This window comes from Erpetoichthys calabaricus, chromosome 10 (genome assembly GCF_900747795.2).
Source record: "Erpetoichthys calabaricus chromosome 10, fErpCal1.3, whole genome shotgun sequence".
Classification (NCBI taxonomy): Eukaryota; Metazoa; Chordata; class Cladistia; order Polypteriformes; family Polypteridae; genus Erpetoichthys; species Erpetoichthys calabaricus.
This window is the reverse complement of record NC_041403.2, coordinates 140,674,870-140,819,048: the sequence shown is the minus strand read 5'-3', so window position 1 is coordinate 140,819,048 and position 144,179 is coordinate 140,674,870. Positions and strand designations below refer to the sequence as shown.

The 144,179-nt window shown below is 39.8% G+C and overlaps 2 protein-coding genes across 2 annotated transcripts; both read left to right on the top strand.

Annotated features, from left to right (window-relative positions):
- Window positions 1-25,116: 25,116 nt before the first annotated feature.
- pnp4a (purine nucleoside phosphorylase 4a) lies at window positions 25,117-59,512 on the top strand. The gene is made up of 6 exons (XM_028810623.2): window positions 25,117-25,218; window positions 35,757-35,920; window positions 43,889-43,992; window positions 47,633-47,808; window positions 51,922-52,109; window positions 59,215-59,512. The coding sequence occupies exons 1-6, from the start codon at window positions 25,196-25,198 to the stop codon at window positions 59,436-59,438; spliced, it is 879 nt and encodes a 292-aa protein (XP_028666456.1). The 5' UTR covers window positions 25,117-25,195; the 3' UTR covers window positions 59,439-59,512.
- A 24,999-nt stretch (window positions 59,513-84,511) lies between these two features.
- On the top strand, window positions 84,512-126,541 carry c10h20orf96 (chromosome 10 C20orf96 homolog). The gene is made up of 11 exons (XM_028811984.2): window positions 84,512-84,637; window positions 86,272-86,338; window positions 99,447-99,591; window positions 103,294-103,424; window positions 103,735-103,893; window positions 116,177-116,276; window positions 118,258-118,415; window positions 119,193-119,294; window positions 122,873-122,959; window positions 123,298-123,416; window positions 125,786-126,541. The coding sequence occupies exons 2-11, from the start codon at window positions 86,282-86,284 to the stop codon at window positions 125,844-125,846; spliced, it is 1,119 nt and encodes a 372-aa protein (XP_028667817.2). The 5' UTR covers window positions 84,512-84,637; window positions 86,272-86,281; the 3' UTR covers window positions 125,847-126,541.
- Window positions 126,542-144,179: the final 17,638 nt, after the last annotated feature.

The window sequence follows — 144,179 nt, the reverse complement described above, 5'->3', positions numbered from 1 at the left end:
ACTTAAATGGCCTACAAATCACAAACAGCCCCGGTAGTATTACACCATCAGGCAGCTTCATAGTCCTGTGATGGTTGCTGGGAAGAAAGAAGGCATTATCTTTTAAAAGGAGCTGAAAGACTCCATCAGGGATCACGATCATCTGTGTCTATTTGTTTCTACGCTTCACACTCTGTTGGATTTCAGATGCAAACACCATGGGGTTCAGTTCTTTCTGGATTTATGTGCTTGTCCTTTGCCTGCTCATTTTGGTTGGATACATGTTCATCTGGGGAGCATGCCCAGTCAAGCCAAATCTTCACATAACAAATGGAACCTGGTAGGACAAAACTATACATTTCATTCAGAGGGCTTGTTCACAGGAGTTTTCCATTCTATTCACCATTGTCATCCACATATGCTGTACTGGACTGTGGAATGTTCTGGAAGTATTGCTTATCATGTGGTACCTGGTGTTTCATTCAGTTTTATTTGTTCAGTGTTTGTTATTATCGCTGTTCGGGGAATTTGGGTGGGATTTTGGGTTGTGGCCTGTAGGAGTCATCACAGAACAAAAGGTGTTTATTCAACAGCACCTTCACAAGGTTTACACTTTTCTTATTTCAATGTATAAAATAGGCATTCATTTCTCTTCCTTCATCTCTAATGAAATCTCAATCACTTCCTTCCGATTCTGTCCCTAAGTTGAGTAGAGGGCTTGGTTTCAACCCCAGACCCAGGAGCACTTCTTTCACTCAATCTATTACCCTGCGAAGTACTTCCGGGTCTGACAAGAACCCAGTGGTCTTGGTGCCATCAGTTTTCCACAGCTTCCCCTGGTATCCCCCACAGAACCATGCAGGACACATCCCTGGGACCACAACTCCCATGCTGCCCTGCAGGTGCCCATACTGGGGTTCCCCAGACAGGATGCTGCCACCCCGTTTAAAGGGGCGGCATACCTCCCATAGTATGCCATTGCCACTGTGCTGTCCTTCCCCATTCCTCAGTCCATCCCAAGTGCTGTTCCATGGCTGTTAGAATGCCAACCCCTGGAAAGCTGCTGCTGCAACTTCTTCCCACTGCCTTGCCCTGGCACAGCAGGAGAATATCATTGCTTCCCAGCTGTGCTTCATATTCCCTGGCCCATGACCCATCCCAGCAGAGACACTCATTGGTCCCTCACAGGGCACATGTTATTTTCTTTCTTAATTGTTTTATGTCTCTTTCTGTGAGGGTGCAAGCCAGGTTAAAGCTGGGTGTGTTCCTGGCATCTCGAAATTTATTAATTAAGTCACTGTTTAAAAACAGTGAGAATCTGAGTGGCTCATCCCAAAGTTAAAAAAAATTATTCTTTTTCTGCATGCCTTACCAAATTATTTAAGTAACTAGCTGTGCTACTAATCTAAGATGGGTTGAAATCTAAGTAATCAACGTAAAGAGCAGCGTTAATATTTGCAGTGCACCATGTGATGCATGTGTCTCTGTTATACTCCATTTGGTACGGGATCAATGTTAATGTTTGAGATGTGCTATCTGTTGGAATGACAGAGACATAGCAACTGGACAGACAAATAGGTAGACACACGGACACACGGAAGATGTTGGTTGGAATGAAAACTTGCAGTCTCAGGGGCTTCCAGAAATGAGCTTGGCAGCCTCTGCCTTAGATGAATCGTATAGTTTTACTGCAATGCACTACAGAGCTGGCAATCGCACCCACTCCAGACGATTTAAAATAAATGGGTCTCTTCACCACTCTCAATTGATAACTGTTATTTCAGAAACTGTGTTTGTTTTCTGAAAATTACATTCCGTATCATAGCAGTTGTGCTCCTGGATCAACCAGACTTTGATGGTTTCATCCTAATGCAGTGTTTCTCAAACTGTGGGGCGCAAATGTTGCCATATGTGGCGTAATTTCGCTATTCATAGGAAAATTTTAAACTTGTAGTGGTGTATCAAATAATATAGGAATAAATTTTTATTAGGGTTTCAAAAAATTGTTAGGGTGGCACGATTAAAACTGTTATGAAAACTCAGGTCGCAAATACTTAAAGGTTGAGAAACTCTGTCCTAATGCATGACAATTTTCTCTAGCTCATCCTGTTCTTGAGTTATAAATGTTACAGTCAGACAGGTGTAGAGAGTGAATACAGTAAAGATTTAAAAGCTAAAAAGGCAGATGTTATATAAACAAGAAATGCTGGTCAGGAGACACAGAAGCTCAAACCACTTCCTAAGTTTAGTGAGGCGAATTTTAGAGATGAACTCCAAGACCAACATTTACCTGGGTAGACTGGCAATTATTTTAATTGGCGAGCCATTCATTTATCCATCCATCCATTTACCAAACCCTCTTGCTCTACTCTCACAGTCATAGGTGTTGATTTATGAGAGTAGCCACACTTACAAGGAAAGAACCACCTGTAAACTAGTCAGCAGTCCATTACAGAGCACACTCCCTCATGTGTTTAGAGTCATGCTCATATTTGGGATGTAGATGGAAAATGGAGTGCCCAGAAAAAATCCACACAGACATGGAGAGAATATACAAAATCTACAGATCTGATAACAACAACAACAACGATATTTATTTATGTAGCACATTTCGGAGTGGTGTCTCTGAGGCTAGGGATCTGCACTGGAAATCGGAAGGTTGCCAGTTCGAATCACGTAAATGTCAATAGGGACTCTGCTCTGTTGGGTCCTTGAGCAAGGCCCTTAACCTGCAATTGTTGAGCGTTTGAGTAGTGAGAAAAGCGCTATATAAATGCAAAGAATTGTTATTATCTATACATATTAATAAAAGGCAAAGCCATCACTGACTCACTGACTGACTGACTGACTGACGACTGACTGACTGACTAACTCACTCATCACTAATTCTCGAACTCCCCGTGTAGGTGGAAGGCTGAAATTTGGCAGGCTCATTCCTTACAGCTTACTTACAAAAGTTAGGCAGGTTTCATTTCGAAATTCTACGCGTAATGGTCATAACTGGAACCTGTTTTTTGTCCATATACTCTAATGGAGGAGGCGGAGTCACGTATCGCGTCATCACGCCTCCTATGTAATCACGTGAACTAAAAACAAGGAAGAGATTTACAGCACGAGTCAAACGCGGGAACGAAGGTAAATGACGTTAATTTTTGAGTGTCTTTTAATACTGTGTAAGCATACATATTAACACATGTGCAATTAAACGTGTGCATTTACGGGGTGATTTCTCAGGCTTAAAAGCTCGCCTTTTATTAAAAAGGTAAATGCAAACTCTTTTCATTTTGAAGGGCACAAACCACGTTAGATTTCAGACGTTAAACGCGCAAAAATGTCGGTACACCAGATAAATAAGCGCAACATATTATCAGTTGTATTGTATGCTTACAATACATATAGAAATGTGTTAATCGTTAACTAATATTATGGGATGGTGTTTTTCGAATCACGCCTTGATTTAAACGATTGCATTTCTTGGTGGGTTTGCGTAGCTTATTGTCAATATCTTTACACCTCTTTTTAAGACTTAATTTAAAAAGGTTTTCTTTTCTTCTTAATTAAAATTTAAAAGCAATACTTCACCGCTGCGAAGCCCCTCTAGCGCTGACGTCCGAGGTTCGATTACCGTAAGCGAGTGCAGTGAGTGTGTACGCCTGATGAGCCAAGAATAAGGGGGAAAGACGTGTCGCGTACTCTTTGCATTATTTGACAGTAAACTATTTTCAACCATTCTATGATCTGCTTCTCACAACTGAAGGCACCGTGGCTGATGTTACCTCACTTGCTGGCCAACCATAAGCGTTACCTGGTAGGTAACCACCCACTCACTTCACTCCCTTACGGGAATCGAACCTCGGACGTCAGCGCTACAGGCGTGCCCCTAAAATTGCGCCACGGCGTGTGGTTCGTTTATTTGACAACGTGTAGATCGGGGTAATTACATTCACGGCATTCGTAGCCTGATTCACAATCTGATTGTATGGGTGGTTACCTACCAGGTAACGCTTATAGTTGGCCAGCAAGTCAGCTCGAAGTGATCACTCGAGTGAAGGCAGCTTCACAAAAAAACAGATCCTTAACAAACTGTTATTAGTATATTTTCCCTCAATTTAAAAAGGTTTTCTTTTCTTCTTAATAAAAATTTAAAAGCGGTACTTCGCCGGTGCAAAGCGTGTGGATTTGACCGACTGACACATACAGACATATTCATGAGTGCAGGTACTTCGGAAAGAAAGCACCGTGTAAACCTAAACTTTAAATTAAGTTCATAGACCTACAAAAGTTTGCCATTCATTTGAGGCAAGATTGCTTTTCTTCTGTACAACTATACGTTGCATTCTCAAGAGTGTGCTTGCATGGCTTTGGATATATATATATATATATATATATGTATGTATGTCTATATATAAATATGTAAGCTTGTAAGTACTGCCTTACTTCTCTTTAAGAAAGGAAGATGTAATGATACTTGATTTAAACGATTCCATGTCTTCCTGGGTTTGCTTAGCTTATTGTCAATATCTTTACACCTTTTTTTAAGACTTATTGACTGAAACGGGCTTTAACGAAAAAAGTTAGGGCTTTGCTACAGGATACACCCTCCACAAGTTAAGCAAGTAAAAATAAAATACATAATTCTGTTTTATTTAAACCTTTTAAGTTCGTATGCATAGCCCCATTTGGCTGTTTTATTTTTTTTTTCTTTCTTCAGTAATATTTAATCTCCTTAAAGAAAAAGAACATATCCATTTTACTTTTTTTGTATCGCTTTAGTAATATTTTAGTGTAAAAGGATAACCAGTATTTAAACCTTTTATGTTACTTTATAAATTCATTTTACACAATGTTGAAAAATTAATAAGAAAGCTACATATTTTGGCAGCTGCTGCTTTAATTTTCAATGAAATGAAAAAAGCTCTCCAAGAGAAAACGTCAATGAAGAAGAAACAGTTTGCACTATCTAAAAATAAGAAACCCTCATTTATAAAAGTTTGCTGCAGATGACTTAACTGAAAATAAATGAATAGTTCCTATGTGTATAATACATCAATCCATCCATCCATTTTCTAACCCGCTGAATCCGAACACAGGGTCACGGGGGTCTGCTGGAGCCAATCCCAGCCAACACAGGGCACAAGGCAGGGAACCAATCCCGGGCAGGGTGCCAACCCACCGCAGTGTATAATACATATTTATCTATTTTACTTATGCCTTTATTCCAGCAACTTGCAACATCTGAGGTTCAATTTCTTACATTACTTTTGTTTTTTGCAGCACAGGTACCTCAAGTGACTTCCTCAGGGTCACACAGTGGTGTCAGTACCACGATTTGAACTGACAAGCTCCGGGTTTACTGAAATATTACTGAAGAAAGAAAAAAAACGAAAACGGGCAAATAGGGCTATGCATACAAATGTCCATCCATCCATTATCCAACCCGCTATATCCTAAATACAGCAGCCAATAAGTAGATATGTATATATACAGTATATATATATATATATATGTGAATGTATGTATGTATATATGTATGTCTATATTTATATCTATATCTATATATATATGTAGATATGTAAATTTGTATATGTATATATATATATATGTATATGTGGATGTGTATATGTATATATATATGTATATGTAGATATGTGTATATGTAGATATGTATATATATGTATATATGTTTATGTATATATATGTTTACATAACCTCTTTAACACACTACTTCTCCGCTGCGAAGCGCGGGTATTTTGCTATTATTTCATATAAATGATGTAGCTCAAAGTGCTTTACTGTATGAAGAAAGAGAAAAAAGACAAAATATAAAAATAAAATTAGGCAATTCTAATTAACATAGAATAAAAGTAAGGGCCAAACAAAAAAAAAACTCCAAATGGCAGGAAAAAAAACAAAATCTGCATGGGTTCCGAGGACATGAGACCACCCAGCCCCCTCTAGCCATTCTACCTAATATAAATGACCTCAATCAGTCCTCATTGTGTTCAGGGTTCACATAGAAGAACTTGATGATGACGGTCTTGTGGACCTCTGGCCTTCAATCCATCAATGTAGGGACATCACAGTGCTTTGATTAGGTGGAGGTGGTGCAGATCACCACCACAGAAAACCGGAAAAAGAACAGCAGAGAAAGTAGGGGTTAGTATGGTTTACGGAGCCACCAAGAATGATAATGATAATTAAATGCATATACAGAGCATCAGGATTAAGCTAAAATGAAGCTATGAGAAAGTCATGTAAAAGTAATGTGTTTTTAGCAGTTTTTTAAAGTGCTCCACCGGATTAGCCTGACAAATATCGGTAAGCTATTCCAGATTTTAGGTGCATAACAGCAGAAGGCCGCCTCACCACTTCTTTTAAGTTTAGCTCTTGGAATTCTAACCAGACACTCATTTGAAGATCTAAGGTTATAATTTGGAGTGTAAGGTGAGAGGCATTCTGAAATATAGGATGGAGCGAGATTGTTTAAGGCTTTGTAAACCATAAGCAGTATTGTAAAGTCAATTCTAAATGACACAGGTAACCAGTGTAGTGACATCAGAACCGGAGAGATGTGTTCGAATTTTCTTTTCCTAGTTAAAATTCTGGCAGCTGCATTCTGCACTCATTGCAATCGATTGATGTCTGTCCTAAAATCAAAAGTGTGGACTAGTTTTTCAGCATCTTGCAAAGTTATAAGGGATCTAATCTTTTCTTATATTTCTTAAATGAAAAAATGCTGTCCTAGTAATCTGATTAATATGTGATTTTAAATTTAGGTCAGAGTCAATAATTACCTCTAAATTCTTTACCTCTGTCTTGAGTTTTAAGCCTAATGGATCAAGTTTATTTCTAATATCCTCATTATATCCATTTTTGCCAATCACTAAGATTTCTGTGTTCTCCTTATTTAGAGAAAATTGCTAGTCATCCATTCAGAAACACAAGTAAGACATTGGGGTCAGTGAGTCAAGAGAGTCGGGGTCATCAGGCGCTATTGACAAATACAATTGTGTGTCGTCAGTATAGCTGTGGTAGCTCACATTATGTCTTGAGATAATCTGACCTAATGGAATCATGAAGATTGAAAAGAGCAGTGCTAATCACTGCATCAACATGCCTCTGAATAATGGAAACCTCAGGTAGGATTTTCAATCTTCTGTTGTTTTTCTCTTGTAAGTGCCCTGCACATGGCTCACCAAGCCACAATGGGGACAATAATTAATGAGCGAGCATGCTTGCATATTGTCCTTCCTTTTTATATACTGTCATGGATGGTTAGTTTGAATAGAAGTCCCAGGTGTGGTGGTTGGTGCCCCCTTCTCTTGCCAGGAGGCCATTATAATGGATGGGCAGTGGGAGACTGCCTTCCAGGACCATGTGTTCCCCCAGGGGCGACATCCCTCTTTGTGTAGCTCTTATATGGAGCCGGCAGGGCTGCATGGGCTCTTTGACAGGAGCTCCTGAGAGGACGCCTGATCCAGAAGTGCTTCATGGCTACTGACCTAATGTTCCAGAAGGACTCCCTACTTCAGGTTGAAAAGGAGCCCCTCCATCTCTGCCAGGTAAGTCGGGATTGAAAGAGGACAACATGAATGTGTAGAGAATAAGGAGGAGGAGAGAAGAAAACAAAGAGTATTGTGCTTATTGTATTGACAATATCTTCTGGAATGGTTTGGAATTTTTCAAGAACGTATTGTGTTAAATAAAAAAGCCTTTCAGACTATAACTAGCATTGGAAAGAACTGTGTAGGTGTAGGATGTCTAAAGGCTTAAAATGCTAATATACTAACCTTTAAAATCTACGATATAAAGACAGTTTTACTGTTTAACTGCCAGTCTCCATCAGCCATTTATATGTAAATTAATTGAAGAAGTCAATGAGTGGACCAGACCCTAATCTGTGACCAACAAAGTTTAAGGAAACGTAAAGTAAACTCCTTTTAGTATCACAATGACAGAGGTGAGGGTAGGTGATTCATGAAGCCTTTATCCTAACTAAGCCATACAGGACTTATGAGACTTAAAAACATTATTCATCCAGTCATTTTTCTGAACTCATTCCTTAACTCTAAATGTTCATTGGGCAAAAAAAGTTTCAACTCTGACTGGATTACCCAAAAAAAACAACTTTGGAATTTGAGAGGAATCCAGAGTACAAGGGAACAGTGACATTGGCACCAGAAAACAGACATTAACTAGATTTTGTGTGTATTGTGGAAAATACTTTGTAAAAAGAAAACAAGAAGCTCCACAAAAATGAAGTTTTGGGGACCGTCCCCATATATTGTCCAACGGACAAAAATAAAGCAAAGAAAATGGTTGCAGTAATCAAAAGTACTTGTAATTTGTAGCAATTGACAGTTTACATGAAACAAAATGGTGTTTATACACAGTATTAAAATGGAGGACAGGAAGTGGTTGGCAGGAGATGACGTCGAAAAACAGGAGACGGAAGTCATTTTTCACGGAACCGGAAGTGATGTCATCAGTGGTGGCTGGAAGTGATGTCATAAATGGGTGCCGGAAGTGACGTCTTAGCGGGCATTTTGGAACCCGGAACTGAAGTGTCTACTTTTCTTCCATTTTCCTGTTGGGAGATTAAGAGATTTGGGTAAGTACCACGTGACAACCCCTTGTCTCACGATGTTTCACTCACCTTTAGGCTTTTAGACTGCATCCTAAGCACACGTGTGACAGTATATACATACAGCAATGCCAACCATGATGTCCTTTTGTAGGTTTATGAAGCCACTAGCCATGCTACCCATCTAAGACAGTTTGAAATTGAAGGAATTAACATAGACCTCAGTGTTAACGTTTGTACTGCACCATGAAATACATATTTTCTGTTACGTTTCATTTGGTATGGGATTTGCGAAAGCACAATCTATTGGAATGACAAATTCAATGTATTTTATTGCTGAAATGTTTATACTGGGTCATCTTTCAGAATGACAGAGACATAACAACTGGATGGACACACAGACAGACACACAAACATGTATCCTTTTATTAAGGTGGATTAATGTTACAAGTACAGATAGATTACCATGGAATTCTTATTTGCATATGTTAATCAACCTGCATCACATTGCTCCTCTAGAGAACCATAATTGGAGAGTTTTACCTTAAAACTCGTGTCTTATCTGAAACAACTACCATACCTCACATTTTCAGTGTTGCTGAAGGAATATGAATGACATAGGGACACAGCAAATCTATGTAGAAAGTGAAATTTTGAGAGGCAGCAATCCTTCAAACCTTTACTCAACCCCACTAAAAGTCAAGGAGTGTTGTGAAACAGCTAGGCAGGAGCAAGAACCACCATGATAATGCACAGTAGGTTGTATCTTTGTGCTGTTGTACTAGAGCATATTATGAAAAGTTTGGATTTGTACATCTACACAACACTCTGATCTTATCCATTAAGATAAACACAATGTAAAATGAATGGAATCAGAAACGAAAAGACAGTTTCTGCTGAAAGTGCCAAACCCTCAAGTTGTGTGGTTCCAGTTGTATCATTTAGTGTAAATATCCACCTATCCATCCATTCATCCGTCCAACCTCCAACCTACTTAATTCAGTTCAGAACTCCATAAAACATTCCCAGTCAGGGTACCAGCTGCCTACATGGGACATTTACACCAAGCCAGTTTACAAGCGTCAATAACCCTAACACATGCATTTTGGGATGTGGCAGGAGAAACCAAAGAACCTGGAGAAAAACCCCTGCGCGCATAGGGAGAATATACAAACTCCATAGATGGCCAGGCTGAGGTGCATCACTGCATTTGAAACGTCAAAACCTTATTATATTTCAGTAAAAAAAAATCATACTCACCCACGTCATCAACACACGTGGACCTCATCTCTCTTAGCCCTTGCTTTGATGCAAATGGAGTGAGTCACTGCTCAGTGACCTTCTCCCCTCCATGCCAGTAAAGCACAGTAAAGCACTTGGACATCAGGCATTCATCTGCAGTCATGTGCCTCCCACAGATTACAAACCATTAACAAAATGAACTTTACCCTTCATCATTTTGGACCAAATTGACAGAGATGGTTTTGAGCCCACCTCCCATTCTGACTGACAGTTGATATTAATGTAAAAAGTCTGGCTACACAATATCTTTATCTTGCCGTACCTTTAGATGGAAAACAGCATCATCAAGGCACACACCAGTGCCAACCCTAGTATTCACGTGCTAGAGAGCTGGTGTGTCTCCTTATTCAGATATGGACCACAAAGGTGTTGTTTACTACCACATGGTTTTTAATCTTGTGAAGATGTGTCTCAATGTGTGGTGTACAAGAGGATACACATGAAGTCTTAGAACAGACAGTGGGCCAAGTGGTCTTTAAGGCACCCCCCCATGTCCATCTTGCTACATGTTCCTTAGCTTGTCACTTACTGTTCTGCGTTGGTAAGACATCTTGTGATGATGTTCACTGTCGCAAGCACTATATTAAGTAAGGCTTGCTGTTTTCATCTCTCGTTGTGTTCCATTTCAATTGCTTTCAGTTACGACTTAGTTAAACAGCAGATGGGCACATGATGCCGTATAGGTAGGGTTAAAGATTCACACTGCCCTGATGTCAAATCTGAAACACGTGGTGCTTGCTGCTTCTAAACTCAACAAATTCTTCTCTCATGGACTCATTTTGAATTAGAGGGATTACTTCATCCCAAACTATGTAGGGGTGCAAAGAATTTCCTCTCCATGCTAAGCTACTGATCATCTCCCAACACAGCATAAAGGACTCTTGAGGGGCTCATTGCGTGCCGAGCCCCTCAACATGTCCCAATGCAGGAGAGCCACTCAGCTGTCTCTTAACCTTTGAGTTCAGAGACCCAGGATGCTGCAGTAAAACTAATGAGTTGCATGCTGCATGAAGATAACTGTCAATTGAAATAAATCCAATTTCTGTCCACATGCTTCACATTTCCGTGGTGGACAAGCTGGAGCACAAAGCCCCAAAGAGAAGGGCTTTCACTTTTTCTTCTTCTTGATCTGCTTAATTCCTTATACCACCGATCCTAAAATTCTTTTGCTCTTTGGTCACCACATTCTTCGTCATGGGACAAACTGCCATTTTCTTACTCAGGGGGTTTTGTTTGGCTATGTACAAGAAGGGTCAGTGTCGCCTCTATTTTCTGAAAAGGTTGAGGTCATTTGGTCTGTGCAGGACACTCTTTTATATTTTTTATTAGTCTGTAGTAGCCAGCATATTTTTTATATGCAGTAGTGTGCTGGGGAAATGGCACTAGTGTGCAGAAGCTGCCAACAGAATAAATAAACAGATTAAAAATGTTGGATTAATCTTGAAAGTCAGGATGGACTCACTGGAGAAAATGGTAGAACAGAGGTCACTCAGCAAGCTGCTGACTATCCTGGGCATTGACTCTCACCCACGGTGTGAAGTTTTATATTTAATAACAGATTGGGACTCACACAATAAAACAACACTTAGTGTCAATCTGGAGGATTTGCCCCTCTGCCTGGAAGATGGTCTTCCAACTATACATCATGGTGGCCCCGCACTCTGTCTTAAGGGGTCAGGGCACACAACTGAAGACACTAACGCAGAATTGACAATACATAAACATGAAGTAATTTGTAGCGTTGCTACATAATAATAGTATGTTCTATGTTTGTACTGAGTGCGTTTTGTTTTCCTCATCCTGTTTACTGTGCGTCAGTAAATGTTGTCCCTTTAAGTGCAGAGGGGAAAGATGATGGAAGGAGACCGCAACCCTAAGACAGAAATCACCTGTTGGATCCACCAGTTACATCTGGGACATTTTGCATATAAAAAAGAGGAGCAAAGGCGAGAGATGAGAGGCGAGGAGAAAGGAGACAATTTACCCGATCATTTTCAAACTCATCACTGCTGTTTATTGTATCTTTCCACTGCTTGCTTTTTCAACCATCGATTCAACATCACAACAGCCAGAGCCAAGAAACCCCGGGGTTCGGATTCATACCAGCCATTGCCAGGACTTTTCACGGTGAGGTTGTTTTGTTTTTGGGAAGGAGCACAATAACACTACAGCCAGTATCAGTACTGAAGGACTTTATTTTGGACTCATTTTTCACCACATTTCAATTGCGTTGTTTACCTAATCTGTATTTGTGTTACGTGTTTTTGTTTATTGTTTAGGGGAAAGGGAGGGTCAATGTAAATATTTATATATTTGTGTTTTTATATAGTAATTAGTCACTGGAGTTTTTGGGATAGCGGTGTTTTGCACACACACACACACACACATATATATATATATATATATATATATATATATATATATATATTGTGGAGGATTGCCGGCTTCCCAGTCCGGCCCTCACCCCCAGGCCGCTAGGAGGAGCCCTCCGGACAGCATATTCGTGCCCCGAGTTCCAGCAGGGCCTCATGGACTTTGTAGTGTTGTGACACAGCCCTGCTGGATACCTTGGGGGCCGCCAGGAGTCGCTGTAAGGGGGCTAGTGGGCTCTTGTATGCCCTATAACCCGGGAGTGCGTCAGCATCATGTGTCCGGAAGAAACGACGTGCTCCCGGGGTGAAGAAGAGGACTGTTTGTCCTGACCCGGAAGGAAAACGGACCTGTGGGTTTGGCCAGGAACCACTTCCGGGTCAGGGGCTATAAAAGGATTGTGGGAAGCCCAGAACACTGAGCTGAGCTGGGAGGTAGGGTGGCAAGTGTCTGGGCGAGGAGGAGAGAGTATTGTTTATTGAATAGTGTATTGTTTATATGAGTGTGGTGAGGAGGGTGCTTTGTGCACGTGACAACAAAATAAAATATTGTTGTACTTTTACCTCGTGTTCAGAGTGGTACCTGAGGGTTCAAGAGGTGGACAAACGCCTTAACTGCTACAATATATATATATATACTAGCAAAATACCCGCGCTTCGCAGCAGAGAAGTAGTGTGTTAAAGAGGTTATGTAAACATATATATATACATATATATACATATCTACATATACACATATCTACATATACATATATATACATATTTACATATACACATCCACATAAACACATATATATATACACATACAGACATATATATATACATATGCATATCTACATAGACATACATATATACATACATACACACACACATATATATATATATATATATATATATATATATATATATATATATATATATATATATATATATATATATATATATATATACATATCTACATTATATATATATATATATATATATATATATATATATATATATATATATATATATATATATATATATATATATATATATATATATATGTATATATATACATTATATATATATATATACATATCTACATTATATATATAGATATATATATATATATATATATATATATAGCCAAATCCGCGCGCTGCTTTTAAATTTTTATTAAGAAGAAAAGAAAACCTTTTTTAAATTGAGGGAAAATATACCAATAACAATTTGTTAAGGATCTGTTTTTTTGTGAAGCTGCCTTTACTCCGCTGTTTTATAAACGAACGCCATATAAGGCCGTCCTTTCTCCTTGCTTAGCGGTTCTGTATTGTTTTATTGTTCGTTTATTATGATTGTTATAGTTATTGTGTAGCTATTTGAGACTCACTTTTCTGTTCAGGTACCCATTTCCTTTATGTAATCCGCAGATTCTCTGCTATTTTTTGTTCATTTATTTCGATTATAGTTATTTATTGATTCCCTTCTTTAGCTGACTGCCTGCTCATATAAGGCGCTCTGCTGTTTTTTTGTGAAGCAGCCTTTACACAGCTTCTCCGCTGTTTTATAAACGAACGCCATATAAGGCCATCCTTATTCCTTGCTTCGCCAAGGAAGTAGCCTTTTTATTTAATCCACGGGTTCTCTGCTGTTTTATTGTTCGTTTATTACGATTGTTATAATTCTCTTTGTATACCACGTTGTCAGTTCAGCACTCCGGTTGTAATATGACCAAGCTGTGCAAGCTTACTGTTGAGAATGCAACGTATAGTTGTACAGGAGAAAAGCAATCTTGCCTCAAATCAATGGCAACGTTTTGTAGGTCTATGAACTTAATTTAAACTTTAGGTTTACACGGTGCTTTGTTTCCGAAGTACCTGCACTCATGAATATGTCTGTATGCGTCAGTCGCTTCATATTCTTTTCCTACATTATCAATTGTGTAATGTGTTTTTTGAACAGGTTTGATTCATCGAAGTGATCACTCGTGCTGCGTTCAGTCAGTTCACGTGAGCCGCTCTCTTGTGTGATGTTGCGATGTCCACGGCTTTATTTAATGTTAGCTAAGACCCGGCACTTAAAAGTTTCTCGCTACAGCAATTTTAACTCTGTTACAAAGTGATCCAAAGTCTCGTATATACCTCATGTCTTCTCATTAAACTTGTATGTCGCGAATATGGTATTACAAATGGCAGCGGGAGCGTTTCTATAAACTTAATTTAAACTTACGGTTTACACCGTGCTTTGTTTCCGCAGTAGCTGCACTTATGAATATGCTTGTATGCGTCACTCGCTCGCTTCTTATTGTTTCGCTGCCTTCTCAATTGTGTAATGAATGTTTTCTTCAGCGCTCTTTGGGGCTCTTCCTTGTTTTCTACGTACTGCGTTCACAGTCAGTTCACGTGATTACGTGGGAGGCGTGATGACGCGATACACAACTCCGCCTCCCACGGCCATCGAGCTGCAGTCTATTACAGTATATGGACAAAAAAGAGGTTCCAGTTATGACCATTACGCATAGAATTTCGAAATGAAACCTGCCTAACTTTTGTAAGTAAGCTGTAAGGAATGAGCCTTCCAAATTTCAGCCTTCCACCTACACGGGAAGTTGGAGAATTAGTGATGAGTGAGTCAGTCAGTGAGTGAGTGAGTGAGTGCGTGAGTCAGTGAGGGCATTGCCTTTTATTAGTATAGACTAGCAAAATACCCGCGCTTCGCAGCGGAGAAGTAGTGTGTTAAAGAGGTTATGTAAACATATATATACATATACATATATACATATATATACATATCTACATATACAGATATCTACATATAAATATATATACATATATACATATATATATATATATATACATATACACATCCACATATATATACATATATATATATACACATATCAACATATATATACACATACATATACACACATACATAAGCACACACATATACACATATACATATATACATACATACATAGTGCGTTGTAACACGGGCTGTGATTGTTACATGGGAGGGAGACGACAAATCACAGCTTCCCGCTTTTTAATCGGGCCTGTGACTGGTGCTTTGACTGATGCCTAGATCCCACAGTATGTCCCCTTAGGAGAGGCGTTAGGCAAGTGTAATTGAATAGTGGTGCTGCAAGTTTAGCTTTACACCTGTTTTTAAGGCTTATTGACTGAAAGGGGCTTTCATGAAAAAACTTAGGGCTTTGCTACAGGATACACCCTCCACAAGTTAAGGAAGTAAAAATAAAGGTATATATTTCTGTTTTATTTAAACCTTTTAAGTTTGTATGCGGGCAGCATGGTGGCGCAGTGAAAGGTGCCAGTTAGGAGACCCGGGTTCGCTTCCCTGCGTGGAGTTTGAATGTTCTCCCCGTGTCTGTCTGGGTTTCCTCCGGGTACTCTGGTTTCCTCCCACAGTCCAAAGACATGCAGGGTAGGTGCATTGGCGATTGTAAATTGTCCCTGGTGTGTGGGTGTGTGCGCCCTGTGGTGGGCTGGCACCTTGCCCGGGGTTTGTTTCCTGCCTTGTGCCCTGTGTTGGCAGGGATTGGCTCCTGTATTTAGGATATAGCAGGTTGGATAATGGATGGATGGACATTTGTATGCATAGCCCCATTTGCCCATTTTCATTTTTTTTCTTTCTTCAGTAATATTTCAGCAAACCTGGAGCTTGTCAGTTCAAATCCTGGTACTGACACCACTGTGTGACCCTGAGGAAGTCACTTCACCTGCCTGTGCTGCAAAAAACAAAAGTAATGTAACAAATTGTACCTCAGATGTTGCAAGTTGCTGGAATAAAGGCATAAGTAAAATAGATAAATATGTATTATACACATAGGAACTATTCATTTATTTTCAGTTAAGTCATCTGCAGCAAACCTTTATAAATGAGGGTTTCTCCTTTTTAGATAGTGCAAACTGTTTCTTCTTCATTGAGGTTTTCTCTTGGAGAGCTTTTTTCATTTCATTGAAAATTAAAGCAGCAGCTGCCAAAATATGTAGCTTTCTTATTAATTTTTCAACATTGTGTAAAATAACTTTATAAAGTAACATAAAAGGTTTAAATACTGGTTATCCTTTTACACTAAAATATTACTAAAGAGATACAAAAAAAAGTAAAATGCATATGTTGTTTTTCTTTAAGGAGATTAAATATTACTGAAGAAAGAAAAAAAAAAAACTAAAACAGCCAAATGGGGATATGCATACGAACTTAAAAGGTTTAAATAAAACAGAAATATATACACTTTTATTTTTACTTCCTTAACTTGTGGAGGGTGTATCCTGTAGCAAAGCCCTAACTTTTTTCGTGAAAGCCCGTTTCAGTCAATAAGTCTTAAAAACAGGTGTAAAGATATTGACAATAAGCTACGCAAACCCACCAAGACATGGAATCGTTTAAATCAAGTATCATTACATCTTCCTTTCTTAAAGAGAAGTAAGGCAGTACTTATAAGCTTAGTAATGTTATACATTTCAAATGCTACTTTGGTAAACTTTATCACTTCAAAGAACTGAACTATCCAGAACATTTCAGGCATACATCCAGCATTCAAACTATGTATAAAAAGCACAACTGTTAAAGGAATTCAGCATTTCTTAATTGAAAATGTTCCTTTAATCCTCAACATGTCTCAATGAGTCGTTCTGGTGGTTTTACTTGACGTTTTGATCTTCTGGTTAATTGTGTTTGCAGTTGAGATGTTCTTTCCTGATTTATACTTGTTTTCTCGTTAATATTTGTTTTGCTGGTGTTAGTGTTCTGATTAGAGGTTATTGGTCCTTTGATGTCTCGACGGTTTCTTCTTAGAACAGCTCCTATTACGCAATTCTGTCACATACTGGTCCATTGTTTCGCCGCTTTTCTGGAAACATGTAAAAAACTTGTGCCGCTCAAACGTCACATTGCGCTTTGGGTTGCAATACGCTTCGAATTTTTCAACTATTCTGTTCAATTTCATATCGTCTCCATCTTCTTCAAACTGAAAATTGTTATACATCTCTAGCGCCTCTTCGCCAATTACACGTAGAAGCATAGACGCTTTCATTTTTTCACTTTTCCTATCTGCTTCAATCGCAGCAAGATACAACTCGAATCTCTGTTTAAATCTTTTCCAATTTTCAGCTACATTTCCCTTTAACTGGAGATTTGGTGGGGGCTGTAATCCTTCCATATTTTTTTTCTTTTTTGCTAGAACGTCTTAGCGCTTTCTGACCACGTTTTCGGGTTACTCACAGACACGAGACTCGTTCAAAAGCTGAACCTCTTGTTCACATTCCTCTTCCAATCCGCCACTTCTGACACCATGTAGTGATCTTGTTAGGTTCGTAGTTTAATCAATACACAGGATTGAACGATATAATAACTTTTTAATAGATAGACCTTAGAGACATTTACTGTACATGTTACTACTCGTTCTTTAGTTCACGCCCATTCTCCTACTTGCATCGGCATTCACAGGCATTACTAATCATTCTGTAAGTATCCCTTAATAGACCTTACTAATCAACTATCATTACAAAATCCAACGTGGTTTGTGCCCTTCAGAATGAAAACAGTTTGCATTTACTTTTTTAATAAAAGGCGAGCTTTTAAGCCTGAGAAATCACCCCGTAAATGCACACGTTTAATTGCACATGTGTTAATATGTATGCTTACACAGTATTAAACCCACCAAGACATGGAATCGTTTAAATCAAGGCGCTGCGCTACCTTCTTCCAGATCGGCCCCAAGGCGTTTCACGTGATTACGTAGGAGGCGTGATGACGCGATACGCGACTCTGCCCCCGTCCATTACAGTATATGGACAAAAAAGAGGTTCTAATTATGACCGTTACACTTTGAATTTCGAAATGAAACCTGCCTAACTTTTGTAAGTAAGCTGTAAGGAATGAGCCTGCCAAATTTCATCCTTCCACCTACACGGGAAGTTGGAGAATTAGTGATGAGTGAGTGAGTGAGTCAGTCAGTCAGTCAGTCAGTGAGGGCTTTGCCTTTTATTAGTATACTAGCAAAATACCCGCGCTTCGCAGCGGAGAAGTAGTGTGTTAAAGAGGTTATGAAAAAGTAAAGGAAACATTTTAAAAATAACGTAACATGATTGTCAATGTAATTGTGTTGTCATTGTTATGAGTGTTGCTGTCATATATATATACATATACACATATACACACACATATACACACATATACAGATATATTATATATACATATACACATATATTTTTTATATATATATTTTTTATATATATATATATATATATATATATATATATATATACACATACATACATACATACATACATATACACACATAGATGCACTTACAATAACATAGAAATCAATATAAACAACATTAACATCATTATCATATGAGAATATGAAGTAATATATAAGAAGCACATTTCATATAAATATAAATTATTAAACAGTAAAATCTTCTTCTATAATTTGCTACCGTGGCTTTTCGTTGGTCTGTCCAGGATTTTAAATCCCCTGTAGCTTGCAAACCGTTTCACCTATTGACTTGAAATCTGGTACACATATAATACGTCACGTCTGCTATCCGCTTTATGGGTGATGATTGTATTACTCTTTTTATGTTTATTTTATTTTAGAATCAACTCCTATCTGCGCACACCAGGGCGGCCGTGGGCAGATGCGTATGGTGTATTCACTCCATGTTATCGTGCATTGCGCTGTCACTGGTATTTTGATAAAAGAATTTGAACAATATATAAGAAGCGTATAAATTATTAAACAGTAAAACATTAACATTTAAGAAGTAAAGTAACATTGAGTACTACTGCAGTGCCTTCGGGTATACCTCATTTTTTCTTTGCCCATTACATGCTTAAATGTATAAATTTTTTGGTGTACCTACCCGAGAACACGCGACATATAACCGACCGTGGGAGAAGCATGGATTTTAAACACGCGTTGAGTTCATCTGCTGGTCTCCCTCGTGGAATAACTGGTAATGTTTGACTAAAATGTACAGCGAGTAAAACGACATTACCTCCTTTTTTTTTTTTACGATCTCTGAGATGTTGCTTTTTTCGGTTCAAGGCTTCATAAGCTCTTTTATGTTCCATGGTGTACTTAATAAGTACTAATTATCCCAAACCATCATCTTTGAATGTTGCAAGACTTTCGCCTTGTATGTAGATCGGGGTAATTACATTCATTGCATTCCTAGTGTGAATCACAATCTGATTGTATGGGTGGTTACCTGGCACTGTAGGGTTGCCACCCGTCCTTTAAAATACGGAATCGTGCCGCGTTTGAGAATGAAATTGCGCGTCCCGTTTTGAATCAATACTGGACGGGATTTATCCCGTATTTTTTTTATCATTTTTTTTTTAAAGCAGCGTGTCATGCAAATCATCCCACACGCATTTTATGAAGATGCCTCCTTTCCTACTTTTGATTGGGTAATACTTGATGTCATCGTTAGTTTCATTGGTCTTTTTAACTGTCCAGTGAGGAGGGCGTGTCTTTTAAGTACAGTCTGCAAAGTGTTGGCACTGAGATGTGGCGTCAGCGCCATAGTTGAAGCCCCTAACGTTGCGGTCAGCAAGTCGGCTAACATCCGCCATGTGCCGTCTTTCAGTTGCGAGAAGCAGATCATAGAATGGTTGAAACTGTTGCCCCTAACGTTGCGCCACGGCGTGTGTTTCGTTTATACCTCGTGTGTTCTCATTAAACTTTTATCTCGCGAATATGTTATTGCAATCCGCAGCGGGAGCGTTTCTATAAACTTAATTTAAAGTTACGTTTTACACCGTGCTTTGTTTCCCTTATGAACATGCTTGTATGCTTCACTCGCTCCGTTCTCAATTGTTTAATTAATTTTTTGCTCTTCGCTGTTTGCGGATCTTCCTCCATTTCCCCCTACTTCGTTCTTTTATCTCGCGAATATGTTATTGCAATCCTTAACGGGAGCGTTTCAATAAACTGATTGAAAATAGTTTTGCATTTACCTTTTTAGTAAAAGGCGAGCTTTTAAGCCTGAGAAATCACCCCGTAAATGCACACGTTTAATTGCACATGTGTTAATATGTATGCTTACACAGTATTAAAAGACAGTGAACAACGTCAGTTACCTTTGTTCCCGCGTTTGATAAAAGGTGAGCTTTTAAGCCTGAGAAATCACCCCGTAAATGCACACGTTTAATTGCACATGTGTTAATATGTATGCTTACACAGTATTAAAAGACAGTCAAAAATTAACGTCATTTACCTTCGTTCCCGCGTGTGACTCGTGCTGTAAATCTCTTCCTTGTTTTTAGTTCACGTGATTACGTAGGAGGCGTGATGATGCGATACGTGACTCCGCCTCCTCCATTACAGTGTATGGACAAAAAATATGTTCCAGTTATGACCATTACACTTTGAATTTCGAAATGAAACCTGCCTAACTTTTGTAAGTAAGCTGTAAGGAATGAGCCTGCCAAATTTCAGCCTTCCACCTACACGGGAAGTTGGAGAATTAGTGATGAGTGAGTCAGTCAGTCAGTGAGTGAGTGAGTGAGTGAGTCAGTCAGTCAGTCAGTCAGTGAGGGCTTTGCCTTTTATTATTATAGATATATATATATATATATATATATATATATATATATATATATATATATATATATATCCAGCCATCCATCCATTTTCCAACCCGCTGAATCCGAACACAGGGTCACGGGGGTCTGCTGGAGCCAATCCCAGCCAACACAGGGCACAAGGCAGGAACCAATCCCAGGCAGGGTGCCAACCCACCGCCGGACACACACAAACACACCCACACACCAAGCACACACTAGGGCCAATTTAGAATTGCCAATCCACCTAACCTGCATGTCTGTGGACTGTGGGAGGAAACCGGAGCGCCCGGAGGAAACCCACGCAGACACGGGGAGAACATGCAAACTCCACGCAGGGAGGGCCCGGGAAGCGAACCCAGGTCCCCAGGTCTCCCACCGCGCCACCGTGCCGCCCATATATATATATATATATATATATATATATATATATATATATATATATATATATATATATATATATATATATATATATATATTATTGAATATTTGTCTGTCTTTTCAATTTACAATATATTCGTGTTTGATTTTACATATCTGTTACTGTTTTCTGGTTATTTCGTCATGTCGGGAAAAGTAGGACAACTTGTAAGGAATACGGCTTGTTATTAGAACAAGAAACCTCAGGTGATCCAAGGAATAGTCTTGGTTGTGTAGCGGCCGGTCTGGGTAAGGGGTCGGCTGTTACAAATTAATGATCAAAACAATTCTTAAAAAAGTGAAAGAAAACATAATATACACAAAAAATACATTTAAATTCCACCCCAAATCCAAAAAAGTTGGCATAGTATGAAAAATGCTAATAAAAACAAAAAGAAGTGATTTGTAAATTTACTTTGACTTGTATTCATGCACAATCAGCATAAAGACAAGGATTTGTCTTTTACATAATCAACTACATTGTGTATTGAAGATTTATGTTTTTTATTTATGAAATTGATGCCTGCAACTTGTTCCAAAATAGTTGGGACAGGGTAATTTAGGACTAAGAAAGATATGACAGGCAGAAATAACAAGGTTGTGTGAAACAGATGAGGCGCTCGTGTTCTAGTACTGTAAATAAGAAGCCTCCAAAAAAAGGCCTAGTGCTTCAAGAGCAAGGATGGGTCAACTTGAGGCTCACCAATCTGTCAACTGACGCATCAGTGAATAATCAAGCATTTTGAGAATAAAGCTGCCTAAATACAAATGGGTAAGATTTTGGGCATTTCTCCCTCTACAGTAGAGTGCAAAATATAATTAAAAGATTCAAGGAATCTGGCTGCATAAAGGAGAAGGCTGAAAACCACTTCTGAATCTGTGTGATCTTCAATGCTTTTAAAATCACTGTGTTAAAAACCACTGTGCATCTTTAATGTGTATCACCACACAGGCTCGGGAACTGTCGGCCAATCCAGGCTCAGGAATTGTCAGCCAATAGCAATCACTGCTGCATCCACAGATGCAAGTCAATGCTTTACTGTGCAAAGCACAAGCCATACATCAACAATGTCCAGAAACGCTGTCAACTTCTCTGGGCTCTGTCTCATCTGAAATGGAAAGTAGCAGAGTGGATTTGTGTCGACATTTTAAATAGTTTTTTGGAATAAACAGCTATAGGCCAAAGAGGAACAGGACCATACAAGCTGTTCTCGGTGTCAGATCCAAAAGCCAGAATGTGTCCTGGTATGGTGGTTTTTCAGTGCTCATGGCATGTGTAACTTGCATATCTGTGAGGGCAAGAGCAGCATTTGGGGGTGGCAAGTGGGGCGACCGCCCCAAGCCCCGTACCTAAGGGGCCACACTTTTGAGGCCCGCATGTCCCGTTCGAGCGGATTTGTCAAGTTAAATTCACAAGTTATATTTTGAAAAGTCTGCATGTTATCTTGCAAAAATTTAGCTGAATACTGTAATGAGAAAATCTGGTGTATGTTAACATTATTTTTATTAAATTCGTGTGCTAGTTTATACAGTCCGCACATACCGGTAACAGGGTTTGACGTAACCAGCCCCGCGTGGGGTTGGTCAGCCCTAGGCTCCGTACACCCCTAAGGCCGCTTCTGTGTGAGGGTCTCATTAATACAGAAAGATATGTACTGTACAAAGTTTGGAGCAACATATACTGCTATCCATGGCTGTCCTTGGGTGCAGGTTGAGTTTTGGTTTGTTAAGTTTGATTTACTTCAAATTAAAATCAATAAAAATGCATAAAAAAATCAAGCACATGGCTACATAGGCAGAGAATACGCAGTCCTAACCTGTCTACGATTGAGAATGTGTGCAGCTATATGAGGTGCAAAATATAACAACGAATTTCCAGCACAACTGTGCAGACCTTCTTAATGGATGAAGGTGGGAAAATTCCACTTGCTAAACTTAACCGACTAGTGTCTTGAGTACTCAAATGCTTAATAAGTGTTAATAAAATAAATGGTGATGTGGCACAGGGGTAAACACTTGACTGTCCCAGCTTTTTGAAGTGTGTTGAGGTCATCAGATTTGACATGAGTGTTTACTTTCAGAAAACAAATAATTTGTTGTTGTAGGGTTTTCTAGATAATTTAGGATGCATAGAATTGACACTTCACTCTTTTTTGTTTTTATTAGCATTTTCCATGCTGTCCCAACTTTGTGTTGTAGCAAAAATAAGAAAATAAATGAACCTCAGGTTGAGACCTTGGCTAAAGACAAGGATCAGCGTGTGGGAAGGTAGATTCCTAAAGTCTAAGGGGCTTTTACTTTTAGTTGGTTACTTTTGTGTTTTGTTTTGTTTTCTTTTTTATTTTATATACCTGGTGGCATGGATCATGGACTATCTTACAAACAGACCTCAGTATGTGCATCTCGGGAACTGAAGGTCTGACATTGTGGTCAGCAACACAGGATCGCCACAGGGGACTGGACTTTCTCCGGTACTGTTCAGCCTATATACATTGGACTTCCAATACAACTCGGAGTCCTGCCACGTGCAAAAGTTCGCTGATGACACTGCTATCATGGGCTGCATCAGGAGTGGGCAGGAGGAGGACTATAGGAACCTCATCAAGGACTTTGCTAAATGGTGCGACTCAAACCACCTACACCTGAACACCAGCAAAACCAAGGAGCTGGTGGTGGATTTTAGGAGGCCTAGACCCCTCCTGGACCCCATTATCATCAGACTTGACTGTGTGCAGAGGGTACAGACCTATAAATACCTGGGAGTGCAGCTGGATGATAAATTGGACTGGACTGCCAATACTGATTCTCTGTGCAAGAGAGGACAGAACCGGCTATACTTCCTTAGACAGACTGGCGTCCTTCAACATCTGCAATAAGATGCTGCAGATGTTCCATCAGGCGCTCAAAAGGCTCCTATCAATTATGGAGAATCCACTGCATTCACTAAACAGTGTCATCTCCAGACAAAGGAGCAGCTTCAGCGACAGACTGCTGTCACTGTCCTGCTCCACTGACAGACTGAGAAGATCGTTCCTCCACCACACTATGCGACTCTTCAATTCCACCCAGGGGGGTAAACGTTAACACTATTCAAAGTTGTTGTTTGTTTTTATCTGCATTTTTATTACTCTTTAATTTAATATTGTTTTTTGTACCAGTATGCTGCTGCTGGAGTATGTGAATTTCCCCTTGGGATTAATAAAGCATCTATCTAATCTAATCTAATCTAATCTAATCTAATCTAATCTAATCTAATTTTATGTTTAATATGGCCTCCGTGGTGTAATTCTGCTTTCAGAAGACCAGTAAGGAGGTGCTCCCTCCTGTTACTGTGGTCTCCCTGTTGAAGGTTATCTTATCTCATCTTATCCCAGTGAGACAAGTGCCTAAATGTTTTATTAGGTCTTTCTCTGTGGCCGTCTTACTGAAAATGACCCACCAGGAAATGGTGAATTAGTGAGGTCAATGTATTTGAAGCTTCTCTTCCCTTGTCTGGTGAAGGCCATGACCTCAAGGTCACTGCTCTCTACATGACCAAGTAGTTGTTTGCCCTCTTTTAATGGCCTGTTCACACTGACTCAGACTCACCAGAAAAACAAGATGGTCATGTTGTATTGGAATTAATGCTAAGCCACACCATAACATCAGATTTTCCTGGCATTACACACAATAGCAATGTTTATTTATGAGTGAGAAAAGCTGTGGTACAGATTACAAAAATATGAGAAAATCTAAAGCCTTGGGAGGTGCCTGTGCTTGCATCTCTAAAGCAGACATCCAATGGTAACACTGGGGTGGGCATGTTTGGGGGGGTGAGGAATGGTATTAAGAAGTCATGGGATTTATAAGGAGAGAAGGGCTGCGCAGAAGACTAGAAATCCCAAGGTGGTGACACAGTATTGAACTTGTCTGGAGCGGCGGAGAAGCAAGTGGAGAAGAACATCACGCCATCTCGAAAGATGCAGGGCATGGATCAAATCAGGTAAACCCCCTGCTTTAACTTTAGAATATTTATCTTTGGGTTGGGTATTCTCTACCCAGGACAAGGAGTGCACCTGTTGTGGAAGGTTTACATTCCTCCATCCATTTCCAAAACAGTTTAATCCAGTGTAGAGGTGTCTATGCTGGTAAGATTAAGTACAAAGTGGGAACCAAACAGGACAGGACAGAGCACCCTCACGAATACTGGGGCCAGTTTGGAGTCACTGATTTACCGAACATGCACCATGGTCAGATGTGGGAGAAAACTGAAGAGCCTGGAAGAAACCTTACACAGGTAGACCTCCATACAGACAGTGACCAGGTTGGGATTTGAACCCAGGTCTTTGGGATTAGAACAACGAGATCACTAACAATTGTAATTTATTTATTTATTAGTCAGTTAGGTGGAATAGTGAACATTAAGCAGTTTGTGTCCAGTGTTTCTAAATTAGTTGTATTACAATAACGACTGAAACAATCTCTGTTTTATATGGTGGTCATTATCACAAAAGCCTTACAAAGCAAAATCATATTTACAGCCATGAAGGTTCAGCTTTCTCCCGAAAAGAGAGTCTCCAGGGCTAGAGCTGCAGTTCCCTGTTCATGTTTGTCATTGTCTGTGTGGTCACATTCAAGCTGTGTTACTTGCAGAACTGCCATTTCTGCCACAACACACAGCATCAGTACTGGGTTGACGCATCAGGCCTTCACTGCTTTAGGGTATTAAGTCATGAGCCTAACTAAACAGGAGCAGGCTGAGCCCTAAAGGGAAGCCAGTGTCCTGAAATGCGTGTCTTGGCCTCCAGGTCTTGTGCTGTGACACTCATGTGACAGAAGTTTTAAAATGGTGGTTTATATCCAGCCTGTTGTAGGAAATGCCTTGGGAGCCGTGGCAGGGGAATTCATGGTTAGTTGAATGGGAGAGAGAGAAGTGCGAGTGGCTAGGATGGACTAAATTTAAACTTATAACCCCAGGTCTGCTAGTACAACTACAGTCCATAAATCTTTATTTTTTACAGCGCCTAGGGAGCCAGTGTGTATGCGTGCAGCTTTGGTCACAAAGTGGAAAGCAACACCAAATGGGTCAATAGTCGATTGTAAGATACATTTGCAGATGCGTACAGTCATTTGGGTCACTTTAGAGCTGATAACTAACCTAAATATAGACATTATTATTATTATTATTATTACCACGCTTTTTTTCACTTTACCTGTTTGTTGTCTGGTACAAATCTTGTTTTCGATATTTAACCCATTTCCTATTGTCCAAATGACTTGAACTTTTGCACATTTACTCACTTCCAATGACAATACATGAATCAATAATCAATTTCACTATTCGATCAATTAATCCTGCCTCGCATTTAGGGGTCCCGGGTTCGCTTCCCAGGTCCTCCCTGCGTGGAGTTTGCATGTTCTCCTCGTGTCTGCGTGGGTTTCCTCCCACAGTCTAAAGACATGCAGGTTAGGTGCATTGGCGATTCTAAATTGGCCCTAGTATGTGTTTGGTGTGTGTGTGCCCCATGGTGGGCTGGCGCCTTTCCCGGGTTTTGTTTTCTGCCTTGTGCCCTGTGTTGGCTGGGATTGGCATTATTTCAGACCCCCGTGACCCTGTAGTTAGGATATAGCGGGTTTGATAATGGATGGATGGATAGATGGATGGATCAATTAATCCATGTTAATTAAGAAATTAAATGTTCACATGAAGAATAGTTAAAGATTTCACTAATAGATGGCGCTAGTAACAAATAGAAATATTGAAGGAAGTGTTAAAATATTGATTACAAAATGATACTAAAACAAGCCCAAGACTAAAAAGTTGAAAATAATATAAAAATATATAAAAAAATACAGTGGAACCTCGGTTTGCGAGTAACTTGGTTTACGAGTGTTTTGCAAGACGAGCTAAAATTTTTAATGAAATTTTGACTTGATAAACGAGCGAGGTCTTGCAGTACGAGTAGTATGTATACGCTTTGTCTGCTGAGCATCATGTGATCACAACTGAGCTGATGGTTCTCTCTCTCGCTGCGGGATTGTGGGCAATCGTCTCCTATTCTCCGTCTGAGTCGGTGTGCCTCACTCATATAGTCAACATCAGTACGAGCTTATACTGTTTACTACAGCATTGTGACTGTGTGTGTGTGTGCGTGCGCGCACGTGTGTGTGTGTGTGCTCGCTTGCTCGCGTGTGTGTGTGTGTGTGCTCCCCCGTCTTGCACCCTAAAACACGAAGCTGAGTCTCAGTACTTTAGCAACACCAGCTTTATTCAGCTTGAAACAGCAACAGCGTGGTTATTTATTGTAGTGGGATCTGCCACTCTCCTATACAGCAGTCAGGCAGGGCCCTGTGCATTTATAATGTCCCTTGTTCCTTGTATCACCCATCGACAACAGGTGCTTATAGTCCGCGATCTTTTCGGATTCGGTTTTATGGCGAACTGCTACAGCGCTGGGAGACTGCGATTGCTTTGGGACGCTCTTTCGCGTGTCGTCCCGTTGGGTGCAATCCCACAAGAGTTTAGAAACTCACTCACACCAGCCATTATTCTTTTCAAAGGTAAAGTGCAGGTTAATTTGTTTTATGTATTTTTACTTTATATTTTGTATTAATCATTTTTATATGAATAGTTTTGGGTTGAGGAACAAATCATCTGTGTTTCCATTATTTCTTATGAGGAAATTCACTTTGATATACGAGTGCTTTGGACTGTGAGCACGTTTCCAGAACGAATTATGCTCGCAAAGGTTCCACAGTACTTTTTAAAAAACCTGCTTATATTAAGTTAAAAAGTGTACCAAAAAGTAAAAAATAAGTCTCTCATACATCACTGGTAAAATAAAAGCATGGGCGCTTTTCATCAATCAACATTCAAAAAAACACTTCTTAAAATCTTAGCAAAAGCGCCAACCCTTTATTTTATGAGTGAGGTATGAGAGACTTATTGTTTACTTTTTAGTACACTTTTCAACTTAAACATAGTTTTTATTTTTAAAAAGTATTTTATTCATATATATATATATTATTTTGGAATGTAGGAACAGACAGACATAGGGAAAACATGAAGAATCTACACAGGTGATGAACCCAGGACTCCAGAGCAGCCCTAAATACACATATCACAACTGGAAAAATGTAACTGCACTAAGGTATTGTCTGTGTAAAGTTTCCTGAACTGAAGGGGTTGCCCAGTTTTAGGTTGACAGAAGTTTAACCTCATTGGCATTAACTTCAAACATCTCATCCATCCATCCATTATCCAACCCACTATATCCTAAACTACAGGGTCACAGGGGTCTGCTGGAGCTAATCCCAGCCAACACAGGGCACAAGGCAGGAAACAAACCCCAGGCAGGGCGCCAGCCCACTCCAGGGCGCACACACACACACCAGGGACAATTTAGGATTGCCAATGCACCTAACCTGCATGTCTTTGGACTGTGGGAGGAAACCCACGCAGACACGGGGAGAACATGCAAAGTCCACGCAGGGAGGACCCGGGAAGCAAACCCAGGTCTCCTTACTGCGAGGCAGCAGCGCTACCACTGCGCCACTGTGCTGCCCCTTCAAACATCTCTCAGCCTCAAAATTGAATGAAACAATGGTTAAGCCCAAGTGCCTCTCAGGTTAAGAGGTTATGATCCAATGTAAACTGCTAAGCCCGAATAAACCTCGGGACAGTATTCTTTTGCCATTTAGTGGATATAATTACATCATGGTGCAAAACATCATGAATACTGAATATTTTCAGGCCTTTTGCTATCCTATGGTAACTCATCAATATTTATGAGTGGGACAGAGTCTTCAACCATGATAGGCCTGGTGACTTGAGTTGTGTAAAGCTGCAGTAGGGTGCAGAATGATTGTGATCAAGTGGAAAGACAAGAAAGACGTGAGCCCACTATGCACTGTTCACAATGCAGTAACTTTCAAGGTTTGTGTCAGGGGAGATATAGAAGTCAGTAAGTCTTGCTCTGTGGTAGCCTACTATAACACAATCGGTGCATTTATCATGCATATCAGGCACTGACATTCTACCCTCTCATGTGCAAGCAACAACAACAAAAAAAAAAAAATTAAAGAAAAGTAGTTGTGATGTCGGAGTGTGCGTTGTTGACTGTTTCAAAACATGTCACATGTAGGAGATATACTAAATCTACATCAGTACAGCAATAGCACCTAGGCTTACCTTTCCTGCTGTATTTATGTTGACGTTTTGGTATTTACATGCTACTGGGACATGGTATAACATTTTTCCTTGTTGAAAACAATTCAGCATTTTTGCCTTGTTCTTCCGGGGATTAAACATAACACTAAGGAGGCAACAAGGACGAGGTTCAGCTCCACATCCCCTAAGTTACAGGCGACAGGGAACGTCATCCATTATGTACTGAGCCATGAAGACCGTCCTTCACTCTACTAAGCAGTGACGGTCAAAAACCAAAAATACATCACCATATGCCATGATTGTTTAACTCACTCAGCTGGTCACCTTCATACAGGGCCTATAAAAAGTATTCACCCCCCTGAAAGCTGTCACATTTTATTGTTATACAACATTGAGTCACAGTGGATTTAATTTGGCTCTTTTGACACTGATCAACAGAAAATGACTCTTTAATGTCAAACTGGAAACAGATCTATGCAATGTGGTCTAAATGAATTACAAATATAAACACAAAAAAATGATCCCATAAGTGCTCACCCCTTCAAGTCACTGTTTAGTAGATGCAGTCATGACAGCCTTGAGTTTGTGTGCACAGGTCTCTATCAGCTATCACATCCTGGCTCTGACATGCATCTATCCATCCATTATTCAACCTGCTATACCCTAACACAGGGTCACGGGGGTCTGCTGGAGCCAATCCCAGCCAGTACAGGGCACAAGGCAGGAACAAAATCCAGGGTAGGACGCCAGCCCACCGCAGGACACACACACACACCAAGCACACACTAGGGACCAATTTATGATTGCCAATGCACCTAACCTGCATGTCTTTGGACTGTGGGAGGAAACTGGAGCACCCGGAGGAAACCCACACAGACACGGGGAGAACATGCAAACTCCACGCAGGGAGGAAGCGAACCCAGGTCGGCTTACTGCACCACTGTACCGCCCTGGTCACAGATATCATGTTCAGCAATTCTTTGCAATTCATTTGGATTGAGATGTGGACTCTGGCTCTGCCACTCCAGGATATTCACATTGTTTTTTAAGCTCGCTTCACTCGCCAACCCCCACCACCAGTGCTACATGCCATTGTGAAGAGGGGGGCTGAACGCACCCCAAGTAGATGCGGTCGCTCTTCCGAAACCCCCTCTTACATGGTGATATAATGGGAAACAAATAGGTTATTTTTTTTACCTCCTCTTTGCTCAATCAGCTCCTGGCTTGCTGCTGCTGCCGTGCTGCGTGATCTGCATTTCGTGCGACACTTCGAACATTTAAAAGCCTGTACAGCAGCTGTCCTTTTGTCTCACTGCCTTGTCTCTCTTCTCCCCCAGACATCCTCAAACACTATTCGATCTCTTTTCGCTGTTCTGTTAATTCCCCAAGTAATATTTTCTGTTTGTTTGCGCTAATGCAATCTTTACTCTCGTTTTTTTTGAGACTTTTGAATTTTCCTACTACCATTATCTCTAACCTGCTCTGTATGTGTATCCCGCCAACGTTTTTGAATTCTTTACGACGTACTACTTTGTCTTTTTCCAGCCCCAGCGTGGTTAAATCTCTTGGCACAAAGTCTAGTCTTGTGGGACGGGCTGATTATTACTTTCCTTATTTTCAGAATCTGCACATAGATTATATTTGTTCTTTTTTGCTTTCTTTTTTGCATACTTTTCTCTCCGACGTTTTTAGGTCTCTTTTCGACGCGCTGCTCTTTCTTCTCTGCTAGATATTGACGTGTCATCTAGAAAGTATACAATTTTTAAGAGCTGAGAGCACAGGATGTGTGTCTGCCAAAAGCATTCCAACAACTGCGAGGTTAGATGACCGTGGTCTTGTTTGACAATGGTTGCAAGTAAGGTGTGACTTACAAAAGTCACCGTCTCATGGGACTTGCTTCCAAAGGTTGTAAGTATGGCGTGACTTGACCGTCTTGTGGGACATGAAAGTGTCTCTCTGTCTCTCTTCAAAAGATTACATCTCATCACAGGAAAAAAAGTCTTGTCTCATCCCAATATTTTTTTTTATAATAGAGAGACTTGTCATGCTGGAAGACAAATCTTGCAGCCCGCATCAGGATTTCCTCCAGAATTTCTACGTATTTCGCTACATTTATTGTATCCTCAGAAGCTTAACAGGGCCTGCTGCAGAGAAATATCCATAACAGCAAGATGGTGCCACTACCATGCGTCCTGGTGGAGAATGGTGTGCTTTTGATAATGTGTAATATTTTGTAATATATTGTAGTCCAATGGCCAATTAGCTGAATTTTGGTCTCATCAGACCATTGAACCTACTTCCAGTTGAGTCTCCCATGAGTCTTCTGGCAAATGCTATGCGAGATGTCGTGCATTTTTTTCTCTTTGCCACTCTCCTGGTGAAGCTCTCAGTCAACAGTTGTGGTCTGCAAAGTCTCTTCAATCTCAAACACTGTAGCTTGTAATTATTTTAGATTTCTCATAGGACTCTTGGTGGCCTCTCTCACCAGTCTTCTTCCTATATGGTCACTCACTTGCCCTAGGCCAATTCCACCTCTGTCCTACTCTTTCTATTTCTTACTGGACATGAAGGAATATTCAGTGACTTGGATATTTTCTTGTCTCCATCTCTGACTTGTGCATTCCAATCACCTGTTCACCGAGTTGCTTGTAGTGTTCCTTTGTCTTCATTGGGTAGGTTAGGCCACCATACTGACTCACAATAAGTTGGCCCTTCCAGATAACAATCAATGGAAACTCCAGACAGGCGATCTCCACTGAACTAATACTTGGACTTCTAAAACATGTTGTCTGCTCAAGTGAGGATTTTGGTGTGTCATATTGGAGGGAGTGAATCCTTATGCAATTAATTATGTTGATTTTATATTTGTAAATAATTTAGACTACTTTGTAGAGATGTGTTTTCACTTTAACATTAAAGAGCCTATTTCTGTTGATCAGTGTTACATTTTATAGGCACTCTGTTATCTTCTGTAGTTGATGGCCGTGGTTATTGACTAGCCCTGTGTTTCAGAAATCATCATCACTTCTGACTAATTTGTTGGTGTTCATGATATTTATATGGCAGATGCAATTAACCCAGACTGACCTACAAGATCGGTCCATCCATTTTCTGAAGCTGTCTGTTCCAATATTGTGTCGTAAACAACCTTAGTCTATCCTGGCAGTGCTCTGTGCAGGGCAGCAACCAACCCTGGATGGCATAGCACTCACTTTTGTTGGATGCAATTTATTAGCCTAACCTGCATGCTTTGTGAGAGGCAACCACACTCTAATACTGCATGAACATGTCAACTCCACATTGATATTCACTGAATTAGGATTTGAATTCTGATCTGCCCTGGGGACCTGGGTTCGCTTCCCGGGTCCTCCCTGCGTGGAGTTTGCATGTTCTCCCCGTGTCTGCGTGGGTTTCCTCCGGGTGCTCCGGTTTCCTCCCACAGTCCAAAGACATGCTGGTTAGGTGGATTGGCGATTCTAAATTGGCCCTAGTGTGTGCTTGGTGTGTGGGTGTGTATGTGTGTGTCCTGCGGTGGGTTGGCACCCTGCCCGGGATTGGTTCCTGCCTTGCGCCCTGTGTTGGCTGGGATAGGCTCCAGCAGACCCCCGTGACCCTGTGTTCGGATTCAGCGGGTTGGAAAATGGATGGATGGATTCTGATCTGCACAGATGACCACTGCACCATATATGGAATTTGTTGAAGGATCTTTTCCTTTTGCTTTGATACTGTAACTGAGCTGAGGTTCAACCATAATGGTGTCAGCATGCCCTGCGCTCAGGACTGAACCTCAGCACATTAACTAACAGCCTCACGTGAACCAATTAAGCAACTGAGTTACAGAAGATCCACTGCTATTTATCTGCCCTGCCATCTCCAGAACTGGTGCACTATCAAAATGCCAGGCCTTTAAAATGCCAGTGTATCACACGAGACAACAGTCACATTCAAACCTTTGCTTTTATGAAGAAACTGCTCTCATAGTAAAAAGTCAATGGCTTCTTCATTTCCTCAGCTATGGTGAAATCAGGATGCATAATCAGGAATGAATGCAAGGCCCGGTAAACATGAAGAGAATTGCTGAAATAAAATGTTTAATTGGTGGATAAGTTGAATCCTAACCATTTAGGTTGCCGCAGTGGTCAGCATGGTGGGCTCACAGCTCCAGAAGACAATTCCACACACCATGCAGACTTTGATCATTCTTCATGAGTCTGCATACATTTTTTCTTTCAATACTTTGTTTTTTCTCCCACATCCAAAATACTAACTGGAGTAGTTGTGTGTTAATTTGTGTGATTATACATTGTGATGGAATGGACCCTCATTCAGAGTTAGTTAGTGCGTTGTGCCTGATGCTGCTGGGTTAGACATTGGCACCCCATGACCATAAACCAGATTAGAGGCGGACATTTTAAAGGGTGACACAGCAGGTCAGGGTTAGCACTGCTGTCTCATGGATGTTGCTTTTGAATTCTGCCACTGGTATACTGTGTGGAGTTTGTATGTTCTCCTTGTGCCTGCAATGATTTTGCTTACATTTCAGCCTATGTACCTGTATGATAAAGTATCCGTGCTTACACAATGTTTTGAAATAAATGAGAGTGAAGAAGAGGAGCACAAAACATACAGATGAAGTTCTCAGAAAACATGAAATATCTGTTTCATTACACTGGTCAACAAGCATTTTGCTACTGAGATTCTTTCACCTGTACTTTAACAAATTTCACTTGCTGACTCCAAATCTGAAAACCGTTTTCGTCCAGCAGTACGTCCCATTTTTTAGTTATGATGTTCCAGGTCTTGGACAACTAGGGTGACTGGACAGTAAAGGCGATGCATTTCAGCATTTAAGAAATAAGTTTGGTTTCGAGAAAAGTGAAGCCAAAATTAAGGAAGGTGTTATTGTTGGCCTTGAAATGCATGAACTGATGATTGACGAAGAGTTCAAAAGGAAACTGAAGCCAACTGAATCAGCACCAGGGACATTTTTAGGCATATGTGAACTACGCATCCGTGTAGGGCCCCGACTGTGAGGAGGGCCCCCAGCCCGGCCCCGACTTACAATTTTTTTTTTTGTTGGGCTATGGGCCTGGGGCCCCTGTCATGCCCCTGGCACTGCAGCTGTCTGTGCCAGTCCCAGGAAATTCAGTTCAGTGCATCTCTTAGTCTTATTAACAATGGTAATTTATTATCCAAATTGCAATCTTCACCTAAATCCCTAATAATATTGTCACGCCATCGTAACTTTGCCAAATGCACTATAGCAAGCGTTAATTTTAGAGATTCATTTCGGATTCATTCAGAGAGATCCCCATAAAATCATGAAATATCCCTATATTACCGGCCTTTACCAGATCCAGAACAAAATCAATATTTTACCACTTTGCATACACACAAGCGTACATGTAGGCCTACTGGTCATCTAAGGTCTTTTCCGGACGTTTTATTAGAACACCTTCCTGAGCTCCGGGGGGGGGGGGCTCAGCCCCCCCAGACCCCCCCCACCCCCATCCGGGGCCTGCACATTTCTGAACCGCGTAGGGCCCACAAACTGCTAAGAACGGCCCTGTCAGCACCTTCATTCGTGCAGGTTGTCCAGAATTTTCTTGACAGTCACAGAGCAGAGAATTACTGTATGCTGAGCTTGTGGAGAACCTGCTGAAAGTATGTCATTGAAGACACATTTTTTACATTCTCATCTCGACTTTTTTGCACCAAATCTAAGCGATGTCAGCAATGAGCATGGGGAAAGATTTCATCAAGAAAGGAAAGGTGATGCAAAACCGATATCAGGGAAAATTTACTCCGAGCATTATGGGTAACTATTGTTGGTTCATGCAAAGAGAGATGGATGTGCAGTACAAGCACAAAAACAATTGCCTCAATTTTAAGCACACTGACCTCGCTTTTATATTGAGGTAAATTGACATAAACATGTTTTAAAGTGTCTCTGGTATCGTCTTCTGGTTTGTTTTCAGAATAAACACATTAAAACAATTTTGGTGGGACAGAGTACAAACTCTAGATATTGTGTTGATATATTATATTGATATTCATAAGTGTCAAAACGGCAATGATGTGTATCTCAAAAATCTGATGTGCTAGCTTAATTCCGATTTCATATATGAAATCAGTGTAAAAACTTAATAGAGAGCTGGTCTGAAGTTCCCAGTAGGAAACAAAAAATATTTTTTTGTAGACCAGTGTTATCTGTTAGGCCTGACTTCGGATTACAAAACTGGTTGGAGTGAAAACCTATACTTACTGTGGACCTCCAGGACCATAATTGAGTGCCCCTACTCAAAAAGTGTTTTTTTATTTTGAATTTCAAACTTTTGCAGCACCTATCTATGCTCATTTTTGTTTTTTAGCCACAAGGATTACCAAGCAACAGCTGACTGGCTCCTGACCCACACCAGGCACCGACCGAAAGTGGCCATCATCTGCGGTTCCGGCCTTGGCGTGCTGGCTGATGCACTTCAGCACTCAGACTCTTTCAAGTATTCTGATATTCCCAACTTCCCCCAAAGCACAGGTGAGAACAGCTCCTCGGTCTGCTACCTGAAGCATTGAAGGAGGTCAGCATGACAGGGCTCATTTAGCACTCAAACCCATGTTGTAATTCCGCATGGCAGGAAAATACCAGCCCAGGCAGGATGGGGTCAACCAAGAATGGATTCACTCCATTTTAGTGTAAGCCAATGGAAGTGTAATCTAATTAAAATAAAAATAAAGATCACCTACAGTAATAAACATGGCTATGCAGGGCAGATGTTTTACTGCCACCATTGTGGTAATTTTAAGGGTTTTGATCTGCACAGAATTTATTTTTATAATTAGTTCTGCTACATGACTTCTAGAAATTACACCATGTGATGTCATAGCCTGAGCAGTAGTTAAGATGGAGGCACTCTAGTTCTGTCATCCAATATTTTCGACACTGTGGGAAAACTTTGTTGTGGCTTTAGCTATTCAAAAAGCAACTTAGGGAGTCAGGACTTAGTGTGTTTAGTGATTACGTGCTTTGGATTTGTATATTGGGCCATATTATTTTATTTATAACTAGGGAGCTCTGCCCCCTGCTCACTTCACTCACCCACCCCCGGGTTTGATTTACCAAATCAACAATTTAAAGAGATTGTTATTTTCATGGGAATTGTTACATATACATTATTTTCACTTTGACTTTAAAACTTTTGTAAAAACAATATTTGATATTTATTTCCTGCCCCGGGTGTGGTTAAATCTCTTCCTCGCAGGACGTGTAACGCTGCTCGCGCTATGAAGGGGGAGCTGAACGCACGCTAAGGAGATGTGAATGGATCAACTGCTGGCTTTCTGCTGCTGCTGGCAAGCTGCGTGTTCTGCTTGTCGGGCTTGGCGTTGATCATTTAAAAGCCTGTACAGCAGCTGTCCTTTTGCCACTTTGCGTCTCTGCCACTCGTGTTGTGAGGGGTTGGTGTCTGCTGAACACATGCTAAGGAGATGTGCTCAGATCATCTGCTGGCGAGCTGCATGTTCTGATTGTCGCTTGTTGTTGTTTTAAGAGCTGGGAGCACATGAAGTGTGTCTGCCAAAATCATTCCAACAACTGCTAGGTTAGATGTCCGTGAACTTGTTTTAAATTTTTTGTAAGTAGGGCGTGACATGCAAAAGTCACCACCTCACGGATTTTACTTCCTAAGGTTGTAATGTCTAGTCTCGTGTGTTGTCAATTGTGTTGATGATCAGGTCTTGTTCGCTTCGCTCAACCCCCCGGGAGGCATGCTACGCTCCTGCCATTTCGCGTCTCTCCCACTCGTATTGTGAAGATGGGGAACTGTACACACGCTAAGGAGATGCAGACAGATCAGCTGCTGGCTTTGCTGTCCTGTTGCCAAGGTGCGTGTTCTTCTTGTCGCGCTGCATGTTGATAATTTAAAAGCCTATACAGCAGCTGTCCTTCTGTCTCACTGCCTTGTCTCGTGGGACGTCAAATTGTCTTCCAAGAAGATTTTTTTTTATAATAGAGAGATGACTTTCTGGCTAAGGCCTCTGCTGGTTTACTGGCTAATGATTTGTTCCTTCTAATCTAGGGTTGAATTTCTATTTATTTATTTCTGCCACTTTTCCATCTTGGCAGAACACGTAATATTTGTTGACACTTTATTGTCCAGTTGCCTGTCTAATAAATTAAATAATTTCTGGAAGCATATTGAGTAAAAGAACAGGTTTAATATGCAGTGACAACTATCTACAAGTGTTCATTTTTAAACATGTTAGGGTATTTATGGAATTTGCCACAATCCTGCTGACTTCGCTTCTTTTCAAGTTTACATTTACGCTCTTTTAATTAAAAATGTCAACCTATGAGGGGTGATCAAAACGTTTTGAGGCTGAGAGGGTATTGTCCTGTGCCAATTTTTAAAGAAATCAAAGATTAGCTCTTGTGTAATAAAATATGTGATTGAGATTGTGGTTTTTAGTGTATGCTTCTTGTTTTATAAACCAGCATGGATGCCTAAAACTGCAAAAACTAGTATGATTCTGTTTTTGAATTTCTTGTGGTAAAGATCAATATACCTTCAGAGATTCATTCTGCCAAGTCAGTGCATACCAGGACCTGTCCCAGTCCCTACATATGCCACGGCTGGGTGGCAGCAGTGTTTAAATAAGAATGGAATCAGGAGACGGATTGTGGTTTAATTAACAGGCCTAGGTCAATACTGGGAAGACAGTGCTCTAGTAAACAAGCCTATGACATAAATCCAAAATCATGAGTCAAAGAACATGCGGGAATCAAAAAACAAAATAATTTCATGTAACCAGAGCCAAAACGTAAGATGAAAGTCATAGTCTATTTACTAAAGGGTTCATTGCCAAAAATCAGATTTGAATGATAATGAGAATGCTAGTCTTTTCTTTGTTGTATCCACAAACTTGGACAACAAGCATGTGCACGATACTGACCTTTACACCCTTGACGTGGAGATGTCATGCACCACACACTTCCGGTTCACCCAGATTAGCAGTTTCTTAGTATACAACATAGCACAGTGGTAAAACACATTTGCCTTTAAATTTGGTGAAGAATGTGTCTAAATAAAAATACATGAATTTGCTGTCTTCCTTGGTCTCTCACACCTACAAAATGATATCTTGGTTATTTTTAAGGGGCAATGTACAGTTTGAGTGAAAAAAATGTAACAAAACTCATATCATGTTAAAGAGTTAGGCAGCAGGATTCATGGCAGGAAGTCTCTCAAAGACAACCCACAATCTGCCTGCCTTACACACTGACGACAGAAGACAATGTTGCTACCATGGCTTGAATCATAATGGAGAATCAAAAGATTAATGGTGTGTGCATGTTGGCTACCCAGAATGGAGAATTTCAAGCTGGTGATTTAACCATAACTGGGAACAAAAACTGGATACATCACTATGATCCAGAGTCTAAACAACAATTCAAACAATGGAAACATAGTGATTCTTCAACACCCAAAAAAAATCAAGGTGCAAGCCAGTTCTGGCAAGATCATGTGCACCTTTCTTTAAAATTGTAGTGTGTAGTCCATATTGATTACGTAGCTCTGAAAATTCATATATAGTACTGATTTGCATTGGTGTTTGTGGCTTTCAGTATATCAAATCCAGTGAGGAACTGAACATCAACCATCTCATTATTGCTTCATAACAATGTTACCTTGCATTTAATGGGTAGTAAAAAAATGGATTTGAAGAAGTGCCACCCCTTTCTCTAGAAAGAACTCAGTGGGACTGCTAGCTGTTTGTCAAGTCTGAAGTGCTTCTCCATGGGATACGTGATGCCAATGATGAAGATGTCAGAAGACTGGTTATACAAGTTGTAAAATGTTCACTAGAATTGTGTAGATAAATACAACTTGTTTATCTCTCTATTATAAAAGAAAATCTTGGAAGGAGATGAGACGTGATTTTGTCAGAGAGACACTTATACGTCCCACGAGACGAGTCCACACCTGGGGCCGGAAATAAAGGACAAACAGTAGATGACAAAGTAGACCGTCGTAAAGAATTCAAAAATGTTGGCGCGGTACACATGCAGGGCAGTTTAGAGATAATAGAAGGACGAAAATTCGAAAGTCTCAAAAAAGGACAGTAAAGATCGCATTAGCGCAAACAAACGGAAATTATTCCTCAGTGAAATAACGGAACAGTGAAAAGAGATTGAATATATTGTTCAGATTTAAACTTTAAGAGACTTGTAGATCGTCTGATTCGTGTTGCCAGCGAGAATTAAAAGATTCCAAAAACGTTGGCGCTGTATGAAGTCCTGTGAGATGGAGACTTTTAACATGAGATTCTTTCAAGTCACGCCCTACTTATAACTATTTTCAAACAAGACCACGGTCATCTAACCTCAGTCATTTGAATGCTTTTGTCAGAAACACTTCCTGCGCTCTCAGCTCTTATGAATTTTATCAGGACAATAATTTTATACGTTCTAGATGACATGTCAATGACTAGGCAAAGAAGAAAGAGCATGGACAAACATTCGAAAAAGGCATTTTATTTATTAGAGAGAAAGAAATGATATTCACTCACAGGCAGTTATACACGAAGTCCAAACACGAAATCAAAATTCAATGCGATCTTGAAGAAAAAAGTTAATTCCAAATATTGTTTTTACTAAAGTTTTAAAATAAAAGTGAAAATAATGCATATGTAACAATTCCTATGAAAAATAACAATCTCTTAAAATTGTATATCCGGTTAACCAAACCCGGGGGTGGGCAAGTGAAGCAAGCAGGGGGCGGAGCCTCTTAGTTATTACTGATGCTTATCTTAATACTGTAGGTCTAGCGCAAAACTTTTGACCACCCCTCATATATTTATAGATGTGTGGATTGAAACATCTTCTCAGGCTACTGCTAAGATATAAAAAGTGAGTTGCAACTTATGCTGGCATGATAGTGTTTAGTGAACCTTCACTGATAATGCCCATGTATCTATCTTCTCAACCTACTTATTCTAATTGAGGAGAAACTAGGTGCAAGTCAAGAGCCCACCATGGATGGGGTGCCAGTCTATTGTTGGGCACACTTACACACACACACACACTTTCATACCTAGGCAGTCGAAACTTATAAATGATCCTAACAGGTAATCTTTAAGCATTCAGAGTTAAGCTATGGAGAAGCTGCAAATGTCCTCCAAGACAGTGATTAAGGAAAAATGTAACTTTTCTGGAGTTCTGAGACAATAGCAGTAGTGAGTTGTGCCACTCTCTCTATTATAAAAAAAAAACATCTTTGGGAGGGAGACTAGGGTGACGAGACGTGATCTTCTCGGAAGACAATTTGAAGTCCCGCGAGAGACACTTTAACTTGCTCCCTGCTCTTAAAACAATGACAAGTGACAAGCAAAACACGCAGCTCGCCAGCAGCAGAAACCCAGCAGATGATCCGACCACTTCTCCTTGCGTGCGTTGAGCCACCCTAACCCCCCGCTTCACAACACGAGCAGCAGAGATGCAAAGTGGCAAAAGGACAGCTGCTGTACAGGCTTTAAAATGATCGACAGGCAGCGTGACAGCAGCAACAGCAGAAGAAAGACAGCAGATGATCCAACGGCAACTCCTTAGCATGCGTTCAGCCTACCCCCCCCCCCCCACCCCCATTCCCCCCTTGACAACACGAGCAGCATTATATGTCCTGCGAGAAAGAGATTTAACCACACCCGGACAAGGACAAGTATTGTTTTTACAACGTCACGCGAGACAAGGCAGTAAAATATCATTTAAAACAAGTCTACGGACATCTAACCTAGCAGTTGTTGGATTGCTGTTGGCAGACACACTTCATGTGCTCCCAGCTCTTAAAACAATGACAAGCAACAAGCAAAACACTCATCTCGCCAGCAGCAGAAAGCCAGCAGATGATCCGACTGCTTCTCCTTGGCGTGCGTTCAGCCGACCTCCTTCACACCGCGAGCAGCGCTATACGTCCTTCGAGAGAGAGATGTAATCACGCCCGGGGCCGGAAATAAAGGACAAGTATTGTTTTTACAAAAGTTTTAAAGTAAAAATGAAAATAATGCACATGTAACAATTCCCATGAAACTAACAATCTCTTTAAATTGTACATTCGGTAAACCAAACCCGGGGGGGTGTGGGCAAGAGAAGCGATTTAATGTAACACTAAATCAAAATTTGACTAAAACTGCTAACTCCAAGGGACACTGCACAATATAAGGTGAGTCCAGAAGGTCGATGGATGGAAGGTAAAGGGGTGACTAGCCATACCTGCATCGAGACCCGTATTACTATTACTTGTCTGTGGTGCCGGTTTTATAACATCACAAAGTTGTGTTTCTCACAGTCAACACGGTTAACTCAGTTATAAATAAAGGGCCTTTGCAAGTCAATGTTTGTGACCACTCAGCAGTCTCCTGCAGTTATATAATTCTCAGACTTGCCCTAATTCTGGCACTTCTTTGTTTAATGTTCTTTGTTTTCATTTTTGCTGGGTTCCACAAATGATTTGCTTGATTTGAACTGTGTTTTACTTTCTACAATTTTGTTTATATTATTGTCAGGAATTTTCAACTAAATGTTCATTTCAGGACAGCAACATATCATCTTATTCATCCATTTTCTAACTGTCTTTTCCAGTTTATGGTTTCAAGCATTGGTGCCCATCCCAGAGCCACTGGATGCAAAGCAGGACTCAACTCTGGACAGATTAGTAGATTACTAGGGGGCTCCGCCCCCTGCTCGCTTCGCTCGCCAACCACTGGTCTTGGGTAACCCGAAACAGATTTGAAAAGATTATTGTCGGCGTAACCCGAAACACATTGATGAATGTATGCGATATGTGCCTGTATTGCTTGCGGCATTTCAGACGCGCGCTGTAGGCGTCTGCGTCAGTTGTGGTCTTTCGTTTTGAACCCGTGCCTGCTTTGCTTCCACAGTTTCTGACGCGCGTTGTAGGCGTCTATGTACATTGTATTTGTTCATGCGGAGCTGTTTGCTTTTGGAGCCGAGACAGTTTTGCTTCCGCGGTTTCAGACGTGCGTTGTAGGCGCCTACGTCTATTGTTTTTATCCATGCGGGCTTGCTTTTGTAGCTCCGTTAGTTGAGCTGGATCGTTTTGGAGCTGTGACCGTGACTTCATTAGTTATCCGTTGTCTACCGTTAGTAATATGGATAATTGCACTTACTGTTAATACGGAGCGTTTTCTGTGGTTGCACCGTTAATAATGCATCACTGTAATGTGATTCACATATGCTATATGGTTTGGACGTGTGAGGATGCCGTACGTTTAACACAGAGTTCGTGGCGCGTTGTTGCTTCATGTCCTATTCAGAAGCGCGTTTTGGACGCCGGTGCCTTTCAGATTTTCCCGCACCTTCCGTACTATCTTTCTCCGTAGCCTCTTCCGTTTGACTCTGGGGTGCAGCGCAGAATCCTCTTTTTTGTGTGGCTGTGTCGTTAGTCGTTAGTTATGGGCGCGTTGTTCATTTCTCATTCACGTTAGTTGAGCTCTTTCGTTTTTGGGCCGTGACTCCTTTGTTCGCGGTGGATAAGACTTCGCTTGCAGTTTATGTGACGCGCGCAGGCGCAGTACGTCTCATGGTCCCATTGCCGTGTACCTACGTCCATATCTGGTTTATTCTCAGTTAGTAATATGGATCACAGGGCCCCACTAATGCACATACTACCACGGTCACCCTCACAGAATCAAACTTAAAATGTCACTTAACCTAAAATCAGATCTTTGAGGAAGGGAAAAAGATATCAGGAAAAACCGTGCAGATCTGGGGAGAGCAAGCAAGATCTCCAAACATAGTAGCAGGATTCGGTGGAGCAGTGAGACAGCAGCACTTTACTTTATGCCTCCTCCACAATAAAGATATTAAAGGTATCTCAAAGTATTCTGCAGTACAATGTGGTCCACTTAGCTGCTTCCAGAAGATGATTTAGTATCACCGGTGAGACTCTAACACTGAATCCTCCTTCTCCTTCTCTGCAGGGCACAGAGCACTCAAGTCAGAGATGGGTGCAGGAAGGACTCGTTTTCTACATTCTGACCCAAATTTTATTATCATCTTAACTAGCCTAGAATCTATTTGCACTGGACTAATTTGCTATAAATCTTTTTTTTTCTTTTTCTAAATCCTGAATTCCAGTTGCCACCTGTGTGGTATTTGCAGGTTTCCTTCATATCTTGGTAGGTTTTCCTTCTGGTATTCTAGTTTTGTGCCCACCTCCCAAAGACATGCAGGTTAAGGTAGTTACCAGTTCTCTAATGACCCATCATGAGATATGTTGGAGTGTGCTGAGCCATGTCATGAACTGATTCTCCTTCCAGTATGGGGTCCTACCTTGCAGCAGGTCACCTGTCTCTGAGCTGGGTAAGACAGTTAGAAAATGAATGGGTAGATGAATGGTAGCACTGAAGAGAAGTGAAAAATCAAGATGCTTATAGTTATAGTGTTTCCTTTATGGTTGACCATATTCTATATTGTATTGCCTTACAGTGCAAGGCCACGCCGGTCAGTTGGTCTTCGGAGAGCTGAGAGGTACAGCATGTGTCTGTATGAAGGGAAGATTCCACATGTATGAGGGACACCAGCCTGCCAAGGTGAGGTCACCCATCTTGGAAGGGTTTCTCTTAGATATTGGGTGGGTCATGTGTTTCTCTGTGATCGATCACCAACATTGTATTTTTTGATAAATAATAAAATTATAAATAACATCTTAATCTCTCAATTGATACCATGTAGGATTTCTGTATTCCCTGAACAGATTAATTTTAAAATTTAGACCAGGGGTTATAAAACTCAGTCCGGACCCTCTGTGGCTGCAGGCTTTTGTTCCAACCAGATTCGCAATCAATGATAACAATTGATTTAGCTTTGTCTTTTTCCCTTCTCTTATTCTACATTCAGAAAAGCCCAATAGTATGATTTTTACATTTAGAAAATATTTTGAAGTATTTCTATTTTTTCAGTATTTTTAAATGTGTAACTCATCTTTACTTTCTTGTTTACTAAGTATAAGGAAAGTATTGTAACCATCCAAAGATTCGATGTCGAGATTTTGATGAATCTCGACGTTTTAGACCTCCCTAACTTTCTCGTATACGAGGTATAGGGAAAGTATTGGAATCCTCTAAAAATTCAATTTTGAGATTTTGATGAATCTCGACGTTTTAGACATGACAGGCTGCTCATCAGCGACAACTACCTTTTAGGAAATCCAGATATAACAAATATGCTCATGTGAAATAAGAATACAATTGTGCATGAAATCTTACCACTAAAGAGCAACTGTATCATTTTTTAAACATTATACAGTAATCCGTCCCTACATGCATTCATTTTCTGAATGTGCTTGTTCCAGTTCACAGAGAGATAGAACTTACTTCAGAAGCATTAAGTGCAAAGCAATAACAATTAGAATTTTAAAGACTATTTGTATCCTTATTTTTCATTATACAATATTCTTCCTTGTGGCAGTGACTGAGAGAAGGATGTTGATGTAAACTGCATGACCAGCTAGTGAAACCGTGAAGCACCTTTATCATATGGCTGACTCTAGCAGGGCTCCAAGGCAGGTTAATTTTAACACTCCATGGCCTACTCAACAATGCTCTTCTGCCCTTTGAACATGGGACTTTTAAATAGACTGTGGACATTCTTTGGTTTATTTTCTTAAATGCCTAGACTTGAGTATTTCCTGTAGAACTGACTGCCATTTCTCCTTTGGATTAATGAAGTACCTATTGTAAAATAAAAATGAAGTACTGGATAAAGGGTTGGGGAACCACAGGTTACCTTCTCTAATGTTGATAAGATTAATAAATAACAAAAACTCTGTCACTAGTGACATGGTGCCTCTTCCTATGCTTTAAAGGAAACATTCTGTCTTGGAGAGCTCTGCTCCAGTTAGTTATCAGATCTAGAATGACCCCAAACTGCTTGTCATGGGGTTATTTGGGGCGAGAAAAGCAGAAGGGGAGAAGCTAAATTTGTGCGATGGAAAATGACACAGTAGTCCTCTGGCAAAACCTTGTTGTGTTAATTGTGTTAAATGATGTATCGCATCAAAATTCACCGTAACCATTTCAGATGGACCCAAAATAGTGTAACATGCCCCAGTCTTTCAAGTTTGACACAACCTACCTATCTAGCTATCTATTGTAAGAAGTGACCGGGAAGGCAGACAAGTCTGAAAAGCCAAGAAAGGCTGATGTACCACCCTGTTAGCCCCACTTAATAATAATTTAAAAGACAGCCACAAATGGCTCAAACAAAAAAAAAATACTATGTTGTCAATTTCTCTGGCAGTGGTTCATAGTAGGAGCTCTGGGAAAGTCAGTTTTACATTGGACGCCACCTTCCACAATTGGTCCATCTTTGTATTCTGGGGACTGCAAGGGGCTGAATTTGTTGGGCAGAGGGAAGGGTCAGTCATCCCTCTTGGATGCTTTTTTTTGGCTGCAGCGGAAGAAGGAGAGGGTAAGGTTAGTGTCAGTGCCCCCTCTCACTCCGGGGTGGTATTGCTTACCTTGTCAGAGGGCTTGGGTCAGGGTTATCTATCTATCTATCTATCTATCTATCTATCTATCTATCTATCTATCTATCTATCTATCTATCTATCTATCTATCTATCTATCTATCTATCATATAGTGCCTTTCATATCTATCTGTCTGTCTCATATAGTCCCTTTCTTTCCATTTCTCTATCAGGAATTTAGAGCAAGAACTTTAAATGTTATAGTAATGCACAAAACATCCATCCATTATCCAACCCGCTATATCCTAACTACAAGGTCACAGGGGTCTGCTTCAGGGCACACACACACACACCCGGGACAATTTTAGGATCTCCAATGCACCTAACCTGTATGTCTTTGGACTGTGGGAGGAAATTCACGCAGACATGGGGAGAACATGCAGACTCCACACAGGGAGGACCCTGGAAGCAAACCCAGGTCTCCTTACTGTGAGGCAGCAGCGCTACCACTGCGCCACCGTGCCGCCCGGCACAAAACATTTGACTAGAATTAGAATAAGCAGAGCGCATGTACTATTTGGAAAAGTATATGTTGGTTGCATAGCAGCAGCATTCCATAAAACATTAAGGAGATTATTTTTGTATGCCATACCAAACATTTTAGAGTAATTCTTATTAAAATTAATGCCATGCACCTTTTCCAAATAAACCACAATTAATATTCCCTTCAGCCACTATTCAGCAGGAGGAATCTTACTTGATTTGCAAAATCCAACAATAATCCTCTTTTCTAAAAATGCACAAGTTAAAAAGTTTGAGCTAACTTCCATTGGGTTGAAGATGAGCTTCTCCAGAAAACAGCAAACATTGAGTCTAATATGTCTGACATATAACGATATACTATATATATCTGATATAGAAATTCAGTATTGAAAAAATTGCAAAGCTGAGCATCAAAGCCTCCCCTTATATGCTCTGATGTAACCCTGGTAGTCACACAAAACTGAAATAAAAATATTAATTTAGCAAATTCAGTTTCTGATTGCAGTGGCTGTGGTATTTTCGAAAGGCGTTTGTTTTTTCTTACATGGCCTCACATGAACTGCCATATTAATGGAATGTGTCCTTGTTTAATGGGTGTTTCAGTGGCGCTGTGACTCCATGGGTTTTCTTTGGTTTTCCTGCCACATCTCACAGACGCACGCTGTATGTTATGTTAACTGACGATTCATGGGAATGTGTGAGGGTCCTATGATGGACTGGTACCCTGTGCAGATTTCATTCCTGCTTTGCACCCAATACTGATTATGCTGTAATCTTCAAATGGATGGTTTTGAAAATGTTCAGATAGATAGCTAGATAGCTAGAGAGATACTTTATTAATCCCAAGGGGAAATTCACAGAGGTATGTTGTGTTAGTTCCATGTTTAATGGGGTGTTCTGATTAGCTGTTAAACCATAATATCATAACACCAATCCAACTTAATTTAAGAACAGCAGAATCCTTAAAAGCCTGTATATACTGGTATTGGAGACAAAGAGATACTTTAATCCCCATTTATAACAGGACATTTTTTACTCCCAAATGCAAACCTGATATAATTCTTTCTTTATTGCTAATAATATGTTTTCCTTGGGGCTTTTGTACAATTATGACACTCTTTAAATTATTTAATTTAAAGATGTGGGCAAGGCAGAGGAAAAATTTGGCAATCTCATGATTTGCTTATTTGACATTTCAGACTTTTCCTACTCAATAACAGGTGACCTTCCCAATCCGAGTCTTCAAGTTGCTGGGTGTCAAGATTCTGATTGTCACAAACGCAGCTGGATCTCTAGCAGATGACTACAAAACGGGAGACGTAATGATCATCAAAGACCATATCAACCTGCTGGGCCTGGCTGGACAGAACCCACTGATTGGACCTAACATTGAGCAGTGAGTAGCTACACTTTATAATCGTTAGCCTTCTGGCTGGAATACTTCATGTTGTGCACGCAATTAAAATTCACTAACAGTAGACCAGCCCATGTAGTGTGTAGAGAAGTGCCAGGCAAAGGCCCAAAAGCTGAGCATGAGGGGTACACTGAAAAAAGTATGACCTCCATCCATTACCCAACCCGCTATATCCTAACTACAGGGTCACGGGGGTCTGCTGGAGCCAATACCTCCATTCAACTTAAAATAATTAAGGTAATGATTCACACTTAATATTTTCAATATGAACCAATATAATTCTTTTTATCTTCTTGAAACCACAATTTTTAAGTTAAGGCAAATCATTTAGAGTGATTGGGTGTAATTCATTTGTTTTATACTGAAGTAAATCTATTTTTAAAGTTGTTACAATTTAAAACGGTTTATTGGTCATAACCTGTTTTTATGCTATTAGAAATATTATGAACATAACACATTCCAATGCTGTACTTTTTACATTTATTTAAAAATCTAATGCAAATACACAAGCATTTTGCAGTGTAAATCTTAAATATACAATAAAAAATTATTAAATGTTTCTATAGCTTTCTTGAAAGTATGTTTTATTACGAGTTCTTATACTTAAAATTAACAGTCGAGAAACAGGGTACTTACCAGAAATCCTCCATTATAAATGTCTGCTGCTGAAAATGCCCAGACCTGTATAGCCACGTCCACTCCACTCGGGAAAGTGTTCTTCTTTTTTGGCAGTTGGAAAGCCAGCACGATGGAACGTTTGACCGGAAGAATATACAAACGGCCCCTCGCACACAGCACACGAACAACCTAAAATATTAGGTTAACTGAAATAGGATTTTTATGTTTATTCTCTCCATTATAACTTACTTTGGTACAAACAATTTTTTTTACTTTGATATGAAATCTGAAACCAAATATTTCAAGCTACAACACTAAATGACTAATATTAAGTTGCTTGAAAGAGAAAATTTACGTTGAACGAACAACATCAATGTTATACTTTTTGCAGTGTATGTGAGCTCAGAGAATAACACGTGCACATCCATTAGGTGCTTTTTAGTTTCAAGGATTGTGCAGATATTTATAACACAGAATGGATGTTCATGGTTTGTTACTGATGGAACTTCCATAAGTTCTCCACTTTGTGTAGTCCATCTATTAAGTTGCCTGACAAGATACATTTTGTGTGGTTTAATGTGTTCAGTAAGTGGCGTGATCTTGTGCCCAGCATGTTTGTCTTGAAACAGCTAGGGGACAGTATTTTGTTTGGTGTCTTCCCTGGTTAATCTTCTGCAAATCATTTAACCAACCAAAGCTCCCATTACAGAAGTAGAGATCACCAGGAAAATCCTATGAAATAATGATGGGCTGATTTCTCAAAATGGAAAAAAAAAACATTGGACTTGGTTGGTTACTCATCACCAGGTAGAGTCATTACAAATTACATTCTCCAAAGGTTTCAGAGCTGCCCATTCTCCTCTTTTATGTGTGGGTTTTCCTTCAGGGACTCAAGTTTTCATCCTACATCCTGAAAGTGTAATAGTTATGCTATCTGCTGTCTTTAACTTATGTGAGTGAGCCGGTGTGTGTTCACAAGAGTGTCCGGAAGTGAATTAGCACTTGAATCTGTGCTGCTTGAATATGATAACACCCTGTCACTCTGATCTAGAGAAATGGATTAGAAAATGCATAGATGGGTAGATAATTCGAAGAATGGATGGATGGATGAATGTTTTAGATCTCCTTTCAATCAGCTGTGACCAATTATGATTTTTAATTTCATGGCAGATTATCTGAGGTGACTTTAACCTTTTTACTTCACATTTTGTCATTTCAGAAATTCATTTTGGATAACTTATCTCTTGCCTGTATTGTTTAGAAGCATGTACAGTATTGTAAATACTATATATATATATGTGTGTGTGTGTGTGTGTGTGTGTGCATGTGTGTGTGTATAGAAACTACTAAGATGGGGCAAAGTTTTCAAATTATTTATACATTTCAGGCATCGCTGCCCATGATTTGACCACCTTTGGAGTGATGGGTCTGAGGGGTGTTTTAGGATGTGAGTCAATGAACACAACACCTCTAAATAAATACTATATATATTTCACTTCCTCTGAGGCACCACTCGGTGGCACTGTTGTTCAAACTGTAGCAAAAAAGGAAACAGTAACCGAAAAGGTACCTCCAGGATCATAACTTTGGGTTATGACATAGTCTACAGTCTTCCTCTTATCCAGTGATGGAGGTCTGCAAAACTGGTTCATCAATGTGGATTTTTATACCAGACAGACATACATACAGATTTGGAGCTTTATATATTAGATATATAATGTATACTAGTAGTAACTGAGGCATTCTGCAAACCATTTTATTTTTCTTATGGAATGGATAACACAGTTTTTATGATAATACATGTAGTAACAGAGAACTCCTTAAAATACTAATGATATAGTTATGAACTGGAGTGATCCTTCTAATCTCCCAGCTAGATATAATTGTGTAGGACCAAGTCAGGTATGTGATCTAATAAAGAACAACACAGTACTGTACAGAAAATAGAACAAAACTGACTTGCACTTGGACATGCAATTATGTGTGCCTGTGCTATGCATGCAGCTGTCCTAGACTGGAACTAAGATGACTCTTTCCAACTACTAAATCTGAAACAAATTTTTGGTTTTCACTATTTTATTTTTTTCAATATTGAATTAACTTTGTGAGCCCTGACAGCCCTCAAAGTTGATTTTCTTTGGTTGTCTGCACATAGCTATAAAATTTCAGGCAATCAGGAACATCTAACGCTTCACTTCTTCATATATTGTTGTATACAAAACATAAATAAGATCAAGAAAAAAAGATACAGATGGGACTCAAAAAACAAAGCAACTCTCATCCTACCATTGAACTATTCTGCAATTACCATAGCCAAGCAATAAGATCACCCTTTCAATTATCTATCTATCTATCTATCTATCTATCTATCTATCTATCTATCTATCTATCTATCTATCTATCTATCTATCTATCTATCTATCTATCTATCTATCTATCTATCTATCTATCTATCCAGTGCCTCATAAAACTAAAAATCTTTTTTCACAAAAATGATTGTCACAACCTTAGATTTTTATCTGACTGGAAATTTTTATTTCTAAATCAGAAATGCTATAAACCATTAACAAATTAAATTCCAACAATGGGAAAGCCATCAGTTTCTAAGTATACATTAGCCCTCTTCAGTTCTTGGTTAGACCACCTCTTGAAGTCAGCTACATTTCAATCCAGTTTGCACAACATGATGACTAAAGATTTACCCAATCCTTCCTGGAAAATTTGCCATATTTAGATCTCACTACAAATTTTAAAAGGGGTTAAGGTCAGGACTCTGACTGGGCTGGTCTAGGATAGTCGTTTTCTTCATTTTAAGCCACTGCTTTATTGTGCTGATTGGGTGCTTTATGCTGTTAAAGGATAAACGTCTTCTCAGTTTAAGCTTACTGGCAGAGGGGAAACTTAAAAATGTGAAGATAGTCTTGGGAGACTGAGTAGTTTTTCAAGGTGCTATATGTTTTTATTAAAAGTATTGTAATGGAGTCAAAATGAGAAAATCTCAGGTTTATGTACTGTAGGTAAAGTCGTCTGCAGGACTGATCATTTTTCAGTTTGCTCTGCTAACTTCCAAGAGTGAAACAGTGAATGTGGTGAAGGCTTCAGAGCATTGATTGATTATTACTTTAAGCAACACTGTGGCACAGCAGTTAGCGCTGCTGCCTCACAATCTCATGAGCCTAGGTTCAAAACCTGGCCTGGCCACTGCCTGTCTGCAGACTGCATGTCCTCCTCGTCTTCAGATACTCCACTTTTCCTCCCATGTTCCAAAGATGTGCTTGTCTTGCCATTTCTTGCTGCTAAACTGCCCTGTTTATGAGTGTGTGTGTGCTCTGTGATGAACTCACACCCTGTTCAGATTTGTTTTCTTTCTCACACACAGTGCTTCTTGCTGAACTGAACTATTTTTTTTTGCATTGTTTTATTTTGGTTGTTCTCTTTACTGTAAAACCTGTAATTAATTCAAAACAAATCTTCTAGGTTCGGCCCTCGTTTCCCTCCAATGACGAGCGCCTATGACAAGGATCTATGTAAGCTGGCAATGGATATCTGCAAGAGGTTGGGCTACACCTGTGTGCACAAAGGCATCTACTGCATGGTGTCAGGGCCCAACTTTGAGACCGTAGCTGAGGCCCGCTTCCTTCATAGTCTGGGAGCAGATGCTGTAGGTAAGTAGGCTTGATATTACTTCAGTAGACCATGTAGAGATCAATGAAGGTCAGATCTTGTCAGACTTGTCAAGCATGAGGACTCACAGTCATATTGGTATTGTGCCAGCTAAATACCGCCATCAACTCTTGATTGCATTGGAAAGCAAATGGAAGGTTCTTCTTGAAGTTATTTCACGTGATCTTCATGTTTACACTGGTCTAAGGTCCCTAACTTAAATGAATCGATTCTCTTCCAGCCCCTGGAAGGGGAAATTCCCCTTAAAGGACTCTAGAGGCTGAATTAAACACAAACATCTGCTTGCTTCTCTGCTGTTTCCTTCCACACAAAACTGCTGAACTGCTCCAGGAGAATATGCTGCAGCTTGAAGCAAGGGACTTTCAAATATACAAGGGTCATGCCAAATGTAATGGGCCTATCCATTTTATAATGTATTAGAGACATGAATAGATTATTACACCTCTGACTGAAATCCAAATACTGCACCTTTGTTAGCCTCTCTACAAAATCCTCTTTCTAAAAGATGCATTAATGCCACGTTTTTAGTTTTAGTTTTTAATGTTCCCTTGTACAGACTAAACCAGCTTTGTCGTCTCTCTCTTGGTGTTGGAGAAAGTCATCAGCGTTGATGGCATAGCTTTAGTCAGTGTGTGAAATACCCCATAGTACCTTAAGCAGACAACAGACACACAATCTGCAAGCTGAAACCACACCACCTCATATTTCTGATGGTCATCATGCAGATTGGACATCTTTAGGACACACACACACAGATATATGTGCAGAAGAGCAGAACCCATCAGCTCTCCTGTGGCACTGCTGAAGATCACATTAACAGCAATTAAACGCTTGGCTGCATTTTCTTGGTTTTGAAAGTTTTCGTTGTTGATTTTTTTTTCCAACTAAACCCAGACTTTGCTGGCTATCCATCATTTCTCAAATGGAGTCAGACTACATGGTGGCTCTGTAACTAAGGACCTGCTCTGGTATCTGGAAGGTTGCCAGTTTCAATCCCATTACTGCCAAAAGTGATCCTACTCCATTGGGCTTTTGACCAAGGCCCTTAACCTGCAATTGCTCCAGGGCAGACCCTGTGCTCTGACCCCAAGGAGAATGTGAAAAATAACAAATTCTTAATACAAGAAATTCTATAAAGAGAATAAATAACAAGAAAAAAATGTCATTAGCCCCATACTGCCACAGACCCTGTACTGTAGCTCCAGTTGGTTAAGAACACAGATGGCAGAAGCCCACCATTTTGTTGGTAAAGCAGGCTATAGTAAAAATGAAACCCCCTAACAATTACCTTCTTCTGAAATCACATCTGAGCATATTTTATTGCAAACCCAATAACTGGCACTAACCCCATAACATATATCTATATATATAAAATTCTTCTTGCGTTTGAAACGGAAATTATGTATGACCACAGAGGAACAGAAAAAACATTCTTAATAAACCTGATTCTTGCCAAGAGAGCGAATGGTGACATAGCTCTGGCTGTAGCGTCATGGGGAATCGCTTCTACATTATTAGATTGAGGCCGTACAGCACATTCAGCATTGCAACTACCATTAAACATCGCTCACTGCGAAAATCCAATTTGCAACATACGCAAGGGCTCTGGAAAGGCAAAAGTCTTGCAACATTCAAAGATAATAGTTTGGGATGAGTGCACCATGGCACATAAAAGAGCTTATGAAGCCTTGAACTGAGCGATGCAAAATCTCAGAGATCCTACCAAAATAATGGGAGGTACTCTCGTTTTACTTGCAGGAGATTTTCGTCAAACATTACCAGTTATTCCACGAGGGACACCAGCAGATGAACTCAACGCGTGTTTAAAATCCATGCTTCTCCCACGGTCAGTTATATGTCACGTGTTCTCGGGTAGGTACACCAAAAAATGTATACATTTATGCACGTAGTGGGCAAACAAAAAATTTAGTATACCCAAAAGCACTGCAGTAGTATACTCAATGTATCTTTACTTCTTAAAAATTAATGTTTTACTGTTTAATAATTTATACGCTTCTTATATGTTGTTCAGATTCTTTTATCAAAATACCAGTAACGGCGCACTTGACTTGAGCATTCCTAGTATTCATCCTCTTTTTCTGCAGCTCTTCTTTACTCCACCCTAGCGGCCCGCTGCTTCTCTTTTGTCGGCATCTTTTCACGTTAAAACTGATTAAGTTAGTTTTTGTGTTGCAATTACTTAGTAGGTTTTCTTTAACCTTTCACTTAATCTGGCACTTAAGTCTTCAATCTGCCTCAAGAATGATTAGCGAAGGTGGTAGGGAATGAGAACGCCGCCCATACGCATCCGCCGCACGGCCACCCTGCTGCACGCTGCTGAGAATTGATTCTACAATAAAATAAAATAAAGATAAAAAAAGTAATAAAACCATCACCCCGAAAGCGGATAGTAGACATCACGTAGTATATGTGTACCAAATTTCAAGTCAATAGGTGAAACGATTTGAGAGCTACAGGTGATTTAAAATCCTGGACAGACAAATGAACAGCCACGGTAGCGTATTATAGAAGAAGATTTTACTGTTTAATAATTTATATTTATATGCAATGTGCTTCTAATATATTACTTTATATTCTCATATGATAATGATGTTAATAATGTTGTTTATATTGATTTCTATGTTATTGTAAGTGCTCTTTATTTGTTGAAAAATAAAATTGGCAATTAACAAACTTATTTTATAAATACTACATTTTATTTTTTTCCCTTGCACTCAGTGAGTGAAGCCACTGGGTAATCAGCTAGTATATATATATTAAAGTCAATGTGTGTATGTATGTATGTATGTTCCAGCATCACTTCCGAATGGCTGGAGTGATTTTCATGAAACTTGGTACACATGTTTGTCATTGGTCAAATATAAATACCGTAGGGTGAAGTCAACCCTAACCCACCCCCTGCTGGGTAGGGTGGGAGGTGATCTTGTGGTCTTGTATGCATGTTATCATCCAGTTGACACTCAGAACGACCACCAGAGGACGAACTGGAGGTGACGGCCAGCATTCTTTATGTTTGAGCAGCACCGTGCCCCTGTTGCTTTTGAAATTAAATAGTTTGCCGGATTGGCAGCCCAACTATTTTTGGGACTCATTCTGTCTTTGTTACTCGAGCTGCCATATATATATATACACTAACTGTTTAAGTCCATGCTGTAAAAAGCCCGGAGTCCTAGAAACTATTGAAATCATCCGAAAAAAAATTGAAATGTAGAGATGTCAGATAATTGATAGGAACTACTCTGGGCATCTCTCTCCTAGGAGGATTCGTTTTGCCGACGTGCTTACCTCGTTTGTGTGTTAGCGGTGGGATACCGTTTTGCCGATGGTAGCGGCTAAGCGAATTTGTCTTTCTTCGGAGGTTTCGTTTTGCTGACGTGCTCACCTCGCTTAAGCGAGTTTTCTGTTTCCTTGGAGGCGGAGCCCTTATCCCGACTCTGCCTCTCACTTCCGGGCCGGACAGACAGACACACACTTCCACGCATAGACGTTTATATATAATATAAAGCAGAATGTAACAGTCTTGCGGTCTTGCATGTATGTTATCATCCAGTTGAAGCTCGGAACGTTTTTGGTGCGCTCTGTAAAAGCAACCGACAGTTTTATCATGAAAAATCTGTAGTATTATTTATTTGTCGTTTAATTTTTTTTTTTGTTAACTATATTTTCATCTTGCATTATTCTTATTATAACAATGTTATAGTGGTAATAGAATTAAATCAATCAAATAATAATATCAATTTGATTGACTTATGTCGTCAAAAATTCTGTATGTAAAAACTACACCACCAAACAAAAATTAATCTGCCAAAAAACCTTAAAAAAGGCATCGCTTTTCCCATCGTTTTTACACTACTTTGAATGTATTCTGTGATTACATTGTAATTAAAATCAGGCTATCTATTATATTATATATAAGATAAGTAAGCAATTTTATTTTAATGTACCATAAACATCCTATATTTATTTTGTGGATTCAGCGGCTCTCTTTGCGATTTTTGTTTATTGATTAATGAACTAAATGTCATTTGTTTCGCAACATTGTAGCTAACGTGTTGGTGTTACAATTTTTTCGCAAAAAAGAAATAGGAATTTTTTTTAATACATTCATAATCAAAAAATGAATTTAATTAACTTATCAAAATCGAAGGTAAAGTATAGACCAAATATAGTTATGATATCTAACTTAAAATACTTATTTATATAGGTAAAATATGTAACCTTTAATTGAATATACAGTAAAAGAATTTCAACTGGAAGAGACTAATTGGAGATTTGGTCTTGTATGTCTGTTATCATCCACTTGACACTCGAAATGTTTGCACAATCATTGAAAATTGCTGGAATCAATTTGGACACAGCCAGTTCCTCACATGGACAACTTCATGTGGAAATGTTCAAGGTAGGAAGTCCTAAGAACCTTTATATATTGGCTTAAGATGGAAAAAACTAAAAACATTGTATATAACAAGGCACTTCAGTAAACAATACAAGCACATTAGTGAGTCTTCATTATTTGTTAATTTATTTTTATTTTTAAAGTTGTGGGTTTTTTTTTTATTATGTTTTTCTCAAACAATTAAAAACAATAAAAATAAACACTTTATTTTCCTCCTGGGCAACGCAATTTATTTCAGCTAGTTTTAAACATTATTTTAATTGTGAGGTTTTTAGAAGGTTCAAAGGGTTAATTTGAGGATCCAGATCCCCCTGTGGCAGGCGGCCGGGTCCCATGCCCAGCCGGGATGCCCCTTCGATGTATTTTCCAGGGGAGCAATCATGGACTGCTCAGTACCTCCCCCGGGACGCTTGGTGGCAGCCTCCCTGGCTGAGGATGGTGTCTCAGTTTCCCACAGGGCTCTATGGGAGATGGAGTTCTCCACATTCCTGTTGGGATCTGGGGTGGCCGCCAGGGGGTGCTGCATGGGCCCCTGAGCCGGCCTGGACAACTCTACTGCCCCGCCCTGAAGTGCAATCAGGAACAGGTGATCAAGCACCTGGAGCACTTCCGGGTGGGCTATAAAAAGGGCCGGCAAACACCACTCGGGGCCAGAATCGGGAGGAAGAGGACGAGGTTGCCAAGGAGGAGTGGTGGTGCCAAGGTGGAGTGCTGTGTTGTTGGTATTAAGTGCTTTTGGGACTGTGTTGTGGCTGGGGGGTTCACGGGGCAGACGTGCCCTCCAGCTGAAGAAAAATAAGTCTTTTTGTGCTTTTACACGTGCCTCTGTGTCAGTCTGTGCCAGGTCGGGCGCTATACAGCGTTCAATTCACACCCCATATTTTGCAATTCAGCTCCAGTAATAGCAAAGAAACATATTTTAATGGATTTCATTTGCAAGACTGGCATAAGCCTTCCAGTTATTCATAAACCACAATGCACTTTACTTGAATATCCACTGCCATTGATCTGACCGTTGTAAGCTGATTCTCTCAGAGGAGCTAAATGTTTGTTTCCCTTTTGCTCTAACTAAAGATGTTTTATGAAAACTGAAAGGTAAGCTCTGTTATTCACTTTTAAAGTGCTTTGCCTATTATCTGACACTGTTAGCACCCATATAGGCATCTTCATACAGTATATGCTCTGAAGTCTTATAAGACTGTCAGTTGTTTGGATTTCCTCCTTCCCAAGGAATTCAGACACTACACATTGCCAACGCCAATTGTGCTTGTCAGCCAGTCCCAAGAACACATAACTGACTTAGGCAAGTGATGTCCATTTTCACATGGAATAGATAAAACTAAGAGTTACGTTACCACGCATTTTAATGTCATCAAGCATTTCTTGATAACTCCTTTGTGGCTGTGACTGTTGGAATGACTCTCTACACTCTTGACTTGTGCCAATAAGTTTTAAATAGTCTGTTTGGTCTTTACATGGCACGGATACGGTGTCCCGGGTTCAGATCCTACCCCGATCCCTGATTATGTGATGTTAGCACTTTTGACTCTTCCTCAGGATGATTCAGTTTAATATTCCATATACCAAAGAATGGTACTTTAAATGCACGTACCCTAAGGATGGACCGTGTTTAGCTAGGATAGATTTCATCCACCTGTGACCCTGAAATTGGAATAAGAGGATTCCGACTATGAGTGTATGAATATTGGCTTTAGGTCTTGTGTTAAACACAGAAGGCATCAGGTGATGAAAAAGGAAATGAGCCCTAAATGTAACCCTCAGCCTTCTATGTGAATATCCAAGGACCTGCTGACCAGTGAACATTTAGATAGATAGATAGATAGATAGATAGATAGATAGATAGATAGATAGATAGATAGATAGATAGATAGATAGATAGATAGATAGATAGATAGATAGATAGATAGATAGATAGATAGATAGATAGATAGATAGATAGATAGATAGATAGATAGATAGATAGATACTTTATTAATTCACCAAGGGGAAATTCACATACTCCAGCAGCAGCATACTGATAAAAGCAATATTAATTAAAGAGTGATAAAAACACAGTGCAAGTTAAAAAGTGCAAGGTGGAGAGTGTGCGGCAGGTATAAAAGTCAATAACATTGTGTAATGTTACCATTTATCCCCCCAGGGTGAAATTGAAGAGTCGCATATAACCTTTTAAGTTGGCACTCTTACCATTTAGAGTACAAGATGCAGATCAGATTTTCATTGTACTATTTGGAAATAGTGCACTTTTCTCAACAGTCTGCTCATTTTACTCATTTCTGTGCTTGGCCTGGGAAACTCAAGATCATCAGTCTAAGTCCAGAAGGGAATTAATATGATACAAATTCAAATATGATTAACCAGGATTCATTCTGTCATCTGGCTAGACTCACAGGTTTTTGGGGTTACACCGCAACTCCTGATACTGGCTTGTACTTTACATGCTGTTTGCCTTATGTGTGTAGCATTCCTTTAGTAAAATGGCACAGGGTCAATGACTGGTCAGAAGGACTCTTTGTATATGAAATTTCAGAGGTGAAGGACTTCTTTATCTTTAGTGGGGTTAGCCCAATGCTAAAAATTGCTTTGCATCAATGAGTCTATTTGCAGACCCATGGCTAACCAAAAGACCCTCCTTTTGTCCTCCTCAGGTATGAGCACAGCTGCTGAAGTTGTAGTGGCAAAGCACTGTGGTCTACGGGTGTTTGGACTTTCACTCATAACCAACCAGGTCAAGAAGGACTACTCTGAAAAGGGAAGTGTCAACCATGATGATGTGCTGGGAGTGAGTAAGATGAGGGCAGAGATGCTGAAGGCTCTGGTCTCTGAGATGATTGGCCAACTAGAAATTAACAACAACATTGTAGAAGTCTGATTGAATTACATTAATGCCTTCAGAAGTTTCACACTTTGAGTGACATTATGTCAAGAAATTACAGTAAGTTTTCTTATCTAAATAAATTGAAATATCAGCAGAAGTGTGTGGTTGTGCATGCCTCTTACTGGATTGATTACGACATGCAACCAGAGAAGAAATTGGGCTTGGGGAGACAGGGTTGACTCTTCAATTCATTTTCATTCTGCTGTTTGAATCCTGGCTTTAAAGCAGGTCAGATTCCAGGCTCAAATCAATCATCCTGCCATTTTAAAACAGACTTCTATTAATCCTTGAGTAGGTGTAAATAAATCTTTTCAACATGCTTAAATCAGTGTGTAAAACACCCCATAGTAATTGGTGGTTGTATTAGTGCTCCAGTGTTAGCCAAACACTAAAATATGGTGCTATAGAATATAGAATAAATTAGCCAGGGAAAATGCAATCAATTAGGATATCCATATCTGAAGGAAACAAATTCCATGATACTTGGTTACCCATTCTGCCTACACAAAACACACCACCTCATATACAGTTAGGTCCATAAATATTTGGACAGAGACAACTTTTTTCTAATTTTGGTTCTGTATATTACCACAATGAATTGTAAATGAAACAACTCAGATGCAGTTGAAGTGCAGACTTTCAGCTTTAATTCAGTGGGGTGAACAAAACGATTGCATAAAAATGTGAGGCAACTAAAGCATTTTTTTAACACAATCCCTTCATTTCAGGAGCTAAAAAGTAATTGGACAATTGACTCAAAGGCTATTTCATTGGCAGGTGTGGGCAAGTCCGTCGTTATGTCTTTATCAGTTAAGCAGATAAAAGGCCTGGAGTTGATTTGAGGTGTGGTGCTTGCATGTGGAAGATTTTGCTGTGAACAGTCAACATGCGGTCAAAGGAGCTCTCCATGCAGGTGAAAGAAGCCATCCTTAAGCTGCGAAAACAGAAAAAACCCATCCAAGAAATTGCTACAATATTACGAGTGGCAAAATCTACAGTTTGGTACATCCTGAGAAAGAAAGCAAGCACTGGTGAACTCAGCAACGCTAAAAGACCTGGACATCCACAGAAGACAACAGTGGTGGATGATCGCAGAATCATTTCCATGGTGAAGAGAAACTCCTTCACAACAGCCATCCAAGTGAACAACACTCTTCAGGGGGTAGGCGTATCGATATCCAAGTCTACCATAAAAAGAAGACTACATGAAAGTAAATACAGAGGGTGCACTGCAAGGTGCAAGCCACTCATAAGCCTCAAGAATAGAAAGGCTAGATTGGACTTTGCTAAAGAACATCTAAAAAAGCCAGCACAGTTCTGGAAAAACATTCTTTGGACAGATGGAACCAAGATCAACCTCTACCAGAATGATGGCAAGAAAGAAGTATGGAGAAGGTGTGGAACAGCTCATTATCCAAAGCATACCACATCATCTGTAAAACACGGTGGAGGCAGTGTGACGGCTTGGGCGTGCATGGCTGCCAGTGGCACTGGGACACTAGTGTTTATTGATGATGTGACACAGGACAGTAGTAGCTGAATGAATTCTGAGGTGTTCAGAGACATACTGTCTGCTCAAATCCAGCTAAATGCAGTCAAATTGATTGGGTGGCGTTTCATGGTACAGATGGACAATGACCCAAAACATACAGCCAAAGCAACCCAGGAGTTTATTAAAGCAATGGCCTTGAATGGCCAAGTCAGTCACCTGATCTTAACCCAACTGAGCTTGCATTTCACTTGTTGAAGACTAAACTTCGGACAGAAAGGCCCACAAACAGCAACTGAAAGCCGCTGCAGTAAAGGCCTGGCAGAGCATTAAAAAGGAGGAAACTCAGCATCTGGTGATGTCCATGAGTTCAAGACTTCAGGCTGTCACTGCCAGCAATGGGTTTTCAACCAAGTATTAGAAATGAACATTTTATTTCCAGTTATTTAATTTGTCCAATTACTTTTGAGCCCCTGAAATGAAGGGATTGTATTAAAAAATGCTTTAGTTGCATCACATTGTTACGCAATTGTTTTGTTCACCCCACTGAGTTAAAGCTGAATGTCTGCACTTCAACTGCATCTGAGTTGTTTCATTTAAAATTCATTGTGGTAATGTACAGAACCATAATTAGAAAAAAGTTGTCTCTGTCCAAATATTTATGGACCTAACTGCATCTGACCACCACTGTGCAGGACACACACACTTAAACTCTACGTGAGTAACACTAAAATGGTGGTTTCCCTCTGTGGATTTACCCTTTAAGCTGAGCTTCATTTTTGTTGGTTTTCTGCTACTGGCTATAATTTCATCATTCTTCACTCATTATTCATGTTCTACCCCTCAAAATAAACATCAGACATTTCCCTTTCAGAATTTGTAGCAGGAGAATTATTTATGTTGTTCACATACACTAGATGGACAAAAGTATTGGGATACCTGACCATTACACCAACAGGGACTTTAATGATATTGCATTTAGTATTGAGTTGCTCCCCCCTTGCAGCTGTAACAGCTTCCACTCTTCTTGCAAGGCTTTCCACAAGATTTTGGACTGTTGCTGTGGAAATTTGTGCCCATTCATTCTGTAGCGCATTTATGAGGTCAGACATTTAGAAGACCTGGCTTGCAACCTCCGTTCCAGTTCATCCCAAAGGTGTTGAGGTCTGGGCTCTTTACAGGCCAGTCAAGTTCTTCCACACTGAACTCATCCAACCACGTCTTTATGGACCTTGGTTTGTTCACTGGGGCACAGACATGCTGAAATAGAAAAGGGCCTTCTCCAAACTGTGTCCAAAAAGATGGAAGCATAGCGTTGTCCAAAATGTCTTGGTATGCTGAAGTATTAATATTACCCTTCACTGGAAGTAAGGGGTCTGGCCCAAAGTCTGAAAACCAGCTCCACACCACTATCCCTCCTCCACCAGTCAGGCAGGTAATGTTTTCCCAGCATCCACCAAACCCAGACTCACCCATCTGACTGCCAAACAGAGAAGCGTGATTCGTCAATCCATTGAACACATTTCTACTGCTCTGAAGTCCAGTGGCGGTGTGCTTCACACCACCCCATCTGACACTTGGCATTGGACTTGGTGATGTGAGGCTTACACGCGCCCATTCCTTGAAGCTCCTGACACACAGTTAATGCAAGTAGAAGTTTGGAACTCTTCAGCTATGGAATCAGCAAAGCTTTGCCGACTTTTATACACCATGCACCTTAGCAGTTGTTGACCCCACTCTCTAACTCTGGTGATCTTCCAGTTGTTGTTGTTCCTAAACAGTTCCACTTTCCAATAATTCCACTTACTTGTACAGTTGACCGTGAAATATCCAGCAGGGATGAAATTTCATTGACTGTCTTATTGTAAAACTGACTTTCTATTACAGTACCACACTTGAAGTTACTGGGCTCTTCAGAACGACCCATTTTGTTTCACAAATGTTTGTAAATGGAGACTGCATGGCTAGGTGCTGGATTTTATACACCTGTAGCAATGGATCTGAATGAAACACTTGAATTCAATAATTAAGAGGTGTGTCCTAATTCTTTTGTCCATACAGCAAAATAAGTTGCAAAGTTCAGTAACATTTTTATCAAAAATGTACTTTGAATTGTATTATTATTTCCAAAGGTGTTGGAATAAGCTTCCAAACACTAGACATGTCACTGAATGTGTCAAGATCACCCAGAAGAAAAATGTTCTGAAATATCTGCAAGTGATATGTCTAGTTTTACTGTTTTGAAGCAGTACAAAAAACAGGATTCTTTGTTCAAACCTTTACTGTTTTCAAATAGGAATCCATCCATTTTCCAACCCGCTGAATCCGAACACAGGGGTCTGCTGGAGCCAATCCCAGCCAAAACAGGAACCAATCCCAGGCAGGGTGCCAACCCACCGCAGGACACACACAAACACACCCAGCACACACTAGGACCAATTTAGAATCGCTAATTCACCTAACCTGCATGTCTTTGGGAGAAAACCCACACAGACATGGGGAGAACATGCAAACTCCACGCAGGGAGGACCTGGGAAGCAAACCCAGGTCCCCAGGTCTCCCAACTGTGAGGCAGCAGCACTACCCACTGTGCCACCGTGCCGCCCTCAAATAGGAATCTTAGTCTAAATATCCATTATTAAAGACATGTGGGCTACATATCGATTTGAAGGGCCAATCTTACTCTGTAAGAACATATTTAATGGGTAAAGAAATTATAATGTGTACCCTAATTACAACACCAAGAGTTGCAAAATTCAAAAATCCATTTACAAAAAAGAAAAATCTGAACAATTGAAAGCAAAAAACATAAAAAGTGAAATAAGGATGAACAAATGGTTTCCAGTGCTGTGAAAGGTATGTTACCAAGTATTCCAGTTTCCTTATGTATCAAATGTGAATTATAGGCTCTAATTTGGCACAGTGTGAGTGAGTATTTATGCATGGTCCATGATGGACTGGCATCCTATCCATGTTTGGTTTCTGTATTGTGCCCAATCTTGTCAGCATGGGACACTCTCCCAGTAACTTTTGAGCTTCTTCAGGGTTTCCACTCCTAAGTCAAAACTGTGCTGATTAAGATCAACTGCTATCTCTGTGCACCTTGTAAACTTTCCCTGTGTTCTTCTGGGCACTCACTGAGAACTCTGGTTTCTTCTCTCGTCCCAAAGATGTGGATGTCATCTACAGAAGATGGATGGAGGCTCACACGGTGGGCATGTCAAGGAATTCCTTTTGGGCCAATATTTTTCCTGATGGATGTACAGTATTATGATCAGAAGACTTTCTGACTGTCCCATGATCATATATGTGACACTAAAGTTTCACTTCTCATAAACTTCTGAGATTTGATGACGATTTATGTAATGTACAGTATTACAGGATGCAGCTATCATTTTGTACCTTTCTGCATGTGAGGTTAACATACTTTGATATGCAGCTGCATAAAAGATATGTGTGCATTGGCTAGCAGAGTAGTGTGCACTGCAAGGTACTCCAATAAAGGGTGTGGGGGGGGGGGGGGGGGGTGCTTTGCATTGAACACTTCTGAACATTTCACTGCTTCTTAAGATTGTCTCTGCTATGGGCCAGGATATGGTCCATAGGCCTCTGCTAAAGACATGTGTCGTAGGCTGGTTTCAAGTTCATTAGAATCTACAGTATGATAGCACCATAGAAAACATAACAGAAAAATTAAAGCTTTATACACAGACTAGCTGTATCCTGTGGCTGCGCCCACATAGTAATGAAACAGGACAAACTTACAGGACAAACGTTGGCACTGTATCTGATCGTGTTCAGCATCTATTGGGAGAGCGTTCCCCGTGTGGGGACAACAGCACAAGGCTGTGATATCTCTGGCAATCAGCAGCTACCCTCTAAAACACATGGAGCTCTGATCTCTCTCTCTCTCAAAAACGTCAAAAGTTACTCCTTAACAATCTGTAGATGATAATGTCTGTTGAACAAACAGGTATCGCTAGCTAAGCGGAGGCAAGGTACACTCCAACATGTGGCGAGACGCAGACCGACTCGAACAGAGGCTGGCGAGTGAATGAGGAAGACTCCGTCCCCCTACTCTCGGCCCACAGCCACTCTCTTGGATTTGATTAAATACATCAGTACCGCAAGCGAACTATGGTACTTAGCGTGATGAGAGAAGTCGCAAAATCAACCGGAAAGTTCAAGCAAATTATAGAAAACAACCAGATCTAAATAAATATGTTAAGTAATTCTCTCGTGAAAAGCGGACAGACATACAGACAGAAGGCGCTTTGACCACAAAATTTTCCTTAGCGAGCACCCATGGGCCAAATTTCAATTCCCAAGTCCTCATGTTTCGGGAGATTTCGTGATGAGTGAGTCAGTGGTATTTGGCTTTTATATATATAGATTACCCATCCATTTTCTAACCTGCTTGATCCAATTTGGGGTACCAATAATAAACATTCTTTTAATGAAAAATGTTAATAGAAATAAGGTTAGTTTCTTCTTAGACAAAGACAGTGTCAGTTAACATGATATGCTACAGAAAGTATGTGAACTTTATGACAATTTTCAGACTCGTACTATGAGTACTCGTACAAGACGTTTTTCCTGCTATATGCTGAGTGATCTTTAGTTTAGGACACCAGAAGATAATTTAATTATACTGAACTCATCTACAAAACATGTTCTCTTCATGGACATATGCATGAAATTTTCATACATGAGAATTCATCAACACACAGAAAAGTTAATCAGCTGACACCTTATGAATAGAAACATAAGAACTGAGCAAGTACATTGATCACTGCACAATTTTTTTGAAAAGTCTTGCTTCCTGAAAAGTTTTTGCTGATTGTGACAGGAACCTACTGGGTATGCACAAATATAGTTTTGGTTTTACTGTATCAAGTAGGAACTTTGATAAATAGACATTTATATGTTTACTGACAATAATGTATTTAGTCACGTTTATGTTTCGCATAAGCTATTAAATTCAACAGAATTAAAAGTTTTTTGCTCCTGATTTTCTTTTGTATTCAATGTCTGGTGCGTCACGTTGCAGTGTCCAACAGTAGTCAGCAAGCTTTGACAGATTCCAGTTGTCCTGGTGTCGTTTCTCCATCGTAGCACTGTCCTGGTAAAACCTTTCACCGTGTTCGTCACTGACAACACCGAGATTTGCGGAGAAGAAGTCCAAGTGTGAGTGAAGGAAATGAATCTTGAGTGACATGTTGCACTTCATTGTCTTGTATGCTTTGAGAAGTTTGTCTACCAGCTGAATGTAGTTTGGGGCTCTGTAATTGCCCAGAAAATTGTCAACAACGTCTTTGAAGGCTTTCCAGGCAATTTTTTCCGGCCCAACTAACAGATCTTCAAACTGCTTGTCACTCATAACATGTCTGATCTTGGGGCCAACAAAAATGCCCTGTTTGATCTTGGCGTCAGTTATTCTTGGGAACATCTGTCTTAAATAATGAAAACCTTCGACTTCCTTGTTCAGTGCTTTCAAGAAATTCTTCATGAGTCCCAGGTTTATGTGAAGAGGTGGCAAAAATATCTTTGACGGGTTGACAAGCGATTCATGTGCCACATTTTTCTGTCCTGGAACTAACTTTTTACGGATTGGCCAGTTCTGTTGAGAATAGTGCGACTCTTTGGCACAGCTGTCCCATTCACAGATGAAACAACAGTACTTTGTATAGCCGAGCTGCAGACCTAGTAACAGAGCAACGACTTTAAGATCTCCACAGATATTCCAGTTGTGCCTGCTATACTGGACGTGTTTCAGCAACAATTCCATATTCTCATACGTTTCTTTCATGTGTGCTGCATAGCCAACAGATACTGAAGGATAAACGTTGCCATTGTGTAGCAGAACAGCTTTCAGGCTTAACATTGACGAATCAATGAAGAGACGCCACTCTTCCAGGTTGTGATCACAACCCAAGGCCGAGAACAATCCTCCAATGTCACAACAGAAACAGAGACTGTCGACTTGTGCAAAAAATTTGGTTATATCATGATGTTGGCCTCGAAACACAGAAGTTTTTGTACCTGGTGACATTCCTGCAGTCTCGAACTGAGCAGCTCGGCCTTTGCTTATGACAGACCCAAATCTCTGACCAAATCATTCAATTTGGACTGTGTTATCAGATGTGGATCGCCTGATGAACACAGTTCAAAATCCGGGTCAATGTCACTGTCAGTACCCTGCATTGCAGTTTCTTCATCTAGTTCGTCTAAGGTCCAATCATCTGGTGGTTTCGGAATTGGAAGACTGTCGTCATGTGGCACGGGTCTCATTGCTGAAGGCAGATTAGGATATTCAATTGACTTCTTGTTTTTGGTTGAGAAATCAGACACATTAGTCAAACAGAAGTAACAGTCCGTCACATGGTCTTTCTGTTCTCGCCATATCATCAGAACAGCAAATGGCACCGTCTTTCGAGTTCCTCTGAGCCAGGCTCTCAGACTGACAGCACATGTCGCACAGCAAATGTGAGGCGCCCATTCCTTGTGTTGATCACCAATTTTGCAGCCGAAATGCAGATGATAAGCTTTTTTCACAAGAGCAGTCATCCAACGTCTCTGAGGCGCAAGTGTATATTCGCCACAGATATAACAGAATGTATTGCCGCTGTTACGACATTGATGAGACATATCGCCCAACACCAAAACGTCTATAGCATCAAGCTTGCTTACTGTTATATTGCTACAGATACTATACTTTACTATACTGATACTATACATACGCACTGACTATCTATATTAACCAAATGAGCAGGATCGGTGTATGCAAGTCACCTTTATAGCATGCTGAGACAGTGTCAAGCTCATTTAGACCTGCCCAGGATGTCAACTTCCACAGAATAGTTTCCAACCTGGCCTGATTCCATGCCTGAACATGCCCAGGCTGCACAAACCGTTGTTGATAAGTCACTTATGGGAGCGAAAATGTTTGGATACAAATATAAGACAAAATCATGACAAAACTCTGAAACGGTATGTGATGGGTAAATTTTGATGTGATATTCATGATCAGCACCCAAAAATCTATAAGAAACACTCAACAGGGTTCAAGAAGCAAAAACTTTGTTGTGCAGTGTTATTAACAAAGGACTAATGGAGACCATTTGAATGTACATTTATTATTGATATGTGTTCCAGTGTTTTAATGTTTAGATATCACAGCTGCCTTGCAGTAAGGAGACCAGGGTTCGCATTTTGGGTCCTCACTGTATGGAGTTTGCATGTTCTCCCCATATCTGTGTGGGTTTCCTCCGGGTGCTCCAGTTTCCTCTCACTGTCCACAGATATGCAGGTTAGGTGAACTGACCTAAACGTGTGGGCTTGGTGTGTGTGTGTGTGGGGGGGGGGGGGGGGGGGGGGGGGTTGCGGTTTGCGTTCACCTTCTGATGAACTGGCGCCCTGTCCAGGGTGCTGTCCCCAAACGTGACCTTGGTCTGGATTAAGTAGATTAAAAAATGACATGACATCTGTAATAAGGCAACAAGAGGCCATAGTAGAATCCCATCCTAAGTTCAAATCTCAGTTTTGGTCACCATCTGTGAGAAATTATCCTCATGTTTGTGCAGAGTTTTTTTATCAGTACTTTTCATCCCACATCCCAAAGATGTGTGTGTTTGTGTATGTGAGTGACAGATTACTGGTGACACTAAATTGTCCCCATATGAGTGTAAGCATGATTAGACCCTGTGACTGACTGGTACCCTGTGCTCAGTTATTACCGGATTCATGGACATTCTGTATCATTCACCAGATGGCACAGAACACAGGATCTAATGGACTACAATAAGTCTGAGTCAGGTCTGATACCATTGTTTGCGTTTGACTTCAGCTATTGTACTAGGGTGTTGTACCGTTTTAGCCATTATGAAAAGCCAAGCAAAATGACACCTTTTATTGGCTAACTAAAAAGATTACAATATGCAAGCTTTCGAGGCAACTCAGGCCCCTTCTTCAGGCAAGAGTTGCCTCGAAAGCTTACATATTGTAATCTTTTTTAGTTAGCCAATAAAAGGTGTCACTTCAGCTACAGTATTGATATTTTATTGTAAGATCCTGTCAGACAAAATAAATAGACAAAAGACCACCAGGATTCACTTTTACTATCAATGATGCTGTCAAAGCAATCCTGTTGTTCATTTTCTTTCACTCATACAAACAGTGATTGCTCCTTTTTTCCTCCTGTACTGTCAGAGTAATGCTGGGTTCAGAGTGTGGCCTTTTTAAAAGTTCAACAGTGGGCAGAGTCACAAGATGAGATTTGGTCATCTTGGTCCTTCATTTGTGGGCCCTTGCTATCACTGGAGATCTGAAGAGAAAAGTTAAATGTCCTCAGTTAATTCAGCCTCATTCTGTTTTCCCCAGAAACAGTAAGTATAAGAGATGGTTGAAGAATGCAAATATGACAACCATATTTAATTTCTGTTTTAGTTTCTGGACCATGGCGGGATCAGGAATTTATTAACTGGCATTTAACCAAGCTGAGTTAGTATGAGGGTGGCATGGAGGCACAATACTGACGGCTTGGCTCCGGCTACTATCTGTGCATATGTGCAGGTCTTCTATGGACATTCCAAAAATGTGCAGGCTAGGTTGACTGGAAACTCATATTTTGTCCTGTTATATGTAAGTGACTGTGTCCAGTGACCAGATGAACTGGTTTGACTCCTGATGGCCCTTTCCTGCTGCTATGGATTCCGAATCCCTAAAACACTGAATTAAGGCAAGCAGCTCCAAATCCAATGAAAAATAAATTGGCCCTGAAAAGTTGGGATGTACAGTAAAGTAGAAGATTGGACATCAGAAAGAATGTCACATGGCATAAGTGAAAGAAATTTCATAAGGAAAAGATAATACAGTAGACCACCACGAAGTCACGGTTCAGAGTTCGCAGCCTCAGTCGTTCGCCGATTTTTCCTTAGAACCTGACTAATAACTGTTAGCAGAAACCGCAAATATCCTCTGCAATTTTTTTATGGCTTTTATGTGGCAATACTGTACTGTAGAGAGAACATAAAGCAACCGTAGAGGAAAAGGCGGCTTGGGATGGTGAAAGTAGCCAATCTGATAGCGTTATTCATTTCTCCTTGCTGCTGGTTGGCTGCTGCTCTGTGACGCATGATGACGGCAGATGCAGCCCAGCATTCCCGTGTCATAACAGTTTACCGCGTGTAGCTATCTCGAGTATTTCACTGAGCGTTCTCGTGTTTTTCGTTTTATTCTTCTTAAAGGCTTAAGATGCCGCCCAAACTCTGTGCACCTTCTAATGCTTCTGGCAATGAACCTAAGCACCAGAAAAAGTTTAAGACAGTCCAGGAGAAGGTTGAACTACTGGATTTGCTCCTGGAACTAAAACGTTATGCCGCAGTAGCCATCTGAGGAGCTGTAAATCCTCTGCTTTGCTGTGCAGTCATTATCTTCATTACATACCTTCATTGTACTGCACAGCTAATTCATCATCATCATCATCTTCAATCAATATCATTCATCATTGGTGAGTACCCGTACATTTTACTGTATTTTTATTAAATTAAATTATTATGTATTTACCCTACTTATACCAAAGAAAACGACAGCGCATACCAAAGAAAACACGCTTGCATGAATTATAGTACATATAGGGGTAACATTAGTATTTTACATTCTAGCACAGCGGGAGACATGGCAGTACAGTACTGTACAGTATACGGGTTTACCTTTACATTCTTTTTTTAGGGTAATGTATTAAGCTGAGTTTGAAATGAAATTAAAATGTTTTGGGGGCATATTTAGGGTTTAAACTATAAAAATAGGCATTTGTAGAAATTTCTTTGACCACATCCAAAATTTGCGGTTTTTCACAATTTGCAGGTGCTCTAGGAACGTAACCTCCGCGAACTTTGGGGGTCGTCTGTACATAATTTAAAGAACAAAGTCAGTCAGTCAGGCAGTATCCAACCCGCTATATCCTAACACAGAGTCACGGGGGTCTGCTGGAGCCAATCCCAGCCAGCACAGGGAGCAAGGCAGGAACTAATCCCCGGGCATGGTGCCAGCCTTCCGCAAGGCTAAAGAACAAAGTTTTTTCAAAAAACACAATGGATACCATCATCCTGTCACTGCAGACATACTGGAATGAAGTCAACTTGAAGCGAACAAAGAACAAAACTAAATGAGAAAAATATCTGATCTATTTAATTTGGGGAGCGAGTGACCCAAGTCGGTGACACCGTGGTTAATGCTGCCGCTTCACAGCACCAGAATCCAGGACTTGAATTTCGCATCAGCTGATGTAGTATGTGTGCAGTTTGAACTCCACGTTTGCTTGGATTTTTTTCTGCGTCCCAAAGATGCACGCATTGGGGTGACGGACAATTCTAAATTGCCTGTGTATAAGTAAGTGTGCCGTTTGATAGATTAAGATTCCGTCCAGATTTGTTTCCTGCCTTACTAGATAGTTTTAGGTCCCATGATCCAGCTTGATAATGGAAATCTGGATTAAAAATGACATTGTGCTTTATATTAAATCCACCTGAATCTATCCTAACTGTTTGATAGATCATTTAGCTTTTCTGTACTGTCTTCAGGTAATGCTTTCTTTTTATTGTCGCCTGGTGTACATGAATGTGCCCTGTGATGGACTGGCACCCTACCCCGGTTTATTTCATGCTTGGCCCATGATGTTGTCTGAGTCTAGGTCTCAGACTTTTGTGAACCACTATTGGCCGATGCGGCACCCCAAACCCCAGGCGCAACCTCATAAACACAAGTTCTGGGTGCTAATACAAGGTTTATTATAATGAAATGCCTGACAAAATGCTTCTTTGTAATAACAAACACAAGCAAACCTATCTTCTCCTCTTTCCTTTCTTCTTCCACTCCTCCACAGATGTGCTTTGACCCTCTTCCACCAGATTCCAATTTTCCAGCAGGAGGTCAAGCGGCATTTTTTTCTTTGACCCAGGAGTACTTCCAGTGCTAGGACATAGGTCATTGGTCAAGCAGAAGTCCCCGAAAAGCAGCACTCACAAATCCCAACAGCACCCTCTGGCAGCACCTTCAAGACCCAACAAGGCTGCCTTATTGACTACAGTTCCCAGCATGCCTTGTGGATCTCCATACTGGTAGAGCTGCACAGGGATGCAGCCACATAACGTGTCAGAGGAGCATTTAGGCCTGATTGTTTGTCTCTCCCTGTCCTTTCATCACTTTGGCCTACAGGCCATGTATTGTTTCTCGGTCCAACCCTGCCAGGACTCCAGCATACCAATTTACAGACTGGCCTCTTCTGCCAACTTCCTTCCCTGCCTTTCTTCTTGCTCATCCAAAGAGCTAACCTCCCATTCAGCTAAGGAATCTTGCCCCATCCTGGCCGGTATGCCTACCCATGCATGCCATTCATCATACTGTTTTTAAAATGTATGGATGGATAGATGAAGCAAAGACAATGTTCAAAAACCAAGGTACATTAGCTCAAGGTACATTTTCCAAAGTAAAATACTTGGTGCTGGTGAATCCTGTTGTTGTGAATATACACACAAACTGTTTCTTCAAGATTGAGGAGAACCTTCTGGGTGTGTTGTCAAGGATAATACAATCCAAAGAAAATTTCCAGGTATCACAAAAAAGCAGAAGTACTACCTAAATCAACAGTTATCAATGGATGCAGTCAGTATAACCAAACAATGTATTCGGACAAACATCACACAACAGGAAAGGGAACTCAAGAAATCCATCCATCCATCCATTTTCCAACCCGCTGAATCCGAACACAGGGTCACGGGGGTCTGCTGGAGCCAATCCCAGCCAACACAGGGCACAAGGCAGGGAACCAATCCTGGGCAGGGTGCCAACCCACCGCAGGACACACACAAACACACCCACACACCAAGCACACACTAGGGCCAATTGAGAATCACCAATCCACCTAACCAGCATGTCTTTGGACTGTGGGAGGAAACCGGAGCGCCCGGAGGAAACCCACGCAGACACGGGGAGAACATGTAAACTCCACGCAGGGAGGACCCGGGAAGCGAACCCGGGTCTCCTAACTGCGAGGCAGCAGCGCTACCACTGCGCCACCGTGTCAAGAAATCTATTATGCCAAAAAAAAAAATTCCTCATGCAGCAAGTGATGTGCGAACACCTCAGAGGATGAGCCTGCTGTGAAAGCAATGCCCATAGACAGAGACAAAGGGTACTACAAACATGAAAGAACTGATGGAGGTGCACCAAACTGCTAGTAAAAAGTCACTGTACCCTACAATTTATAGTGCCACAAGAAATGTACTGAGCAAAATATTAATGCAAGAAGAAGCAGCATACACTAATGTGTATCTTATAGCACCTCATTATCTGCAATCCCTTGCAGAAGGTAAGTTCTGTGCCTTGTGATGACATGCCCAATGCTTCTAGTTCTTGAACACAGTGTAGAAGCCAGCAGGCAAAAGCAGAAGGTATCTGCAGTGTTTACTACAGGGAAGTACTTACAGAAGATGTAGCAGCAGCTCCTTGATTGACAGGTGTCACAGGTGGTTGGGTGCGGCCAGCAATCAGCCGCCTATTTAAGGAGCCGCCGCCCTGCAATCAAGGCTGGAGTCGGGTAGGAGGTTGACGAGGCCGGTGCAGAGGGGGCGAGGAGAGGCCCGAGAGTGAGAAGAGAGAGAAGGCTGAAGGAGCCAGGACTTTGGGAGACTGTGGGGCTTGGTGGCGGTGCACATAAAGACTTTGTAAATAATAGTATTGTAGAATAAATGTGTGGTGATGGCTAAATCGGTGTCCGCCTGTGTGTGTCCGGGCCGCTATATTTCACACAGGGAACTCCACAGAAGTGTCCTGTCTGTTCTGCAGCTGTCTAGCTAGCACTGTCTAAGGGTGGGGCATCCAAGGCACCAGTGTTTTACATGGGGGTACCATGATTACCTAGATGTCTAGCATTTCCTGTGGCATGTAGGAGGTGAGTGCCAGGAGCGGCCTGTGTAAGGAAGACCCCCAAAGGTAAATGATATGAGATGGATGGAGGATCAGAACTAGTTTTGCAAGGATCCTGGAGTAAATGTCAAACTAGAAAGACTTAAGAGAGACTGTGGGCATCAGAGGGGTCATGGAGGCAAGAGCTCTCAAGGATTCACAAGCCAGAGAAAGGACAGTGAACTACTGTGACTACAAGAGAGTGGTTTAAGATCATCCAAAGTACGGATGGAGAGGTAACAAAGCAACATGAGATGTGACTTGATCAAGAGCTTGTGGTGCTTTACAGGTTTTTTCAAGGCCCTATAAAATACACAGTGCAGTAACCCTTTACTAGCTGTGCACATTTATCCTCTGTACACAGAGCAGCACCCTTTAATCACTGTGAATATGTCGTGCCACCAATGACCCATTTTCCAAGGGTGTGTTAGAAAAGCACACACTGTGTGAAAGTCAGACTGAAGACGTAGCAAGCTATTGTAAACCATACCTATGGGGATAACAAAGGATGGACACAGAAAATGGTAAATAAATTCAAATTGAATAATGATACTCAATTCAACAGTACTCTCTGAAGATATAAAACAGTTCACAGGATGAGACCCCAACAAAGCCTTCATATCTCTGCTGCTTGGGTTATGTTCAAGCACAGCTGAATGTGAAAATTTGAATACAAACATAAGGGAAATATTTGTAGATTTCATAACTGCATCCTTCTACTGCTGGATTTGAAAGCGTATGAAATGGTCTTGTCCATTGTGAGAGATGGACGTCTGAGGCGGTGCTCCACTGGCCGCAGTGCCTCCTCCAATCTCACACCAGTTTCTCAGAAGCATCGAATTTTGTTGCAGCAGCACAATACCAATTTCTTTCTCTACTTCAACAACATTTAATTTAAAATCAGCTTCTTATTTTCTTCAGATCGAACGCTCCATCGTAGATAAGGGATGTTCTTACAATAAAGGTGTATGAGGGTGTGAAATACAAAAAACACAAATCAGTGCAAACATTGCTTTGGAATAGTTTGGGTATTACCGTGTGATCATGTAGGCACAATACATAGGAAAAAAAAAGGAAGTGTGCTCGGTGGTTACTCTCTCAGGTGGGCGTTAGCATATCATAATCTCTTGGACCAAGAGCGTGAGTTTTCCACGTTTGACTTATACGACCGACATTGTAAAATATCAGAAATTATACGTATAAAATCGAGTCCCGACTTATCTGCGGAAGAACTTATCCACAAGTATATATAGTATGTGCTTGGATCAGGTCAAGTCCTCCGTGATGTAGACTCTAGCATATCTGAAACTGTCCACCCTATCTAACAGAGTATTGTTAATACAGTAGTAGCTCCCCTACTATTTTTTCCCAAAATCCGCAATCAACTCCTGTATCATCAGCAAACTTGACAATGATGTTAGAGTTACGTGCAGATATGCAGTCATATGTATGGAGGGAGTACAGCAGAGGGCTCAGAACACAGCCCTGTGGATCGCCTGTGATGAGTGAGGGATGATGAAGTATGGCCAGCAACTCAAACCACCTGGGGTCTGCCTGTCATGAAGTTAAAAATACATCTGTACAATGAAGTACTCATACACAGGTCCCTGAGCTTGGTGATGAGCTAAGAGGGGTTTATTGTGTTAAATGCAGAGCTACAGTCTGTAAACAGCAATCATACATACGGTAGTTCCCCCTCTTGTTGTCCGGGTGAGCCGGTGCCGCATGAAGGATCAAGGTGATGACATCATCTGTGGATCTGATGCAAACTGTAATGGAACCAATTCTTTGGGAAGTAAAGTGCATATGTAATTCTTACTAGTCCAGCGTTTCTCAACCTTTAAGGATTTGCGACCCAAGTTTTCATAACAGTTTTAATCGCGCCGCCCTAATGTTTTTTTGAAAGGAGCCCACTAATACCAATTTGTTCTTTTTTAATTAATGATATATCATAGATGCATACTTTATTATACCTACTTAACTTTTATCGACATTTATCTAACTCTATATTTATTTTTCTAGTATCAGAATGTAGTTTAAGTTAATTTGTTTTGGTTTCAATAGATGTATTTTTCATATTTTCGATTCTTGTTTTCTTTTTTTCACATCTTCGCCCCCCTTTTTGTTACTTGGTTGTGAACCACTTCATTGTTACTGATGTTAGTGCAACAGGACTGGTTGGAAGTGATTTCTTAGGTAGAGGGGCAATGGTGGATCATTTAAAGCACATTGGTATGACAGACCATGTTAAAAAGAGATTTATACTAATTATCTTGGCATCTATGTAAGCCGACCCTTGAAAAGTGAAGTGCCACATCTCCATTCTTCAATTTTCTATATGTTTGAAATAAAAAGAAAAAAAACAATTCTCCTTTCTGTTTTGCAGTTTAACCATTTGTTTGAAAAATGTGCAAGGGCTACCAGCAGTGTGATCAGAGTACCACAGGTTGCTTTCTCTTTCCACACCTGAAGGTTCAGACGCCTGTTTTATGACATGACATAACATGGCAAGCCCGCTTACTCTAAATCAGGGTTGTAGAAGGCCAGCAGATTCAGACAAGTTTCCAGCTCATTACATGTCATTGTTAATTATTTATAAATGGAACATGTGAGAGTCTCATATTAACTTGGTATTATTTACATCAATTGCTGTATTTAGTTGATGCCATTGATCTTAATATCCAATTAAAGCAGGTAACGGACAAAATGTTGTGAGACAGGAGGTTTGTGACATGTATGCAGATGTCATTGGTGTGACACACATGTTCAAGGTTCAAACCTACACTCCTTATTACCACCTGGTCCAATATGTCAGGGGTCAATTAAAAAAAGAAAAAATGTTGGCAACAAAAAACAGGTTACTCTGTTTTTTTTTTTTTTTGATTATCCAATATACAAGGAAAGGAAACACAGTAACAAAAAGAATTCAAAACTTACGCTTTCAGGTAGAGATTAATAACCCTACTGAAGTATTTCATTATTGTTCAACACACACTTGCAATATCATTCACATCACTTAATTTGCATAATGTTAACACAAAGAAGTAGGAAGCAACAGTCATGGTACTGTCCTCAGTGTCAAATACTTTTGGAAGACTCCTTTACTTGAGTGAACATACAAGTTCAAAATCAATTACAACTGTTTATGTAGCAAATGATATACGGTGCCCTTGCCGTCTCCTTGAGCCCCAAGAATTAACGGCAAAGAGAGCAAACAATCAAAATAAAAAAACATTTACTGAACAACCAATGAAAAGGGAAGAACACATTAGAATGATGGTACAAAACAAATACACTTAAAAATGCTGTAGCACCAACACAGAGTGCCAAACAGATTCTTTGTTCTTTCCATGGTTCTTCTGGGTTCCTCGCTTACCTCAAAAGGACAGTTTACCATTGCTGCACTGATGGAAGTTTGTTTCCAACATTGCAGGTTTGCCATTTATATAGGCGCCCCTGCCACTGGCTCGAAAACTGCTCATTGGCAGGATGAAATGCTAACTCATTTTGCTGGTGATTCAACCCTGGCTGATGCAAATTGTCAACGGTGCACATACTCTTCAAAATAAAGGAGATGTTATTCATTTCTGAAGCAATCATTCTACTGGTAAAGAAGGTACATCAGTGGGGGTCTTGAGTGCTTCACTGTCAAATGGAACAACAGGGATCACGAATGCTGTGCTCTCATGTGGAGCTGTACTCCTATGGTGTGATCTCTCCATTACTTGTGGGTAGACAAACCTCCTTATGTGAAGCTGCACACTATCTCTTGCCTGTCTTTCCTCACTGTATTAACACTGCAAATGGCCTTCCAGGTCCGGATTCCAGCTTTGAGACTCCTACTCAATGGCTGCTCTGTAACTCCCCTAAGACCAATCCTTCATTCTTTGCCTGTGCAGTCTCACCACCAGTCCTGCTTCAAACTGCTCACCTCGGGACATTGGATTTTACCAAATGGAGAAGCAGTGGTTGGAGCTGCAGAGGTAGCAGTCTCTCGGCTGTCTTCCTTCCTATACTGTCACTACAAATGCAATTCCAGATCCTAAATTGTAATAATAATAATAATAATAATAATTCTTTACAATTATATAGTGTTTTTCTACCTACTCAAAGCACTTCCACACAGGGAGGACTTGAGACACAAACTCACGATCTCCTTACTGTATGTTTTCCTCTAGAGAGTGGTAGCTCCCTGGTTGGAATAAGTTCTTTTGTAATTGTGGCGTCTTAAGTAATCTGAAACTATATAGATATAATATTAAAAGGCGATACCCTTCCCATAGTGATATGGCAGTAAGAAATCACAGAGGATGAAAATAACTTAGCTTTCTTTAATGATGATTTACGTGGCACAATAGACGAGGAAGCCAATGACAAGCCCATGTGAGAGTCAGCCATTTTTGTCGCTGCGCTGAAACGATTTTCAAGATCAGATGACGTAATCTCCCATCCATCCATCGGCTTCAAAGGTGTGCCGGGCAATTTTCCAAGGCTTTATATTTATACTATTTCTCCATGTACAGGCCCTTACTTAGATAAATCATGCCATTCCAAACAAGACAAAGAGAGGCATGCTGACTCTAACCTACAGAAATAGTGCACGTTGCCCATTTGTTTCTGTCTATCTTGTCCTATGCTTGACCTAGCAGTTGTAAATGCTTAGCCCCTTTGTACTAAATCTGGCTCAGCTGTGCATGCAGAAAGAAAAGAAAAATAGACTTAAAATAGTTGCACAGAGCACAGTAACATTAAACTTATATTCTGATTACACTGTAACCTAAATATTTTCTAGCAACTCATCAGAAGAGCTAAGCATGTCCACTGCAGGTCTTCACAGCGCTAGGAGCGTTGCTAAGTTGGCTGGTAGGTATTATCCTCATCCCACTGCTGACACCAATGTAGTTCTGCTGCCAAGTAGCACATATATTCTTTCCTCTTTAAGTTGATTTTTGAGGTATTCTTGCTATCTTTAAAAGGACCACTCACTGTTGCCTCCTTAGATGATCTTCTGAGCTCATCGTCAGAAATTAACACGACATGTGCACGAGTTGTAGTACCAGCAAACATATGGGTAGAGTGTGTGTTCAAGTTTTGGTGTGTGACATCAGCATCGTTGTTTACTATCAACACGTGACAGCAGGCTTGCAGCTCCATCAGTATCAATGTTGCAAGCTTCAATGCTTGATGAATGGTTTGATGTAGTGAAGCAAATCATTATATTTAAATGTTGTCATGAGAATGTCTTCATGGTGCTTTTCTTCTTCCATTTCTCGCATAGACAACACAAGAATTGCATATTTCCCATTTTAATGACGCAATACATTTAAAGGACTCACATACCAACTTCTGTCTTGCTGTTGCTGACTTTTTTTTATTTGTCACCTTCGCAACAGCATTAGAATGCAACAAATTGAAATTTTTTACATATTTCTTCCCTCAAATCACAACACAGCGAAACCGGATGTTGTATTCTCACCGGGATGAATTCTCACACTGCCACCTGGTGGAATCCTCCAGATTTACTTAATGTACGTGTGCAAGGATAGTCAGTACACTACAAGCACATGTGTTGCGTAGCGTGAAGTATAATCCCCTGTCTAATACACTGTGGCTCAAACACCAGGTATACTCTTTACCTCTTGTTGCTCTTTTTCTTTCTTGTTTGACAAATCTGCCCAATATTTTTTCCACAAGTCAAGTATACCCCATCTTCCCCATTCTTAATTCGGTGCAGCGCTTTTTGTGAATGAACTTTATCAGAAAAATGACTATAAGACATTGAGAAGGGTTGAGGCAGCCACCCGTATAATTGTTCCTGGCTGCAAAACTTATTCAACAATAAAGACATGTTCATCAACTGAGTCCAAAACAGAACTGATTCTCTTCAGATAAGATGGCGGCTTTAAAGGCCATGTAAAGGAAGTGATGTCATCAATACCGGAACCGGAAGTGACATCATTGGCTGCCCCAGAGCCGGGCGGCATTTCCCTAGAATGGTCTGCAAAAGATCGAGAGGGAAAATTAGTGCACTTCGCCACCCCCTGGTCTGGCATGGAATCACATGTATTTAAACCCTTTAGTTGTCTCCTAAACACATGTGTGTGACACTTTAAATATAGTTACAGAATCTAGAGTCACGTCTGGTCCAGACAACCCTGTAATTGCAACATTGAATCCTGGCTAGATCTCCACCTACAGTTTCTGCATCCTATTCATTCCATGGACAATAAACAACTAACTCTCCAATGGATTGTTTGAACAACAGCAGAGTCCCTCACATCCCTTCTTAGCACCATATGTCCTTCAGAGGTAAGGAAGCATTACTACCTCTGAAGTTTCCTCCTTGGTGCAGATTGTTGTATCTGATTTCTTCTTTCAGTTTTTTTTTTTGGAGGGGGGTGTGAATGTCTTTTTTTTCAGTTAGATTGAGTGACAAATTGTCTCCAAAGACCATCATGTTTTGAAAACAGAACAGCTCATATTATGGAGCAGAGATAAATGAAGGTTTGTGTGATTGTGCTTTATGTTCCATCCAGAGTTGATTCCTGCCTTGCACCAAAAGTGGTTTTATAATTGTTTTATAATTGTTTTATAAATAAATAGTTTTATAATTGGATTAATCAGATTTAAAAATGTAAAAATAGATGGAGAACTGTGAAATTATATCACAGTTGTGAAAGTACAGCATTCCAGGGAAAGAGTCCATATTATTATAACAATAGCATTATTAGAATAGGTTATGTCTGGCACTTCCTCCAGCATCAGCGCCAATTTCAAAGGAAACTGTCCAAACAAGAAAATATGCTGTGAATAAAAATACAGAAACAATTAAACTGGATATAAGTCTTTCTGAGTAATCTTATTGCTTTAGAAGGAGAGTTTGCATTTTGATTTAATAAAGAAGAAACAACAACTACACTCTTAAAAACAAATGCACAGGAGCAGTTCTTCAGAGCAGTGACATAGGGAACCATTCGTGGTTCCCAAAAAAGCCTTTATTTATTTAGGTCCATAACAAGTTCAATAAGTAGTAACAAACAGATTATGAAAATTTTCTGAAATACCATTGCATTCATGATTTTAATAGGAATCTTGCTGCATAGAATAATATAGACTAAGTTCAACTTTTCATGATCTGTTGTATCCAGCTAGGTAGCCTACTAAACATTAAAGATTTCTGTTTTTTCCCCACATAGTGGGAAATTTTCCAGCACCCAGAGAACCAATTGCATATGCAAAGACACTTTGCTAGGAGCCACAAAATATATATTGTCACACACGTGCGAGTAGGAGTCAACTAAAGGGCCTGAATAATGACAATTCCATGTCCGACCAGGGGGTGGCGGGGTGCACTATCTGTCTTTCTCGATCCCTTGCAGACCATTCTAGGGAAATCCCACCGGGTTCTGCTGCCTTTGATGACATCACTACCGCTTCCGGCGTGGTTGATGACGTCACGTTTCCTGCCCTGCCTCTGATGATGTCACTTCCACTTCCAGCCCCAATGACGTCACTTCTTACAATGGCCTTTAAAGCTGCCATTTTGAATCAATACTTCAGTTCAGTTTTAGACTCAGTCAAGTGAACAACTGACAACCTTTAAAATACCTTTTTGCAGCCAAGGCACATTATACGGGTGGCTTCCTCAAACCTTTATGATGTCTACATGTCGTTCTTATCACTATATATATATATATATATATATATATATATATATATATATATATATATATATATATATATATTCACGGCATTCGTTGTCTGTGTAACAATCTGATTATATGGGTAGTTACTTACCAGGTAACGCTTGTGGTTGGCCAGCAAGTCTGCTAACATCCGCCACGGTGCCCTCAGTTGTGAGAAGCAGATCATAGAATGGTTGAAATAGTTTACTGTCAAATAATGCAAAGAGTACGCAACACGTGTTTCACCCTAATTCTGGGCTCATCAGGCGTACACACTCTACTGCACTCCCTCTCAGGAATCGAACCTCGGACGTCAGCGCCAGAGGTTTGCTGGCCAACCACAAGCGTTACCTGGTAGGTAACCACCCATACAATCAGATTGTGACACAGACTACGAATGCCGTGAATGTAATTACCCCGATCTACATGCTGTCAAATAAACGAACCACACACCGTGGCGCAACGTTAGGGGCATCGCCTCTGGCGCTGACGTCCGAGGTTCGATTCCTGAGAGGGAGTGCAGTGGAGTGTGTACGCCTGATGAGCCCAGAATTAGGGTGAAACACGTGTCGCGTACTCTTTGCATTATTTGACAGTAAACTATTTCAACCATATATATATATATATATATATATATATATATATAAAAACATTAAACAACCAGCATTTTAAGAGTGTATGTCCTGGTAGCCCAGGTTGGTCAGCGCTATTCTGGACAGTGTGGACTTGACGGTTCTCCACCCGTGTCTCTGAGAGGGGGTTAGGACATTTGGTGTAGCATTTACCCCCACTAAAGAAGCAAATACCCAGGAGGTGGACCTGACACAATTGCTCCAAGGTCTCTGTACTTGGAGGTGTGTTTGCTGAACAATCCTCATCAGTGTGAGCATCAGCAGAACGTTCCAATTCATAGATTTTTTCAGGAGCTGGTTCGGTTTCATCAAACATTGTGACAGATTAGATTATTTTAGATTATTAATTTATAAAAGCACTAGGTGGCTTCGCCCCCTGTTCGCTTCGCTCGCCAACCCCCCTGGCCTGTGCTAGGTGCCAGCCACTTCATGTCTCTGCCACTAGCGTATGTGGATTTCACTTTCACCAAACAACAAATCTTTTAATTCTCGCGGATACGCCTCTTCATTGTGAAGAAACACTACTTCTCCCTGATGGCAACATGAATTAGACGATCTACAAGTCTCCGACTTAATGTTTAAAGCCAAACAATATATTCAATCTCTTTTCACTGTTCCATTATTTCATCGAGTAAAAATTTCTGTTTGGTTGCACTAATGCAATCTTTACAGTCATTTTTTTGAGACTTTCGAATTTTCGTACTTCCATTATCTCTAACCAGCTCTGCATGTGTATCACACCAACGTTTTTGAATTCTTTACAATGTTCTACTTGGTCAAATACTCTTTGTCTTTTATTTCTGGCCCCGAGTGTGGTTAAATCTCTTGGCACATAGTCTCATCTCGCAGAACATGAAAGTATCTCTCTGGAAAAGTCACATCTCATCCCAGGCTAAAAAGTCTCGTCTAGTCCTAGGATTTTTTTTATTATAATAGAGAGACATTTAAAACAACAGAGGTTGCGCCAAAGTGCTGTATAAAGATGCATTAGAGTAAACACAATGCAAACAATCATACAGAAGAAGATCAATAAGACAACCAATTATAACATCCACCACAATCCCATTATACACAGTGAAAAGCAGAGGAAAACAAGTAAGCCTTAAAAACCTCGATAGAGGATGAACACCTGGTGTGAAAAGGCAAGTCATTCCAAAGTCTATCAGCAACAACTGAGGAAGCTCGGTCCCCCTTCGACTTCAGCCGAGATCTTGGACCTACAAGGAGAAGTTGTCCAGATGACCTTAGTGCTCTTAGTGCCTCATAGGGGTGAAGGAGGTCACAGATGTATTTTAGAGAGAGAGACCATGTAAGGATTTAAAAACAAACAAGATTTTAAAATCAATGCGACTCTTCACCAGTAGCCAGTGGAGAGAGGAGCTAAAATGGGGGAGATGGGATCCTTTTTTCTTGACCCAATTAAGAATCTCGCTGCAGCGTTTTGAACCAGCTCAATGCACGACAGAGCAGATTTTGGCAGACCTGCATATCAGGAATTACAATAATCTAGTCGAGATGTAATAAAGGCATGAATGACTGTTTCCAAGTCCTTCTGTGATAGAAAGGGTTTTAGTTTAGAAATTTGCCTCAGTTGGTAAAACGTGGACTTTACTACCATGGAGATTTGTTTTTCAAAACTTAGTGACTGACGACTCGAAGATGATACCTCGGTTCCTGACATCATTATGAATCATTGCTGCCAAGGAGCCTAACTGAGTGCCGATTTCAAATGCAGATGTGGTAGGAAAAAAATAAAGGCCTCAGTTATATTTTCGTTTAACTGTAAGAAATTTTGTGCCATCCAATATTTAATGTCCTCAAAGCATTTCAACAGCGTTTTTTTTTACAGATGAAGTGAACTATGAGGTACAGCTGCGTATCATCAGCCTAACAATGTTATTTAATTTGTTTTGAGCTGAAAGTCCGATGAGCAGTTTCCTCCTGCACTTCTGCCTACAAACAAGAGCATACCTCTCGCCTTTCCATATTTGAACATGTGTTATTGTATTGGACGGATAAATACTTAATTGAAGGGCGCATTATACAACAGTGACTTATAGATTGAGATACTGGCATGATGGTCACTTCCACTTTGCGCTGAAAACTGTGTGAGATAATAAGGGAGGAAACTGGTTTAAGAGATTACAGCATAAAACCAACGAATGAATCCAGTCTTCACGTCTTCTCTGGCGTGAGCTTTGTCCTGTGGTGTGTCGCCCACTAGAGGGCAGGCGCGAGTTTGAAGCTAGTTGGGTGTTGCCATGGAGACGAGCAAGTTGCTATCACACACAGATTTCGTCTTTCAGAAACGTCACCTCTTGAAGTCTTGGCCGACTTCTCACTTTTTCTTGCGGCGAACTCTTGTCCCAGCCTAGCGCTGACTTTTCCCACTGGCCTCTACCACAGCATCTCGTCTGGACGGCGGTGAGTTCCGAACAGCTTGCGGCGGAGTGCCGCCAGGTCGGTGGGCTCATAAAAGTAAGACGCTTGACCCACACTGGTGTGCTATTTAGATCAGCACGAGGGAAGCTGAAAGCTCTGCTGCCTTTATAAGAATAGCGCTTCACTAAATATAGAAAGAGTGATAAAATGCATGTATTGAGACACTACAGGAAGGGCGGAGAAAATGAACGAGTGGAAGGAATCAACCAGACAGCCAGGGAGACGCATTTATTTTGCCTGCGCTAACACACTATACTGTATTATGTCCATTTAGTTTTTAACCGGCGTATCCAAACCCACAGTCGCGTAGGAAGGGGCCGGCATTATTGGCCAAAAGGCTCAGTGAAATTCGTGTGTAAGCAGCAGGATTCGGAAAAATATCATGAATGAAAAAAGTAAAATTATCTGAGGCGGCACGGTGGCGCAGTGGGTAGCACTGCTGCCTCGCAGTTGGGAGAAATGGGGACCTGGGTTTGCTTTCCGGGTCCTCCCTGCGCGGAGTTTGCATGTTCTCCCCGTGTCTGCATGGGTTTCCTCCGGGCGCTCCGGTTTCCTCCCACAGTCCAAAGACATGCTGGTTGGGTGGACTGGCAATTCTAAATTGGGCTTGGTGTGTTTGTGTGTGTCCTGCGGTGGGTTGGCACCCTGCCTGGGATTGGTTCCTGCCTTGTGCCCTGTGTTGGCTGGGATTGGCTCCAGCAGACCCCTGTGACCCTGTGTTTGGATTCAGCGGGTTGGAAAATAGATGGATGGGAAATTTATCTGATTTTTATCCACAAATGCTTCAAAAATCATTTTCAGACTGTCCTTCTGTGACGGCATCAGACACAGCAGTTGAAATGTATGAGGCAGTAACAAAAATAAACATAAACATTACACCGATAATAATTTCTAGGAAGATAAACAACTAATTTAATTTTGTATTTCGTTTCGTATTCAATCCGAATGCGTTCTTGCCCCGTGCAGAAAACACCCCCCAACCACCTATCACTTGTACACTACTCTGGTTCCGGTTTTCGCAGCGTAATTATATTAAACTAATACAGTATTTAGAACACAGCTTATCAGTGCGTCTATACTATATTTTTGTCTAGTTGATGCTTATAAATAATTATTTGTGAAAAATAATTGCTGTTTCTCTATATATGAATAAATTATGCAAAATATATCTATTGTTTTCTCTATATGTCATTTTAATTTCCTATTTAAATAGATTAATATATTCAGAAATTGAAGCAGCACCCCTCCCTGAGCAGCACAAACTCTAGCTACGCCACTGCAAACCAGGGCTGAAGTATAACATTCTCGATGCCGTTAATCTATTTAAGCACCGTAGGGGACTAGTGGCGATGCCAGGAGAACTGGGTGCAAGCCAGGAAACAGTCCTTCACAGGGCCGCGTTGGAAATACCAGTCAAGATAACCAGCATCTCATGGGGGCTAGAGGAGGAATTCTGGAGTAGCCAGTGGAAGACACACAGAGACAAAGGGAGATCATGCAGACTCAACATTGACAACAAGCAGGCTTGGGATTTCACCCCAGGGCAGTGGATCTGTGATGCAATACAGTAGTACTAACCACTGTGTCCCTATTTATAATATAATCTTTTTTTCCAGCTTCTCTGTCATGGAGTCTTCATCCAGTAACTTTATGCTTTCTTTGAGGAGGGATTTGGCTGCTGTGGTGAGTTTCTTTGTTAGTCTTCGCCTGTTCAAGCACATCTCTTGAATTTTTTATATGTCTGTGCTAAAGTATTAATGCACTACTTGATTAACTTGATTTGTTGTGGTTTAGTGTTATAAAATTGCTCACTATGATTCCTTTTACAATTTCATTTTGGTAAGTTTAATAGCTGATTTATCTTAAGGTGAATTGCTCACAAATATTGAATTGCCATTACAAATTCCTAAGTTCAAGTGTAAAATATGGATTGATTGGTGTGCATCAGAATGGATGGTAGCAGATAAAAACTGATTTTTATGGATAAAATGTGTGAAGCATATCAATTGTGTTGATGGACAATTTTGTATCTTGTAGACAGATAGATTGTAGTGGTAGCTGGTGAAAAAAAAAACAGTTTTTGGAGAGACAAACTGAAACAGCACTTTATAGCTCAGGAGAAAAGAAAAGAAAATTAAAGAAAAAACACATGCACAAACTGTAATGTTGCCCACACACAGAGTGCCCTGAGTAGTGAGAAAAGTGCAACATAAATGTAAAGAATTATTATTAGTAGTAGTAATAGTAGAAGCATAGCCAGTAATGTGTTTGGTGGGTGGGCATATACAATTTCACTTAGATGAGAAAGTTTATAGAACTTGACCATCATCAGCTGGATGAGGGCAATCCAGTAATAAAACCCTGCTCAGTAATGCACACAACATTGAAACACGTACACACACCAATTCAAAAATCCAGCCGATAAAAATAAAAATCTATCCTTCTTGGCGATTATAAGAAGAAATGTATGGTCTTACAATCATGCAAAAAACAAAACAAATAAACAAAAAAAAATTAACTGGCATGATAGCAGCCAAACTATAGACACCAGTAATACCTGCCTATGCCTATGGTGAACAACACCAACAAGTGAATGTTTTTATCTCTCTCAAGCTCTCGCTCAGTTCAACCTTCTTAACCTGCATGACCTTAATAAATAGTAGGCCTATTACTGAAGCACAGTAAGGGAATAAAACACACAATGCATAAAAAGAAAAGACAGAGTCTTTGCTTGTTTTGTGATGGTGTTTAGTACTACAGTACAGTATAAAGTATGAAAACGTATACAGTTACTACATCATCAAATCTGCTATAAACATAATGTCAGTATAGTGATATACTGGAAACAATTCTCAGAGGATTTCAGAAATTCCATTTATTGTGAGAATTATGACAAATAAAACACAGTATTTTGGACATGTCTGTAACTTTGCTCAAGTCCACTGTCATCGTTATTTTTCCTTCTTAACATTCAACCCATTGCTAAGGCACACAAGTCTGTTCACATTTTCAGATGCTGGAATAGATCTGTTTTTGTGCACAATGAGAAAAAAAAGCAGCAGCACAATGCAGCACGGAACAAGAGCATCAATGAATGATTTTTGAAATGATTGCAAGAATAACAAACCACCTGAATCACAATATTCCAAGTGTATTGTCAAATTGTATGCAAATAATTTTGCTTGTTTGTTTATATTAATATTTATTTTTTATTTTATGAAATAAATTACATTACTTAACACAGGATTGAATTGCTTGCTGTGATCATTCGTCTTGGATGTTTTGAATACTTATAGTTGCAGGAGCTGTATAATGCCTGGTAAAAGAAGGCTCTTTGTTATCGAGGCAACTGTTGTTACATTACAGGTTTAGGAACCACAAAGTTCTCAACTTTTTTAAAACATAGTTTGGAGAAGTGATCACTGTGGGCTTATTGGAGCTCTCACTCTCATCATGGCCACACAAAGCCAATTGAAATGCTCCACAAAATTTCTCACAGGACGTGTTGATTTTTGGTCACCTTCATCTAGCTGTTCAAAAATACTAAGCCTGCCATGCTACTTTCTAGATGACTACTTTTATGTTGCTTGCAATTTTCAGAAAGTTGTTTTAGATCGTGTACTCCTGTTATTGTCCACAACATTTCGGTACAGAGACACTTTGAAACAGCAAACATGGAAACCAAAAAAAGCATTGCTTATACCACATGAAGTTAACCATCTCCATTTGTCATAAGTCACATTTGCTCATCTGTAGTTACATAATGTTAAAGGCAGGTGTGAACTGTGAACCATTGACCATAGTGTGTCAACGATTGTCCAATCACGTTAGATTTAAAAAAAAATCTAAAACAATACTAATTCACTGCCACTAAATGAGGGAGTATCCGGGGTGCAGAGAGCTGCATCCTAGGAAAAATCTGAAAGCAACCAATTAAACGGCAGCTTCAGGTCACTTGCTTACCAGAAGATCAAAGACTTAAGTAGACTCTCATTTGGCCTGCGTCCTTCACTCCGGAAATATAGGTATTCACACAGAATTTTTTTTTTCACTCAGAAGTTAAACAAATAACAATTTTTAATGGATGTTGACATGCACTGACACCAGGCACTTTGTACAAATAGATACATTTCTTTCATATTCCCTAATTTGAGTAGAGTTTTTAAAATCTTTCGGGGTTGGCACCCAGCGCCCTGCATTGCAAACTGCCACTGATAGATAGATAGATAGATAGTGGACCTTCATTTTTAGGGCACTGAAGCTTGAACTGTTATGGGGGCCTCTTTGCAACCAGCAATGAGGTCTGGGTAATCACTGTTATGCTCTTCTGCAGAGTTGTTCCATAACATATCACCAGAAATTTTTAAAACATTTAGCAACTACATCTCAGGTTTTGAATAAAATGCTGTACTGGATTATCTCATATGTCTAAGTGAAGTCTACTATTTACATCTTCCAAAGAAGATATTTTTATTACATTTTATTTTCTTACTATATTTTAATTGCACATAGGTGAAACAGTTATTACTTATTGTAACAGTATTATATGTTTATTGTATATTAAAGTTTTATAAAATTATTCATGTAAATAAAAAGTTATCAAAATGTTGTCCTTTACAATTACTGCAAGTAACAAAATATTTTATATCATTTTTTCAATTACAGCTAGCCTAATATAAATAATTTTAATAAACATTTTAATTTCTCTCTTAAATGTTAATAGCATTTTAAATTATTTATAATTTTTTTATATTAAATATACTTAGAATAAAACATGCTTAGTTTGAATGCTTTTTCATTTACAGCCAGCCTATGTGACACTTTAATAACCTTTTAATTTTTATTTTAACTATTATTTTGTATTGAATTACACTATATTAATAATATTATAAGTTTCTTACAAAAACCCTTCTCATACAGTAAACACTCAAAATTTTTAAGCAGTGTGGACTAAAGTTGCTTCTGGGGCCCCTCGGGGAATAGGAGGACCTGAAGTTTAAGCTTCATTAGTTACATAGTAGATTTGACCCTGTAGATACAGTAGACAATGCTTTATTTTGCTGCAAAGGTAACTTTAACTTTTACAGAAGTTCAAGAAAAACAGAAATATTTTAATAAACAGCAACAACACCCGCTAAACACAAACACAAATTACAAAAATGAAACAGAAATCTGACTAAAGATAAGATTGTAGTCCCAGTGAGGCATTATAAACAGTGCAGCCTCTAGGCATTGCCAGAGTACACACTGGCCTAGTGTCACTGTGCCCAGAGGGGTGCCAAAACATTGTTTCATTTCTAAATGCTTGGGCACCACTCTCCAAGGGACCCGCCTGTCTCATTGATTTCATATGCGATCACAAGGGCACTGATCTCCAAAGGGAACCTTCTCCTCCTTCGCCAATTTCAGCTACAGATTTGACCGTGCAGATCTGAAAGGGGGATATCGCTTTTGAATGTTTCTTTTTGGGCAGTTACAACCTACTCTGCATAGGGCACAATGTACCCTTAAGCCAGCCCTTATTATAAAGGTGTATTGCCGTTGGTACAAAAGAGCCTGAGTAGCCTTTCTTGACACACTTTTGCTGAATAATTCATTGGTTGCTGGTACTCCATGCTAGTGCGTCTTAGAGAGGATGTGTAGCATTGCTCATAATGACACTCAGTTTAATCTTCATTATCTCCTCTGTTTCTACCTTGATATATTACCTTTGTTATTTGTTATAAGGAAGCAAATTTATCATGACGTCTGTTGAGATGTGAACTAGATTTGTTTTTTAAGTAGGCACTTTCTCGAATTTTCAATATAAAGTGTCATTCAAGTTCCTTCATTATTTAAGCCACACTATGGGGCACCACACCCTGCTCGCTTCACTTGCCCACCCCTGGGTTTGGATAACCAGATATACAATTTTAAGAGATTGTTATTTTCATGGGAATTGTTACATATGCATTATTTTCACTTTTACTTTAAAACTTTAGTTAAAACAATATTTGGAATTAACTTTTCTTCAAAATCGCATCAAATTTTGATTCCGTGTTGAACTTACATCATGAAAACGCAACGTATAACTGAGTGAATATCATTTCTTTTTCTCTAATAAATAAAATTAGTTTTTCAAATGTTTGTCCATACTCGTTCTTCTTCGCTTAGTCATTAACGTGTCATCTGGAACGTATAAAATTATTGTCCTGATAAAATTTATAAGAGCTGAGAGCACAGGAAGTGTGTCTGACAAAAGCATTCACACGACTAAGGTTAGATGACCGTGGTCTTGTTTGAAAATAAGTTGTAAGTAGGGTGTGACTTGAAAGAATCTCCTGTTAAAAATCTCCGTCTCACAGGACTTCATACCACGTCAGTGTTTTTGGAATCTTTTAATTTTCACTGGCAACAAGAATTAGACGATCTACAAGTCTCCAACTTAAAGTTTAAATCCAAAAAGTATATTCAATCTCTTTTCGCTGTTCCATTATTTCACCAAGTAATAATTTCCGTTTGTTTGGGCTAATGCGATCTTTACTGTCCTTTTTTTGAGACTTTCGAATTTTTGTACTTTCAATATCTCTAACCTGCTCTGCATGTGTAGCTAGCCAACATTTTTGAATTCTTTACAAAATTCTACTTTGTCATCTACTCTTTGTCCTTTATTTCCAGTCCTGGGCGTAGACTCGTCTCACTGAACGTATAAGTGTCTCTCTGAGAAAATCGCGTCTCATCTCCTTCCAAGATTTTTTTTTATAATAGAGAGATATTTATAATGCATTTCTTACCAATGCCCGTGTTTTCATTTTTTAAACTTGATAAGTACAACATCAATCAGTTTTTGTGTTTCCATTTGTGAACACAGCAGACAGCTTTACTAAAAACAATTTTTAAACTCTACTTACATAGACACAAATTTGAAGTAGCCATACAGTAAATGAACCAAAAGATAGGAAAGGAACACTACAGAGACACCAGTAGTGGCTGAAAGCCCCTTGCAATACCAATTATTGAATTTCTGCCCACCTGGAATCTCCTCGGTATTGTTATGCCCTCAGGAGACATCAGTCGTAAGCCACCCAGCGCCTTATGTCTCCACTGGATTTCTCCTCAAGTTATATATTTTGGTTTGCATGCTTTTTTAAATTACACATTACAGTTACTCCTTACTAGCTAGCATATTTGTCACTGCGCCTTTCTATGTTGAGCACTTTTATTGATGTGCCATATTTGTATATACTTTTCAAATTGAAACATACTTTTATAACCAATAACAAGTGTATTAATGATTAATTTTGCACACAGACACACGTATCTGGCAAAGCCTTGTCAATGCTCTGCTGCTCAAATGGAGCCAACAGCAAGTGCCTCCCCAGCCTGAACGGATAAAATTGCAGCTTCTACCCCACATCACCGCTAAGAAAATACTGGACAAGGCAGAGTTTTTTTTTCCTGTCCTGCTTTCCCTGGTTCAAAATAACCAGCTTTAAAAATTCATGATTTCTCAAACACACTTAATAAAGTTCAGAGTCACAGGGAGTAGACAATCATGTTGAACAGAACATCCGTATTAAGCATTACTCGTTAAGATGTAGGCTTACTTATTACACACTGTTCAATTTTAAGTCCATCCACATAGAGATTATCTCTAAGACACTAATACACTGACTTAAAACTATAATTCCCATTTCCTTTTGCATACACATATTTTCATATTTTGTGATGATTGTTTGCAGACTTGTTAAGATTCGTGTTAACCTTGCATTGTTTGGATTTCTTTCACATTCTCATTCCGTACATATAGTTCACGGATGCAATTGATTACTTTTTGTATTGAATTTTGATTTATTGGTATGGACTTTGCCTTGACTGAGTTTGCAACCTCAGAAACAACAGATCTGAATCTGTTTATTGTTCACTGGACGAAACCTTGTTTTGATTGCCCACACCTGCCTGATGCCCGATTTGTGAATATTTTCCTTTGCATTGTGGAGAACTGGGAATATTCTGTGTTCTTAATTAAAATGGATACCCTGGATTGCTGTTGATTCCTTCTATACAAGCTTCAAGTGGGCAAATGATCTGATCTTCACACCCACCTGGTTTGCAGTGCTAAGGCGATCACACCTGTAATGTAACCGGTTATATGTATGTGGTTATATGTTGGAACCTCCGAATTCTGATAATTATCTTAATGTGCATCTTATAATATCTCCTACTTTTTTGTTGTATTAATCCTCCAGTTGCATCAGTCTATGCTTCTTCTGGATTTCTGCTGTGTTGCTGTCGCAGCTCATTTACTCCTCCCCACCCCACTAGTCTCACCTTCTCCGCTGTGCTCTGCTGCTTAAGTGTGTTCTTCTACTGTCAGAAAAGTATTGGCTTTCTGCTGTGTTGAAATACTCTTGTGATAAACTCTTGCATATTAAACACTTTCTCCAGAGCAAATAGTAAGATTGCAATGTCCTAAAACACAATGGTATTGTGTGGCACCCAGACCTAGACCCCAACACCGCCATGCTGTGAACACACCATCCTACTCATGACTTTGGAAATAGGAGTGTCAGTGCCAAATTTGCAATATGCTAAAATAAACTCTGGTTATGGGTCTGTGCACAATGAACCCGTACTAGCTAATATTGCATTATTTAACACACGATCTCTTATTAGCAAAGCATTGGTGCTATCATAATTCATTGCAGACCCCAACCTTGATATGCTATGCTTAACAGAGACAAAAAATAAACGAATATACATGTTTTACAGAGGCAACACCATCCAGATCTGTTTACTTCACAGAGGCTTGCAGCTCAAGGCAAGGTGGTGGGGTTGCAGGAATTGTTAAATCTGAGTTGAATATCAAAAGAATCCCAACTGAAAATCTGTTGTCTTTTGATTGTCTGACTCTTAAACTTAGACTCTATATATTCGCATACAAGTCGAACCTTAAAACCCAAAAAATCGATCATAAAATCAGACCCTGACTTACAGTTTATGCCCATTCAAAAATACGAAACTTAAATTTTTTTTTTTTTTTACATCTTCTTGCTTCCTCCAGTCTTGCACCAGTTTCTCAGACACATTGAACTTTGTTGCATCAACGCAGTTACCAATTTCTTTCGCCACTTAAACGATTTTTAATTTAAAACCAGCTTCATATTTTCTTCTGATCGAATGCTCCATTGTAGATAAGGGATGCTCTTACGATAAAAGTGTATGAGGGTGTGAGATACAAAAAACACAAAAGAATGCAAACGTCACTTCGGAATAGTTCGGGTATTACCGCGTCGTCACGCAGGCACAATGCATAGAAAAAAAAGGCAGTGTGCTCTGCGGTTACTCTCTCAGGTGGGCGTTAGCATATCGTAGTCACCTGGACCAATAGCGTGAGTTTTCTGCATTTGACTTATACAACCGACATTATAAAATGCCTGAAATTATACGGTAAAATCAAGCCCTCACTTATCTGCGGGAGAACTTAAATGCAAGTATATACAGTAATAAGAAAATGTTACTTGTTGTTCTCTATCGTTCCCCAAAATACGATGAATCTTTCTTATCTAATCTGACTGAATTATTAACCCCATTAAGTTGCCTTTTCCAGGCAGTCATTCTTCTTGGTGATTTCAACATCCATATTGACATTCCTACATGTAATCTAAGAAGTGAATTCCTGTCCTTGCTGGACTGTTTTGAATTAGTGCAACATGATGATTTTCCTACCCACGCTGGTGGTCATATATTGGACCTGATCGGCACATCTGGCTTATATGTTGGCAAAACTTGTACCGGTGATTTGGGCCTCTCTGACAATAAAGCAGTTATTTTCACCGTCTCATTACTTTACCCTCCTCTTACCTGTAAACATTAAATTTCTTTCAGAAACCTTAAAAAATATCTGTGCCTCTATCCTTTCTGGATCCATTTCCGATCTTCTTCTGCCTTCCCCTGTTCCATCCAGATTGGATAGTCTTGTAGATTACTGTAACTAACCCTTCATTCAACACTAGATGAAACAGCTCTTTTAAAACATAAGGAGGTTTTCTTCAAGCGTTCAGCTCCATAGTACAACTCAGAATTATGGTCTATGAAGGCAGCTGGCCGATGCCTTGAGAGAATGTCACGTAAGACTGGCCTCACTGTGCATATACAGGCATTCTTTGACCATCAAATGGCTTACAGTGATGCACCAACTGCCGAATAATTTTCTGGCAGAATAATAGAAAATGGCTATGATAACCCAGGAGATTTGTTCTGTGTAGTTAATAAACTACGTCAACCTATATCTGGCCCAATTGTCTCCTCTACTGAAATCTGTGAAAAATAAAATTAAAATTCTAAATGATTCAATTCATATAAATCCATCATCCATTTATATCTTCCCCTGTCTTCCCACTCCATCCAGTTCCTTTTCTAAATTTTCACCAGTCACGTCTGCATTTGTTAATGACCTGCTTTGTAAAATGAGGCCAACTGTTTGTATGCTGTACCCTATCCCCACCACACTTCTTAAATCCTGCCTTCATGCCATAATCCATACTGTTACAACAATAATAAATACATCCCTTGTCAACGTCTTTGTGTCAGTCACTTTTAGAATTTCTCCTGTAACCCCGATGTTAAAAAATTATGGTTTTAATGCTGACAGTCTTAATGATATTCATCCTAAAGTTCTTAAGTGTGTTGTAGCCCTCCATCTTACCAATTACTTAACTTCTAATAATCTGATGGAACCATTTCAGTCTGGTTTCAGAGCACAGCACAGCTGTGAAACTGCTCTTCTTTGGGTAATTAAAGATTTGGTTATGGCAGCAGACTCTGGACCAACCAGCATATTAATTCTATTAGACTTCAGTGCAGCATTTGACAATGTCAAACATGGCATTCTACAGTGCAGAATGGAGAACATTCTGGGTATCCATGGATCTGCCCTCCAGTGGTTTAAGTCCTATCTGACTGATAGGCAAGACTTTGTTAGACTTGGCAACAGGAGATCCAGCTCTGCACCAGTTATACAAGGTATTCCTTAGGGTTCTGTCCTCAGCCCTCTGCTTTTGTGTTTCTATATGCTTCCCCTTGGCCATATCATTCGTAGCTTTGGACTGGGTTATCATTTTTATGCAGATTATGCTGAACTCAATTTAATTGTTAAAACTGAAACTTCATCAGAGCTTTCTCAGCTCACAATTTGCCTCAGTGAAATTAAAACCTGGATGGAGCAGAACTCTTTAAAATTAAATTTCCACAAAACTGAACTCTTGCAAATTGGCACTAAAATGCAACTTAAGAAAATGAGCTCCTTTTCACTCTTGGCAATGATCCCATCAGTCCTTTGAATGTAAAGAATTTTGGTGTCACTTTTGATTCCTCCCTTTCTTATTCCACCCACGTAAACCACATTAAGAAACTTTCTTACTTCCACCTCCGTAACATATCATGTGTTTGCTCATTCCTGTCCTTTTCTAATGATGAGAATCTTGTCAATGCTTTTATCACATACCGCATTGATTACTGTAACTCCCTACTGGCAGGTGCCCTTTCAAACCTTGTATCACAGCTCCAGTAGATTCAAAACTCTACTGTAAGAGTCCTTACACGAACCGACAACAGTGAGCAGCACATAACACCCATACCGCTTCGCCATCACTGGCTCCCTGTGTCTTACAGGATTGAATATAAAATTCTATTAATACAAAGCTTACACATGGCCTTGCACCGACAACATAAGTGACCTTCTCCATCATTATGCTCTTGTTTGCCCACTAAGTTCCTTGTGTTGTACTTCACACTAAGCTGCACTGTCCTGGTGACAAGGCCTTCAGCTGCCTTAGTACCCAGACTTTGGAATGACTTCACTAAATTAATTAGATCAGCGGACTCAATTCATTCTTTTATAAAACAACTTAAAACTCATCTGTTCAGGAAGGCTTTTTAACTTAACCTGACATTCTGCCCCTTCTTTCAGTTTACCTCTTTGTTCAGACGCTCAGGATAATTTGTGTGTATATTATATCACAAATTATGTTATTTGTTCAGGCTTTTCTTTTTATTATTTAATTTAGTATTTTTCTCTGGTTTATTGTTTTTACTCTATATAATGTTTTGTATATACTGCATTTATCCATTTTAATGTTCTATGCAGAAAATATTTGTATCCACTGCTGAACTCTGCTGTTCTTTCTGAGACTCTGTGAAGCTCTTTGGGCATGGGAAAGGCACTATATAAATAAAGTGTCTTATTATTATTAAAGTCAAACATGAGAAAAAGACCGTTAGCAAATGAAGTCTGAGAAAACAAAAGCCTTTTATACAGCCCTTAACATTGTTAATTTCTCTTCATTCCTGAGTATTATTTTCATCCACATTACAAGTCTCCAGACAGGTCCAGTCATTGAAGCTCTTTCACATTGCTCTCTTAGCAGTCTGCAGTTGTTACCTGTGCAATCCCAGTCTGGCCCAGATGTTGCAATACAGTCCCTAATCAACATCTGTTGCATTGCTTTATTCTATACATGGTTGTGTATTCAGTAATTCTATCAAGTCAAACTCATTAAATTGACAATTTTAAATGAAACATCATGGCAGACAATTTCAAGAGATTCAATCACTATTTGTTATTGCACACTTGACTTAATGGCATCCCATTCAAAAGTTGGTTCTTTCTACAAGTATAAACTTGTAGCAGACCGGCGCCGCTAAGATTCACACCATCGATAAGATGGTGATTTATTTTTTTTTGGAGATTCCATGGACGCACCCAGCCTTGGCCCGACCTGCACACACTCCCTCACAGAGACAAAGCAACCGGTAATAAAAGAACAATTAAAGAATGTATTAAACAATAATAAGTGAAATATAGGCAAACTACAACGATCCCTCCCCAGTTCCCCTTATGGTGATGTACAATAAACACGAATTCAAAAATAACAAGCCATTAACAAAAACCACACACTATGAAGTCCATGAAAATGGCAACTGATGAAATGAAATGATGGTAGATAGTCCAGAGATCAGCACGCTGTATATGAATGTAAAGGTCAGTCCTACCTGTATTTCCTGATGAGATGATGGAGTATGAATGGCATGTGAATGGGATCAGGAGCGCTCCTTTCTTCGCAAGACGACAACAAATACTCAGGCTGTAAATGTTATTGAACAATATTTAATGGAAAGTTCATGTTGTAGATAATGGATTTTATAATGTGTTACATAACCTTATAAATATATAGTTTTAAATATCTAAATTTAAAAACGTGATGTATATAGTAAATTTGCATGTTCCAATTTATTTGTTATTAAGTGACTTTAATATGTACTGTATGTAAAGTAATGTCTCGCGAGAGCGCACTTAGGGGTTATCAGGAGAACATGAGAAGGAACCTGCCCCATGAAGCGCAGGTGGGCGGATGTCTCTCGCGAGGCTCTGCCATGTTGCAAAAAGGGGTTTCATACTGAACCGTCTAAAGCTAAAACCAAAGTGATTTAAGGACCTCTTTTCATGACAAGCGGCCAACGAGGTATTTTATTTGTAAAATGTCTTTTGTTTCATGTTTGCACTAAATGTTTTGTATTTCATCGTATGTGTATGAAAGTTACTGTGTATTCGCTGATGTATTTTGTACTGATTACTCACTATATAGTTCTCATGGCGTGGAGGCGTGGAGGCGCGGAGGCGTGACGGAGTGAGTTACAAGAGCCAAAGCAATAAACGCCCGTTTAAAAGAACCGACCTGTGTCTGTGTTGTTGTGAAGAAAGCTACACAGACAGTCCTCGTGCAGCAGGAAGGCACCAGACAGTCCATACATCCAAAACAGGAGACAATCCAAGACAAAACAAGAATCCACAAGTATTAAACGGGAAGGCAACCAGACAGGCAACTCCAGACACAAAACGCAAAAGACTTCCCCCCCTTTTTGTATCACTGGCCCCTTTTTAAATGTCACGTCAGCCTCCTTGTACCCAGTAGCCGCTGCATCCTCAGCAGACAACCAATCAGAGCCACTGCAGGGACTGGTGGGAGTTGAAGTTTCAATCCCCAGTAGCACCGCTACAATCCCCACCACTAGGCCGTGGTGTACTACCGAACCAAGGCTTGAGGTTAGAGATGTTAACAGTGTCTACCATTTTGGTCCCTGGCAATCCCCATTCTACCGAGTAGGTCACCAGAGAAGAAGAAGAAGTCAGCATACAGTATTATGAGTGGTGCATTTTCAATAATAGTGAGATGGATTTATCATTTCTATTGGTGGTGTGGAGGCCTTTATACCCTTCCATTGCCAGACTCAGAAGTGTCCTTAGTAATTGCATAACCAGGTAACCAGTGGAGGTTACCATAGAGATGTGGCTGGTGCATGTGGTGTAGAAGTCTCCTGAAGGTACACCATATTTAGCTGAAATTGTGGGTGAGCTAAAGAGTACAGCCCAGAGTATGTATTCAGTAAAAGGGCTGTTGTTTAAATTTTGTTCTATATTGCCTGTCAACTTAGTCACTCATATCTATTGCAAGGATTTTGTAAGTCACCCTAGATAAAGATGTCTGCTAAATAGTCATAATGAATCATGATTTAGAATGACTTTTAACAGAAATAACAACCAGCATCATCCAACTGACCAGGATGAGCAAGTTATGAAAAAGGTCATCTTTACCAATCTTTCCATTTTAAGTGCTTGTGGAGTTGTATATTTTGAGGCAATGTGGCCTGACATATTTGTAAATCTATTATTATGGTTATGTGATGATGATAGTTGTATTTCACCATATTGATTGTTGTCACATCACTGATGAACTGTTTGATCTGACTGCAGAATTACAGTCAGTGGGAACATCGGAGCAAAAGGCACCAAGAGAAGAAGCACCTGGGGACAAGAGCAAAGCTTCCTCCTCTTCAGAGGCCTCCTATGATCGATAGTTCAAGGGCGTCCAGCAGGACTCCACTGCCTTCCAGATCAGGTCCTTTATATGCTAATTACTTTACACACTGCTCAGGGTATCACCATTCTACTTGTGACTTGTATTCTGGAAAGTATGCAGCTAACAATGGTTTTATGTTACAGTAGCACAGTGGTTAGTACTACCACCTCATACATCTGTTAAACATCTTTGGTTTGAATTTCATAACTAGTTGTTTCCTATGTGAAGTTTAGCTTTTCTCAGATTGCTCCGTTTTTCCTCCCCTGTTTACAAAGATCTGAGTGTTAAGTTAATTGGTGACTCTAAACTGGCCTGTGTGAATATGGGTGTATAAGGGCCTTGTGACAGACTGGCACTAAGTCTAGAGTTGTTTCCTGCCTTGTGCCCAGTGCTTTTAGGATAGGCTCCAAACTTGATGATCCAAAATTAATCTGACAATGTATGTTGTAAGAACAAGAGGACACAATAATATGGGTTGGGGCACCCATGGACAAACCCTGTATAACTGAATTTTGAAAATAAACAAAATGTGATTCAAAAGGGTTAAGGCAATGTCTTTTCAGATGGGAATCTGATATTGAACTGACTTGAAGATGGCAGAGCTTCCAGTTATGATGGTTTCCAGCAGGAAAAGGCAGGTCCAGACAGACAAACACTGGAAGTGATGACGGTGGAGGAAAAGCCGCCAATCTTCCAGTCTGCAGAAGGAGGGAAAGAGAAGGTGTTATCACACAGTGCCAGCCTCTGGAGCGATGGAGTATAACCATCACCAGAGCCCTTAAACTGTCCCCTAAGCACATGTGCATAACAATGTATAGGTTCCTCATATCACAAAGACTTGCATATTACCTTGATTGGTGACTGCAAATTAGATACGTCCGTTAATGTGGTCTGCATTGTACTGGCACTGCATCCTGGGTTAGCACCAGCTTTCACTCTAATAGGCTTCTACTCCCATTGGACTCTGTATTAGAAAAACAGGTTCAACAAATGGATAGCATGGTAGTTTTTTAAGCTTTATATAGCACAATGATGTGCAAAATTAAAAATTTCTGCCCACCATCAATTCATCTCTCTGGGAGTTGGTTGTTAAGAGTATTCTGCCATGATTGAAAAATGACAGACACAAAAAATATTTGTACAAGGACCAGGACAATAATTATCGAAATGTCTAAGATCAAAAGCTTAGAAAATCATTAAACCAAATTACAAAGCCCAACTCACAAAATAAAGATGAGAAAAGATGAGAAAAGAGAAACATGTGCAATGTCCTGACTACCAAAAATTAAACACACCACAAAAATTAATCACAATAACCAGAAACATCGATAATGAAAGTAGTTGTCATGGACTAGGAATTCCAAAGCACTTAAGTCCAATATGTTCCAAAAGTACTTCGAAGTAATGCCCACTAGAGAGGAATATCACCGTAATCTAATAAGGAGAAACACTGAGTCTTTATAAATAAAAAAAAATTATTATTACAAAAATGGTCTGTCACACTATGAATCTCAGAAGAAGTCAAAAACTCCATAGTCACAATAAGCACAGCAAAATAGAAGTAAACTCATCACTGCCAAGCACATTTGAAATGTACCGCCAGGAGCTGTAAGAGACCCTCCAGATTTACAGAGTGGAGTGCAGTTCCTGGTGGTGATTGACAGATTTCTCTACCTCTTGGGGGACCACCCACAAAACACATGGAACTCATACATAAAATCAAAAACAAAGGAAAATGCACATAATCAGCATAAAAAGAATAAAAAATGAACAAAATAGACATAGCAGATGAATTTGAACCCCAACCAGGGGAGGAACCCTGTTCGAGACATGAGAGTAGGGTGCCGCCATCTTATATAGGTGAGAAGTGATGACATTATACATAAGGTGAATGGTAACAGGCATAGCAACCATAAACAAATTGGCCTCAAAAACACACAAAATGTGTTATGCCAGATGCAAGCACACAAAGCGGCTGCAGCACAGATGCTATCTGGCAGCCTTTTAATTTCTGACCATCCTCTTTGAATAGCCTGCTGACAAAGTGAGAGACAGAAACTGCTAGATGTTATTAGCAACAGACCAAGTGATGTGTGTGGTTTTTGAAATAGAAGATAGAACAAACAGATCTCTAAATAGAATATGGATTGCTATCAAAAACTAGTATTATGGCTTGGAAGAGTAAGAGGGAAATTTAAAATGGAATGAGCGGAAGGTAAACATATACAAAGATTTGTGACAAGGAAATCAAGCCATCTTTTGTCGATCCTTAAAACACAATCTAAAAATCAAAAGTCTTGAAGAGAAAGCTCAGATCAGCAATGTAAGCAGTTTAAAGAATGTCACTCATATGCATGCTACTGAAGTGTCCTAATCTCTGATGATTCGAGAATGTGTGAGTTCTGATCTGTATAACCATAGTTCCAGTGACGTTACAAGCTGCGCATTCCTGTAGCCGAATTGGAGAATCACCATGGAAACAACAGTGCTAATACCGCAACAAGTGCCCAAGTTCAAAACAACATGGTGTGGTTGATATAACACAAAAATCTTTTAACCTTTAAAGGAAGCTAAAAACAAATTTCAAAAACTGATTTTTTGAGGTGAAACACTTCAGAAAAAACATGCATTATCCCAATTATAGACAAAAAAGTCACAAAAAAATCCATCGTAACAACTAGAGGGCTTAACCGTCATTGTAGGAGTCGTTAACAAAAAGCACAGTAATTCAAGTGGAGTCGTTATCAGAAAAACCAGGCCAACAATTGTTCATGGTTCAAATCTGTAATCTGAAAAAGACTAAAAGGTGCTGTTCTGGAATTTATAAGCAAGTTTTTGTGACGTGAATTCGGGTGCCCTGTGATAGGCAGTCCCTGACAGCTATGCCATGCTTCTTAGCAAACCCATTAGGTAGCCATTGAAATTTTAAAATGACATTTTTATGCACTTAAGAAAGTGAAATTTAAAAAAAGTAAAATCTTTCTCAGTTATAATGAGATTATATTATATGAAAATAAAGCTTGTAAAGTGACCTTTCAAATAATTTAAGTCCCACAACCAGAAAAAATGTATCTAAGGCAAAAAAAAAACGTACTAACGAGAACCCAGGGGGTTTGCAGTTCTTAACAGCAGTATAAATTAAAAATCGGTAAAACTATACAACAGTGCTCGACTGTTTCACAAAACCTTCATGATGGACCTACAAGCAGACATTTGTAGAGAAAACAATGCTGTGTCATCTTTGGAGTTCCCATAAAAAACCCATGCACTTGTAGGGCTACATTATGGAACACTTTGGTCTCCATATTACGAGGTGAATATTATGTCTTTAGAGAAGGTCAACAGCAGGGTTTCTGATCTCATTCCAGGACCTCAGGAGTCATATGAACAGACTGAAGGAGTCAAGCAAACAGAGACTAAAATTAGACATGATAGTCATGTTTTACATCATTAATGATAGCATTCATTTGAACACCAGTGGCTGGCTGAAAACAGAGACTTGAAGGATTCATGGCAATTCAGAGTAAATTTCACATAGATATTAGAAGGTCTTTAGTCACATGGATGACAACACATATATAGAACATGTTACCTTATAGTAAAGTTGGAAGGACTGTAGCACTTTGGAGACCTCAGGGTCTTGTTTGACAATCATGCAAGTATGTTAGGTTGAGGTAAACTGGGCTGAATGGTTTGTCCTTGTCATAGTCTTTATTTATTTTCTATGTTTTGTTCTTTCAGACAGCACTCGGCCCAACACAAGTAGTGCATTGCGGTCAGCTTGCTCCTCTCGATGCCATCATTTGGACAGTTTGAACGAAGATAATAATGGACCTCTTGAAAGGAATGATGATGCTGTCAATATTCTAAAGGTGGAAATGTTCATGCTAACAAGCTGATGTACTGATGAGGCCTGGTGGGGGAGAGGGAGATGATGGGGCATTTTCTAGCTTTTGCCTTTTGCTCCTTAATCCATTCATAGAAACTGATACTGTACATTTCCAGTAGTCATTCATAACAAATGGCCACTAGATCAGATCAGATTCTTATATTGCTCTTAGTCATGTTGTGCTGTTCAACCTGTCTTAACTACATTGTCAAAACCAGAATCTGATTCATGAGAAAACACCTCCTGATCTAGTCATTGCACTAATGCCTTGATGGCTTTTTTATTTTTGGTAGATACTGACCAAGGCCAGGAGGCAGGCAGTTCTCGAGTATGAGACACACTGTGCCACCCTACAAAGCTCGAATCGACAGTTAATGGAGTGGATTGAGAATATGGAGCAAGATTCCGCTACGAAGGCGCGAAAAGAGATACTACAGCATAGCAAACTGGGGGTGAGTATTCCTTAGATCCACAGGGATGTCAGAGATTTTAGGTTTCAACAAAACAAAATTTAGATTTTGCACCAAAATGTACTATAGTGAAATTTGTTGCTAAATTTGCATGGTGGCACAGTCAGTAATAATGTTTTAACATAAATCCAAAGTTCATTGTTAGAATCCTGGGTCCAGACTTTGTCTCTGTGCAGTTTGCATGTTTTTCCCGTGTTCCCATGAGTCTGTATCAGGTACTCAGACACTTCCTCACATCTCCAAAGACATGCAAGTTATGTAATTTGTCAATTATAAGCTCATCCTTCTGTAGTTGTGGGTGGGCTCGGCTCTCACTGTCTCGTAGACTACATGGTGCCCTATTCCACACTCTATTGTTATTTCCCTGGATGACCCTTGTCTCTGATGAATCTATACTAATAAAAGGCAAAGCCCTCATTCACTCACTCACTCACTCACTCACTCACTCACTCACTCACTCACTCACTCACTCACTCACTCACTCATCACTAATTCTCCAACTTCCCGTGTAGGTGGAAGGCTGAAATTTGGCAGGCTCATTCTTTACAGCTTACTTACAAAAGTTAGGCAGGTTTCATTTCGAAATTCTACGCGTAACGGTCATAACTGGAACCTACTTTCATATACTATATACGGCCATAGAGCTCGGTCGCCGTGTGAGGCGGTTGCGTCTTGCGTCTTGCATCATCACGCCTCCCACGTGATTGAGTGCCTGCCCATATAAGGTAAATATTCGCGGGTGAAGGACTGTGCTTAGCATATTCATAAGCAAATCCACAAGTTCATAGGGACGCTGTGGCTAAATACTCGCAAGCACATCCACAAGTTAATAGGGACGCTGTCGCTAAATACTCGCAAGCACATCCACAAGTTAATAGGGACGCTGTCGCTAAATACTCGCAAGCGAATCCACAAGTTCATAGGGACGCTGTCGCTAAATACACGGAGGCAAATCCACAAGTTAATAGAGCTTCTGTTTCTAGTTACAATCCCAATAATGAAAAGCGGCTCATACAAAAACAACAGGTTTGGCTCAAAAAAGCCAATTGTGGATTTGCGAACGACCCAAACATACATTATGAGTCTGACAAAACAGTACACATTGGATCCATGGATGTTCACTGTGACTATTGTCAAGCTCAGAAGTGGAAATGCGAGTCTCCTGGTTTGTGCTGTAACGGTGGTAAAGTCTCTGTCACTCTTTTACGTAAGCTTCCTGAACTAATTACATTCACTTAAAAGATGCTATTGACAAAAACGACACTGATTTAATAGAACTTGGTCAAGCTGTGATATTACCATCTTCCTTCACTGGAGGACCTCGCTATATGCACGAGCGCACACAAGATGCAATGACATACGTACGTCATTATGCCCGCCCTGACTTATTCATCACATTTACTTGCAATCCTAAATGGCCTGACATCACTGAAATTCTCCTTCCACGTCAAAAACCTCACGATCGCCACGACCTTATCAGTCGTGTATTTCATCTCAGGATTCGCAAAATGATAGACTTGCTCACAAAGAGTAACATTTTCGGCTGTACAAATTGCTACATATACACCATAGAGTGGCAAAAGCGAGGTATTCCCCATGCACACATTCTATTGTGGCTAAAGGATAGGATTAAACCAGCTCTCATCGATCAAGTCATCCGTGCGGAAATTCCTGATCCACAAAATAGTAAAAATCCACCATGATATTCGTTTGTTCAGAACCTTAAATCTCCGAAAGTTCTTCACTGATTGCTTTGAAATTTTGACACAACGTTGCATTTGAATACGCGCGTGTTTTTATATAAATATTATATAGATGTCACACCTGTGACAGGTAAAAACATGCTTTTTTTAAAAAACACAGCGCCATCTGTTGGACGTAAAGGCAACACACGCCATACTAAATATTTTACGATTCTATTTCAATGTTTCGATCAAATACATTTGTAAGTACGTGAATAAAGGCAGCGACATGGCAGTTTTTGGCGTGCAACCAGAAAGAAATGATAGGAATGCGGTCATACAGATGAAATCGCACAGTATTAGGCTGGAAGATACATAAGCAGCAATGAAGCTGTATGGCGAATTCTTTCATTTCCCATACATGAACGAAGTCCAGATGTTGTTCACTTAGCAGTACATCTAGAAAATGGACACCGCATTTATTTCACAGCTGCAAATGTGCAACAAATAGCCCTGAATCCACCGGCTACAACGTTAACTGCTTTCTTTACGTTATGTCAAAATGACGCGTTTGCGAAAACACTGCTGTATTCAAAAGTGCCTACATATTACACATGGAATGCGAGTAGAAAATCATTTGAACAACGCAAACGAGGAGAGCGAGTCAACGGACAACCTGGCATATTCAAAGAAACTACGATAGGCAGACTGTACACCGTGCATCCCAATCAAGATGAATGCTTCTTTGTTCACATGCTGTTGGTAAATGTGCCCGGTCCAACGTCTTTCCAGCAATTGAGAATTGTCAACAGCGTTACACATGCCACTTTCCGAAGTACATGTCAAGCTCTGAATTTATTGGAGAACGACCGATACTGGGATGTATACATTAATGACGCGTGCAACACGTCACATCCAAATCAAATTTGTGCATTGTTTGCAATCATATTGACCGCCTGCTCTCCTTCATCTCCAACACAGTTATGGGAGAAATATAAATCGCACATGGCTGAAGATATTTTCCGTTGAATACGCAAGTAAAATTCAAATATAAACATGGATGTCACAGCAGACATCTACAACTAAGCGTTGATAATGATTGAAGATTTGTGCTTAGAAATCGCAAACAAAGTTCTCAATCAATTGGGAATGCCATCACCAAATCGATCTGCTGCTGCTTCATTCGATGTAGAATTGCGTCGTGAACAAAATTACAACACGGGTGATCTTTTGTCGTATGTGCAATCAAATATTCCTAAGCTAACGCTTCAGTAAAAAGGCATTTACAATCAAATAATGCAAACTGTCAATAATGGGGTTGGAGAAATCTGGAAATTGGGAACGGAAAGGTGCCGGTTGATCTGACCTCAGGACGAATTTCATTGCCTCATAACTTCTGCAATTTAGTGACGTCAAAAGAAGAATTGGTTGAAAAAGTATTTCCCAATATTCAAACCAATTATGAGAATCACGATTGGCTGAGTGAACGAGCTATTCTTGCGGCCAAAAACAAAGACGTCTACGAACTTAACAATATTATTCAGTCTAACATTCTGCACAGACAATGGAACAACAAAAAATATTGTATACCCACAAGCATTGTGAAATTAAGCATATTAGAAACGTGCGCTTTCTCTTTTCTTTCTTTTCCATTTAACCAGACTGAGCCACAGCAACGCGTGGCCGGGTACAGCTATATATATATATATATATATATATATATATATATATATATATATATATATATATACATACACACACACACATATACAGTATACATATACATCTATGCTAATAAAAGGCAAAACCCTCACTGATTCACTCATCACTAACTCTCCAACTTCCCGTGTAGGTAGAAGGCTGAAATTTGGCAGGCTCATTCCTTACAGCTTACTTACAAAAGTTAAGCAGGTTTCATTTCGAAATTCTACACGTAACGGTCATAACGGTCAACAACATCCGCCATGTTAAACTTTCTTATTTATGGCCCCATCTTCACGAAATTTGGTAGGCAGCTTCCCTGCGCTAACCGAGACCGATGTATGTACTTATTTCGGTGGTATAACACCACTGTCGGCTGCCATATTGAACTTTCCAACGGTCTTTGTTACTTAATGGGCCCATCTTCAAGAAATTTGGTATGCAGGTTCCGAACGCTAACTGAATCCTACTTACGTACATATATATGTCCATAGCCTGCAGCTCGGTCCACACTCTGAATCCTCCAGGCACTCCTGAGCTTAATCTAATTTTGAATGTTGGGGCACCAATAATGTTACTGAGAAACTTACAGCCACCGAAACTTTGTAATGGCACGAGACTTCAGGTCACATGCTTGCAAAAGAACCTAATTGAGGCAACTATTTTTACTGGCGGTGGCTCAGGGGAGAGAGTTTTTATTCCTCGCATCCCCGTTATACCCTCTGATCTCCCATTTCAATTCAAACGCCTCCAATTTCCAGTAAGGCTCTGCTTCGCAATGACAATTAATAAGTCTCAGGGACGGACCCTACAAAAGTTTGGCATTTATTTGAGGCAAGATTGCTTTTCACATGGCCAACTATACGTTGCATGCTCAAGAGTAAGCTCAGCGCACAGCTTGGTCATATTACAACCAGAGGGCCGAACTGACAACGTGGTATACAAAGAGATCCTTAACAAATAATTATTGGTACATTTTTCCTCAGTTTATTATTTAAAATTTTAAAGCAGTACTTCGCCGCTGCGAAGCGCGGGTATTTTGCTAGTTTACTTATAGTTTTTGGTTGCACTTATTAGCTAACCACCAAAGGGTTCATTGGTGATTTCTGCATTGCTGTCTTTTGTAGTGTTTTACTTGTCACCTGGCAGTGTTAGCACTTATTCTGTGTTCTTCCTAAAGTGAAATACACTTTGAAGTCATAAGTGTCTGCCAGACATGGTGAGTTTCACCTTCACAGGGAATTGTATTACTGTGCTGTCATCTTTTTGGCTCACAAAATCCAAAGTGAGGCTTAGCCTTGAAAATGTAGCCTCAACCTTCAAAATAAGGCCTAGTAAATAAAATCCTGCCTAACCCTAAACTCAAGTAACAGGTTTTTGGCTTGTAAGGGCCCAGACAATTTAAAGGGGTGAAGGCTTCTATAATAACCAAACATCAGAAGGAGATTGAGGAACCGTAAAACCTCTGTCAACAATAACAAAAGAATTGTTGGTGTAAAAAAAAAAAAAGAAATTTTGGTGTAATTGATAAAACCTACATCATAGATGTGAATCTAAAAAAAAAAGTAGATCACAGAAACAGTAGCACTACTTTGACACTGGGTTCCACCAGTTTCAAAACCGAGTGGAAACATGTTTATGCAAGGAGAGACCCTTCCATGAAAATGTGCATGGTTTTACGCCAAGTTTAGTTTTTATACATCTCGAAGTGAGCGTGGTAACGGGAGTACGCAACATTTTTGTGTGTATGCACCGTTTATACATGAGAACCCAGGAGATGATAAACGATAACCAGGACAGGAAAAGATTAACCTAAATCAGGAAACCAAGAATCAAAGTACCAGGTAATCCTAAATCTGAGCAAAGTCAAAACCAAAATAAACAATCCTACAGCTAGGGTCTACTTGACAGAAAAACTAAATATCGCAAGGAGAAGATACTAAGCTATTTTATCAACCAAGGGACAACACACATTGTGATCAGTGTCATATTTATAGTACCACTTCCCTAACGTCATCTGATGATCGTTGTCCAGTGACATTCTACACAGCATCGCGTAAATAAATAAAAATTAGACAGTAACATTTTAAAAGTTTGTAATCTTAATTCCAAGCATAAAATTCATGTCAGAATTAGAATCATGAAAAAACCTAAAACACAGGAAGACACCCATATAAAAATATCTAATACTACAAAAGCTAGTCCAAAATCGTTAAACAAGCTTCATATTGACATGATAGCATCACACAGTTGCTGAAGATTTGTCGGCTGCACATCCAAGATGCGAATCTCCTATTCCACCACATCCCAAAGGTGCTCTATTGGATTGCAATCTGGTGACTGTGGAAGCCATTTGAATACATTGAACTCATTGTCATGTTCAAGAAACCAGTTGGAGATGATTTGAACTTTGTGACATGGCACATTATCCTGCTGGAAGTAGCCATCAGAAGATGAGTACACTGCGGTCATAAAGAGGTGGACATGGTCAGCAACAATACTCAGGAAGACTCTGGCATTTACACAATACTCAATAGGTAATTAGGGGCCAAAAGTGTACCAAGAAATTATCCCTCACACCATTACACCACCACCAGCCTGAACCATTGATACAAGGCAGGATGGATAAATGCTTTCATGTTGTTGATGCCAAATACTAACCCTGCCATCCAAATGTGGCAGCATAAACCAAGACTTATCAGACCAGGCAAAATATTTCCAATTTCTGGTGATCCTGTGCAAATTGTAGCCTCAGTTGCCTGTTCTTAACTGACAGGAGTGGCACCTGGTGTGGTCTCCTGCTGCTGTAGCCCATCTGCTTCAAGGTTCGTGGTGTTGCGCATTCAGAGATGCTCTTCTGCATACTTTGGTTATTTGAGTTACTGTTGCCTTTCTATCAGCTCAAACCAGTCTGGCCATTCTCCTCTGGCATTGAGACATTTTTGCCCAGAGAACTGCCACTTATTCGATATTTTCCCTTTTTTGGACCATTCTCTGTAAACCCTACAGATGGTTGTGCATGAAAATCCCAGTAAATCAGCAGTTTCTGAAATAATCAGACCAAAGTCATTTAAATCACCATTCTTCCCTATTCTGATACTTGATCTTAGTGATACTTCATCTTGACCATGTCTACATGACTAAATGCATTGAGTTTCTACCATGTGATTGGCTGATTAGATATTTGTTTAACAATCAGTTATACAGGTGTACCTAATAAAATGGCTGGTGAGTGTATGTTTAGTATATCTAAAAGTTTTTTAAGATTATTTGAATGAAGAAAAAGTTACCAAAATGTTGTCCTTTACAATGACCACAAGTAAGAAAATATGTTTTTGTTTTTTCAATTACGGCTAGCCTAAGATAAATGATTTTAATAAAATTTTAATTTAATTTATATATTTCTATATATAAAATGTTAAGGGTTGTGTCCATATGTCACACAATTATATGTGAATCACTGGGGCTAGAACCTTGATCTTGGTCTTAAGTGAAAGCTCATGACATGATATGCACTGGCAGGAACACAGTGAAGTTATCAGGGTTTGTGTCTTTCTTACTGCCAACTGAATAGGGAAAGTAATCAACAAGGTGACATGGCAGAGACAAAAAGAAGAGCTGGTGACAAATTGGAGAGATTGATTACATGACAGGAAGAAGAAGAAGAAGAACAATGAAAACCCCAGACTCTGCTGTGCACAACCTGCTGCTACTCTCAAAGTGTCACTAGTACAACATCCATAAAGTTATTAGGCTTCATGTTTTTCTTTCAGCAAAAAGGATGCAGAATTCAAGCACAACAAAGACAGATGCATGCCTGCACAAAGTAAACTGTGCTTGATTGTTCAGAGCTATGTGACCCATTGATCAGCGCAATGATACTGTCACTCCACAACACAGACTGCAGAGATAATATTGATAGAGATTTGTATGATGGCAAACAAACAGGTCATCAAATACTCACTGCTTCCAACCATATGCATTGCTTTAACATCTATGGGTCAATGTTTGCTTGAAGAGGAATACTAGGAGAAGTAAGATCATCACTTTGGGTGAAAACGAAAGAATGTGTTGACAAAATGGGAAGGTTCAGCTTGCACTATATGAACCACCAGAAGTAATTAAATCTCTGACATTTTCACTTCCCTTTTATTTTTAGAATGGAGGTCTACACTAGTTAATATCTCTTTATTATAAAAAAAATCTTGAAAGGAGACAAGACGTGATTGTCTCAGAGACACTTTCAAGTACCGCAAGATGAGTCTTCATGCCAAGCGATGTAACCACGAGCTTATGCAAAGAGATTTGGAAAAGTCCTGCGTGGTTATGTCAGACACATTTCTTGTAGACAGTAAGAAACGATATTCACTCACGGGTTAGTCACGATGTAAATTCCAAACACTGAATCAAAATTCAATGCGATTTTGACGAAAAGGTAAAAGCGAAAAGAGATTGAATATATGGACATAGGTGATATGACAGAAGTGTGCAGTACAAAATGTAGATCACAGAAATGCAGCTGATCAAGCAAAGAGGAGGTAAAAAAAACGTTATTTGTTTCCCATTGTATCACTGTTTAAGAGGGGGTGTTGGAGGAGCAACTTGGGGTGCGTTCAGCCCCCCACTTCACAACGCGAGCGGCAGAGACGCAAAGTGGTTGGCGTGTAGCACTTGGGGGGGGGGGGAAGGGGGGGTGCTTGAGCGAAGCCACCCAGTCCAACACTGGGCACTATACAATGCACCACAGTGCAATGATGTCACTAGAATCTGATGCTATACAGTACCCATCATTGGGAATGACACATCCAGATCAGGGGAGATTAATTTGTCAGAATGGCTACATAACTCCAGATGTCTCTATGGGGCCCCAAGAAGATAAGACTGAGAGTGAACTTTAAAAAGGCAGAACAAAAAACACTTCTGCCCTCACAATGAAATAACCCGATCTATAGTAGCATGTGCCAAAGAGATATTTCTTGTGCTATTGGCCATTAGGAAAACCTCTTGTTCATGTACTGTAACCTGCAAAGGAACCTACCTTAGAATGTGTATTAACAGAGGTCAATGAGGAGGAGTTTGTATGTTTTTCCTGTGGTTTACCCTCCAACCAAACCCCAAAAAGAGTAGGGAGGTCCAAAAAAACAAACAACTAACAGATTCAAGTTCTTTACAAGGCTATTTTAACCCTTTATCATATATATAACAAACACAGAAAATTTTGATGAAAATTAGCATTTAGAGGTCTCTCCATTTGGCAGTTTTTATGTCATCTGAACTGAGCAGCAGACAATTGTTTCGTAGGTGTATAGTAGGTGTATAACATTAACACGGTCTTAGATGAAGTTGGAAAATTCTTGTGATGGTTTGTGTCCATTTGAAGAATAAGCTATTTCTGCCCCTTATTCTTTTCCAGCATGTTATTATACTTTTTGATGAGACTGATTCCTCTTTCAGCTATGCTGTTGACTACCATGCAGTTCCATCATCATGCAGTTCACAAAATTTGTTGAAGGCTGGATCATCTGTCCCCTGTTCTGGTGCATTTTGAGAAACAACTGAGATCTTTATGTGCTTATTTTAAATAAGGACATCAAAGAAGAATGTTGCTGTTTCTGTTACCAGATCCTGTAACTTCAACAGTTCAGGTTCCTTCCTCAGCTTAAGATGTCTGGCAACAGAGGCTGTTGCAGGCTTTGCATCATCTGTTCCTTTGTTTCTGCTGAGACTCTGTCATCAAAAAAGGGCCAAGACTGTCAAATGTTATGACGAAAAACAGAGGTGCCTTGAAAATGCTACATGTGCATTGCTGGCAACAGCCTGGTTTTCGAAATTCTTAAGAACTGATAAAAACTCAGTGTCAATGAGAGGAGCCTGGATTGCAAATTGTACTTCATTCTACTGTCTGACATAAAAACAAGACTGACAAACAGAGCAACATCTGTGATAATCTTGGATTCACATGCGGTCATCCTAAAGTGAGATTTAATGTGAAAGATTTTCAACACATAAACAACTGGACTAGTTACAGCATGTGGAGTCCACCTAGTAGTTGCTGTGAATTAATGGAAGATTTGCTTTCTAAGAAATCAGTTCTCTGGGGTCAGACCTAAACTAGAGGAACCCATATTAGGTCAATAACTCCTATATTAAAGTAACACAATTTTATGACTGTTATCAGTTGTGAAGTTTTCAACAATTTACTTAAGCAACATTTGTTACCAAAAGCTTCTAAAAATTTTCTGTGCGCACTAAGAATAAACTAGAAATAAAGTAGAATATCCTACTTACTACTAGCCTGTTCTTGAAATTCTTACTTAATACTAGAATGTTCTGGAAACTTCCTCTTACTACCAGAATGTTCTGTGAATTCTATCTTAGTACTAAAATGTTTTTTCATTTTTTTTTGTAATTGTTTACTAATCACTTAGCCCATAAAGAACCCCACAAGAGAGTATGTACATAGTAACAATACAAATAAAATTTTTAGAATGAGAAATGTTCACAGTCAGGCCGAAATTTCACAGGTAAACAAGCTATTCGAAACTCACAAAAATAAGCCTTGTGAAGAAATGATTTTACAAATCTCAGCTCTTTTCACTGGTTTGTGGGCCAACTTTTAAAGGCAACCATACTAGATTAGTTTGTACTGGCTATGTGTGAGTATGTACATAAGTAGGCCCTGTGATGAACTGGCACCCCCTGTCCAGGATTGGCTACTGCCTTGTGCCTAATTTTTCTATGATAGGCACTAAATTCTAGCATCACTGAACTAGATTAAAAAGGTTTATGGATAGATCAATTTACATGGAGTTAGCCGAGTACAAAAACCGCTCAGTCAGGTCCTTCTTGGATGGACCCATCTCAAGCAGAAGGGGGCATACTTCAGAATGATCATTATTGGGTACAGCTCAGCATCTAATACACATAAACCCAGCAGGCTGATCATAAATTGCTTGACCTGGGTATCAGTCAGTCATTGTGCACGTAGATCAAGGACATTCTCATGAGCCCCTCACCTCTCCTCCAGTCATACTCAGCACTGGTGTCCCACAAGGCTGTGTGCTGAGTCCTCTCCTTTAAGCTTTATATAAATATGAATGTGCACCTGCACCTGCAGATGATAAAATAATAGTGAAGCATACACTGCATCCATCCCTGCGAGCAGGTCCTCCATGTTGCAGAGAAAACTCAGGTTTGGTGGCAGGATTGGCACTCCAACCACTGTAAAAAATCTCACACTATTCCACTCCATTCAAACTAGCGTGGTGCTGTTGCACTGCTCTGCTTGGGACCTAATTTGGGAACCTGAGGGGTGGAAACTTAAAAAATTTAACGTGCCCCCCCAGCTGCTTGTGTCCTTTTACCACTGCTCCATAGAAGGATTTATGACATTAATACATCAACAGGTTGTATGCAAACAGCCCAGCTTCAGATAGAAAAGCTCTTCAGAAAGTGGGAGACTGTACAGAAAGTAATTGGACACCATTTGCCTTCAGTAGATTACAATAAATACAATAGATACATTTTTAGATCACAGTGACTTTGCAAAGCATTGTGAAACACACTACGTAGCCATCATCTTTTTGCCCTGTTGCCTTCTGGGAGACATTATAGGGCCATAAAAACCTACACCTCCAGACTCATGTCATGTTTATTCTAGAACCTTCTCTGAACTGAACTTATTGAAAAAACGACCATTCCCCCAAAACTCTGTTTTTAGGGACTTTAAATGTAATTTTGCTTATCATGTGAAATACTGTTGACTGTGTGCAACCAAAAAGAAATACACGCCTTTTGCGGCTTCACTCTATCGCGGATTTTATATGTAAGCATATTTAAATATATATCGCGGATTTTTTGCTGGTTCGCGGATTTCTGCGGACAATGGGACTTTTAATTTCTGGTACATGCTTCCTCAATTGGTTTGCCCAGTTGATTTCATACAAGGGACGCTATTGGCAGATGGCTGAGAAGCTACCCAATGTACTTTTCTCTCTGTCTCTCTTGCGCTGACATTCTCTGATCCTGACGTAGGGGGATTGAGCAGGGGGGCTGTTCACACACCTAGACTGTAGGGACGCTCGTCTAAAAATGCTGAAAGATTATCTTCATGTTGCTCCCTTCTGTGCAGCTGCTTAGTGAAGCGACATGCTGCACGGTGCTTCGCATACTTAAAAGCTCGAAGGGCACGTATTGATTTTTGATTGTTTGTTTTTCACTGTCTCTCTCTCTCTCTGCTCCTGACGGAGGGGGTGTGAGCTGCCGCCTTCAACAGCTTTGTACCGGCGGTGCTTCACATACTTAAAAGCCAAACAACCCTATTGATTTGTTTGTTTTTCTCTCGCTTTCTGACATTCTGTGCTCCTGATGCGCACTCCTTTGAAGAGGAAGATATGTTTGCATTCTTTTAATTGTGAAACTGGGAACTATCATCTCTGTCTTGTCACGGAGCACAGTTTAAACTTTTGAAAAAGAGACAAATGTTTGTTTGCAGTATTTGAATAACGTTCCTGTCTCTCTACAACCTCCTGTGTTTCTGTGCAAATCTGTGACCCAAGCATGACAATATAAAAATAACCATATAAACATATGGTTTCTACTTCGCAGATTTTCACGTTTCGCGGGGGGTTCTGGAACACAACCCCCACGATGGAGGAGGGATTACTGTACTGTTTATCTATCTATCTATCTATCTATCTATCTATCTATCTATCTATCTATCTATCTATCTATCTATCTATCTATCTATCTATCTATCTATCTATCTATCTATCTATCTAGCTGTCTGGCTAGCTGCCTATTATATATACACTCACAGCAGCCAGTGGTTGAAACACCTCATAACTCTTCTGAACCTTACTGGCTCCGTCTCTAATCCCCAGAACTCCATTTCAGCCTTAAAGTGTTGGACTCAAAGACAGAGAGAAGGAGCCATAGCTGACCTGGAAAGCAAAGCTGCCACCACCAAGGAGGACCTGAGAGGTTAGTAAGAGCCTGTTTTTCATTCAGCTGTTAATCAAGGGGGAACTTAAGTCAGTCCATAAAAAATGGTGGCCACCCACCATCATGTACCGACCCTTATTTAGCATAATGTGATAGATATGTTCATGATGTTTGAAATACTGCAGCTATTCAGGTTATTAAGCCAGGGTATAATGTATTCTGTACAAACTGGGGGTTTATTGCCCTGAATCCAAACTACCACTTACTGAATTTATTGCTTTAGTTTTCAGGAATATAAAAAAGGAGCAGCAGTTGACACATGTCTTTTGGACAGTGGAGAGGTGACCGAAAAACATTTGGCTAATATCAAAGAATTAATCAAATGAATAATTTGTATGTGTGGAAAGCATGTATGTTTTGGCATGAAATTCAGCAAACTGGCCAACATGGGCGAAGGTTTTGGCTTGGAACCAAACTTAAAGATGAACGATCACTTAAAATTGGAGCTGTTCTCCTAGGCGATGTGCTGTTTGGGTTTTATATTGCGTGACACAGATTGTGTGTCATTCTGGCCATCATCATTTCATCCAATCATTATCAAACCCACTTGTTCCAATTCAGGGTCACAGGTATTTTACAAATCTAAATAATAGAAAACTCATTCTCGTGCAGCAATTATTTTTAATTGTCCAGTGACCAAATGTTCATTTGCATTAAAAATCTGTTATTGTACTCTGTGTTAGTGCCATCCAAAACATGCTTCAAAGAACAATCTTATATATAAACGTCTACGCGTGGAAGTGTGTGTGTCTGTCTGGCCCGAAAGTGAGAGGTGGAGTCGGGGTAAGGGCTCCGGCTCCAAGGATATGCAAGCAAGGCCAGCACGTCGGTAAAGGGAAACCTCAAAAGAAAGAGTCATTCGCTTAGCGGCTAATATAGGAGCGAGGTGAGCATATCGGTAAAACAGTATCCCTTTTACTTTTTCTCCCACCGCTAATACAGAAGCAAGGCGAGCACACCAGCAAAAGGTCCATATGGACAGCTGTGTCACTCTGGCTCTGTGCCTCAGGTCGATCTTTTCTCCATGTGTTTCTTGGTTGTGAAGGTGAAGGTTAAGAGCAGTAATAAAAATATTCCATTAAAAACAACAAGGTTAAAACAAATCAGAGAGACAGTTCCTTTAAAACAGTCATGATCCCCAATGTTGCCTTCTCAATGCTGACTTCTCCTCACCTTATCCCGTACAGGATCAGGCAACTGAGGAGATGCCCAACCAATAGTTTGCAGTCAACAATTATATCCAGGCTTGGGTCCCTAATGCCAGGCCTGGCCCAAGCCGTACACTTCTCCTACTCCTTGGTGATCACTCAGTGGACGCGCCTTTTCTTCAGCCTCAGGCTCCTGCAGCCCTGAAGCTCACTCCTGACCACCTGCATCTTGTTCTTGCACTCTTACTCTCTCACTCACTCACTCGCTCACTCTCTCTCTCTCTCTCTCTCTCTCTCACTCTCCTATCTCTGTCTCTCTCTTCTTTTCTTTATTTAACCTCCATCTCTCCAACGTCTTTTTCTCTCACTCATCAGTCTATTTCCTTTCCTCCTCTTCTCCCCCGCAGGCTCCTTTTCAACTATCCTCTCTAACTGGGTGCAGGAGTGACAAGCTACTTCTCTAAGGCACAACTGAGACACCCAACCAATCCACTCATGCCACATTCACATGTGGTGCTATTGGACCAGTACCCCAGTTAAGCCAATTTAGCACCCAACTGGCGCCCCGCATATAATTATTTATTTAAAACTGCCTAATGCTATAGACCATCTCTCACCTCAGATTCCCACATTCCTCTGATCACCAAGCCCATGTGAGATTGCCATTTTCCCCCCTTTATAGGCTCTAAGACCCTTACAGGTTCACAGTGACCTTAATAATACTGCCTAGCTCTTAAATGGCTGCTCACTATTTTGTTTTATCCTTACATGTCTCTGTCAGCATTATGGCATTCTCTTGTCCATGTTCACAGTACTTGAGGAGCGCCTTAGGGCTCTGAATGCAAACATCCTAGAAGCACGAGAAGAGCTGCACACCCTGCAAACCTATGAGGAAAGCCAGCGCCCTGAAAAAACCCAGAGGATTTTGGAGCTTGAGGAGGATGTTGCGCAGAAGAGGCGGGCTCAGCAGGTACAACCATGGCACTATGGTGAACTGACATTAAAATGGAGGCGATGAAAAAATAGATGCCACTTCAGGGTAGCTGCTAGCATTCCTTACTAGCATCTGGGTTATCCAGGAATCACAAAATTTGGTTGTGCCCCACATATTGCCCCTATAAATAAAATGCATTATTATTATTATTATTATTATTATTGTCTACTGACCAAACGACATCTGATAATACGAAGATTACAGGGACTGTTGGCCATATTGCCTTTTAATTGAAAGGTAACCATAGACGCAACAAACTCGCTATGTTTTTCTCTAATGACTTCTCTTGGTATGAGGAGCCAGATGCGTCTGCTTTATCCCACCAGGCTAAGAATTCATTCTTGCATTCACCCTAGGGTTTAAAAAAGCAGTCACTCTATTCAGTATCTAGAACTTTCTATGAATAATAAGAGGCAAACCGCATAGCAAATTGTAAAGTGTGGCCATTCCACAAAACAAGATAAAATGCCTGGTTTATAATATAGTTTTGTGCTGCAAATACTTTTATCGTTCTTTTGTAGAACGTCTTATGTTCATTTTTACATACATCAATCCCATATATTTCACAGAAGCACATTAGGAGCCTAGTCCCTTAGGCTCTTCTATGCTCTCTTCCTATTTCCCCCACTCCAAAACAGGATAAAAGTACTGCCATATATCTTTCCAGGTAAGACTTGGCCACCATTGCCCAATGGTTATCTCAAAATGCTTGACCTTTTGTATAATTCACCTCAACAAAATATAATCCTGCAGAAGGAAGAACAAGGCATTGAGATGGTGGCTGAGGCAGAAGTGGCCAAACTGGACGAGTCCTCTCAAAGGGAGCAGAAGCAGCTCCTGGCTTTGATTGCAAAGGTAGGTGAGTATTGGGGTTGCAGTTCTAGACTGTGGAGAAATGGCTGGGCCAGGACTAGCAGAACATCAACACAAACCCACAGTAGTAGAATTTAACATTACTCTCCACACATGGCCCCATGTAAACTTATAAAGTGACTTTTCTGTAGTGGAAAAGAGCCAAGAGCCACCCAGGGCTTCACTCTGTATATCATCACCCTGGGAAGGATGTTACCCCGAAGACCGTTAATCTCAAACAATTTTTATTTTTCATAATACCTTTCTTGGATGAACACCATCCCAAAGCATATCAGTCAGTGATCCATCAACCCATGAGTGATGCTGTCCCAGAAGTAGTGGATCATAGATAAACTTGTTTTATTTTGTACGGTGCCTTTCAATAATGAAAACCATTCCAAGTGTAACCACTTAGTGAAATATTACTCTGTAGACGGTGGGTGAAAATTAAAATTATTTCATATAGTGTCTTTCTCCTAGAAAAACACTCTGAAGTGTGTCACCGTGCAAATGATGAAGCACAATAAACAGTTTATTAAAAATATATTTATTTTGTGTGTTACGTTTCAATAGTAAACACCATGCCAAGCTTTAAATCAGCTTGCAGTAACCAAACAGTTCATCTCAAAGTAAATCTCTTTTGTATATTGGCCATCAGTGCAGTGTCCTGAATTAAAATCCTACATGTACAGTGATCCCTCGCTATATCGCGCTTCGCCTTTCGCGGCTTCACTCTATCGCGGATTTTATATGTAAGCATATTTAAATATATATCGCGGATTGTTTGCTGGTTCGCAGATTTCTGCGGACAATGGTCTTTTAATTTCTGGTACATGCTTTCTCAGTTGGTTTGCCCAGTTGATTTCATACAAGGGACGCTATTGGCAGATGGCTGAGAAGAAACCCAACTTACTTTTCTCTCTCTCCCTCTTGCGCTGACTTTCTCTGATCCTGACGTAGGGGGATTGAGCAGGGGGGCTGTTCGCACACCTAGACGATACGGACGCTCGTCTAAAAATGCTGAAAGATTATCTTCACGTTGCTACCTTCTGTGCAGCTGCTTCGTGAAGCGACATGCTGCACGGTGCTTCGCATACTTAAAAGCTCGAAGGGCACGTATTGATTTTTGTTTGTTTGTTTTTCTCTCTCTCTCTCTCTCCCTGCTCCTGACGGAGCGGGTGTGAGCTGCCACTTTCAACAGCTTTGTGCCGCGGTGCTTCGCATACTTAAAAGCCAAACAGCCCTATTGATTTGTTTGCTTTCCTCTGTCTTTCTGACATTCTGTGCTCCTGACGCGCACTCCTTTGAAGAGGAAGATATGTTTGCATTCTTTTAATTGTGAGACGGAACTGTCATCTCTGTCTTGTCATGGAGCACAGTTTAAACTTTTGAAAAAGAGATAAATGTTTGTTTGCAGTATTTGAATAACGTTCCTGTCTCTCTACAACCTCCTGTGTTTCTGTGCAAATCTGTGACCCAAGCATGACAATATAAAAATAACCATATAAACATATGGTTTCTACTTCGCGGATTTTCTTATTTCGCGGGTGGCTCTGGAACGCAACCCCCGCGATGGAGGAGGGATTACTGTAGTTGCCGTATAGTTGTTTTGGATTTTGCACATTCTCTCTGAGTTTGAATGGGCTTTCTCCAGCCCTAAATTAGCCCTGTGTGAGCATGTGCATCAGTGACCACTAGGATGGTCTGCCCTCTCACCCAGTACTGCTGAGATATGATCCAGCCACCCTCAACCTCTAACTGGACTTGTAGAATTTAATGTTATGCTAGTTTTCTTTTGTGAAAACCAACCTAAGCCCATTATCAAGTGAGGCTTAATGCCACAGGCGTTGCTGCATCATAGGCAATAGATCACAGGAAATTAATGTTGTATAGTGCCTTTCTATAGTGAAACCCCTCCTAAGACAAATCTTTACACTATGGGTGATATTGCCCCATAACAAGTGGATCATAGACAGACTAAAGTTTTTTCAAGGAAACCATCCCAAGGTGTGTCATTCTTTGAATAATCACTGCAGTTGTTCAAAGATAGTCTAAATATATTCAGTATACTGCCTTTGCATAGTGAAAACCATATCTGCTTGCCTACTTCAGTGAATTATCATGCTGCAAGACCCATAGCCCCAGAAGCAGGAGAATGCAAATACGTTAGTGCCTTTTTGTAGTCGAAATCATCCCAAGGTGCTGTTATTGATGTGTAATGTTTCCAGTTGGTCACAAATAGACTACAGTCGACCTTTGATATATGACCGGCCTGACATGTGAACAACTTGATTTACGACCAAAATTTTTGTTTTGATTTATGACCAACATCTTGCATTATGACCTGAATGCGGTCACGTGTATCCGCTTGTGCGATTGTAAACAAACAGCTGAGAGCATTCGTAAGCGTCAGTCGGAGCCCAGATACATGTGTTTGTGGACGTAATTTTGGTCAGTGCAGTGATTTATATAATTTATTTCGATAATTGCTAAGGAAGGAAGAGAAGGTAACGAAGGTAAAGAAAGCGATCACAATCGAAACGAAGAAGGAAATTGTGCGGAAATATGAAAGTGGTGTTCGTGTGACCGATCTCGCTAATATGGACAGCATGTCGAAATCCACCATCTCGACAATTTTACAAAGAAAAGATTTGCATAAGGAGGCTCCTTCTAAACAATAACCACCTTCCATTTCATTCTCCTCCTCCTCCCTTCCTGCAGCCCAAAGATGTCAATTAAATGGTGAGTACAGTATGAAATTGTTGTTTCTGGTAGGCTAGGCACTTTTTATAACTTTTTGGTTAGTACATTAGAAAAATTAATGGTGTTTTGGTAAATTATGCACATTATACAACCCTTTTTATTATGAAAAGGTTAAGTAAGTGCTGCAGTGGGAGGTTCAGAATGCATTATGGGTATTTCCATTATTTCTTATGGGAAAAATAGTCTTGACTTACAACCAACTTGAGTTACAATCAGCCTTCGCGAACAAATTGAGTTCGTTAGTCAAGGGTCCACTGTACATTTATTTTATAAAGTACCTTTGCATAGCTAACGTTATTCCAAGACACAGTGTTGCTGTAGTAGCTTTTGTTCAAGTAGATCGCAGTTAGGTTAAGTGATTCTGCTTCATCTGCTAGGTCACATTGTCTGACAGCTGCCAGCAAGGCCTGGTTCTTAAGATGAGGGTCCAGATCACAGTTGTTGCCTTCCAAATGTGTCCACCGAAGCCCATGTGACCTCAGCAGTAAAGTCCCACTTGGGTTATGGAGAAGTGCTGTCATCCCTTCTCAGTTCCCTTTAAGATCCGGTTATGATGGTGCTCAGTATCCACAAGTACATGTCGCCTCACAGCCGAAGTTTACAGCTCTATCTGGAGATAAATAGGCTTGGAGCGTGCTGCATATTATTAGTCCTCCAAGTGTGAAAGCTTCATGGTGCAAGCCCTTCAACCTCTAATCTAACTCACCTTGCTTTTTTTCTCAATGCATCTGAAACCTGAGAGCAACCATTATAGCAGCAGCCTGAGGGTGCATCTGGTCAGTGCAACAAAGACTTATGTTGCTTTTCTTACTTTACAGACCAAGATATCATCTATGCCACGTGAAGTAACACAAATGGCCTTAATGAACTCCTCTATGAAGAGACAGATTGACATCTACAAACATGTGAGTTTTTTTTCTCTCTTTTTGGCCCTTGGCTGGGTGCCGTCTGGTTATTTTCTGTAAAATTTTTATATGAAAGGCAATTTTGGAAGTCCTTGGGCATCTGTCAGAGGATTTACATCTGCTCCCTCTCTTTTCACTTTCAAGTCCGTGCCTTCTGATCCTTTTCCATTTGGACTTCTTTAATTTCTTAAGTTTCAGTCAAGCAAAAACATATTAAGAGAATATTAACAGAATAGTAAAAAGACCACTCCAGTACAGAGGAGTGTTACCCAAAAAAAAATAACTTTACATGCTTCACTGCAGACTGCGTGAAATTCATTTTATGCTTTGTTTTGTAGATGACCAGAGCACTAGAACTTGAAAATGATGAACTGGAGAAAGCTGTTGCAATGCTGCTACAAAGTAGAGTAGACCCGCGACAGGAGATTTTTAGTGACATCCCACTTAGAATAACAAGGTATGTGGTAAGGGGGTCAAAGTTAGACCCCAGGGGTTAACAAGACCAGTCAAGTGAATTTGACATTGTTTGGTTTTCATCTTCAACCAATCAGCTTTAAACTCGACCAGGAACAGCAATGAAGAAAAATCTCTCATCATTTAAATTCCTAAGGAAGCCATTTTGGTTTTAATTTAAAAATATGAAGTCAGGTGCTACTGAGCACTAAGCCTCTCCTTTATAATGTCCAAGGCTAACTTTAAAGCTGATTGGCTAAATGTGAATGCAGTCCTGGAACAACTGATGACATCAGATGAACTGAACTTCATCTGCCCCCTTACAATGTTTGTGACCACTGCTGTGATCAGGCAACACAAACATAGTAAAAAGGGGTGAAAACTCTCAAACAAACACACACACACACACACACATACACACAATACAGGCCAGCATACTCGATGAATGTCCTAGAGATAGGCCTCACCTCAGGAAGCCTGACCTCAGAGTCAACAGGCAGGCTTTGGTCAATGGGGCACAGGTCTTAAATGTTTCAAAAGTCTTCTTAAAATTTCCCAGAAATGCAAAGTGTACTAAATGACCCTCAAGAGAGAGGAAAACCAGCAAACCTCAGGATTGAGACACATGGTAAACACAAGAATCCTTATAAATAAAGATCATTTTAAATAACAAAAAGCAAGCACAAAAAATAAGGCAAAAACAGAGAAAAATTAACAAAAGGGGTTTGCTTAAAAACACAGCTCAAGTCTATCAAGTCCAAATTGAAATCTAAAACGTAGAACCAATAAAAAAGTGAAAAATATTTTAAAAAAACCTCAACATACCTTCTCACAATCAGCCAGTCAGTGAACCTTTACTGGGGCCAACTCCTTCATCTGAATATAACGGCAGTAGGCTGTCCCAGCAACACTGACGTCAGAGTGGCCCTACCTGTTGGGGTTCCTCCACGAAAGACGAGGGACATACTGAAAAACACAATATAATTAATACTAACAAAACAATAAACATAACAATATGAACAAAACCTGTATAAATGCAAAAGGCCAATGAAAAATAATTACAAAAATAATGAAACAAAAAATGTGCGTGGGTAGCAACTGTAGGCTGATACATAACAATCAGGCATATAATAATACAGTTGGAGGAAATAAAAGGACAACAAAATTAGGAGGCTTCGGCTCCTGCTCATCAGATCTCTTGCAATAATGTAAGCATACTAGGGGGCTTTGCCCCCTGCTCGCTTCGCTTGAATCAGTCAGTCTCTGATATACCATATTTCTTAGCAAGCACTGCCTCAATGGCGGACTGGTGGCTCTGAGGCTAGGGATCTGCACCCTTAAATGCCAAAAGTAACTCTACTTCGTTGGGCCCTTGAGCAAGGCCCTTAACCTGCAATTGCTCCGTTCAGGGTATGACATTAATCTGCATCCAGCCCTCCAACCTACAGGGAAAAACCTGGGGGTTGGTGGCAGAACTGGCACTCCAGCCACCATAAAAAACCTCCCACTGCTCCATTCCATCTGAACGAGTGTGGTGCTGAGGTGTCACCCATTGCATGGCTGCACTCAGGTCCAAATCTGGGACCCTGAGTTGGTTTGTCATGTGGTGGGTGCGGCAATACGCTGTATCAGCACTGGCCCTAACTGTATCAATGTGTTTTGCAAAGTAAATACTGAGACCACAATATAACATAAACTGACATTTCATATCTATTCTATTAGATTATAGCATAACCCATAATTTTACATGTACACTTCCCTATTTGATCTCCAGCCTATTTTTTATTTCATTCATTCATTCGTTTCTGGTCCTCAATGAAAATGTTTAACTGTCAAGTCTGCAATTTCGTCACTGGAGGCAGTACCTTGGTGATGCTTTTTAAGTGGTGGGTCTACCTTTAATGTATCCCTAGACTTTCATGTCAATCTGCTTGTTTGCATTCTTGATTTGAACATAAAAATATAAGAAAATAATCAAAGAAGTTTCCCCAGTGGACTGGGAGAGGAATACAGGAGTCTATATTTTGACCAGAACTAAGAAAAATATATATACCAAGTTTAATGTAAATTTGTTGAGCCGTTCTCAAGTGATTTCCAGGCAGGCAGACAGACATTCTTAACTTTATATATTTAGATTAACTGCTTGTTTTTCTAAGTGCTTTACTATAAAAGACGCTAGATAAAATTCTACTGGCTCCACAAGCCTCCTCTGATTGCCAGTCCACCTGTGAGACACTATGAGTGAATGGCAAACGTAATAAATGTTATCAAGCTGGAAACTAGCTGTTGAGCCAAGAAGATATAGAATTATTAAATGGAGCAATTAAGGAAGTGATCATTATTTGAAATATTAATTATTTTCTTCCTTCCCAGATGCACTCCAGACATGGATGTTGTACTGGACATTCCCATAGAAGAACAGCTTCCTATCTAGCCTGGCTCTCTTCTTATCATGGGCAACGTACACTCATAGTGTGAAAGGAAATGGACAAAGTGGATTTTGGGTCAGCACATCCCCACAGCTACCAGACAAAAGAGTACCATGTGCTGTTTTCATTAGGCCTAAGTGCAGGGGATGAGGTTAAAACAAATGGCAGAGCTCCCTGATGTTAATGAGACCCATGCACAAATCCCTGTTTATGCAGCTCATCCAGTCACATATAAAGGTTGCAGTGTCATTAATGACTTCAACTTGATGATCCTGCCAAAACTGCTGAGGTCATTGCATTGGCAATAATGATTTTATTATGGGATTGCTCAAGCGAACTGTGTGAAGATATCTAATCACAATGACGTTTCAGAAGGTCTGGCAGAAAGCCCTATGGCATCAATAGTCCTCTCTTGTCTTGTTATGTCTGTCATTTATCGCATTTGGCAGCAATACCCCTGTAAGTGGCTGGTACACTCTCACCCACGGGGCACCATTTGAGTTTAAATGTTTACATTTCTAAACCTACAGAGCCACGGGGATGGGATGTTATGCTGTGTACGAATCTGAAAAATTGGCTCAGCTTTAGAGTGCATGTGTGACGCCATGGCTATGTTCTTGTTTATTATTATCAGTGCTGTGCGCATCTGTATTATAACACTTGTGCAATTTGTGTTGTAATAAACAGACACTAAAAAGCATTTCATTTTATTTACTACATATCAGAAATTTCATCATCTTAACAAGGTGATCTTACTTCAATTCAGGATTGCAAGAAGCCTGAGCCTAATCTGAAGACAGCACTCTGAAAACAATGAGCAAGTGGCAGATACTTTGCCATCCATCCATTTTCTAACTGAATTATTCAGTGCATAGTTTCAGGGGCCACCATTTTCACTGAATGCAGCTCTGCACTTGCCATTGAAAACACCTGTTGATGAGATGTGGCCATTAATTCCTTCCAACTTGGAAATGGTTCAAAAACCCATAATCTGTAGATACTGTATGTTTTCTCTTGGTAGAGTAATATATTGCTCTACTTTCCCCTATTGTATTATTAATAAGTAGCCTTTGTCAGAATGCCTAATCCCACAGACTTACCACTGTTTATAAGGTATTATAGTATATAACTTATCCCCACCTTCCCTTCTATATCTATAGCCTCAGGCAATTAGGTGTAGTAAAAAGACAAGAAGGAGCTAAGTTAAACATAAAATAATGTATTATTGATAATATTCATAAATAATAACAATATGCAAAGTGCATTTGAATATTGGCAACCATACAACCTGATTACATGGTGATGTGTAGTTTCAGGCGGCACACAGACTTGTAGTTATTTAAAATGTCTCTAGTTAAGGCCTCATTGGTGCTCAGCTTTCTTCAGAACAGGCCGCATGCCTGTTCAATATGGCTGCCAAGCTGTGCTCTTCATTGTGTTGTCTTCATCATCAGAGGGTAGTAAGAGAGATAGAATGTGGTTGAGCAAGCAGATTTATATATTCTCTATCCAACCCCTACAGCAAATAGGACATCATGGTACTTAAAGGCTTCTGATACAAGCCAATTCCAAATAGCCATACTTCACACCAATGGGGCAAAGAAAATCTTAACACCTGCCATCCCCCAAAACCATATGTTAAGGTGCAGCTTGGCAGTTAGGCAGTCTGGCTTTGTGTGGGGGATGAGAGACTTCAGAGAAATGTTTACCAAACGTGTTTCAGGCACTAGAGCCCACAAATCCTGCCGTAAAATTAAAAGAGACTCAGTCCTGGTGGTGGGTAGTAGGTTGTAAACATGAATGCTTCTCTCATAATGTAACACTAAATTACATTTCTTTGCCTAAATTACAAATAAAGACATACAAAATATTTATCAAGTTATATGCAAAATCTTACATCACAACACTGTATATGTCTAAAATCAGATTCTCTGCCACATGTTACTATATATATTTACCATTTTATGAGGACTAAACACCCTCTGAGTACAATTTCTTCACCAATCTATATATATAACTAGCAAAATACCCGCGCTTCGCAGCGGAGAAGTAGTGTGTTAAAGAGGTTATGTAAACATATATATACATAAACATATATACTTATATACATATCTACATATACACATATCTACATATATATATATATATATATATATATATATATATATATATATATATATATATATATACATATATACATATAGACATCCACATATATATATACATATATCAACATATATATATACACATACATATACACACATACATACATACACACACATATATATATATATAAATATATATATATATACACATACAGACACATATATATATACATATAGCAAAATACCCGCGCTTTGCAGCGGAGAAGTAGTGTGTTAAAGAGGTTATGTAACCATATATATACATAAACATATATACATATATATACATATCTACATATACACATATCTACATATACATATATATACATATACACATCCACATATACACATATATATATATATATATATATATATATATATATATACATATACAAATTTACATATATATATATATATATAGATATAAATATAGACATACATATATACATACATACATTCACATATATATATATATATATATAATAGCAAAATACCCGCGCTTCGCAGCAGCGAAGTACTGCTTTAAAATTTTAAATAATAAACTGAGGGAAATTATACCAATAATTATTTGTTAAGGATCTCTTTGTATACCATGTTGTCAGTTCGCCCCTCCGGTTGTAATATGACCAAGTTGTGCGCTGAGCTTACTCTTGAGCATGGAACGTATACTTGGCCATGTGAAAAGCAAATCAAGAACAGCAAGACCGCGCCAGCTGCGGAACTTAGCTTGGAGCGAAATGAAGTGAATGAAATGAGGTGAATGGGAGGGGAGATGATCACGTGACTCCAACACCCGCCTTAACTCTCCATCCCTCCACAAACACAGTCTCTCGGATCCCAACTCTCGTTTATATATATAGATAAATAGCAAAATACCCGCGCTTCGCAGCGGAGAAGTAGTGTGTTAAAGAGGTTATGAAAAAGAAAAGGAAACATTTTAAAAATAACGTAACATGATTGTCAATGTAATTGTGTTGTCATTGTTATGAGTGTTGCTGTCTTTTATATATATAATATACACACACACACATATAAACATATATATACATATACATATATACATATATATACATATCTACATATATATATACATATACACATCCACATATCAACATATATATATACACATACATACACACACATATATATATATATATATATATATATATATATATATATATATATATATACACACACATATATATATACACATACAGATATATATATATATATATATAGCAAAATACCTGCGCTTCGCAGCGGAGAAGTAGTGTGTTAAAGAGGTTATGAAAAAAAAAAAAGGAAACATTTTAAAAATAACGTAACATGATTGTCAATGTAATTGTGTTGTCATTGTTATGAGTGTTGCTGTCATATATATATAATATACACACACACACACACATAAAGATATATATACATATACAGTACATATATATACATATCTACATATACACATATCTACATATACATACGTATATACACATCCACATAAACATATATATACATATACAAATTTACATATCTACATATATATATATATATATATAGACATACATATATACATACATACATACACATATATATACTGTATATATACATATCTACTTATTGGCTCCTGTATTTAGGATATGGCAGGTTGGATAATGGACGGATGGACATTTGTATGCATAGCCCCATTTGCCCGTTTTCGTTTTTTTTCTTTCTTCAGTAATATTTCAGCAAACCCAGAGCTTGTCAGTTCAAATCGTGGTACTGACACCACTGTGTGACCCTGAGGAAGTCACTTCACCTGCCTGTGCTGCAAAAAACAAAAGTAATGTAACAAATTGTACCTCAGATGTTGTAAGTTGGTGGAATAAAGGCATAAGTAAAATAGATAAATATGTATTATACACATAGGAACTATTCATTTATTTTCAGTTAAGTCATCTGCAGCAAACTTTTATAAATGAGGGTTTCTCCTTTTTAGATAGTGCAAACTGTTTCTTCTTCATTGACGTTTTCTCTTGGAGAGCTTTTTTCATTTCATTGAAAATGAAAGCAGCAGCTGCCAAAATATGTAGCTTTCTTATTAATTTTTCAACATTGTGTAAAATAAATGTATAAAGTAACATAAAAGGTTTAAATACTGGTTATCCTTTTACAGTAAAATATTACTAAAGAGATACAAAAAAAGTAAAATGGATATGTTCTTTTTCTTTAAGGAGATTAAATATTACTGAAGAAAGAAAAAAAAAATTAAACAGCCAAATGGGGCTATGCATACGAACTTAAAAGGTTTAAATAAAACAGAAATATATATTTTATTTTTACTTGCTTAACTTGTGGAGGGTGTATCCTGTAGCAAAGCCCTAACTTTTTTCGTGAAAGCCCGTTTCAGTCAATAAGTCTTATGTGTGTGTTTATGTATGTGTGTATATATATATGTAGATATGTGTATATGTAGATATGTATATATATGTATATGTATATAAATGTTTATGTGTGTGTGTATATTATATATATAATATATATATATATATATATATAAAAGACAGCAACACTTATAACAATGACAACACAATTACATTGACAATCATGTTACGTTATTTTTAAAATGTTTCCTTTTTTTTCATAACCTCTTTAACACACTACTCTGCTGCGAAGCGCGGGTATTTTGCTAGTATATATATATATATATATATATATATATATATATATATATATATATATATATATACATACATATACACACATACATGCAGTTTCAATAACATAGAAATCAATATAAACATTAACATCATTATCATATGAGAATATGAAGTAATATATAAGAAGCACATTTCATATAAATATAAATTATTAAACAGTAAAATCTTCTTCTGTAATTTGCTATGTGGCAATTTGTGTGTCTGTCCAGGATTTTAAATCACCTGTAGCTCGCAAACCGTTTCACCTATTGACTTGAAATCTGGTACACATATAGTACGTCACGTCTACTATCCGCTTTATGGGTGATGATTGTATTACTCTTTTTATCTTTATTTTATTTTATTGTAGAATCAACTCCTATCTGCGCACACCAGGGCGGCCGTGGGCGGATGTGTATGGTGTATTCACTCCATGTTATCGTGCATTGCGCTGTCACTGGTATTTTGATAAAAGAATTTGAACAACATATAAGAAGCGTATAAATTATTAAACAGTAAAACATTAACATTTAAGAAGTAAAGTTACATTAAGTACTACTGCAGTGCCTTCAGGTATACCTCATTTTTTGTTTGCCCATTACATGCTTAAATGTATACATTTTTTGGTGTACCTACCCGAGAACACGCGACATATAACCGAGCGTGGGAGAAGCATGGATTTTAAACACGCGTTGAGTTCATCTGCTGGTCTCCCTCGTGGAATAACTGGTAATGTTTGACTAAAATCTACAGCGAGTAAAACGACATTACCTCCTATTTTTTTTTTTACGATCTCTGAGATCTTGCTTTTTTCGGTTCAAGGCTTCATAAGCTCTTTTATGTTGTATGGTGTACTTATCCCAAACCATCATCTTTGAATGTTGCAAGACTTTCGCCTTGTATGTAGATCGGGGTAATTACATTCATTGCATTCCTAGTCTGAATCACAATCTGATTGTATGGGTGGTTACCTGGCACTGTAGGGTTGCCACCCGTCCTTTAAAATACAGAATCGTGCCGCATTTGAGAATGAAATTGTGCGTCCCGTTTTGAATCAATACGGGATGGGATTTGTCCCGTATTTTTTTTATCATTTTTTTTAAAGCAGCGTCTCATGCAAATCATCCCACACGCATTTTATGAAGATGCCTCCTTTCCTACTTATGATTGGGTAATACTTGATGTCATCGTTAGTTTGATTGGTCTTTTTAACTGTCCAGTGAGGAGGGCGGGTCTTTTAAGTACCAGTCTGCAAACTGTTGGCACTGAGATGTGGCACCCGCTGCAGTATGTGTCCCTTATTTTTTTGTATTAAAAGTGGTAACCCTACATGGCAGGTAACACTTAAGTTTGGTCATGAAGTCGTCTAAAATCCGCTACGTGCCCTCTTTTAATTGCGAGAAGCAGATATATATAGCCAAATTCTCGCGGTTCGTTGCGGCGAAGTACGGCTTTTAATTTTTTAATAAGAAAAGAAAACCTTTTTAAACGGATCGAAAATATACCAATAACAATTTGTTAAGGATCTGTTTTTTTGTGAACCTCACTTTTCACAGCTGTCGCGCTACGGCGTGTGTTTAGTTTATTTGACAGTATGTAGATCGTGGTAATTACATTCATGGCATTCGTTTTCTGAATCACAATCTGACTGTATGGGTGGTTACCTGCCAGGTAACGCTTTTGGTTGGTCAGGAAGTCGCCTTACATCCGCCACGTGCCCTCTTTCTGTTTCCAGAAGCTGATCATAGAATGGTTTTAATAGTTTACTTTCAAATAATGCAAAGAGTATGCGACATGTGTTTCTCCCTAATTCTGGGCTCATCAGGCATACACACTCACTGCATCCCCTCTCGTGAATCGAATCTCTATCGTCAGCGCCAGAGTTGAAGCCCCTAACGTTGCGGTCAGCAAGTCGGCTAACATCCGCCATGTGCCGTCTTTCAGTTGCGAGAAGCAGATCATAGAATGGTTGAAACTGTTGCCCCTAACGTTGCGCCACGGCGTGTGGTTCGTTTATACCTCGTGTCTTCTCATTAAACTTTTATCTCGCGAATATGTTATTGCAATCCGCAGCGGGAGCGTTTCTATAAACTTAATTTAAACTTACGTTTTACACCGTGCTTCGTTTCCCTTATGAACATGCTTGTATGCTTCACTCGCTCCCTTCTGAATTGTTTAATGAATTTTTTGCTCTTCGCTGTTTGCGGCTCTTCCGTCATTTCCCCCTACTTCGTTCTTTTATCTCGCGAATATGTTATTGCAATCCTTAACGGGAGCGTTTCAATAAACTGATTGAAAATAGTTTTGCATTTACCTTTTTAGTAAAAGGCGAGCTTTTAAGCCTGAGAAATCACCCCGTAAATGCACACGTTTAATTGCACATGTGTTAATATGTATGGTTACACAGTATTAAAAGACAGTGAACAACGTCAGTTACCTTTGTTCCCGCGTTTGATAAAAGGCGAGCTTTTAAGCCTGAGAAATCACCCCGTAAATGCACACGTTTAATTGCACGTATTAATATGTATGCTTACACAGTATTAAAAGACAGTCAAAAATTAACGTCATTTACCTTCGTTCCCGCGTTTGACTCGTGCTGTAAATCTCTTCCTTGTTTTTAGTTCACGTGATTACGTAGGAGGCGTGATGACGCGATACGTGACTCCGCCTCCTCCATTACAGTATATGGACAAAAAATATATTCCAGTTATGGCCATTACGCGTAGAATTTCGAAATGAAACCTGCCTAACTTTTGTAAGTAAGCTGTAAGGAATGAGCCTGCCAAATTTCAGCCTTCCACCTACACGGGAAGTTCGAGAATTAGTGATGAGTGAGTCAGTCAGTCAGTCAGTCAGTCAGTCAGTGAGTCAGTGAGGGCTTTGCCTTTTATTAATATGTATAGATTCACTAAGTCCATGGCAAGCAAGACGCACGCAAGACCGAGCCCCGCCCACCAACAATTCACTAAGCAGCCGACCATGGCACACGCACTACAGAGCCAACAATTCACACGAGAGCGAAAGCATTTGCCAAGAATGTTTTCATTAATCAAGAACGAAAGTCGGAGGTTCGAAGAAGGTCAAATACCGTCGTAGTTCCGACTATAAACAATGCCGACTGGCGATCCGGCAGCGTTATTCCCATGACCCACCTGGCAGCCATTACTCCCACTGGCATGCCTCCGCATAAAGTCAAACTTAAAATTGGTTCAGCCGTCATGCTTCTCAGAAACCTCATGCCAGCAAGAAGTCTCTGTAAAGACATTAGACTGGCTGTTTTCAGCATTCACTGCAATGTACTGGGGTGTAAAACAATCGCAGCTCCTACGTCACAAACTGTCCATATTTCCAAGATTTCCCTGACCACATCAGATTCAAATTTGCCTTTTACTTTTACACGCAGACAATTTCCTGTTAGATTGGCCTTTGCAATGACAATTAATAAGGTGCAGGGACAAACTTTCAAAAAGATATGCCTGTATCTGCCAAACCCAGTGTTCAGTCACGGACAATTGTATGTTGCTCTCTCCAGAGTTCCATCTTTTCATTCACTTACAGCACACAGGCGCGCGCGCGCGCGAGAGAGACACACACACACAGGCACGCGCGCGAGAGAGAGAGACACACACACACAGGCGCGAGAGAGTGAGAGAGAGACACACACACAGGCGTGAGAGAGAGAGAGACACACACGCAGGAGCGAGAGAGAGAGAATCCCTGACCCCATCAGATTAAAATTTGCCTTTTACGTTTACATGCAATTTCCTGTTAGATTGGCCTTTGCAATGACAATTAATAAGGCACAGGGACACTATTTCAAAACTATATGCCTGTATCTGCCAAACCCAGTTTTCAGTCACGGACAATTATATGTTGCTCTCTCCAGAGTTCCATCTCTTCATTCAATTACAGTCGTATCCTCAAACCCACTCCATTTGGACAACTGTGTCTTTCAGGAAGTGTTCACCCATCAATACATAATTATGTGCGGGTTGGCTAGTAATATTTAATAGTCCTCACATCTTGAACACACTATGGTGGATCACTTTTGGGACATTAACCACATATCACTGGATTACTGACTCTTGGAGCTCTGTGTAGTACTGAGTCAAACTAAAAGATGTACAGTTGAAGTCAGACGTTTACATACACTTAGGGTGAATTCTTTAAAACTCATTTTATAACCCCTCCAGAGATTTTATACTAGTAAACTACAGATTTGGCATATCGTTTAAGATCTTTTGCCCTTCTTGAAGTAATGGCTGCTTTGTAGTTTTCTTAGACTGGGCAAACTCAGTGGCACAGCACGTGTCGTAAAGAGGATCTTAGAGCTTGTTTAGGATGTCCAGCTCTAAGACTCTATGGAAAGTAGCGTCCAGGCCAAAGTTTTACCGTATAATTTCTGGTATTTTATAATGTCGGTTGTATAAGTCGAATGCGGAAAACTCACGCTATTGGTGCAAGAGATTATGATATGCTAATGCGCAGAGCACACTGCCTTTTTTTTCTACATAAGTGCGGCAATGCACTGTATTAGCGTGTGCTCCTAACCTCTCTCTCTATTGTGGCTACGTGACCACACGGTAATACCCAAACTATTCCAAAGCAATGTTTGCACTGATTTGTATTTTTTGTATCTCACACCCTCATACACCTTTATCGTAAGAGCTTCCCTTATCTACGATAGAGCATTCGATCAGAAGAAAATATGAAGCTGGTTTTAAATTAAACGTTGTTGAAGTAGCGAAAGAAATTGGTAACTGTGCTGCTGCAACAAAGTTAGATGTGTCTGAGAAACTGATGTGAGATTGGAGGAGGCAAGAAGATGTAAAAAAAAAAAAAAAAATTAAGTGTCACATTTTTGAATGGGTGTATAAGTTGAGGTCTGATTTTATGATCGATTTTTTGGCTTTCAAGACCCGACTTATGCGTGAGTATATATGGTACTTGAGAATTGGCTGCAAAATTTGAAAAAAGGTTCAGAAAATGGTCTTTACAGACAGAGACCAAAACAGAACTGCCAAGGTTAGTAAACATTGTGGATATATAGTGAAATGGCAGGAAGAGGAAGGATCCTGGGACCCGACCCAGAAATTACATCATCGGGCTGCGACTTCTTGGAAGGCAGAACTGGAAGTGACATCTTCTGGGGCGCAAACAGGCGGAATTTCCCGCATTTGGTCTGCAGGAGATAAGAGACAGGATTAATGCACTCTGCCAGCCCCTGGTCTGATTGGGAATTACCTTCTTTTGAGCCCTTTAGCTGCCTCCCAGGCACATGTGTATGACACCTTGGAAAGGGAGGGAGGAAAAAACAGGGGATTAATGGGGCAGCATTCTCCCTCTAATATATCTGCAATGAATGTTAGGCTCTTAAAGGTTAAGTGAAGGGTCAGAGGTGCAGTAATTTTAGAAAACTCTTACAGAAGTTCTAGCGTGGTGTCCCTGGAGCAAATGAAAGGCTGTTCCAGACCATAGAAGTGATTTTCTGTATGTGTTTAGCCAAAATCAGCCTAGGATGAACCTCCTCACAGTCAGAAACTTTTCAGTTTTGAGTGATGAGGAAAGTAGAAAGTAGTAGTAGTGTGAAATGAACAGACGGTAAATGCTCATCTGCCAGGAGAAAGAGTGTTACAGTCTAGAGTAGGCAGGTGAAGGTGTGAACCTACCATATAAACAAAGGGATTAAGTCTGCTGGTTAGAACCAGATCGGCAACAAGTTTGTTTTATTTTGTATATTAGTAGCTGCCTCCAGTGTTGGTTCCTGTCTTGTACCCTCCCTGTGACCCTTTAACAGAAAAGAAGATTAAGACATTGAACAAACAAATCTCAGGGTTTAGTCAGTTCAGATCTGTCAGAGCCTCAGAAACCTTTGATTCACCCATCATGTAATAAAAGAAGTCAAATAGATCTCGATGGCGCAGTGGTAGTGCTACTGCCTCGCAGTAAGGAGACCCGGGTTCACTTGCTGGGTCCTCCCGGCGTGGAGTTTGCAAGTTCTCCCCGTGTCTGCGTGGGTTTCCTCCGGGCGCTCCGGTTTCCTCCCACAGTCCAAAGACATGCAGGTTAGGTGTATTGGTGATTCTAAATTGGCCTTAGTGTGTGCTTGGTGTGTGTGTGTGCTTCCTGTGGTGGGTTGGCGCCCTTCCCAGGGTTTGTTCCTGCCTTGCGCCCTGTGTTGGCTAGGATTGGCTCCAGCAGACCCCCGTGACCCTGTGTTACGGTATAGCGGATTGGATGATGAATGGATGGATGAATGGAAATAGATCTCATTCAGAGTGAGGACATCCTCCTTATGATAGGATTGAGGGACAATTTCTGATGACATCATTCTCCATAAATGAACACTAATCTGTGCCTTTCACCCTAAACTGTGTTAATCCGAAAAAGACCAATATGTATTACCAAGGAAGCAGGCCTCATTGGTTCTGGGGCAGGAGGGGTTGTCAAGTTGTTCAAGCTAGGAGATGGGCCATAAAATGCTCAGGTTAAAGCTGCATTGAAATTGATTCTTGTCTGATAGTGTCACCCCTGGAAAACAGGAATAATGGAAGGAGTAAAGGATAATTAAATTTCCCTAATGCAACAGGTGGCAGCAAGATTATATGTCAAACTGTATCTGACCTGCAGCTATCCATTGTAATGGACAAGTGACATGAGTGTTACTCTGGCCTTTAAATTATTTTTAGAACTTAGGAGTCTCACAGGATCCCAAATGTAAGTTCATTATCATGGAAATAATTCCAGGCTCGATCTTAAAAGTCCTGCTTGGTAAGTCAGTGATTGAACTCAAAAGTCACTCAGTATAGTGTGAGGCAAGTGTTTGTTTTGTGGGAGAAGGAGATGCTAAAACAGATGGAAAAGTAATAATAATAATAATGTTGTGGCACCTCTGCACGAGAACCACCTTTTCCCACCCTCTCAAACGTATGCAGTTTTTAATACCTGGAAAACATCCGGGATTAAATCACTTAGAGATCTGTACATAGACAACGTTTTTGCATCCTACGAACAATTACCCTCCATATTTAACTTACCAGCAACACATTTCTTTCACTACCTTCAAATTCGAAAATTTGTTAAACTAAACCTGCCCAATTTTCCTCACCTCCCACCTACCTCTTGTGAAGGATTGCCGGCTTTCTACTCCGGCCCTCACCCCCAGGCCGCCAGGAGGAGCTCTCCCAGCAGCGTGGACATGCCCCGAGTTCCAGCAGGGCCTCATGGACTATGTAGTTTTTTTTTTGTTTTTTTTTTAATATTTTTATTTTATTAATTTTCATTGTAATCATTCCATACAAACAGATCAATTTATAACCCAACAAATTTGAAAACAAATCAAACCCCACCCCTGAGAAGGAGAGCTTAGCTAAAGGAAAATTTCTTTAAGCTTTTTAATAAGGCAACATTAGACAAAAGAAGGGGAGAAGTAAATATCTATATAAATAAGAGATGGAGAAGGGAGTTAAATGCAATAATAGTTATTTCTCTTATTCTGAAATAATGTTGATTAAATCCTGCCATGTTTTGAAAAAATTTTGTACAGATCCTCTAACTGAAAATTAGATTTTTTCCAATTTCAAATAATATAAAACATCGGTTTCCCACTGACTTATAAGAGGAGAATTAGGATTCTTCCAATTTAACAAAATAAGTCTGCGTGCCAAAAGTGTAGTGAATGCAATCACCGTTTGCTTGTCCTTCTCCAATTCCAGTCCATCTGGAAGGACACCAAACACAGCTGTTAGTGGGTTAGGAGGGATTGTGATACTAAGGCTGTCTGAGAGGCACTTAAAAATTTTTGTCCAAAATGATGTTAGTTTGGTGCAGGCCCAGAACATGTGACCCAGTGAGGCAGGAGCTTGGTTGCAGCGCTCGCAGGTTGGTCCTGGCCTGGAAACATTTTGGACAGTTTTAAGCGAGACAGATGAGCTCGATATATAATTTTTAGTTGAATAATTCTATGCTTTGCGCATATAGAACTCGAGTGAATTCTCTGCTTTGCTACCTTCCACTCCTTTTCTGATATATTGATTAAGAGATCTTCTTCCCAATGTCCTCTTGGATCTTTGAAAGGTAGGGACTCTAATAAGATTTTATATATTGCGGAAATAGTGTTTGTTTCCTCGGAATTGAGCAGTATTTTTTCCAGCATTGTGGAGGGTGCAAGGTGGGGGAAGTCGGGCAATTTCTGCTTAACAAAATTTCTAATTTGAAGATAGTAAAAGAAATGTGTAGCTGGGAGGTCAAATTTTGAACGTAATTGTTCAAAAGATGTAAATATGTTGTCTATATAAAGATCTCTGAGCATTTTAATCCCAAAACTTTTCCAGGTATTAAAAACTGGATATACTTGCGAAGGTTGAAAGAGGTGGTTCTCTTCCAGAGGTGCACTGATAAAAGATTTTCCATCTTAAAATGCTTCCTAATTTGGTTCCATATTCTGAGTGAGTAAAGCACAATTGGGTTATTAGTATATTTGCGATAACTTTCATTTATTGGAGAGCAGAGCAGGGAATATAAAGAAGTACTACAGGATTTTACTTCTATTGCTGACCAAGCCTGTGTATGTGCATTTATTTGTGTCCAGGTTTTTATGGCTTGTATGTTTGCTGCCCAGTAATAAAACTGAAAATTAGGTAAAGCCATGCCACCTTCTGCCTGAGGTCTTTGTAGGGTCGCTCTTCGGATACGTGGGTGTTTTGAGTTCCAAATGAATGAGGTTATTGTTGAATCTAACTGTTTAAAAAACGATTTATTGATATATATTGAAATGTTTTGAAATAAAAAGAGAAGTTTAGGAAGGATATTCATCTTAACAGTGTTAATTCTTCCGGCTAGAGTGAGATGAAGGGTTGACCATCTATGCAAGTCTTGCTTAATTTTTTCCATACAGACGCCAAAATTTTGTTGATAAAGAGCTTTATGTTTACTTGTGATATTTACCCCTAGGTATTTAAACTGATCTGCTATGTTAAAAGGTAGGGTGTCTAATTTAATATTATATGCTTGTGAGTTCACTGGAAAGAGTATACTTTTATTCAGATTAATTCTAAGACCAGATATCTTTTGAAATTCTGTTAGTGCTGTTAAAACAGCAGGGACAGTGTTTTCTGGGTCCGATATATATAAGACCATATCATCTGCATATAGAGAAATTTTCTGTTCCAGTCCTTCTCTGACAATCCCCTTTATCTGATAAGAATTTCGGCAGTGAACCGCCAGTGGTTCAATAGCGATTGCAAACAACAGTGGCGACAAGGGACATCCTTGTCTGGTACCACGTTCTAGTTTAAAGTAGTCTGAGCAAATTTTATTAATACAAACTGAAGCTTCTGGACTGGTATACAGTAGTTTGATCCAAGCACAAATATTCGGGCCAAACCCAAATTTCTCCAATGCAGTGAAAAGGTAATTCCATTCGATCATGTCAAATGCCTTTTCTGCGTCTAATGATAGTAATATCTCTGGGGTGTTTGATTTTGCTGGTGAATATATAACATTAAACAAGCGTCGGAGATTTGAAGATAGATGTCGGCCTTTAATAAATCCAGTTTGATCTTGTGATATTACCGAGGGCAGCACTTTCTCCATCCTTCTAGCTAGGATTTTTGAGAGTATCTTAACATCATTATTCAGGAGTGAAATTGGTCTATATGATGCACATTGTAACAAGTCCTTATTTTGTTTAGGAAAGACGGTAATTAATGCTTGTCGAAATGTTTGAGGTAGTATTTGGTGGTCTTTAGCTTCTGTAAATGTTACCAATAAGAGTGGAGCTAGCTGAGTGGAGAATTTCTTATAAAACTCTACGGGGTAACCATCAGGGCCTGATGATTTCCCGCTTTGTAGTGACTTTATAGCGTCTAGTAATTCTGTTAGCGTTAGAGGTTTATCCAGTTCCTCAGCACTTAAAGCATCTATTTGTGGTATTTGTGAATTATCCAGAAATGCATTAGATTGCGTGTTGTCTTCTTTGGGCTCAGTGGAATATAAAGACTTATAGTAATCTCTAAATGTGTGCATTATTTTATTATGGTCGATGATTTCTTCTCCATTCTTGTTGGTGATTACTGGTATTGCATTGTGAACTTCTTGTTTATGAATTTGTTGAGCTAAAAGCTTATTAGCTTTTTCTCCGTGTTCATAGTAATGCTGTCTAAACTTATAAATAAGTTGTTCAGTTTCTTTAGTTGTTAAGATGTTAAGTTCTGTATGCAGGGCCTGCCTTTTCCTGTGAAGAGCTTCACTTGGATGCCTGGCTTGTTCTTCATCTATTCTAGTAATTTCATTTCTTAGCTCTGACACTTTCTTGGTTTCTAATTTATTTCTATGGGAAAGATATGAAATAATCTGGCCTCTTAAGAAGGCCTTTAGAGTTTCCCAGAGTGTTCCTGCAGAAACCTCTGTGGATGTGTTTGTCTCTAGGAAGAAGCTGATTTGTTTGGATATAAATTCTGTACAGTTCTCGTCTGCCAATAAAAGAGGGTTAAGACGCCATCTGCGAGGTGAGTATGAGGGGCTTATTGATTTTAGCTCCAAGACTAGAGGGGCATGGTCAGAGATAACAATTGTGTCATATTTGCATGATTTAATTGTAGGCAGGAAATTATTATCTATAAAAAAATAATCAATTCTTGAGTAGCTATAATGCACTGGTGAGTAGAACGAATATGTTCTTGAGTTTGGGTTAAGAAACCTCCAGGGGTCTGATAAGTTGTGATCATTTAAAAACTGTGTAATTATCTTTGCAGTATTAGATGTCGTCCCCCCTGTCACAGGAGTCCTATCTAAGAGTGGATTTAAAACACAATTAAAGTCCCCAGCCATTATAATTTTATGAGTGTTCACATTGGGAATGGATGCCAATAGATTTTGCATGAATTCCTTATCATCAACATTGGGTGCATAAACATTTATCAAAATCACTTTACTGTTATATAAGTTGCCCATGACCATCACATATCTCCCTTCAGGGTCCGACACTACCTCTGATGCTACAAATGGAACTGTTCTATGTATGAGTATTCCCACCCCTCTAGTTTTCTTTGTAAAGCTAGAATGGAACATTTGGCCAGTCCAGCCTTTTTGTAATCTGAACTGATCCTTGGTTAGTAAGTGGGTTTCCTGTAGAAATACTATTTTAGCGTTTAAGCCTGTTAGGTGAGAGCATACTTTCTTTCTCTTTAATTCGTGATTCAGGCCTTTAACATTCCAGCTCACAAAGTTAACTGTCCCATCATGGAGACATTGATTCTGAGTTTTTAATGTCATTTATAGTTTTAATTGGTAATATGGCAGTTTTAATCTTAGTTTCAAGATTCCCCATGAGTTGTTGAATTTTAGCCTGTTGTTGCATTGATATTTATAATTATAAGGATTACAAGAATAGATTAGATATAACCTGCTCTCCTTCTCTCCCCCCTTTATCCCCCCACCCCCCCATTTTGCCTCCCCACATGAGGCTAGATCCCACTTCGCGATGTTCCAGTCCTCTGACATACGAAGAGACAGAGCACGTCCAAAACAAAACAAACCCCACCCTGCAGCGGCGTTACAGAATTAAAACAGAGATATCTTTTACAGTTAAATCCTTAATACTATCTGCCGAAACTGTTCTCATTAACAATATTTAAGCTTGAAATAATCTTCAGCACTTTTAAGTTAAGATATTAAGATTTAAAAAAAAAAAAAAAAAAAAACAACCCTGGGAATGATTTTAAAAACTAGTCCAGGATAAACCTGGTAATTCCTACTGTAATAGTATAATGGTAATTATATAAATAGTAGAACAAGCAATAAACCAAGGGTATGAAGTTAAACAGTCTACTTTAAGGTATAGTGAAATAAAAAAAATAAATAAATAAAAATAAAATAATAATAATAAAACGAATTCTACTTTAATCACTTCCACATTTTCACACTCACGTCTATAACTCTATAACTCTGATTAAAACATAAACATATAACATATAAAGTCCAGATAAAAAAAAGAAAAAAAAAAGAAAATAAGGGATGTATAATTATAATACCAGTCTCTTTAAACATGGATCCAGCGATCAGATCATAGGTCCTTCCCGTGCCTTGATAGAATACGGCCCTTTAATTTTAATTAACTTTCAAAAAAGTGTCGGAAACAGCTTCTTTAATTCTTTTCCAGCTTCTTCTTTGCTGAAGAAAATATAATGTCGATCTTGAACTTCCACTTTCAGTTTGGCAGGATACAAGAGGCTGTATTTGATATCGGCTTCCCATAGCATCCTTTTAATGTCGATGCAGGATCTGCGTTTTGCAGCTGTTGATGGTGAGAAATCGGGAAAAATGCGAATAAGATTATTTTCGAATATAATCTCTTGCTTGTGTCTGAGAAGTGCCATCACATCAAGCTTACATCTTAGTCGCTCGAAGCGGACAATAAAAGACCTAGGTTTAAAGGCGCTTGGTATCTTTGTGCGATAAGCCGTGGCTATCTCATTGTCAAGTTTAAAGTCATCTCCAATTATTTTAGACAGTAATTCTACTGCAAATTTCACTGGGCTTGAGCTTTCTCGTTTCTCAGGTATACCCTCAATTCTTATATTATTTCTTCTGCACCCATCCTCCAGGGCTGCAAGTCTGTCTCCAAGTTTTTTGTATTCCGAGTTCGCAGCTGTGGCTTTTTCATCGGCGTTAGATGCCAGTTGTTCCGCTGTTTCCACTCGAGCCGTGAGTCCCTGCTTAACGTCTTCCAGCTGATCTGAAACGTCATTAATATGATCATCAAGCCTTTTCAGTTTGGAATTAGTTTCTTCAATGTGTTCCACTAATTTCTCCAACATGCCTTTAAAGTTCACGTCGAAACGTTTAAATAGACGCGTTTCCTTATCTTTGTTATCCTTCTTGAGCTCAATGGCCACCTTCTTAAGATCATTTGTGTTATCTTTCTTAAGCTCATTCATGGCCGTAACCATGGCAGTGGCCAGTGTAGCGATCATCTCTTTCTGTGTAGCGATCATCTCTTTCAGTTCGGACAGTTCGCTTCTGCTTTCGTGCTCCGCAAGTGAAAATGCAGCTCCTGTTACAGGCTCGCGATGAGTAGATGAGAGCACGTCCTGCAGAGCCCTTTCTAGTCTCGAATGACCCTCAGAAATCGGCGATCCCTCGCGACCTGTATCACTTGCGCCTTTGCTCCCATTTTCACTCTCGACTGGAGACGATACAATGGAGCGGGGTCCTAGGAATTCTGCGCACTCTTCTGCCTGTTCCAGGTCAGTCTCCGTGAGGCCATACCTTACACTTGCACTCAGGCCGGAAGTCTGTCCGGACTTTGATGCAGCTTTAAGTTTCTTTTCCGGTTCTTTCTGACTTTTCTTCTTGTTACTCATGCTTGTATATTGTAGTGGAAGTTCCTTGGTCGGGTTAAATACAGGATACCTCTAAATAATATGAAATACGTGGGAAAATAAAGCCGCTGCTAGCGGAGCTCTGCTTCAGACGTCCATCTTCTATAAACGGACGAAGAAAAGGACTGTTTACCCTGACC

Coding starts and splice junctions, on each gene's coding strand:
- pnp4a (XM_028810623.2), top strand. CDS start 25,196: ATGCAGGGCATGGATCAAATCAG. Junction 43,993..47,632: donor AGGGACACCAGCCTGCCAAG/GTGAGGTCACCC, acceptor ACTCAATAACAG/GTGACCTTCCCAATCCGAGT. Junction 47,809..51,921: donor ATTGGACCTAACATTGAGCA/GTGAGTAGCTAC, acceptor CAAATCTTCTAG/GTTCGGCCCTCGTTTCCCTC.
- c10h20orf96 (XM_028811984.2), top strand. CDS start 86,282: ATGGAGTCTTCATCCAGTAACTTTATGCTTTCTTTGAGGAGGGATTTG. Junction 122,960..123,297: donor AGATTGACATCTACAAACAT/GTGAGTTTTTTT, acceptor TTTGTTTTGTAG/ATGACCAGAGCACTAGAACT. Junction 123,417..125,785: donor ATCCCACTTAGAATAACAAG/GTATGTGGTAAG, acceptor CTTCCTTCCCAG/ATGCACTCCAGACATGGATG.